Here is a 144,179-nt window from a genome sequence, read left to right on the forward strand (position 1 = left end):
CTGAAGAAGCAGTACAGGCTTGCTGAAAACTCCACCTCTGCTATGGACAAAATTGTGTCCCTGCAAATTCCTATGTTGTAGCCCTAACCATAAATGTGATTGTATTTGGAGACTGGGTCTTTAAGGAGGCAATTAAGGTTAAATGAGGTCATAAGGGTGGAGCCCTAAACCAACAGGATTAGTGTCCTTATAAGAAGAGACACCAAGAGACACCAGGGATCACTAACTGTTGCTCCATGCATACACAGAAAAGAGGCCATGTGAGGACACAGCAAGAAGGCAGCCATCTGCAAGCCAAGGCGTGGGCCCTCACCAGAAACCAGCCCTGCCTCTGGGACCTTGAGGTGAGACTTCCAGCCTCCAGAACTGGGAGAAAATAAATGTTTGTGATTTGAGCCGCGCAGTCTGTGGCACTTTGCTATGGCAGCCCAAGCATCAGGTGATTGACAATAATCTCCTAACAGGTAATGCCAGTGGCTTCTATTTCTGCTGCTACAATGAGCCATTTTAGTAAGGGTTCTGGCCTAAACTTTGGAGGCCAGGTGCTCCAAGGACTAAACTGATCTCTTGTGGAATTCCACCTGAAAGCCAGTCTCTCCTAGCTCTGCAGTATCAACCAGCTCAGGCATTTGTGCCCAGGAGGCTTGAAGCCCCACAGGACATCCAGCAGGGTGAGGCAGGGCACTCTCTGATGAGAAAGCCATTAGGCCAATGAGGAGCAAAGCCAAGCTTCTGGGGGCCTGCACCATGTGCCCATGGATGGAGCAGGGTCTAAGGATCTCCTAACAAGTAGGGAGGACCATTGCAAGGGGAACACACATTACATACCGATCAGGCACTGCAGAGAGAGTGCATGGACTCAACCTCCTGTCTCAGTCCCTACCATTACAAACAATTCAAATTACATTTGGTGGAAAAGATAATAATATTTCTGGCCAGGGGGAGACAGTGATAGCTGCATTGAGGACAGTAAGAATAGAAAAAGGCAGACAGAGGGAGAGATGTTTGGGAAAGTGAATTATTAGGACCTTTTGATTGATTTGATGTGTGTGTGCAGGCATATGTTTGTGTGGTGGAGGGTGTGTGTGTGCATGTGTGTGGTGTGTGTGGCAGGGGAAGGAGACAGAGACAGAAGGTGCAGGAGTGACAAGGATCTCTACCATTCTCCTGGGGCTCCAGGCACTGGTTAAAGGGTGATACAGAGGTGCCTTCCTCTCACCCTCACAACTGCCTCCCTGTGTTCACTTTACAGAGGGGGACGTGGGGCACAACAAGGTCTCCTAACTTCCACGCTGCAGGCAGTGCCAGGGCCCCTGCAGGCCCAGAACACCATGTTCCCCTGTGCTAAAGCAACCTGCTTTTCTCTATCAGCCTCTCGGCTCTGCCCAGAGCAACGAGTGAGCATTCATTCATTCAGTCACTCACTCATTCATTCCACCCAGCGGGAGGGGTCAACTTCACTGTCGCCAGAGCCCATCCAGGCAGGTCACCCCTGAGGAGACCTGGAGAGCAGTGGAGCCAGGGAGGACGCTGGGTGGCCACTGCTCGGCTTTCCCCAGCCTGCCTGGGGCAGAGGAGGAAAGGACCGGAGCAAGGGCCTCTGTACTGGTGGACGTAGCAGGGGAGCATTAACAAGGGGCTCCGGGGGTGAAACCTGGCTTCAGGACAGTGTTACAGTCTCAACTCCACATCACGTGAGCCTCATCTCCCCAAAACTCCCCACTCACCGCACCGCCCTAACCAGAATGCTGCTGACCCTGCCCAGGAGAGGCCCATGCCGGCCTTCCCATCTCGTGGAGGCCCCTGGCCCAGCACACTGACCTGCTGAGTCTGGCGGTTATAGCATGCATTGCCCTTCAGCAACACCTTCCACATCAGCCACCCTGAGGTAATTTGAACTTAAAAGGGACAGAATTTAAATTATTCTGCCTCATTTACAGTTGCCCTTGCTGGAGGAGAGGAAAACCAGCTGCGGGAGAAATTTCACCGTGATGGTTAATAGGGCTGCCAAGGAAATGCAAGCCCTGAAGCCATATTGTAAACCAAATCTCACTCTTTTGTGCCTGAACAAATTTCAGAAGAAATGCCTCATGGAAGTCATGTTTCTGGACCTCCAGAACCGTCCTACTGATGGCTGACATGAAAGGCATCCAAGAGGAACCACACTCTGACCAGCTACCATAAAGCAACATCATCCCCTGCTCCCACTCCCTGCTGTCTCAAACTGTCACCTTCTAGAATGTTACCATGTAGATGATACAACTGAGAGTGTGAAGCTCAGCTCCATCAACCACATGACAAGCTATGGGAGTCTGAGCCACACACCCCAGGCTCTGCATCCCCCTTGGGTCCTCAGCACTCTTCACCTTAACGTGCAAATGATAAGCCTCCTCTAAAATGTGAGAGTTCAGGTGTCATTTTTAAGGGCACTAAGCTTCTCCACACTAACACAGGCATGAGGTCTTGCTACTTCATGTGTGTTCTGTCAAGACAGATCCTCAAGGCCAGGTTCTTCCTTGGCCACTTTCAGAACCCAACCCAAACACAGAGAAGGTGGAAGGAAGATACCTGGCATAGCACCTTTCAAATACTGGGGAGCAACAGAATCACTGGTAGCATGTGCCTGAGGCACAGCCCCAGGCCCCAAGCCAATAGAGTTCCATTCTGCAGGTGATGGTGCAGGCCAGGGACGTGCATGTATATCCATGCCCTCTCCATGCCAATGCAGAAGCTAATGTCGTCATGATGCAGATGCTGATACCCAGGTCCCTGGATCAGACACAGTGTTCCACTCAATATCCAGCATAGTGCTTTGTGTACAGTGGAAACACAATAAATTATTGCTTAAAAAAGACCAGAAAAGGAAGTTGCTATGTAGTAATGTGTACCATGTCACAAAGATCGACGGTATGAAACATCAATCAGCTTTCTGACATAAAGAAGCACTATTCTATTGTACTAAGATGCAGCAATTTCCACATTCACGTACTGACCTTCACATAAACACTGGGTCTGATAAATGTGTCGGGGATGGTCAGGGGTATTAAAGGACATTCTTTGTTCAAACAAGTTTGAGGAATACTGGATTCCACTGGAATATACAGTTGCAGGCCTTCTCAGAGCCTTTGACATGTTTAAGGACATTATGCGTCTTTGAGAAGAAATGATAGTGTATATAACATTTCCCAAACTTATTGGAGCAAAGAACTTTCTTTTATTTTGTAATGGAACATATTTCAACATCATGAAATATAACTTGGGAAATTTCCAGTTTTACCCTTTCACAAAGCTTCTAGTTTTCAAAATGCTTCTGTAAATATGAATCTCCTGGAATATCCAAGCCCAATTCCTGCCTCTGCTGTGTCACCTGGACAACAGTCAAGAGGCTCTACGTGTGTTTACTTGAGAATGCGTGAAAAGATTCCTCAGCTGGGAATTCTGGGAAACCACCAGAGGAATTATCATAATGCCTTGATTCTAAGACACATGATCCACCTGATAACACCTTGCAGAAAAATAATAAATAAATAAAAACATACGTACATACACACCTACCTACATACATACAAGGCAGTGAGAGCATCAGTCTGGCAGACTAGGTCAGCCTGGGGTAACTAACAGATCAGCCAATACCGTAGTAGCTCACACCCAAAACAGCTTCTTTCTTTCTCATCCTAATCAGTCATTACAGTCAGCCTGGGGCTGTGCTCCTCAACCCCTCCCTCTGGGTTGTAGAGCAGAACACCCCAAACACTGGCATCACCGTGCAGAGTGCAAGAGAGCTCCGAAGAGCACATGCCAACGATTCACTCCCACCAGAAGTGACACACAGCACTCCCACTCACCACTCAGCAGGCAGAATTGGGCCCCGGGCTCACCCCACCGCAAGAGGCCCGGGAGTCAGCCGTGCCGAGCGCCACCAAGACCAAGAGCTGGGAATACCGCCAACGGCCTGGTACAACTATGGCGGGCAAGCCTGCTGCAACCCCATTCATGTGACACATCCTAACTTCAGCAATACTAAGATATAAAGAAGGACCTTAACATTTAAGAAAATGGAATTCAAACACCATGATTAAATTCTATCCATGTTTACTGAGCAGTTAATTTTTGCGTAGATACAAATCTGTGCACCTATTGGCCAATCATCTATCTATTAAACAATAGCTCTCAGTGAACAGCCTGCCTCATCAAGGCTGGAATGAACTCCCCAATCTGGGTCCTGAAGGTCCCGCATCCTCTGTGCCACCTGCCTTGACTCTCAAATCCAGGCTAGCTGCAAAGCAGACAGTGGCTTTTCTCAACATTTATTCCCTGCTCCTTACCAGAGCCACATAGAACTCCTGAGCCCTTCTCCTACCTTCCAGGGTTCCCCGGAGTACTGCATCCAAGCTTGCAATTGCACAAATCCATGCAGTGTGAATACTCCCCTCCAAACACCCCCTGCCAGGACATGTGTGATGCTGTGACAGTAGGAGCAATTATTTACAGGCCTCTGATCTTAGCAGGGAAAGCAACATGCCGGAGCACAGAGCTATGAATCAGAGGGCTCCCAGCAGAACCACCCTGCTGCAGGAACCACGAGCTTCTGTCAGCTCCTCGGCCCCAAAGGTGAGTGACCCTTCGCATATGTTCTCTTATCTAATCATCAGAGCCATCCCTGGGGGCAGCCAGGGAGATGTACAAGCATCCTATCTTACAGATGAGCAAACATCTACCCCCACAAGGAGCTAGCTCAAGGTCACTTGGCTAATTTGTGTCTGAGCTCACTGGATGTTCAGTGCTTTTGACCCCTCTGCCATTGGCCTTCTGCCAAGGCTCGTGTGGGAGTTCACTTCGCAAAGATCCTCAGACCAGGCCTCCCAGTCCAAAAGGAACCTGACTGGGACAGAGAGCACCAGGATAGGAGGAGGTGGGAACAGGCTGGAGCCAGGTGGTTGGCCTCACCCTTCACGTGCCCTCATCCCACCAAACACACAGCACTACCCTCCCCTGAATGCCACAGGGGGGTGTTCTGTAAGTTGTATCATGACACACAAACATATGCACTCTGTAAGAATAATGACGCAGTGGCTTCCCCAGAGGTGAGGCCCCCTTTCTCCCATGGACACGTATCGGCAGCTCCCTCTCTCTGCCCACAGGATGGGTCTTCCAGGAGAACGGTCCCTCCTCTGTTACCAGCCGGCACAGCAGGTGCTGGCTCATGCCATTTACCGTGATCCTCCTGCTGCCAACAGTGACTGACCGGGGTGGCACGTGCCCCATTGTGGGCCACTGACGCGGGAGGCACCCCTGCTGGCCTCCAGGAAAAAAGCTGCCGAGCGAGTGAGGAGTACGTGCTCCGCGCCCAGGTGAGGATGCTGCTTCTGGTGCTCTGGCCCCTTTGCCAGCCTGTGGCAGAAGATGAAAAGCAGTGTGCCTTGCAAATGCTAGTCACTGAATGTTTCCTTAGCCTCCATCCAAGGAAACATCAAACCTTAGGTAGAGGGCCCCTAGGTACATAAGCAATTCTAGCATGTCCTTCTTGGAATACACAAAGGAGGTACTTTATTCCTTCCTCATAAAGCCAGAAAAGGAAAGAAAGAAAAAAGCCATCTAAAACACAAGTCAGTGTTTTTTTCTCCTTAACAATTGATCCTATTATATTAAGGAAAATTATTTTTAAAATTAGAATCACATGTTAAATGTACATTGAGATGCTTACTACTTAAAAGAATCCTAGAGTAAATCCTTTGGCAAACAAATAATTACTGCCAGAATTTAATTTGTGTATATTAGATATACAACTGCTTTAAGTTTTTAAGATGTCCTAATGCCTGCCCAGGAAGGGGCACCTGACAGGGCACTTGGAGAGCTAGAGGGCACCTGTCACGGGATGACATATTAATATTATGAAAGACAAACTAATAAAGAAACCAAATAACCCAAAAAACTTCCATCAATTAGTTGGGCTCCCAGTGAAAAACAAATTGCAGAATCACATTTTCAGAATCCAAATCAGAAGAAAGTAATACAGTGATGCAGCTCTTGGGCACATTTCCAAAACGAGGCTGTGAACATTCTGGTGCTTACTTAGTACGAGGGTCTCCCTGGGTCCCCTGTTGGGTGGATTTTCAAGGCCTAAATATTCCAAGGTGGCTCCAATTGTTGGCCATAGCTTTCCCATCCGATCCAATTCACTTACTCACATCCATTTTCTCCTGTTTGTATTTATACCACCCGAGCTCATTTCCCCGTCACTCACGGCTTATCAGTGAGATTTTACGGAAGGTCTGGAGAGGCGTTCTATGCTCATGAATGACAAAACAACTCCATTCTAAGGAAGGCAGATCCCCGTTCACAAACGAGAAATCAAACACTAGGAGATCTGGTACATTTAAGTTACATTTTTCTGCTTTGTTGTGTTCTATCCAAAAATTCAATATAATTTACAGACTAGAATGAATTCTATAGAATAAATATCTCTACTCTGGGTTTTCCCTTTGAAAAATCCAAGGCTTCTTTCTGTTCTCCTGTGGGTCCTGCAAGTCAGGACACATTAGCAGTATCTGAAAGCATGAACTGACTCTGAATGGCAACTTGCACCGTTGGGGGTTTTGGTAAGTCCTGCCCACAGCTAAGACAGTTTACTGCCCATCCCTATCAGGCTGAGGGGCTGCAGAGCCACACATCTAGCCACCACCCACCTGCCAAGCCACGCCCCTGGCCTGACTGCAAAGGGGCACCACCTCCCCATTCACAGTGACCTGCTGCCGCCTGCCCTCTTCCACGCGGTACACGCAGAGGCACTGCCATGGTTTGAATGCATGCATCCCTCCAAAACTCATGTTGGAACTTAAGCCCCAAGGTGATGGTATTAAGAGGTGAGGCCTCTGGGAGGTGATTAGGTCATGAGGGCCTCCCCCTCATCAATGGAAGTAGTGCCCTTGCAAGAGACGTTCAGAGAGCTGCCTCCCTCCTTCCGTCTCTTCTGCCATGTGAGGAGACTGTATTAGTCCCTTTTGCCCTTGTGTCTTCCATCTGAGAAAGCAGCAACAAGGCCAGAATCTGCTGGCACCTTAATCTTGGACTTCTCAGCCTCCAGAACTGTGAGAAATACATTTCTATTATTTATAAATGACCCAATCTAAGATATTTTGTTATAGTAGCAGGAATAGACTAACACGTGGACCATGTGGGCCAGCAACATCCTTGAAGCCAAACATTTTAACACAGTTATTTCATGTATACTATAGATTTATCTTGGGAAAATAACAGGACAGGAACAAACAGAGGTATGGATAAAAGAAGATGTTCATTGCATCTGTTTATAGGGAGAAAAACAACAGAAACAACTAAAATGTTCAACAAAGGGGCACTATGATAGTCTCTGGTGCTGCTCACCCAGTGTGTCTGGCTTCCTTCCTCCCAGGAGAAGGGTGACTATGGCCTCCCTGTCCCAGGGGGATAAGGCCACCAGCCTTGCTCTAGCTGATAAAGAGTGGGCAGAGTTGATGTGCTGCCTCTGGGTGGAAGCCTGAGAGCCGCTTCCCACACCCCTTTCTCCCTCGGCCACCACAGTGTGCCACGCAGTGGCTGCTCCGTCTGTCTGCAGCCCAGTGGCTCCACTGACCAGGGATGGACAAGGAATGGGAGTGAGAAATCAACTTTTTAAAGTGACTGAGATCTTGAAATTGTTTGTTACTAAAGCAAACAGAGATTATAGTGATTGCTACAGAAATGGGCATCTTAGTGTTCTGCTGCTGTAAAAAAATAATAATACTTTATGTAGCCCTGGTATCAGGGGTTGGGTGCAGGGTTCAGTAAAACTATCTCCTGTGAGCATCTGGAGGGCAGATCCTCTGCTTGATGAGAGGAGGTAGAGGAGGGAGGGTCACTGGTGGCTGGGTTTGGTATGGTAGGTAGTATTAACACAAGAAAGATGAGCTCAGAGGACAACTGGAATATTTGCAGGCAGGAATAAAAGGAGGCAGTGCATAAATTTAGGGACTCATCAAGTTGGAAGATGAAACAGCTTCTTATCTCCAAACAATAAGAGATTAAACAAAGGATGGGATTTGAGCTATACAACCAAATTTTAAAGGCAAGGACTTTAAGGAAGGGTAGAACCCTTGCACTGTTGTTATAAACTACGAATGGATTGAAAGCCTAGTAATTTCTTTTAGTTGGACAAATGGCTTAGGAGGAAAAATAAAACCTAAAAATTAAGAGTAAGGACTTCTGCAGAAGCCTGATGGGCCCACGGGGGCTGCAAATCAGTTGAGTGCTGGAGAGAAGTAAACACTTTGCAACTCTTCTGTAAGTCTGAAATTACCTAAAAACAAAACAGTTTCAAAAAATGATGCAGATCTGCATTTATTAATGCACATGGATGTTTAGTAAATGTTCAGGAGAAAAAAGCATATGGCTGGCATGATCCATTTATTTGTAGAGCAAATAAATAAAATCTGGAAGGATAGATGCCAATTGTGGTTGTTTGGGAATATGGAATTTCTAGATTTCAATTTATTTTTTGTTGTTGTTTATCTGCATATTGTACTTTTTCTAAAGTAATCACATGTACATAATTCAAAAGCCACTTAATATATATATGCTTAGATATTTTATATCATATAAGCAACATAAGTACTTTTATATAATATATACTATAAATATTATATATAACATAAAACATAAGAACTTATATTAATATATAATATGTAAGTACATAAATATATATTACTGACATTTATTATGATTATTAAAATTATAGTTACAGTATTTATGGTTTTGTGAATATCTCTTAGGTATACAAATATTTTGAACACCTAGTCCCCTTTAATCCTCACCTCAACACTCTGAAGTGGTATCATTCACACAGCACACGATGCAACCTAAGAAGTTGAATAAATGCTCTAAGTGTCAGATACAAAGGTTAATTATAGGAAGCCCTATAATCCCATCCCACTCTGTCCTTAAACATTCTTGGTATTTGCTTCTGTTGGCAACCACTTAATATACACTATCACAGGAGACAGCAATGGGCAGTTAATAACAGTAACATACAGACAGAATTCAGTAAACTCTCATGCAAGCAGGCAACAGGGTGTATAAATTACTACCGAAGGCAAATGAGACTCTGTCTATAAAATGATTCAAATCTATATATTTAAAAATATAAGGTACAAAAGTATTCCACTTAATCAATCAGTCACCACTTGCCTTCCCAAATGATAAAGTCAGAGTTAAATACCCTTTTCATTCTCAGGTTTCTTTTCAGGTTCCTTTAGCCTGAGTTTATCACTTGACCATTTTTGGAGCTCTAATTTGTATACTATATCTCACAATTCATCCTAGTGTAAAGTAACATTGATGTAGCCATCACAGTCAACAGAACAGTGTGCCACTACATTAAATGCTTCACATGCATTTATTTACTGCAATCCTAATATCACGCTGCAAGGCACACACTATTATCATCGTCATGCATGGATACCTATTGCTTTCTCTGCCCAGCTCTGGGCCTTCCTGCTTTGCCAGGGACACAGATTCATCACTTTCTGGTAGCCATGTTCTTATAACAGGATCCAACTCTGGGTCCAGTAGTTTGGTCCCCCCAAGCTAGGACAAGTCTTTCCCCAGGAATTTGGAATCAGGGTTAAACAATTCTTTTTATTTTATAAAATTTAAATTTTTTAAATTTTTATTTATTTATTTTTGAAGTGGAGTCTCACTCTATCACCCAGGCTGGAGAACAGTGGTGTGATCATAGCTCTCTGTAATCTCCAGTTTCTGGGCTTAAGCAATCCTCTTGTCTCAGCCTCCTGAATAGCTGGGACTACAGGTGCATGCCACCACACCTGGCTAATTTTAATATTTTTTGCAGAGATGAGGTCTTGTTTTGTTGCCTAAGCTGGTCTTGAACTCCTGGCCTCAAGCAGTTCTTCCATCTTTGTCTACCAAAGTGCTGGGATTACAGGCATGAGCCACCACGCTTGGCCAAATTTTTATTTTTTAACCAGTTTTATTAAGATATAGTTCACTTACCATAGGATTTACCCATTTCATGTGTACAATTCAATGGTTTTTATTAATAGTATATTCACAGAGTTGTGCAACCATCAGCACAATCTAATTCTGAAACATTTTCATGATCCTAAAAGAAACACTGTGCCCACAAGCACTCACTTGCCATCCCTCTAAGCACCACCCCCAGGCCTAGGCAACCACTAATATACTTTCTGACTCTGTATGTTTTCTTATTATGGACATTTTATGTGAATGGAATCACACAATGCATGGTCTTTTATGACTGAATCCTTTCACTTAGCATGTTTTCAAGGGTCAATCATGTTGTGGCATGTATCAGTTCTTCATTTCTTTGTATTTCTGAATAATACATTATACAATTGTACATTACATTGTATTTAACCATTCATCAGTTGATGGGTGTTGGGTTGGTTCTATTTTTTGGTTATTATGAATAACGCTAATAAACGTTCATGTACAAGTTTTTGTGTGGACATAATGTTTGCATTTCTCTTGCCTAGGAGTAGAATTGCTGGGTCATATGGAAATTCTACGTTTAACTTTTGGAGGAACTCCCAAACTGTTTTTCAAAGAGCTGCGCCATTTTCTATTCCCACCAACAACAGGATAGCTCTCATTTCTCCACCTCCTCGTAAACACTTGCCTGTTTTATTGATTCTAGACATCCTAGTCGGGGTGAATGATATCTCATTGTAGTTTTGATTTGCGTGTCCCTAATGACAGATGATGTGGAGCATATTTTCATGTGCCTTTTGGCCATCTGTATACCTTCTTTGGAGAAATGTCTATTCAAGTGTTTTCCCTATTTGTTATTCGTTATCTTTGTCTTTTTATTATTGGGTCATAAGAGTTCTTTATATATTCTGGATTTGAATCCCTTATCAGATAGAATTTGCAAATATTTTCTCCCATTATGTGGGCTGTCTTTTCACTTCCTTGAAGGTATTGTTTGCAGCACAAAAGTTTTTAATTTTGATGTGGTCCAATGTGTCTATTTTTTTGTTGTTGTTGCTGTGCTCTTGGTGTCGTAAGGTGGTAGCTCTCTGAAGTGAGGAAGCTGCTGGTGGATATCTGCTCCCATGTGCAGGAGGAAACTCAGGAGGGAGCTGGCCGGCAGGGAGAGAAAAAATGACAGAGTTACACAGTGAGAAATGGAGCCACATGGGGCAGACACAGACCTGGCTTCCCACAGCACTGCTCTCTTGGGGCCAGCATGTCCTGGGACCCTGCTGCATCTGACTGGGAATACTCAGGGTGCCATGGGCCCCCTTCCCCAGCTCTATCCAGTTTCTGCTGTTTGCCAGCAAAAAGACAAAGAAGAAAAAAAACCCAAGAAATCCAACCAGTGTACCTAGTTTACAGATGAGAAAAGAGAGGCTCTGAGAGGGGGTAGTGACAAAGTGGGTGCTCTCTTAGAGGGACTGGGATTCAAATGCAGGCCTGCACCTCCAGCCCGGCCACCCCGCCTCTCCGAGGGCAGAGAAGGAACATCACAAATAACCAGACAAGCTTCTCTTCACTTGCAAAGACATTCACAGGAAACTCCCTTTAAATAGCACACTGCAAGTGTCAGTTGCCGGGACTTTCTTACATAAGAGAGATCAGCGAGCACAGAGCTTGAAGAGGCTTTGTCTTACATCCAGGCAGACCCCTCAGGACTAAGTGGGCACATCACCTGGAAAACACACTGTGACCCATGTTTCTGGAGAATATCTTTGTGCACACTTGACCTCAAGGTGGAGGGGAAGGCTGGGTACCTTCATTAGAAGCCTCCAAAATCTCCACAGACCATAACTGGTTAAAAAAAAAAAACAAAAACCTAATTTTACGAATTTTCTGTGTGGAAAAAGTCTAAAAGATGTACTGTTCTAAGTACAAACTACAGAGGGTAAAATAGAGCAAAAAAATCTTGGCCTATGGGGCATGGATTTCAAGAGACTGAAGAACAATGTTCAAAGGATGGTTCAGCTATATACTGAAAACTTTGTTAGTCTCTCTGGGGCCTGTGTTCTAAAGACAAAAAGTGCCATATACACAGCCCTGCTCCTGAACATCTCCCCAGGAAACCTCTTTTGAACACAGGTGGGACGATCAGAGACCTTCCCCCAATCTTACTAAGCTGAGCTTCAAGGGAGGAGAATGTCTTTGCCCCACGCCCATGCGGTGTAGACTTACACAACAGCATTCCATGTGTTAACCAGTAAATTACAGCCACATTAAACCTAATAACAAACCTATATATTTGATTTCCAAAATGCAGACTCCCACACCAAGCAATCTTGCCAACAAAGAAGATACACGTATTTTAAAGGAGCTAAAATTACTCATTACCCTGTTTCCAAGAGTTCCTATATCTGTTATGTAAATATCCTTACAGCGAAGAATAGGTAAATACAAAATTATCGAAAGTGTTATACTCAAGTCTTCCCAAAGGACATTGCTTTCTGAACCTGATGGAAAATAATCTCAACTTATTTTCTTCTCACCTAAATACAGATGAGGATCTTGTCTGTCAATTTAATTTCTCCGACTGCACATGGGCCTTAGAACCTAAAACTCTTAGGAGAGAAATTAACGTGGTTCACGGGAGGATGCTAGAATATCAGACTGCCTGGTCGTGTGCCATAGTTAGCAGACTAAATCCTGTGCTGGAAATGTGGATTTCATAGTGTTTCCAAAAGGAAGTCTGCTTCAAAAATACCAAATTTAATAATAATAAGCAGTTTGTGGCATAAACTATAATATGTCACTAACCTGACACCCTCAAAGAATCCATTCATTTATTCATTCATTCAGGCATCCATCCTTATACATTCATTGAGCACCTTCCCAACAGTCCTAAAGGCTGGTTAGGTGGGCAGAAAGACTATGACTAAGGCATAAACAGTATAGCAGGGGACAGGATTAGCCACTAGGCAGAACACCTGCTAGAGTACCAGCAAAGCAGGGACACCGAACAAAAGGCCTTTGTTCTGTTTCTGGGACAGACTCCTTCCTGCGCAGGACACTGGAGTGTGCTCCCCTAGCCAGGCTGGCTCCAGCTCAGCATCCAGCCCTCATCTAAGCACCTCCTCACAGAGGCCTTCCTGGGCTGTGTCTTGCCTCTACCCTCCATCACTTCACCTGTTTCATTTCCATAGCAACACCTGTCACTCCTCAGTGATGCTCCATTCACGAATGCCAGCTCACCAAGTATTCCCAATGCCTACAACGCACTATTTGGTAAGTTGTGTTTTTCATCACAAGGACAATGAAAGGAAAGGAAAAATGGGACAGTAAAACAGAAAGAACTGCTACATTTCAGAGAAATGTTTCTTCACTATAGGAGACAGCTTCCTAAAAGATTGCTCTAAAGATAACAAAAACATTATGAAAAACCTTGAAGTTATAACCCTCATTTTTAAAAATAGCGTTTTCAATGTAGTAACCATCAAGTGTTTTGCTGAGAAAGATAAGGCCATTACAATGCTTACACATCCCCTCCCTTCCCCCAGCCAGAGATTTTCCTAAATTATAGCATTATTTGCAAGGTTTATATCATTTATATTACGTGCTGCCATTATAATTCACACAGATGGCCAATCTGTCTTATTTTTATACTTAAACATATCCAAGGTTCACCACCCATCTTATACCAAGCTCTGTGCTTATATTCACTTCTATTTTGGCTGGATGTCAACATTCAATAGTTTTATTCAAAACCCTTACTCAAAAGGGCTCACAGCAGCTAAGCTCTCTGATTTCTGGCATGCCTGAGAATATCTGTCCATTGTCTTTATCTTTGTACTCCGGACAATTTGGCTAAATAGAAATTATGGGGGCCCCCACTGTTCCACCCAGAATTTCTCAGAAACTATTTCTTCAATATCTTTCAGAGAGTGTTGCTTGATAGAGGCTGACCTCATGTAATTCTGCCCACCTTGGTTGGGAACCTTTTCTGCCTTGATGCCAAGTGAGGATCACCATGAAAATTGAGAAATTTACCAGGATATAAGTCTGGTTTTTCATGCTTACCTCAATGCAACTTTTGAATGATGGAGCTGAATCAGGCCTGTATATTTACACAGTTTTCTTCTATCATATACTTAATTTTTTTCCTTCTTTTATAAAACCCTTTGTTATGAAATCAAATTATGGTGCCACTTTGTCCCTTTTGTGTCATTTCTTCTAGCCTGTCCACAGGGTTTGCATTTTCAAGGAGGCTTCTTGTTTTGTGGCTTCTGAATTATTCTCTGTGTTGGTTTCATTTTACTTTTTTCTCTTCTACTTTTTCCCCCGGAATTCTCCCAGGTTGTGCTCTGTTTTCTACTGTCTCACTCACTGCCTCTGAATCTTTCCTCTATGCCTGAATTCTGCTTTAGAGATCACGTTGCCAGCATTTTCTTTGAGCATATGGAAATTTACTTTTCTGAACTCTTGAGATAGTCTCTGAATCATCCACATTCTTCCTCAGACATTTGCTTATATCTTTTTCTTTTTTGTTAGTATTTTCTTTCTTCCTTTAAATTTATTTTTTTAAATTTTCAATTGACACACAATAATTATACATATTTTGGTGGTAAAATGTGATGTTTCCATACATATATATGCTATATAATGATCAAATCAGGGCAGTTAACATATCCATCACCTTAAACATTCACCAATTCTTCATGGTGAGAACATACAAAATCCTCTGTTATGAGTAGTATATTGCATAGGAGGATGACTACTGTCAACAATAAAATATGACATGTCATTTTCTTTTTTATGTTTAGGTTTCTCTGCTTGTTAATTCTTTTGCAGTACTTAGTCATCTTTGAGATCAGCTATTTATCAAAGGGTAGTGTGGAATAAACAGGGGAAGTAAGGTGAGAGAGTGTATGGGCTTGATTCAAGATTGCCTGGAATATTTTCTCACTGATCTGCACCTTATTCTGTCCTGGGAACCTGCCTTCTTGAGTTTTTGGCCTTCAAGGGCTGGTTAATACACAGCATTTATTGTCACAAATCCTCTGGGTGAAGAGCTGTCACTGCTGCCTCCTACACCCCTCTCTCCTGCTGTGCCTTGGGCAGGACCCTAAGCCAAGAGCAGAGGACATACACTACGAATGGGGGAGGACACAGTCCCTCTTCATCGCCATGCCTCTGAGTGTCCAGTGGCACTGAACTGGCTCTATTCAAGCAGGGAAAAGGGCTCATTTACCTCTGCATTTGATGCCCGTGGTCCAAAGAACATGCTCCATAAATATCTGTTAAATGAATGAATGACTGTACCCATTAATGAATCAGATGAAGAAAACCCAAGAGACTAACAGAGAGATGGGTATGGACAGACAGTACAGCAAATGGAGAGGCAGCAGCGGGAGAGCACACAAGTTATGCCTGGAGGCATGAAGACGCCCTCCCTCCCCCTGGAGGGTCGCGCTGGACCTGGGACAGGGTCTGCTCCAGAACAACCAACTCGGTAAGGAACAGTTCCAGACGGGGAAGGCCCCCAAACTTTATCTCTCGTCCATGCCAGTTTTGATCTGGAAATCGCACCCCGAGCAGATGAAAGAAGGCTTCTGCCATCTTCATTCTTGGTTCCACAGGCCTCTGTCCAGGGTGAAAGCTCCAGAGAGTGGAGCCCGCCTTGGTGTGATAGGAAGACACTGGAATTTGAGTTGTTACTATAAAGGTTCCAACCATTCTCAACCTTGGCCAGGTGTGCATACCTATAAGCGCCAGGCAAGCAGGAGCATGGGCACTGCAGAGTGCATCCGTGTGGACCAATGTCCACACAGACAGTGGCCTGAGGGTGGCCATTCCCCCTTGGGGACCACCCCCTTTCAGTTCTGATGATCCCTCCCTCAGTGCAACCAAGGGCAGGAGAAAATACCCAAAATGACTATGGCACAGGCTGTGTGGAATGAATGGAAGCCTAGAATCAGAATCTAAGCAGACTTACAGAAAAGGAAAAGAGCTGTTCCTTGACACCTGACTCTGTTACCTGAGATCCAAATGCACTCAGCCTAACAGCATGAAACTTCCAAACAGTCCTCAAAACCACTGCTCAGGGCTCAAAGTGACCACAGCAGTTTCTGCCTCCATGGGAGCCTCTTCCTGCCCTTCTCTTCCTCCTCCCCACACTCACCCCACCCACCCCCTGCCTGAGACATTCACCCTCCTCTGGGTTAAGGGACTTTACAATGTTCCAAACATACCTCGAGAGGCAGGGATGGCTCATGGCTGGCGGTTCAGTCTCACCACCACCATCTGCTGCCTGCTCCAGTCTGAGCGTCCGTACACCACAGATGCTATTTCTTCTTTAACCTGCCCCAGTTTGTGCCTAAAATCAAAACCTTCAAGAAGGCAAGAGCTGGCTCTTTAAGTTGTCTCTAAACACTTCTAGTAAATGGTTTTAAATATTCTGTTCATCAATGCCAAATCAGTACCAAATCAATGATATCAGGCCTCATATCTGACCCAGACACAAAAATGGAAAAGAAAAAAAAAATCTGCCCTGCCCTCTGAATGTTTGCAATCCTAATGGAGAGTGAAAGGTCAAGATAGCAATTTCTGCTGCTATGTTTTAGCCCCTACAAAATGCTTTCATATGCCTGCATGCTTCTGTGTCCAACAATGACCTTGAGGGGTATTATCTTCATTGATACATAACAAAAGTGGGGTGCATACAGATCAACTTCAAAAAAAAAAAAAGACAAAAAGACAATAACAAATATTGTCCAGGATGTAAAGAATTGGGAGCGTCATGCATTGCTAGTGGGAATGAAAATGGTTTGGCTACTGTGGAAAGAAATTTGGCAGTTCCTTGAAAAGTTAAACCCAGAATCACCATATGACCTAGATTTCTGCTCCTAGGTATATAACACAAATAATTGAAAACAGATGTTCAAACAAGCACTTACTCATACATCAGTGTTCACAGAAGTTCCATTAACAATAGACAAAAGGTGAAAACTACCCAAATGTCCATCAACTGATGAAAAAATCAATAAAATGTGAATCTCTGCACACTGGAATATTATTCAGCCATGAAAAGGAATGGAATACATATATATACACAATGTGCATGATCATTAAAAATATGAAGCTATGTGAAAGGAGAAAAACACAAAGGGTCATATACTGTACAATTCCATTTATATGACATTCAGAAGAAAAAAATCCACAGAAACACCAAGCAGTTTGAGGTTTGTCAGAGGATATTGTGGGGGAGCTGGTGGAGACACACTGCTTAATGGAATGGGGTTTCCCTCTGTGGTGAAGAAACGTCTTGCAACTAAATAGATGTGGTGGCTGCAAAATATTGTTAACTGAATAAATGCCAGTGAGTTGTATGAAAACATAAAAGATCAAAGAATGCTACAAAATGAAATGACCAAGGTCAAACTGGAACTCAGTAGATTACAGCTACATTTATTTTTATTCTGCCACTGAATCAAAGAACTTAATTGAAATTATTTTGCCTTGTTACTCCTGTACTGACTTCCCACCTATACCACAGTGATGTGGTGATAGTACCTGAAGACGTGAACTCACCTCCAGAATCAGATAGGAAGAGAACCGTTTACTGCAGATGTCCTGTGTGTGCACTCTGCCCGATGTCACCATCAGAATTCACTTAGTCCTCACCATCACTCAGTGACATCACTGCTATTTTACATATAAGGCAAGTGAGTGTGAGCAAACAATGTCAATATTATCTACTGTATCACATTGATGCCCAGCCAAGAAAATGTGAAAGCCAGAAGTTGGGGATGTTACTATAAAGGTGCAGTAACCAAGGCAGTGCGATAATGGCATGACAGGCTAATTGCTCAGTGGAACAGAATGAACCCTCATCTACATGACCATCTGATTTTCAACAAAGGCACCATTGTACTTCAACATGGATAGGATAGTCTTTTCAACAAATGGTGCTGAAAAAATTGGATATCCATACAGAAAAAAATAACCCTCACCCCCCATCTCACACTATACACAAAAATTAATTTGAGATGAATTAAACCTCAATGTAAAAGCTCATTGTAAAAGCTTTTACAAGTCTCAGTGTACAAGCTAAACTATAAATCTTTAAGAAAAAATACAGGAGAATATCTTCCTGTCTTGGGGAAGGCAAAAGTTAGTTAGGACACAGAAATAATAGCCACAAATGAAAAAAATGACGAATTAGACTTCATAATAATTTAAAAATTCTACTTATCAAAAGATATAACTGCAACTCAACAATTAAAAGACAAACAACCTAGTAAAACTCAGTAAAAGAGATGAATAGGTAGTTCACAAAGGAAGAGTATATGAATGATAATTAAGTCTTCAACATCATTGGTCAAGAGGGAAATGCAAATTGAAAACTATTAATACAACGATACATCACTACACACCCACAGCAATGCCTTAAAGGAAATCAGGCTGCCAATACCAAACACTGGCACGGATGCACCAGAACCCTCACACCTTGTGGGTGCGAGAACAAAATGGTCTGGTAGTCTTTTGTAAACTGCCCTATGACCTAACAATTCTATTCCTAGGTAGTAACCCAAGAGAAACCAAAGCATCTGCTCACAAAAGGCCTTGTATAAGAATGTTCACAGCAGCCTTATTCATAAGAGCCCCAAACTGGGAACAGTCCAGGATTCTAGCCACAGGAAAGTAGCCAAACAAACCCTGGTACAATGAGGCAATGGAACATAGTAACGAAAAGGAACAGGCCACCGATAAACCAACAACATGGATGAAATGCAGAAGCATTAAGCAGAGTGAAGATGATTGTCTATTGCTTTATTCCCTTCATAGGAAGTTCTAGAATAGGGAAAACTAACCTATAACGGAGAAATCAAAAAGCGGGTTGCCTGGGGGAGGGGCTGGGGCAGGGCATGAGGGAACTTTCTAGTGCGGTGTTAATGTTCTATAACTTGATAAAGACTTGGATGATATATATAGGTGTATGCATTTGTCAAGACTCATCTAATTTGTGCATTTAATTTTACTCAAAAGAAAAATAAGAATTCAGGCTGTAGGCTGAGAACCTAGGCCAATGTCCGGTGGGAGATCCCCTGCCTACAATCTGAACCAGAGGCTCTTCAGGCATCCTGCCCCCACTGGGGTGCCTTTGGCCATACCAGTGTCAGGTGATGGGGAGCCAGAGAAAACCTACAGATACTCAAGGCACAGTGACCTGCAGGAGGACCTAATGTGCTTGAGTGTATCACATGTAACCCCCAGGGAGAAAACAGGCCCGTTGTAGTCCTGCTCCATCCAGAAAAATCTATATGGGCACAGGAAGGAATGAATGCTCTTTCCATCTCCAGATAGGCACACATCTTTGATACTTTTTAAAAACAAATTATGATAGAATACACATAACATAAAATTTACCATCTTAACCACTTATAAGTGTACAGTTCTAGGGCAGTAAGTATATTCACACCGTTGTACAACCATCACCAGGACCCTTCTCATCTTGTAAAACTGCAACTCTGCACCCATTAAACATTTTCTCCCTCCTTCCCCCGTCCCTGACCACCGCTATTCTACTCTGTCTCCTGATTTCACTGCTCTGGGTACCTCACATAAGTGGAATCATGCAGTACTTGTCTTTTGTGGACTGGCTTATTTCACTCAGCATAATGTCCTCGAGGTTCATCCATGTTGTAGCATGTGTCAGAATCTCCTTCGTTTTTAAGGCTGAATACTATTCCACTGTGTGTATCTGCTACATTGTGTTTACCTACTCATCTGTCCAGGGACACTTGGGCTGCTCCCACCTTGTGGCTATTGTGAATCATGCTGCTATGAACACAGGTGTGCAAATATCTGTTCAAGTTTCTGCTTTCACTTCTTTTGGATATATGCCCAGAAGTGGGACTGCTGGATCATATGGTAATTCGACCTTTAATTTTTTAGGGAACTGCCACACTGTTCCCACAGCAGCAGTACCATTTTATATTTCCACCAACAGTGCACAAGAACCCCAGTTTCCCCCTAGTGCTGATGAGCACTTGTTTTCTAGGTGTTTCTTTTCTTTTCTTTTTTTTTGACAGTAGCCATTCTAATGAGTGTGAAGTAACATTCTTGATACTCTTTAGAGAAGGAAACATGAGGCAATTATATGCTCCTTTCCCAGAGAAAACCCAAAGAGGGCATTATTTCTAATTATGATTTCTAAGCAAAGGGCTGAGCTTCGTATTAGTAGTTGAGAATGGATGCAGAGAAAGCTCAGGTGATGAAAACAGAGGCCCTTTCTCCACAAAATGCCCAATTTGACAAGTTCCCTGCACATTTGCCCATGAGGTTTGATGAGTATACACTTGATGCATGCATGTGTAAATTCTAATAATTCCTACTTATTAGGAATCAAAGAGATTTCTTTATGCTTAAGAGTAAAAGGAGGCTGGGCACGGTGGCTCATGCCTATAATCCTAGCACTCTGGGAGGCCGAGGCGGGTGGATTGTTTGAGCTCAGGAGTTCGAGACCAGCCTGAGCAAGAGCGAGACCCCGTCTCTACTAAAAATAGAAAAATTATCTGGCCAACTAAAAAATATATATATAAAAAATTAGCCGGGCATGGTGGTGCATGCCTGTAGTCCCAGCTACTCGGGAGGCTGAGGCAGTAGGATCGTTTAAGCCCAGGAGTTTGAGGTTGCTGTGAGCTAGGCTGACGCCATGGCACTCACTCTAGCCCGGGCAACAAAGCGAGACTCTGTCTCAAAAAAAAAAAAAAGAGTAAAAGGTAAGGTACAGAGGATATTTGCAAAATAAACCGTTTCCATATGGAAAAATTTATATCCAGGCTTGAGGGCTGCAGAAACATTCCTAGAAATGATAACAGAATTGCAGCAAGTGGTATTTTTTCACTTCCTATTACAACATCAAAATTGTAGGAAAATATCCATTCTGAGCACTGAAGGACCAATTCTCAGCAAATATATATTTATACAATTTAAGCAATAAAACATATTTAAGTCAATATAAACATGTTGTATCTACAATGTATTAACACTTTTAGACCCAGACTAGATTTAAATATCCTTAGAATTTTGGAGATGTTAGCAATTATCACATTTCTCACTTCCATATTTTAATAGAATAAAATAGCTTATCACAAACATTATTTTAAACTGTATTTTAAGTGAATTTAGTTTCAAATGGTAGAAATGTGAGACTCCATCACAAACTTGGGAACAGGGAGTTTAGTTTTCACAAGGCATCACAAAAATGGCCCTGGAAGCCGCTTTTTGCTTTTGAGGGGGTCCTCCCCAACTCATCCCTACCCAGAGCCCCATATTCTTTGGAATCTTCCAAATGGAACAGGGAGGCCCAGGAGAGCCTTTAGATATTTTTTTTTCTGACTTTACATTAAGGGTATTTGGCCCTGAAAAGAGTAATACTCTTTAGATTTTGTTTTTGGCAGAGTTGTAATTCCAATGGCCTCAGGTACCCTAAAACCAATCAAAAGTACAAATAAGAATCAGGGGCATTTCCTTCCCCTGCAATGAAACAAATTCACGCAGATAAAAGAATGCTGTCCATAGCAACATGCTTCATGGTGTGGTTTTGTCAACTGCCTGTAACAGAACAAAGCAGGAGGGGACAGAATGGGGGTCTCTGGGGACCAGCTCTGCTGTAAAGAGAGATGGCAGGATGACTGCTAAGAACTCTCTCCCCAGCCTGGCCTCCTCTTGCTGGCATCTGATACCTTGGGGTGTTGACAGAAAAGCCATATATATATATATATATATATATATATATATATATATATATATATATATGTATATATGTATATACACACACACATATGTGTGTGTGTGTGTGTGTGTGTGTGTGTGTGTGTGTGTGTATATATATATATATGTCTTTTTTTTTTCCTTTAGGCCAATCATCAAATCCAAGCACCATACATGTTGTCAGGACAATTCTTACAATGGTGCACAATTTCAGGAAAGCATACAATAGATAAAACTCTGTATCTGCTTATATATCTGACCCAGGAAGTATGTAAAGGTTGTTATCTGCAGTGTATGGACACTAATTTAGGCAGCATCCTAAAAGGGTAATTGCAAATAGGACTGAGGTGTGGATGTGTGGATGAGTAAGAATCTTTCTGAATAATTAGACAGTGGCAAGACAAACGGAGTGAGATCACTGCGAATAAAAAGTGTGAGTAAGCAACCACGGTGCGGGCACAACCATGGTGCAGGTGCAGGTACCATGGGAAGGGGTGTGACCCACCCCACACGCCCAGGGCTAAACACCTTGCTGCAAGCACCAATAAAAAATAAATAAATATTTCAAAAATTTCACCATCCTGTTCACCTGCCAGGAAAAGACAACCATCTTATTCTACTGCTGCAGAATTTTGCTAAATAAAACTATTGCTACAGAATTTTGATACCTTCTGTAACTTCTTTTGCTTTTACCTTGGATGAAAATGAGCAAGGTTCAAAGACAGGAAAAATCTAGGGTTGCCAGATAAAATATGGGACATACAGTTAAATTTGAGTTTCAGAGAAACAAAGAATGTTTTAGTAAAATAATTTCCCATGCAATATTTGAGACAAGCTTATACTAAATCACTATTGGTTATTTATCTGAAATCCAAATTTAACTGGGCATCCTATACTATTATTTTTAGACATCTGGCAACTCTACAGGAGGCAGCAACTCGTTTGGCCTTCCTAAAACCTTCTCTTTGCTGGTCACTACTGAGAATGGGAAAGCAACATGGAACAAGGCAAAAACAGCACTGATTTTTCACTGTAAATAGTAAGCCAGAGGCAGCCAGGATTGGTTGTCATTGACAAGAATTGCAAAATATGAAACACGTTTGGTCCCAAGCATTTTGGATAAGGGCTACTTAACCTATGTAGAAATATTTTATTGGATTTTGGAATATTTACAATCTGCTTTCTGGTTGAGCATCCCTAATCCAAAAACCCAAAATCTGAAATGTTTCAATGAGCATTTCCTTTGAGTGTCATGTCAGTGCTCGAAACATTTAGGATTTTGGAGCATTTTGGATTTCATATCTTTGGATTAGAGATTCTCAACATGTATGTATGTGAGTTTAGGTGACCAACCCAATATTTAAAGCATATCCCCCATGATAACACCACTGAAAATCCAAAACCTTTTTTCAGAAACACAGCACTGTTTTATAATTTGCCTCAAGGCACACGTTTCAAGCATATTCTAAAGGTGATATTTGGTATTAACATTTTAAAATGCTCTCTTTAATTTTTAAATGCTCTAATTTGGTGGTAACATTTAAAAATTCTCTAATAAAGAATTGTGGTACAGATATAGTCTTTCACAACTATCTCTGGGGCAGGACATTTTAGAACCTAAAAGAAGGTACTTGTATAACTTGTATATTCTTTTTTTCCTCTCTCTCTTTGTACTTTTCATGAATTTAAATCATTCTATATTGAGAGATCTAAAAAAATTTTTACAGTGTGGAATTTAACTCATAATTCCTTTCTCAGAAATCAGTACTATGAATAATATTTTCCCAACTTGTTTTATGAGGCTAGTATTACCATGATATCAAGAGCAATCAAAGAGAGTAAAAAAAAAGAGTACCAACATCCCTCATGACCATAGCCACAACAAACTTCAAAAAATATTAGCAAATAGAGTCTAGCAATATATATGAAGAAAAATATACCATGGTCAAGTGGGCTTTATTCCAGAGATGCAAGGCTAGTTTGGTATTTAAAAAAAAATCAATCAATATAATCTATATTAACAGGCTAAATACAAAAACCACATAATCATATTAACTGTCTCAGAAAAAACATTTGGCAAGATCCAACATATATTCATGATAAAAACACACAGCAAATAAGGAATAGAAGGAAACTTTCTTAAAATGATTAAAAGAATCTATAAAAATCCTGCAGCTCCATCATAATGAATACCCAAAGACTGAGTGCTTTCTCTCTAGAATCAGGAATCAGAAAAGGATGCCCACTCTCACCACTGCTATTCAACACACCAGAAGTTCTAGCTAGTGCAATAAGGCCTGAAAAGGAAATTAAAAGGCATGCAGACTGAAAAAGAAGAAATAGAACCATCCCTATGTACAGGTAACACAGTCTACATAGAAAATCCCAAGGAATCTATGGAAAGTCTTCTGTAACTAAATGAATTCAGCAAGGTCAGAAGATACAAGACAAATACACAAAAATCAACTGTGGGGCTGGGTGTGTGGCTCATGCCTATAATCCCAGTTCTTTGGAAGGATGAGGCAGGAGGCTCGAAGCCAGAAGTTCAAGAGCAGCCTGGTCAACATAGCAAGATCCTATCTCTACAAAAATAAAATAAAATAAAATAAAAAAATTAGCTGGGAATGGTGTTGTACACCCATAGTTCTAGGTACCCAGGAGGCTGAGGTGGGAGGATTGCTTGAGCCCAGGAGTTTGAGGTTACAAAGTGCTATGATTGCACCACTGCACTCCAGCCTGGATGACAGAGTGAGATCCTGCCTCAAAAAAAAAAAAATGTGTCTCTATATATTAGCAACGCACATGTGGAAACAAATTAAAACACAATAACATAATATGATTTATAACCATTCAAAAATGCTTAGGTATAAATTGAACAAAACATATATTGGACTCGTATATTTAAAATTACAAAACAATAATCAAAGAAGATCTAACTAAATGGAGAAACATACTGTGGTCATGGACTAGAAGACTCAGTACAATAAAGATGTTAATTCTATCCAAATTCTCAACAAAATCCTGGCAAAGTGTTTTCATAGATATAGACAAGCTTAATGTAAAATATTTATGGAAAGGCATAGGAGCTGGAATAGCTAAAATAATTTTGAAAAAGAGGAATGGAATGAGAGGAATCATTACACCTGATATTAAGGCTTACTATATCACTACCAGACAATGTAATCAAGACAGTGCAGTATTGGTAAAGGGAAAGACACATAGATCAATGGAACAGAATAAAAAAAAATAGATCCGCCTAAGTACAGCCAACTGATTTGTGACAAAAGTGAAAAAGCAACTCAATGGAAGGATAGTCTTTTCAAAAAGGGTGCTGGAGCAATTGGACATCTATAAGCAAAACATTGAGCTTTGACCTAAACATCACATTTTATATAAAAAAAAAAGTCAAAATGGATCACAGCTTTAAGTGTAAAATGCAAATGTAAAATTTTAGAAGAAACGATAAGAGAATATCTTCGGTACCTAGCATTAGATGAAAAGTTCTTAGATGTTCTTCACTTTTTTAAAAGTACATTAAAAAAATAACAACTTCATTAAAATTTTAAAAACCAAACAAACAATAATAACTTTTAGCAGAGAGCTAAAGCTTATCCATCCCCACCTCACCTCCCTCGACTACCAGCATAGCCACCTGCCAGGGGATCAAGCCAGAGACTTTGGCACCATCCTCCACACCACCCTCCATCTCTCCACATTCAATGCAAAAAAAAAAAAAAAAACAGACCTCAAAGCCAGGCCTCTCTTTCCATCTCCATCCACTAATCTAAGCTGTCAATGTCTTTTTCCAGGAAGCCTGCAGCACCACTGATTTCGGGAACCTCCCGCTACTCCTAATAATCTTGAGGACCACTCCCTACTGCTCAGTGATCTAGAGGACACTCCACTGCTGATACCGAGGGCTCCCACTGCTCCTAACTGATCTTGAGCCCTCCCCTTATAATCCATCCACTCAATAGCCAGAGCCAGAGAGACCTCTGCCAAAGGTACATTGAATCATGATCAGGCCCTTATCCTTTGAGATCCAAGAACATCAGAACAGATCTGATGAACTGAGTGATCCAACCAGATAGTCAGGTTGGGGCAGAGGATTCATGACACTCGTGTGCTATTCTCCCAACCCCTGGCTCCATGGCACTCTATGGGGACAGCTGGTGGGAGAACCAGCACAGTACTGGCAAGGTAAGCCCTGGGCCTTGGGAAACCAGGCTCCTCTGGCTCTGAGCCCCCTTCTAAACTCAACACTGGGGCAAGGGGTGTCATTCTCCTGGGCCGGCAGCAGCCACAGGCCTCAGCAACTAGGCTGCTCCTCACAGTAGGCAGGTGCTGGCCTCAATGCTGGATGTCACCATCATGTGGTGACAAAGCCACAGGGTGGTGACCACTTTAGGGAACAGGATACTTGTTCACTTTCCTGTTTCTTCTTCTATTCACTTGTTGGTAGGATGGCTCTATAGGGCTAAGTATTTTGAGGGTCCTTGGACTAGATAAAAAAAGAGTGGACCTACTGTGACCAACAGGATGGGGGCTCACAATGATTTTATTTTAAACTCTAAAGGGAAAGCAACCTATTTTGAGGCTCTAAAATAGAGGAGCCAGGCATATCCTTCCAAAAACATGCCACCTGCAGAAGCCTGTCCTGGAGTCCACTCAGCTAATGCACACAAGCACGTGTGATAGTCCTGGTTTTCTCTTTTATACGCTTCTGTGGTTCTATATTCCAGGGACATCCCAGTTACACCAAAGCAAAAAGTGGGATGAGAAAGTAACTTGTGTGTGTGAAGGGGTTCGGACAAGCTCTAAGGAGCGTGTCTACCACAGGATTCTCAGATACAAATAACAGCATTAGTCACCGTGAACAAAACCTCCTGGACCTGAGTTGGTATGTAAACTCTTACATCAAGGCTGGGATTCTTAAAACAGCGTTAACCATCTTAATCACTTTTCTGGGAGATATTGTGAGCAGTCACTTAGACACATGCCAAATATGGATGACACAGCAAGTTGCATCATTCACTTTTTTTTTTTTTTTTGAGACAGAGTCTTGCTCTGTTGCCTGAGCTAGAGTGCAGTGGTGTCAGCCTAGCTCACAGCAACCTCAAACTCCTGGGCTCAAGTGATCCTCCTGCCTCAGCCTCCTGAGTAGCTGGGACTATAGGCATGCACCACCAGGCCCGGCTAATTTTTTCTATATGTTTTTAGTTGTCCAGCTAATTTCTTTCTAGTTTTTTTTTTAGTAGAGACGGGGTCTCGCTCTTGCTCAGGCTGGTCTCGAACTCCTGAGCTCAAACCATCTACCTGCCTCGGCCTCCCAAAGTGCTAGGATTACAGGTGTGAACCACTGCGCCCGACCGCATCATTCACTTTTTTAAAGAAAAAGCTTTGTTTTTTTGCTTTTGTTGTTGTTGTTTTATCTTATTAGCTCTTTAACTTGATCAGGCATTAACTAAATTATGTGCACAAAATAAAATCTATTTTTATAATAAGAATGACCTTCTATGACTAGTACTACCCATTAAAAATTTCAAGATGTAGGGAGCAGTTTCTGAAATATTACAGAATATTATAAAAATCAAAGCTCAAAGCTCACTCTCCAAACAATAGTAGTCTGTTTTCTAGGAGAACTATCAAAGGTAACACTAAACCCTCTAGAAGTTATCGAGCTTCCTTTAATGATAGACATACCATGAAGTTACCTGGAATGTTTTTCAGTCTTTTTTTTCCTTTAACAGACATTGAGTAGTTATGGAAAATATGCTTTTAAAGTTAACTCTCAGGTTTCAGAAAACACTACACATGAACAAGAAATATTAAAATTGACAATACTGCTAAAATGTTCTTGTTGAAGATGTAGATTGCACATTACTCTGGAGTAATGGAGTTTCCTAAAATAACTTTTTAGAATGGGCACTAACTACCACAGCAAAGCAATACCCAAAGTCACAGGTTTGCCTTGGTTTCACACTGACAGGGCTTCTGATGGGCAGTCTCGTCCTACTGCTGAGGAACGCCCAGCTGTTCGGGCAACAGCAGGGCTACAACAGTGAACCTCTGCCAGGCACCAAAGGAGCCTACTGCCTATGTGGACCTATTAATAATCACTGAAAAATAAAGCACTGCCTCTAATGTACCTGCCTGGTACACAGAGGAGAGAGTTGTGATGAGGCAGAATCACATGGCATTTGTGGTCAGAAGGCTCGGGCTGGGCTCCAATCCTTTTCTCCTAGTCATGTAGAGTCTCTGGGCAAGGCACTTAACTTGAACTTCAGCTTCATCATCTGGGACAGGAAGACACCACTGCCACTGCTCCCCAGTGAGAGGCAATGCTTACAGAAGACAGACCCTGGGTCAAACCACAAACTGCCTTGGAAATGAGGATTCTGAGTGGCAGGTGTCCTCAGCGTCCAAGGGCTGCTCTGAAACACATCTTAGTGCACAAGGAAGCCTCTGTGACATATGTGACAACTTGGCTATCCCACAAGGTCTCTACCTGTCTACATAATCGACTCCCTTAGTACCTACCTGAGTCAGTTCATCAGGGACAGGATGCGCTCATTGGTGGACGACTCTGAGTACAGCGAGAAAAAGTTAACTGAGTTACAGGAACAGACGCTGGAATGAAAAGTCCTCATTTAAATGCAGAATCTGCCTATATAAAGACCAATACTCTTCTCTCAGTTTCTAAGAATACTTGCTTACTGAAGTGACTTTGGATTGCTGCTTGACCCAATATTGACCCAAAATACACTCTATTGCCATCCTAACTTCATTTCCTCTGCCTGGAAAACCTCATTCTGGCTCTACATGTTGGAAAGAGTGCATTTCTAGAGAGCTGGAGTATGTCCTAAGCTGAAGACATGGATACCTTGGACCCAGCAATTCCACTCCTAGGGATCCACCCAACAGAAACGCATCCAAATGTTCAATGAAAGACATGCCCCAGGGTGGCCAAAGCCATACTGTTCACAGTAGCCCAAACTAGAAATGACCCTTGTGCCCGTCAACAGTGAATATTGTATATTTACACTGCACTGGTAATTAACTGTATGTAGCTACAACTATACATAGGACCTGTGCAGATCTCACACACATAATGTTGAGTGATAGGAGCCAAACACAAAAGCGTGCACACTGCATGTTCCCAGTGTATAAGTAAAAAGCAGGCAAAACAAATCTATAGCGTCAGAAGTGAGGAAAGTGGTTACCCCAGGGGGGTGGGAGGGGGTTCCTTGGGTGCTGGTGTGTTTTGTGTCTTGACCTGGGTGCAGACTGCAAGGTGTGTTCAGTTGGTGAACACTATCAAGCTACACACTTCCGACGTGTCCCTGTCTGCACAAGGCTGCATTTCCTTAGGAGCAGTGCAGCCAAGGCTGAGGGAAAGGGAGGCCGGCAAGAAAGGGTGATTTTCACACTGTCCCCCAAGACTTGGTTTCCCCACCAGTTAAGCCAACAAGAGGCCAGATTTTCACAGCCAGGAGTGAGGGCAAGTCCCTCTGAGGGCTGGTTTCAGCGCAGAATGTGCCATGTGCCAGGTTTGTGTGTAAGGCGGGGCGGAGGGGGGCAGAGAGGACACACCACGCTCTGCAGGCCAGTAATTAAGGTATGCTATTTAACGACATTACAAACGCACTCTGAATTCTGACAGGATTCGTGACTCTCCAAATTTACTGTGACTCACCTGTGATCTCCTCAAAACTGTGACAAAACCATGACCTACTTAGGGCCAGGAAAGTGTCTGTAGATGACATCGCTGCTTCCCTATTTAAGGTGTGTCTCTCATGACTTAAGCAATAGTAGAACAGAAGAAAATCCCAAATTCATTGATGGGCCCAACATCCCAAAGGATGGGCTTACATTTGCTGCCTGCTTTGAAAACCCCACATGCCAATGCAACATGCATCCCGATTCGTGCTCTGGGTCCCCAGAAGCCAGGGAGTGAGTGGTGAGAGGCTGCTGTGCACGAGCACCCCAGAAGTGCTGCTCCCTGCGTCCACCCGTCCAGCCTCACACCACTGCCAGGCAGACCTCAGTCCCCAGTCAGCAACAAAAATGAGAAGAAGGAGAACCCAGCCTGGCTGCCCTGGGCCTGTCCTCAAAGCCCATGTGAGGAATCCGGAAGACCCCACTGGATCACTCTCCTGATGGCCTAGGAGCAAAATGCCCTAGAAAGTGCCTTGGACCCTGGAAACATATATCTCACCCATCTTTGATGGAATTTCTCTTGGAAGCTTTCATTTTCTCAGTGATAAGAATGTTTTTAGCATTTTTCTAAAAAAAAAAACAACTACCATCAAGCCTTAATTAATATGGTCTCATTAAAACATGTTCTGACAGTGATTATTTTTTTGACAGGGATTTTTTTCCCACCTATGCTATTTTTCCAGCTCTTCCTTTAAAAATACACAATTTTGAAATGAAAGACTGTACAATATCCATTTAACACAATTACTGCAGCCTTTCAAGCCCAAAAGCAAGGCAATGCCCACATTCTCCACAAACATCTGTAACAACATCACAGATGAGCCCTTGCTTGGCAGAGCCCTTGCTTGGCAGAGCCCTTGCTGAGCTTGGTGACAATGAACAAACCCTGGCTGTGTCACAGTCATTCTTTTTGGCTTGTTTTGTTTTTTTTTTGTATTCTGCCTAGGACTCAAACATAACAGATCAAGGACTAGCAGGGCCAGCCAGTGTCAGGTAACGGTGTGAAGTCCAGAAGCGCACATCTGACCCCTGTGGGGCGGGTTCTAAACTCTGCACCAGAGCAGTCTTTGATGGTCTTCAATGCCCTAAAGAGTTATGTTCATGCCCAGCTACACCACATGGCCTCTGTGAGGACTGCCCAGCCAGGGGAACAGGGACAGCCATCAGAGTATTCAAATCAGACTTTATTAATTCTCTCTACAAAGCTCACCCACAATTTCAAAGACATATTCACTTTGAGGGAAAATTTGAAAATCAAGGAAAAACAGTGAACTTTAATCATCCTCTCATTTGGATACATCTTCTACAACTTCCCAGACCCAGATTTCTCAGCCCACACACCGGGACCACGTGGCCTGGAGCCTGTCCTACCCTGCTCCCTCCGACTTATCCTTTCCTGGCCCTGGCAGAGGCTCCTTCTCCTGTACTTGTTGACCTCCAGGAGCCCAGGCACCCTCACTGCCGCATAGGATGCAACAGAAAAGAAAATCAGGAACTGGTTCCATGAGACCCCGTTCCCTGGTGACACTGGCGAATCCTGCTTATCCCTGTCTTCCTGTCAACCTGATACTAAGGTACCTGCATGGTCTTCTGTGCTCCCTTAAATATGAAGTCCTTCCTAAGGAGGAAACTGAGCTCTGGAACATCAGTCTGCTGAGAGGAGAAAGTGGTGGCACCACGCCTTAGTGGAGGGAGTGGGCACAGTCCCCTCTGCAGTTTCTAACCCAGAGATCATGAACTCAGGTACCTATAAGAGCCAGGTGGCTAAGGGACAAGGAATGCTGGGGGCTGGGGGAACAGGAGCCACAGATACCCTTTGAAGGGGCATTGCTGTTCAAAGAAGCTGAAAATGTGACCAAAAAAAAGAAAAGAAAAGAAAGGATACCCGTCCGGTCCTCATGCATCCTCCCAGAACTCCTGATTCCACACCCAGTAAAATATTCCCCCCAAAGGTGGAGGGTTCCTATATAGAGTTTATTCGGCTAAGCAAAAAAATAACCATTACATACCAGGCAAACACTCCCAACCTTCCATAAAGCAAAGACATGATACGAGGCAGGCCAGTGGGTCCCACGGAAGGAGGCCAGGAGAAGGAGTGCCCTGCCCCACCAGAATGTGGCTCACCCTTTCTTCCTGCCACTCAGGGCCCTGCTCACTGATTCAGGGACCATACCATGGTCTCAGTGTCCCCACCTATGAGTTGGAGACATGGTCACCACTGACAGATTTCCTGTGAGAGTTGACGTGAGACATACGTGGGGAGATTTGCTATCCCACAGCGAGCGGAGAGCCTCCTGGAGGAGCCCTTCTGCTCCCCTTCACAGGCTTTGGGAGGCACCCTCTTAGCGGTGGGTTCCCGAGAGAGCACAGAAATAGGCCACTGTATTGCCATCCAAACACCTTCCTGTTCCCATGCTACTGCTTGTTTTAAAATAACAACAAAAAAGCAGGATCCTTTGACATGCCAGCTGTCCCCACCTTGCAAGGTACCCACATCCTCTCACCTGCACAAGAGGACATGAATCTGTTTCCCCAGTGGCTCTGCACACTCCTTGTCCCACGGCCTGCACTTCTCTGTCTCAAGAGGAGGAGAAATGGAAGAAGCTGGTGAGTTACAGGAGGCCGCTGCAGACTCGGCCCCTACTCCTGGCCTGGTTCTGCCCCAGGGTTCAAATGATCAGGGTGGACACACAGCACATTGGAAACCACCTGGCTATGCCGCGGGGGCAGCCCAACATTTGCATACACCCACCGTCTGGCTCTTGTCCTCTGTGAAGTCGGCCACATGCTGGCTTCAACCACACCACATGCCCCTGACCCTCAGGGGAGCCAGCTTTGGGAAGGAGAATTACTCTCAGCTACGACTGCATGGTTGAGACCTGCAGCCCCTGGCCAGCGTGCTGCCCAGTCTGTGGCAGGCCCAGAATGGGCCAGCCTGGGGAGCCCGTGACCATCCAGTGCCTTTCCTACCAGGCCCCTCTGCACCATCCCCTTCTTCCCTGCACCTTCTACCCACCCCTGACAGACATTCCAGAATCTCATGCTCTAACCTGGCCCTACACACGCACCAGGGAGGGCCTGAGTGGGTGTGGAGAGTGAAGTGCTCCAAGGACAACCACAGACACTGCACAGACCTGTGGGGGCTGGCGGCTCTCCTCGTGCAGGAGGAGGAGGGCTGGGGACTCCATGCACAGGAGGGCCCACAGACTTGGGGCCGGATGGGAGGCAGCTCGCAGGTTAGCGGCTCGGGAGTGTGGGATCCCAGGTACTGGGCTGTCCAGGGGCTGCTTCCTCCTGCTTCTATCTGCTTCTCTCTGGGCCTGGGCTGGCTGCGCCCCTCTGCCACACAGGCTTCTCAACCCTGCACCCCTGCTTTGCTCACCGCGGTCCCTCAGCCTCTCTCCACCTCCTGCCCTCTGGGCCTCTGCACTGATTTCTAGTTGCCAGACTTCCTCTGTATTTCCCAACTCAAATCCCCAAGGAACCCCACTTTCAGGAATAGGACCAACAGGACTCCTCCCTCGCGGGCTAAGCTCTTCTCATAGGCTGCTAAGTCAGCCCATGGCCAGTCTAGGGCCCACAGCCTAAACTGTCTCTTTATTTTTTTTCCTTATTCTCTTTTGGTAGAGGCTTATGGAGGAAGGATATGAAATTACATAAAAACTCTTTGGGTATATTGCCAAGGACTAAGTTAAGAAAGCTGGAATGAGCACATATTGCAGAGATTAGAGTAAAATGGTGACAGGAGCCCACTGAAGACCATAAAGAACTCTGACAATGGAACAGGAGTGGGCAGGAACAGTGGCTCCCTCATCTCCAGTGACCTGCCAGGCTGTGCTGGCAAGATTCATGTACTCGGCCTGGAGCACGTGCACAGCCATCCAGGATCCAGCCCTCGGTGAGCCCCAATCAACACCCTGAGCACCCACCACGGCACACTCCGGCAGCGCAGTGCCACGCAGCCACTGAAGCCTCAGCTTAGCAAGGGTAGTTAGTAACACGGAAACGGCTCAAGGAATAATGCCAGGTGGGAAGAACCAAACTGAATGCAACATTTTTTGTACATATGATAATTGACTACTTCTTTGAAGAGTAGTTTTCCAAAGAGTACTTAATACTTTTACGAGAAAGAAAATGTTTAGACAAAAAGTCTGTCGAATGAATGAGAAGATGACACAAAGCCAAGGGCAGCAAGATTCAGTGACAGACTAAATATAGCGATAAAGATAACACAAAGCAGAGAGCTGCCCTGTGGTTCCCTGCTGGATGGGGCCATGAAGGACGTCCCTTCCCCCTTCCCTGGCTAGGAAGAGGCAGCAGCAGGCCCGGCAGGTCCTCCACAGCCTGGCACCCTGTGTGCGGACGGATCTGCATGGAGCTCATGCACCAGGGCAGGCCAAGGTGTGACGGGACTGCAAAGGGGCTTTCAAGTAAAAGTGTGGCCCTTCAAAGTTTCTCCCAGGAGTGACTGCAGATCACCCATGCTGTGTGCTCCTGGGACAATCCCATCTCCTTTCTAGCACTTAGGAGAACAACATCCAGAGCCAGGCCATGGTGCACATGGCCCAATGCTGAGGTGATGCTGAGTAGGTAACAGAAACAAAAAAGGAGGCACGGTAACATGTCAAAGAGCAAGGCATGTGGCTTTCTTCACTAAGCACAAGTAGTGGCATTCCTACTTTTTACTACCTTTACTAAAGGAGGTTATTTGTGAAGATCTAAGGTCACAGGGCCTGGGGAATGCACATCCCACTGCAGAGGGGCAGTAAAATGACTTCGGACTCCCAAATCTACTGTGTATGGGAAGAGGGGCTTATTGCAGGGCTTTGTGAGGTCACTGAAGGTGTAAGGGATTACAACATAGCAAAGTACCTTCCTTTGGAAATCGGAAGAGTGCTTCTGATGTCATGACCACAAAAATCACTATCACCATGGTTGAGATTCACGAAGCCACAAAGACCTACAACCTGCCCTTTAGGAGCTAGGAGCCTAATGGCAGAGTTCCTGGGAGAGCACACATTCTGTGGGGCGAGGTGAGGGCTTACCGGCCTCACCGCCTACAGGCGGTAGCAGAAGGAGGCAGGGAAAGGCTGTAGGAAGGGAAACCATGGAAGGTGCCACAGGAGAGGCTGCTGGGCGACCAGGGAAGGGCAGTAGTGAAAACTGGAATAAGGCAGCCATGCACTGCTGTGTGCTTGGGATGAGGGGGATGGGTAGACCAGTCTGACTGGGGCAGTGTCTAACTCTGAACTTTGAATAATGGTTTCCCAGTTTTAGACAATATTCTAAATAAAAAGTTCCTTCCTTTTTATTAAAATAAAAAAGTTTGCTCTAATTGAGCTTGCAGAAGTTAAGAAACTTTAGTGAGATATCTCCCATATAACAAGCTCCAGAATGTTCCAGGCATCAATGTACGGAATATCTATGTGCTTTCTCTGCCCTCACTCAGCAGTCATCCCCTGAGGTATCATGTGCTCTTCCACATCCAATGCTTGGCATTTTTAATCTCACTGACACAGTAAAAAGAAGCAAAAAGTAGACTTCCAGAAAATGTAGCATGCTCAGTTGTGAAGGGCCAGTGAATCCTTTGCTTTTGCCCAGCTGACAGAGCTCCTGACAGGAACACCAGTGCTCTTACTGTGCCCAAGTGCTCAAAGTCAGGAAACCACTCAGTGGGTACTCTCAGGCCTTGTCACACAAACATACCAATCACTGCACTGTCCTTCCATGGCTCCATTTACCAAGCTATTCTCAACTTCAGAGTACCCCATGCAACAGGCCTGCAAGATCCCTGGTTTGTGGCTGGCCCTCTTCTGTCACCCATACCCATCACATCCCTGATGCAAAGCACTTCTACAACCCTTGCTACAAGCAGGACAATACAAAGATAAAGGGCACAGCTTCAGAAGACCCAAGAAGTTAACATGCAAAGTGGCCCATAGAATACTTGGGAGACCAACAGAAACAAATACAACCTCATTGGCCAAATACACCCATCCTGAGGGCAAGCTAAAAATGAGCTACAGTAAAGTGAAAAAACACAAAAAGCAGCAATTTCCCAGGAATAGGGGCCGGCAAACTCAGTAAACAGTAGTACCAGACAACAACCTCCATCCCACCATCATCAAGAAGTTCAGGTAATATGTGATTACTCAGAGACTGTAAAATTATGCTTTTAGTGATAGATTCAAGCATTTAAAAAACTTATCATACCCTAAGTAAACAGTATGACACCATTAAAATGACCAAGATAATGAGAAATGAAGAGAATTTATGGAAATGAGTACTATAATCACAGAAATCAAAGACTAAGCAGCTGATTTTTATAGTGGATTTGACACAGACTAGGTAGAGGGCAGATTAGTAAAGTGGAAAGCAGCACTGAGGAAATTATCCAGCATGTACTACAGGGAGCTGGCAGAAGGTATAATGTGAGGGAATGGCTAAGAAACAGGAGGATGGAATGAAAGGGACCAATGAATGACTAAATGGAGAAGGAAACAAAAGAGAAAAGAGATGGCAGTCAATATGTGAAGAGTAATGGCTAGCAATGTCCTAGATTGATGCCAGACATAAATCCTCTACTTAGGGAAGCCTAGAGAAGCCAACAGATGGATAGCTCATTCTCTTTTCTTCTCAAGTATCCAAAGAAGATAAGGAGGGCTACATTTTCCAAGATCTGGTTGTTTGGGTGACCCCAGGATGTAGTCTTTCCTAAACACTAGGCATATTTTGCCTTTTTTCCACGTTTGCAACAGTACTATGATAGAATTGATCATTTGAACCGATTTCTTGGGTCCTGCTCACTTCCTTTCTATTTACAGAGAAGCTGGAGCCTGGCCCTTCTGACTTCTCTGAAGCCACAGTTTACCAATTACTCATACTCATGATTGACAATGCCCTGTGAACTCTACAAACTGGGAGGTAGGCACAGAAAGAAGAAAAATATTTAGTGACCTCAGCTGATTTTCTTTCTAACACATGGTAGATATTCCCCCAGCAATTGAAGATAATGAGTGTGGGTGCTCTCTCCCTTCTACACTACTTGCTGGTAGGTACCCTAGAGGTGACATGCTGAAGGAGCTACACAAAGAACGATGCATTTCCTGACTGGGAGAAAATCCTCACTAACTCTCTCCTTCCTTGGGATTCAGGATTTCCCACTTTTAAGTTGTCATGGTCTTTGAAACTAAGTTTTGCAGACAGAGAAACTTTGAAAAACTAAGGGCTATTAACATATAACTATTTTAAATTGAATATTTAAAACAAGCAAATCTTAAATTATTACAAGTAAATCATTCCAAAATACAGTTTGGGTCCATAGATTTACATGCACAAAGAGCTTATTAGAGAATACACAAAGTTCATAAATATCAACTCAACCCAGGAAGGTAACTATGTACGTCCTCAGAATAAAGGACTAAGTCAGATGTTTATGAAGACAGCCTGTGACATGAGTAGACAACTGACAAACTCTGTCTCCATGGTGGGCTCATGTATGAAGTCGATATCTGCCTCACAACAGGGTGGCTATAAAATTTAAACTAGATAATATACGTAAAGCACTTGGCAATCAGTGATAGCTACCCTTGCTGCTTAGCAATTATGGCATTAATTTAATATTCATTAAATTAGTGATTTAATTAAATGATTAAAGCAGTAAATGTTCACTCAAGGTTATATTGATTAATGCCCAAAAGGTCACATAGATGTCCAAGATACAGGCAATCACTCCAAGGCCACCAGGACCAGGCAGTGTGCAGGATTAAGCCATGGAGGCTGAGAAGGAGTGGGACAGATGTCCAGTGTGGTACCTGCCTGCCTCCCTTCCCCCCAGGCTGCTGTTCAAGGAAGGGCCTGGGTAGCCTCTGGGGATGCCAAATCTAATACAATAGCTTGTCTGATCTAACAAAAGGGCTTTTGTGAAGAAATGTTCTGGAGTAAAACAAAAACTCTTCTTGGAAGTGGAACCCTAAAGTTACTATACAATGCCCAGCCCCTCTGCAAAAAGATGACCCTCTCCTCTTTCTCAAAGCACAAGGAGTCCCACAAAATTATCAGCAAAATCCCTCACCATCCACACAATCGTCCACCAGACAGCAGCTTCCCAGTTTCTAGTGAACAATGTACTCCTCCACACTTTCTTTGAAAGCTTAACAAACAATGAAAAAGGAAAGAGAGACAGAAAACTAAAAAGAGAAATATATTCCACCCCCAATAAATCAAGGAGACAGATATAACCACAAACCACAACCCTGAGTGTACCAGAACAATGCAATCAGAAATGGACACCGCAAGCCAGTGCCCGCCTCCTGACCCCTGGTGGGGCACACAGGCCTTGCTGGGAGAAATGGCCTGGCCCTGATGTGGGGGTGGTCTTTAAAGATTCTGTAGATATGTGAGAAGAGCCACTGAGTAGACCTAGGCCTGTGGACTTGGCCACATACGAGAGAAAGGAAGCAAATGCAAGCTAGAAACCAAAAGGCCTTCTGTGAGCAGGGTCCAACATAAACATTGAAACATGGGGAACACAGCTTGCCTCAGGCAAAGGCGATTGACTTGGAGAAAGTGTATTTCAGACCACAAACCAAAATCAAGTGTGCGTCCTGCCCTACATTCATCCTCATCCCCATTCTTCAACAAAGACCTAACCACATTCAAAATTGACTAAAATCACAAAGCAACCAGCACAGAAATCACGCTCAGAAAAGGGGATGGGGAAGGAGAAGCAGCAGATGCAGATGCGTGAGAAAACACTTGTGAGGAAACGGGAAGATTCTTCTCACCAAGATATTTCCCATTTTCTCTATTATTATAGTTTCCTATTTCTGCTGTAACAAATTACCACAGACACTGTGGCTTAAAACAATAGATACTTACCATATTACAGTTCTGAAAGTCAGAAGTTTAAAATGGGTGTCCCTGGGCTAAAACCAAAGTGTTGGCAGGGCTGCACTCCTTCTGGAAGCTGTAGCAGAGAAGCTGCTCCCTGACTCGCAGCCTCCTGCTGCCCCTGTGGTTAACTAGGGGCCCACCTGGATAGTCCAGAACTGTTTCCTCACTTTGAGGACCGTAACTTCATCACATCTACAAACCCCCTTTTGCTATATAAGGTGACATATGCATAGGTCTGGGAACTAGGACACGAACATCTTTGGGAATCATCATTCTGCTCACCCTGGAGAGAACCTTTTTCCTCACCTTTTCTAGCTTCTACATACACCTGCATGCTTTAGCTCATAGCCCCCACCTCCAACAATGTTGGGCCAAGCTCTTCTCAAGATTCCATCTTTCTGTTTCTCTTCTGTCTCACTCCTTCAACTATGAAGAAAGATCCTTCTGATTATACTGGGCCCATGCAGGTAATCCAGGATAATGCCCCTATTTTAAAGTCAATTTATTAGCACCTTAACTCCATATTCAACTTTTTTTCCCAATTCCAATTATCTGTCATGTAAGGCAACAAATTCATAGGTTTTTGTTGTTGCTGTAATTGCCTTTGGGGTCTTCTTCATAAATTCTTTCCTTAGGCCAATGTCTATAAGAGTTTTTCCAACATTTTCTTCTAGAATTCTTATAGTTTCATGCCATAGGTTTAAGTCTATTATCCACTGTGAGTTGATTTTTATGAGAGGTGAGAGGTGCAGATCCTGTTTCAGTCTTCTATATGTGGCCATCCAATTTTCCCAGCACTAGTTATTGAAAAAGGATCCTTTCCTCCAGTGTATTTTTTTTTCTGCTTTGTCAAAGATTAGATGGCTATATGAGAACAGTTTTATATCTGGGTTCTCAGTTCTGTTCCACTGGTCTACGTCTCTGTTCTTGTGACAGTACCATGCTGTTTTAGTTACTATAGCCTCGTAGTATAGCTTGAAGTCTGGCAAATTCATGCCTCCCAATTTTTTTTTCTCAAGATTGCTTTTGCTATATAGGGTCCTCTCTGGTTCCATACGAAGTGTATAATTATTTTTTCTACATCTGTGAAAAATTATGTTGGTATTTTAATAGGGATCCCATTGGATCTGTAGATCACTTTGGAAAGTATAGACATTTTAACAATGTTGATTCTGCCAATCTATGAGCATGGTATAGTTTTCCACCTGTTTACATCCTCTGCTATTTCATTCCTCAGTGTTTCATAATTCTCCCTGTACAGGACTTTCACCTCTTTAGTTAAATATATTCCTAGGTATTTTATTTTCTTTGTTGCTATTGTGAAGGGTATTGAGTCTTTGATTTGGTTCTCAGTTTGACTGTTGTTAGCGTATGGGAATGCTACTGATTTGTGTACATTGATTTTGTAACCAGAGACTTTGCTAAATTTGTTTATCAATTCCAGTAGTCTCTTGGCAGAATCTTTGGGGTATTCTAGATATAAGATCATACCGTCAGCAAAGAGTGATAGTTAGACCTCTTCTGCCCCCATTTGGATGCCCTTGATTTCCTTCTCTTGTCTGACTGCTCTGGCTAGGACTTCCAGCACTATGTTGAATAGAAGTGGTGATAGAGGGCAACCTTGTCTGGTTCCAGTTCTAAGCAGGAATGCTTTCAATTTTTCCCCTCATTCAGTATGATGCTGGCTGTGGGTTTGTCATATATAGCTTTTATCATTTTTAGGTAAGTCCCATGTATGCCTATTTTGTTAAGCATTCTTATCATAAAAGGGTGCTGAATTTTGTTGAATGCTTTTTCTGCATGTATCAAGACTATCATATGGTCTTTGTTTTTACTTCTATTTATGTGGTGAATTACATTCATAGCTTTGCGTACGTTGAACCATCCCTGCATCTCTAGGATGAAGCCCACTTGGTCGTGATGGATTATTTTTTTTGATAAGCACCTGAATTTGGTTTGTTAGGATTTTGTTGAGAATTTTTACATCTATATTCACAAGGGATATTGGTCTGCAGTTTACTTTTTTGGTTGTGTCCTTTCCTAGTTTTGGTATCAGGGTGATGTTGGCTTCATAAGAGTTGTTGGGGAGGATTCCTTCCTTCTCAACGTTATGGAATAATTTCTGCAGGATAGGTACCAGTTCTTCTTTGGACCCGATCAAATTAAAAAATTCTGTACAGCCAAGGAAACTATCACAAGAGCAAATAGACAACCTACAGAATGGGAGAAAATATTCACATGCTACACATTCAATAAAGGGCTGATAAATAGATTCTACATAGAACTCAGGAAAACCAGCAATATAAAATCAAACAACCCCATTAAAAAGTGGGCAAAGGACATGACCAGAAACTTTTCAAAAGAAGATAGACTAAAGGCCAAGAAACATATGAAAAAATGCTCAACATCTCTAATCATTAGGGAAATGCAAATCAAAACCACAATGAGATATCACTTAACTCCAGTGAGAACGGCTTTTATCAAAAAGTCCCAAAACAATAAATGTTGGCATGGATGCACAGAGATAGGAACACTCATACATTGCTGGTGGGACTGTAAACTAGTACAACCTCTGTGGAAAGTAATATGGAGATACCTCAAAGAGCTAAAAGTAGAACTACCATTTTATACAGCAATCTCAATCCTGGGCATCTACCCAAAGGAGAAAAAGGCATTCTATAAAAAAGACATCTGCAGTAGAATGTTTATAGCAGCACAATTCACAATTATGAAGATGTGGAAACAACCCAAGTGCCCATCAATACATGAGTGGATTAATAAAAGGTGGCATATGTATACCATGGAGTACTATTCAGCCATAAAAAATGGCGAACTAATACTTCTAGTATTATCCTGGATGGAGTTGGAGCCCATTATTCAAAATGAAGTATCACAAGAATGGAAAAACAAGCACCACATGTACTTACCATCAAATTAGTATCAACTGATCAACACTTACGTGCACACATACTAGTAACATTCATCAGGTGTTGGGCAGGTAGGAGGGGGGAGGAGAGGATGGGTATATTCACATATAATGGGTACAGTGTATACCATATGGGGGATGGACATGCTTGAAGCTCTGACTTTGGTGGGGCAAAGGCAATATATGTAACCTAAACATTTGTAGCCCTGTAATATGCTAAAATAAAAAACACTTTATAGGTTTTAGGGATTAGGATATTGACATTTTATCTTGCCTACCCTACTCTCCTTAAAAGGGGAAAAATCAAAGAAGAGATTATAAATCAAGAGAAAGTGAAGCAGAGCTTGGGAAAGAAATGGAGAAATAAAAATTAAAATAAATGGAGTAGGGGTGAAAACCACATAGAGGCAATTAAATAATAGAATAAAGTCAACCAAAGAGATGAGCAAATTAAATTGAAAAGAATATGAAATATCAAGTTTACCAAAGAGATGATAGACACTAAGACACAGGAGAAACAATGTGTATGTAATTAACATACTTGAATTGTGAACAAAGAAAGGTTAATGATACAACGCAAGAAAACTTCAGAAATAAGGTTTTTTGCCTCTGTCAATTGCACAGGTATATAATGTGCTTTGTTTTAAAGAAAGTGATACAGAAAGACCAGCGTCTGGAAACATCCTGGTGAAATTGTTGAACTGAAAGAATCATATGAACATCTAGGCAAAAAACAAGTTGACTCCAAATTTCCTCAGTAATACTCCATGCTAAAAGAAATAGAAATATTTTTACACCTTTTTAAATGAAATTGTGTGACTCAAGAACTTTATAATCAGGCAAGAGATGGATTAAACTCTACAACGAACACCAGACAATTGCAAACACACACACACACACACACACACACAAAAAAACACCTTAGTCTTCTAGAACTAGAACTACTGATAAAAAGACTGATAATGTGTGATCCTAGAATCTATTTCCATAGAGCACTAAGAACAAGTAAGTGTGGAAACTGAGGTTACCTAAGAGACAGCAAATGTTAGAAATTATAACATAAGTAACAAAATAGGGAAATGGATGAGAAGAGAAGGAAGTGTTGGTATGCAAATTAGTCATCTTTCAAAGCTTAAGTTAGTTGATACCAATTCCAGACAAACAGTAGTTTGTAAACAGCAAATACAAGGCTAACAAACAGCAAAACCAAGCAAACAGATATTCATAGTTTTCCCCTGACTTTACAGGGATTGAATGGAGACTGTAGCTGCTCCCCAAATCCACCTCTGCTTTTTCGTGGGCTCCCAGCTAGCCCACACAACTGTGATCTCAGTGGCTGGGGGACATTGGTGCCTGCACACAATTCACTCTGCTATAGGAGCTACAGCCTGAGAGGGGCTGCTACGTAAATAGCAACCATCGGCTGGCCTACCCAAACCAAGAAAGGGATCTTTTAGGAACTTTAATGCTTCAAAAATAAGATATTTAGCTTAAATTCAGCAAATCCTTAATTACTAAATAAAAATAAAATTTAACTACTTTTTAGTTAAAATAGCACTAGCATAGGCTAAAAAGGTAATCATCTCCAATAGGTATTGTATGTTCCTATGTATTTGAATGTAGGAAATAAAGAAGATACATGCTTGGACATCCATAGAATATTCCCAGAAAGATGCACAAGGAGCAATTAATGCCTCTTTAGAAAGCAACGAGGATCAAGAATAAGGAAATGGCTCACATTTTACTATATATTCTTGCTTTGTTTGAATTTATTCTTCCAGCCTATGCAAATATTAGCTTTTTCATGAAAAAAAGAAACATGAATAAGGAAAAAGAAAAGATCCAAAACAAGCATGGCTCTATTTTTACAGTAATGACCACCCTTCTACCTTACCGTATACAAGGAGGGTGATGTTTAGGTTCTCATGCCAGTAGAACTTGATGACCAGAACCCTGTAACTTTTAACCAACTACTTAACCTTTTGAGTTGCTTCCCAGAAATGGCAAAATTTCTGAAAGACAAAGGAGTTCAGATTCCAAAGGCCCTTGTACAGACTGCCTGATGCCAAGACTCACCGTTTCACCACACTCTACCCAATGAACAAGGACCCTGGTCAATGTCACCACAACCTACCCCAAGGCACACAGCCCCTTGTCAATTTCTCCTCTTTGAAAAGCCAGTTCTATCCATTAGTCTGGGAGGATTTGAGACTGCTTCTCCCATTCTCCTAAGAAGATGTCATTTGTATTAAAATTTCCTTTCTTCCTTGGCAATCCTCATTGTCTCAACAATTGATTATTCTGTGTGGCTAGCAACTAGACCTAGGCCAGAACTCTCTTCGGTTTTGACAATAGTTTTGTCTCTGTAGATGTCAGGATTTCTTAAGGAACATGTTTTACAAAATGTGTCCCCAAAACAGATGGTTATTCTCAAAACACCACAAGCAAAGAGGACCTCACTCAGGACCACCTTCTTCTCACCTTCTGCCCTGACACACACACATTAATTAAACTCATCCATAACCTACGTAAAAATTAAAGTTGATGATGTACATTGGACAAAGGTTTGAACAATGCTTTGGCACACTTCCTAAAAAGGAAAGAACACAAGTAAATTCTGACGTCTGCCCAAAGGGTCCAGATTGCCTTTTCTGGCTATGAGCCCTTCTCTGTCCTGGGGCATCACAGGAGCCAATAGCCAAGCAGCCTGCTGGACTGGGCGATGGAGCTCTGGCCAGCCCATCTCTTTTCCCAGGTGACCTCTCTCCACAACAATCTTTCTTTCCTCAGTTCATGAGGAACTGGTTCCAGGACCCCCACAGACACCAAAATCCAAGGATGCTCAAGTTCCTAATATAAATGGTACAGCATTTGCATATAACCTACCCATTCTCTTGTATACTTTATTGTTTCTTAATTAATTATAATATACCTAATGCAATGTAAATCCTATGCAGATAGTTGTTACACTATATGGTTAAGGGAATAATAAGAAGAAAAACAAAGTCTGTAAACATTTAATACAGACCCAATTTTTCTAAATATTTTCCATCGGTGATGGTTAAATCCACAGATAAGGAGGGCTGACTGTAGTTGACAGCAGGCACCTGCCAACCACCCTCCTGTGTTCCTCACAACAATCATGCAAGGTACCTGGTCTTATGCTCATTTCACAATGCGGAAATGGAGGTTCAGAGCAGTGAGAGCCCTGCCCCAGGCCCCTGAGATCCCAAGCGATGGGGGCAGATCTTAGACCCAGCTCTTGGCCCAAGCTTGCTTTTCTGAAGGAAAGGAATTAATAATGTCCAGTTTTAAAGAAGGAATTAATGTTCTGTCCTGAAGGAAGAAAGGCTGGGAAAACAGCTGACCTACAGGTACTACTCTAGACCTGCTGTCGCCTGTAAGGGAGGTGTCACATGCAGAGATACTGACAGTGGGAGATGAACTGACTTAGGCAAGGATTCATAGCAGGAGGCAACACAAATGGAAAGTGAACCCAGTATGGGGCACAGGGTTTGGGGTATCTCACCCAGGCCCAGCCTGGGTACTCATGGGCCCCCGGCAGACACTAGGTTGCCCATGCCCTCTCTAGGCCCTGAGTAAGGGATCCATTCAGCAGACACATGGGACTGGCCTCTGTTAAGTGCCTAGAAATACTCATGAGGAGCACAGAGGTCAGAAACAAGGCTCCTCAAGTGTCCCCAGCCTAGGGATTTGTGGAAAGTGGTAACCCATGGGCAGGGTGTAGAGCAGACCTAGGGGCTCAGCTGGCAGCCTCATGCCTGCTGGGTCCTGCAGAAATGACCCTCAGGCCTTATCACAGTTAACTGCTGCCTGTTTTCAGCCCCTGGGGTCCAGCACCAGCTTCCTGGGCCATTCTTCTCTGCCAGCCATCCCCAAGCCAAAGTAAGGTGTCCCCTGACACCTGCATGCCAAATTCTGTCTCCAAATGACTTATATTCAATCTTCCCACACTTTCTCCAGGCTTTTAGCACTGCTTCTGAAAAGTATTTGGAAAAATCATGACAATGCTGAAAAAGTTGCTTGGATTTATATAGTTTACATAGTTTTATACAGGAACCTCACGTCCAGATAAAGAAACTGAAGCTGGGGTTGCAAGGGCCCTACCTCCTCCTAAGGATGCACCTGGGGCTGTCAGCCCTCCTCCCATAGCCCGCCCCCAACCTGGCCAGCACGGGGAGGGGAGGGGGGTGTCCATCCCTCCTGCCTGTCTCTGCTCCACCCATGGGGAGCCTTCAAATGTGGCCTCCCCCAACCCTGAGAGCTGCCCAAATGCCGTGTCATTTTCCCCTTCTCCTTACATCACCAGTACTCGGCCTGGGCCAGCACCTAAGATGTTCAGTGGAGGTCTGTTGATGGGGCAGCCGGACGTCCATTCCAGGAATACTTTCTCAAGTCTTTTTCCACCGGTCCAATGAATGCCACCTGGGATCTGGGGTGAGAAGCCACAGCCTGCCTCCTGGCTACTTGAGGAACTTAAGTGCATGGGCATCAGCTGCAGTCCTGTCCCTGTTACAGGCTCAGCAGCTCTGTGAATTTAGACAGGTCGTCCCATCAGAAAACATCCCTGCTTCTTCAATGTTAGGAAGACTGTGGCATAAAAAGCACATGCTTTGGGTTTGGGTGTCTAGGTGTGATTCAAAACTGTTCCACTGTGTTCTTAAACACTCAACTTTCCCTGTCTCTGGTGCCCTAGGCATCTCCTGTACCACACTTGATTGCATGACTTTTCTTAGCAATGTCCACAATGGACTTTCCATGTTGAAAAAGGGCTTTTCTGCTAAGACAGCAGGATTGAACTGTAAGCCCTCACTTTATTATAATGTGTACAGTAGTTCAGTTCCTTCTTCGGCAACTTTTGCGAAGAAAGAATATTGAAAGAGAAAAAGAAAAACCGTGGAGGCCAGGTGCGGTGGCTCACACCTGTAATCCTAGCACTCTGGGAGACTGAGGTGGGAGGATCGCTCAAGGTCAGGAGTTTGAGACCAGCCTGAGCAAGAGTGGGACCTCATCTCTACTAAAAATAGAAAGAAATTATACGGACAACTAAAAATATATGCGGAAAAAATTAGCCAGGCATGGTGGCACATGCCTGTAGTCCCAGCTACTCGGGAGGCTGAGGCAGAAGGATCACTTGAGCCCAGGAGTTTGAGGTTGCTGTGAGCTAGGCTGATGCCATGGCACTCTACCCTGGCCAACAGAGTGAGACTCTGTCTCAAAAGAAAAAAAAAAAAGAAAGAAAAAAATGGACAACAGAAAAGGTTAATTACTTAAAAGAAAAATTTCCTAGCAGTACCTTATCCAGAGAGCATGATTTCCCACTCAATACCTTGGGGACAAAGACATGTATATCATCATGTTATGATACTGTTCTATTACAGGAAAGGGTAGATCTTTCTTGCCAAATTGAAATAACAACAAGGCAGGTGATAAAGAATCTTGCTTAGGGACAGAGAGGTGAAGTCCAGGGCCTCAGCACCCCCTAGGAACCCCTTAGAGCAGGGAGTGAGCCCATGAGAGAGGCATGGCAGGTAGCCAGAGGGCAGTCATTGTAATGAGAATGCAGGGGACACCACAGCTGCTGGCCAGAGTAGTCACAGTCAAGGTGTCCAGGGAGGCCCAAAGGAAGCATTTACCCTGAGGTGCCCTGCCTCTGGCTGTGCAGCCCTGGCCCTTCAAGCCTTCTGTGACCATGTGCATTTGCCAAATGCCCAAGTGCAGGGGGACAGGACCAAATCTTGCAGGACAGGGCAGCAGAGGAGGTTAAGGGCAGAAAGCCTTGTTCTAGGAAAACATTGTTAAGGAGCAAAAGGTATGTGCTCCCACAGGTGTATGATGCTATAGAGATTCTGCTGCCATAAAATATGGCAAGCCTAGGGATACAGGAGAATGAGGGCAAGCATAACAATGAAAATAAGGGCTGGGTGGCCTGTCCTGGCTCACACCCCCATCCCACTACATGCAACCACCCCAACCAGCCTCACGATTCACTCAGCTGGGCTTTGGGAGACCCTCAGGGCGAAGTCAGTCTCACAGGAATGTCTTTGTGTCAGCCTCCCACAGATGCTATTAAAGTATCAGGGAGGCAGTGGTTGAGTCTGCCAGGCCAACAGTCGCCACGTGAGGGTCAGTCACCTGGCGCCCAAAGACCAGGCATCTCAGGTGTGCAGGTCAGTCTCACAGATTGTTGTTTTCTGTCTCCTCACCTGTAGTATGGGGATAACTTCCCTCCTGAAGATACAGAGTTACTGGGAAGATCAAATAACATGATATACACAAAAGCATTTTGAAAACTGTAAAGGACATGATGCATCCTGGAGAATACCAAGCATTTGAACAAGTATTTATAATTAGAAATGAGTTGTGTGGACACAAGTCCTCCCTCTGATTCTTAAGCCCTTGAGGGGAAGCCTGCACATTAGTCCCTATTACATCTCTGAGGCACCTTGTTCAGAACAGACTCTCCATTCATGTTTGTTAAATGCATTTTGTAGCCCTACAGGAATTAAAATTAGAAATTTAATTATTCTTTCTAGAATTGCTTAGCTCCCATGAGTTCAGAAACATTATAGTTGAGAATGTTGCTTATATAAAATTTGAAAATTTCAAACTTTAGCTCCCAGTTCAGTAGCATGCAAAATTTTGTTTGTCTGGGTTGAAAATAAACAAAAAACAGATTATTTACTGATTAACCATAATGGAGTTTGCTGTCATACTGCAGCATGTCTGTTCTAAGAAGAATTATAGTTTCATATTTTCCATTCCACATATCACAAACATTGTATATGGTCTTAAGGAATATTAGCTACATATGTTTGATAAAACAAATTATCTCACTATAGAGTTTTAAAAATTAGATAAATTAGTTGTACCACCTTGAAAATATTAATGTTAGAAAAGAGAAAATGAAAGGTCACATGAGTAGGTCATATTTGAAGCAATGCTTAAAGGAAGAAGAAAATTCATAATGGAAGAGTAAACAGACATGTTGTGATTCATTAAAATGATTGATTATATTGACTTGTTATATTAAAAAAAAAGAAAGATGGCAAACCCTAAGCCTCAGAATCTCCCCAGAAGGGAATATCATACTGTCAGGACTGTGTTACCTCTGGATGCTCTCTTGGAACACAGAGTCTGGGGCTGTCCTGCTTCTCTGGAAGGCCCAGGCCAGGGTCCTCCACTACCCATTGAAACCATGTGGGGGCTTTGAAAATCTTGATGTCTGGGCACCACCCCAAATGTTCTGATGTTAGACACTGAGCCACAGCCTGGGCTCCCACTATGACTTTTATAAAAGCTCCCAGTCCATTCTCATGTTGATAAACACTGACCTCAAGAAAGTTCTTTTATAAGTTTACAAAAGGGAGGGACAAGAGTCAAAGAGAAACAGGAATGATTAGGAATCCTTCTATTATATATTATCCCCATCAAGTGAGAAAGTAAGTTGATCTCCTTAAAGTAGGAAATTGAAAGACGTCTATAAGATAAACCAGTAAAACATTCACCATTTGATCAAATAATTGTATATCATTTAACTGAAAATTTAAATAACAATGAGGCAGGTGATAATGAATATTTAACTGAATAACCGGCAATAACTTGCATTCAAGAGATCCATTGTACAACATGGTAACTACAGTTAATAATAAGGTATTGTATACTTGAAAATTGCTAAGAAGATAGATTTTGAGTGTTTCTCACCACAAAACAAGAATAAGTATGTGAGGTGTAGTGCATGTCTTAATTAGCTTGATTTAGCCATTCCATACTGTATATGTATTTCAAAACATCATGTTGTATACCATAAATATAAGCAGTTTTTGTCAAGTTAAAAAAATAATCAGACAACAAAAATAATATAAAATTCCCTTATTAAAACTTAAGAAAATATATAAACAATGGTAAGATGTACAGCCAGGCAGAAGGGAACCAAACTATTTTACTAGGTTTATTAACTTGCGTAAGATACATCATGGAGACAATTATTTTTATAAGAAGCCTAATGTTTCCTCTGTTTTCTCATAGCATTGAGTAGGGCTTTCTTTCCCTTGATTAGTCAGCACTTTGGGAAAACTAGGAAATTAATTTTGCACAGAACTGTGGAGTTGAACGGGTTATCAGAGTAGACAGCTACATCATCGCTTGGTTTTCAGATGTGGAATTAAGACCCAGAGAATATATCCAAAGTGGGGTCCAAAGCCAAAAGGAGGCCTCCTCCATGCTGAGAGCTCTCTCTCCCCATAAGGCTGGGCCAGGCCCTCCAGTCGCTAGTCTGCAGGCATAGAACAGTGACACTGATACAACAATATATTGAACTTCTCCTAAGAAACCCTAAATACTATGTGGGATGACTCCCCCATATCCACTCCTTCCCTGGGTCCCTGAGGCCTTAAGCACCCTTTGTCATCACACATTTCTGAACATACCGCCTGTCAGACTGTAAATGGGCTGAGTCAACTTTGGTAGAAGAAATCTTGTTGACCTCACCCGCCCAGTGCAGGTAGAGCACTCTGGAGAGATGCTCCACCAAGAGCACATGCCACGTCTAATAAGCCAGTCAGTGGACACTTATGGCCAAGTGAACCTGAAAGCTAAGTTCATGGTCAATACCTCAGATGAGACAGACTTTACCAACAGAATAAATAAGAGATATGAGCATGAACTACAACCCATCCTTGCAATTCCAGGACACATGTTTCCAAGTTCTCTAGTCCTGCCTTTGAATTTGCCTACACAATAGCTGCAGAGCCATAGTGCCAAGTTAAACAGATAGCCGGAGAGCTTTCACTCAACCTAATGAGCGCTTGCAAAGGACCTGTGTCCTTTCTTGTGGGCCCCTGTCATCCCAGAGATGGCACAGAGACCACTGTGCCCTTCTCCATGATCAACACCAATAACAAAGAATGCCCTGTGGTCAGAGCCAAGGACTTGCTCTGGGAGTGGCACTAGGCTCTGCAAGGGAATGTGCTGAGGGGTGGTGAGGGCAGTAGTGCAGACCCTGGCCTGGACACACACCTCCCTCAGGGGAAAATGCCAAGACCACCCTCACTAGCAAGGACCTAGGTCACAGTCACTGCCCACTCCCCCTCCCTGACATCTACTTGAAAGACTCTACCTTTGGAATGCTATTCTTCTACCCTCAAGTTTTTCACGTAAAGGACTAATCTTTCATCATCTCCAAGAACAAGAAAGTATGTTCTGTAATGATCCCATCCAATGGGGACCTGTTATTCACATGCCCAGCAGCACCTGAGATGTAGGAGGCACAGCCTGATTCTCAGGGAGTTCACTACCCACTCTGATTTAGAGGAACTTCACCTAGTATTGCTTAACAGAGCTGGCTAACAACCCTAATTCCAAGAATTGCTAAGCCATAAAAGTCCCTCCATCCTTTTTACCCATGCCTCCTCCTCCCTCCACCAAAAAAAAAAAAAAAGTCAAAGCAAGTTAATCTAAGCAACTCAGTTCCAAGTGCAAACTGTAACTATGTCAACTGTAGGACAAAAACTAGGCTAGTGGTTAGTGAGGAAAATATTCTGTCTCCAATTCCTTTCACTGGAATGACTTATCCATCATCACATTTTAAGAACTCAGTACATACACTCACTCATCTGCTCCACCCCAAAGCCTATGGGATAATCAGAGAAATATCCTGCCCGAGGGGCCACCTGGGACTGTGCCCAAGCTCACATGCCTGGTCACTAAGTCCAAGTCAGCTGGCAACTAGTCCCATTTATTTTTACTATTCAGGACGATTCTTTCAAGGGATGGTATTATTTAAAACACAGGCCATACAAATACTCCAATTTATATATTTTAAAAAGAAAAAGTTAACCATGTATATCTTCGATGTTAAATGATTTTTTTAGAAGGCAAGAAAAATTAACACCTGCAAATGTGTTGCCCACACTTTAATAATATGCTTTGTCTTCAGTCATCACTAAGGGAACTGTATGGAAATCGGTTGTAACCATGGTGTGGTCTTTGGACCCCCAAGATAAAAGGGTATTGCATCAGCTTTGGGAATGGGGTAGAGCGAACTGGGCAGGAGGGCACGTCACACTGTGCAGTGTGTGGTCTCTTCTGCAACCAGGACATGCCAGGCCAACCCTGTGCTTACTGTGAGAACCAGGAGAGCCTGGTGTCATAGAGGATTCCCAAAATGGACGCACAGAGATGATTTGTGTAAACTCTTCCAGGATGGGTATGTCAGCCCCAGGGACAGCAGTACTGGGGTTTTCTCAGAGGTAGCAAGGCTCAAGCTGGCAGGGACAGCGCCAGGGACAGATGTCTGCTCCTGCTCCCTACAGGTGCCTCCTCCCAGGTGAGCTCCTAAAACCTTGTCTCAGTAACTGACAAACTTAATTTAATCTCACAGAGAGATGGGTGTGGGGTCTGTTCACACCAATCCCTCCCTGGCACCACATGATACTCTGCAGTAATCTAATAAAACAATCGAATGAAATGCTGAACAGACAAGGAAATGAATTTCAGAGGTCTAATTTTATATTTCATAAAAGTCAATACTGCATCTTACTCATGTATATTCATTCAGACATCAAATTTCCATTATATTTATAAGGAAAACAAAGTAAGAACAAACTATGCTCAAATAGAAAATATTTCCTTGGAAAGAGAAACTCAAAATCCTTCAAACCTACAAAATGAGTTTACTTTAGACTTATCTACTTAAGTCAAGAGAGGTGTATTTAAAACTTGTATTAGCATTCATGTGTATTTGACTTCTCAAAATGTGAGATGGTATACAGCAGAAATCTGTAATAGAAAGGACTGGCGCTTTGTGGAATCAGGCAGTTTTACCAGGTAAGGCCTTAGAGACGGGAGGCTAACTCTCTCCCTCTGCCATGAGGAACCCGGAGCATGATTGGGCCATGCCTTTCCTAGAGGGGCCAGCTGTGGCTGAGGCAGGACCACTCCCCCACAATCCTAGTCTATCCTCACTCCTCACCTCCCAGTCCAAAAATGCTGCATGCACACCAGCCAGCTAAACACGCCTCCACACACAGGCAAGTAACAAAATAGTATCCAGCCCTTCTCTTAATTTCAGCATTTTAAAGACTTATTTTTAACCCATTTCTCCCGTCTGTTACTATGAATGATAAAGAACTCCATCCCAAAAGCGTGGCAAAGGCGGTCCCCCCTTGCACCATTCTGTCACATCTGTGTTAAGGTTGTCTTATTCTTGGTCTTACACACAAACTTCTTAGGGGATGCAGCAGTCTACCAATGGGCAAATAAAATTCTTCTAAGACTCAAGGATAAAATATTTTCACATTAAATATACTACAAAATGGAACCAGTATATTTTATTTCCGCTTTAATGTCTGTGGGTTTCAGGATTCCCTTGAGCAGGATATCCTATTGTAGCCCTCAGTGATAGCTTTTAAAGGGATTTGGGGCCACTGGTTTTTACATCTAATGGTGCTTCCCTTGTAGCCATTTACAGGGCTCAAAGTGAAGACCTTGGTTCAGCCAAAGTGAAAAATATATTACTCCTATCTGTCCCCTTGAAATCAGTAATTTGGTTTTCCATACAATTTCAATACAATAAGAAGCATAAAGAAATACCTAGTTATAGCGCTTGGGTAGCTCTCTAGCAGGGCATCTATGAAGTTCCTTTCCTTTTTTTTCTTTAATTTTTAAAATATCTTATAGGCCCAAGAAAACATGTCTCTGGATCCTTTCCTTTCAAGATGCAATGTTTCAGTTTTACTGTGGGCTCCATGAGGACCCTCAGGAGGAGAGAGGAGTCTTGGTCTTCAATAGCATATCCAGACACCACAGTGATAATCTAAGCCTTAGGAAATGCCCATGCCAGCACACCAAGATGACTCTCAGAACATGAGGTGGCCTCTCTGAGCTCAGCCCTTGCAAGGAAAAGCATCACAGGGAACATGTGGTTGAATAACCTGGCACACACTTAGAAGTCAGATTAAGCACATTTAAGTGAAAAGCACAGTTGCCTCTTTACTCCCATTTTCTTTTTCTCCAGGAAAATAAAAGTACAGTAATAAAACATTTGCTTTTCTCCATCAGGGAAACCTCAAGGCCAATAACCCTGGCAAGGAGGGCAAACCCCTGGGAATTACCAGCACACAGGGTCCCAGGATTTAAGTCAATTGGGAGTCAAAACCAATAGCAAACGTTAATGGTGGTTGGGAGCATTTGCATGGGTTGCCCTGGCTGGCACAATTGGTCACACCCTCACCAGGACATAGGCCTGCAGTTCCCTGAGGCCAGCTCCCTCCTCTCAAAACCAACACTCTCACTCCTGCAGTCTTAGAAGGCTCTGAATCTTCAGATTCAAAGTAAGAAGGGCCATGCTCCAAAGACATGGAGCCATTGAAGCAATTTCCCTGCCCCATCTGGGGAGGCGCACGTTCTGGATGCTATAACCTCTGGTCATTTAAGTATGCACACCCTTTCCTTTAGTTTCCATCTCTTGGGCCACAGGCACAAGATGGGGGGACTGTCAGGAGAGAAGAGGTGCAGTGCACACAAGCACACACACAGGCACACACACGCACCCCCCTTGACTTGGCAATCCTCTCCCAAGGTGGCTCTGGCAGAGACTTGCCAAGCAATGTTGAGCACGCCCCCTGCTGGCCTGGCAGGAGCTGACTCAGCCCTTATTCAGTGGACCAGAGACATGAATAAATGACCTTAAGATCCAGAGGGAACAAAAAGAAAAGCCAAGGCAATTTTGCCTTCTTAGAAACAGAAGACATGACACTCTAAGCATAAAAGGGGATGAAGAGGCCCTAAAGCGACTGTCTTTAAATGTTTAAGAAATAAGTGGCTAATATCTAAAGATTTATTGGAAACACTTGCATTTGTATTTTCACAAGTGCTATAGTGAGTTCAACCAAAAACATTATGGTAAGTATTTTCACAGGTCTACAGGTGCAAAAAAAAAAATGTACACATGGGCCAGAGTGGTTTCATAGACTCAATTTTTAAAGAGTTCAAAATCCAGAGCTTTAAAAACCAATCTTCCTACTGTTGAGGATACTTCAAATGTAGAAGAATCTCAGCCACAACTTAAGAGCTCAAGTTCTCAAGCAACAATTCGTAGCAGGAGCAAAGTCATCTAAAAGCGGTATATTTGGAGCCACTTTCTCTATAAGGCTTCCCATCTCATTTAGGCATATCTTTGGGAATAAATGTGGCACCATTAAGAGGTCAGAGGTCAAGACTTGCACACTGCTTGATCAGAGCAAAGTGTCCCCCCTACCACCCCCCACCAGGGCTGGGGGCCTAAGAAGTTACTTCCTAAGGGGACATCTCCCATGTATGATCCAGGCCCAGGTAAGACCTGTATCTGGCAAGACTTCATAAAGCAATGATTTCCACCCATTATCACCCTGAACACCAAGGGCCTAAAGTAAAACACCATTTTCCCACTTTTTTCACACCAATCCAGGGTTCTAAAGATTCAGATGCCTAGCCAGTTTCAAACTTTTGTGTGGCATATGGTATTAAATTCCTTACAGACCCAATATGATCACACTAATAATTTAAAGCATTCTTATCAGAACCAATTAGGAGTTGTCATTAATTATTAAATGCAAAAATGTCAATACTTTTTGTCTGTTATTGGTCATCCTTTCAATATGATAGACTTCAGACTGTGTTGGGAACTTGATGACTTTTGTTCCCATAAGAGTTGATACTAATGGCACACTCAGACACACAATAAAATGATGGCATGTTGCTCCCATTTAGGGAGGAATTTTCCCCAGAACTTGGTGTGCTGTACAGAGCTACCTCTGCACGCCCTGGACTCTTCTTTGAGTGTTGAAGAGGCCTTGGAGGCTGGTGGGACACACAGCTGCTGGGAGGACGCTAGGCCTTCCCCAGGGCTGGCCTCTCCCAGGCACACCCTGGAGGGAGTAATGGAGAGAAGTGGAAGACCTGCACATTTTCCTGAAGCAAGCAAGCCTGTAAAGATTTAGGCCCCACGGTCCACCTTTGCCTGGACACATCATCTGCCTTATAAAATAGAATATATATTTTTTAAAAAGTTGTTCCTCTTACAACTCACTTTCATTTACAAAGATAAGGCAAGGTGATAAGCGTGTGCCTGTCATACATGACTCTCCTCTGGATCCTCGTGCTGTGGATAAAACAATTTCCTGATCCATTGGGATCTAACAAGTTTCCCTTCAGCTACTCTTAAATCTATTAATTCTCAAGCCAAAGACAAAAATAAAAACTGTTTTCACTGGTGTGAGGTTGCTGAGTTTAGACATCAGAGGCAAATCCATTTCATTGCAAAGATTCTCACAGGGCTGCAATAGCTGCACCGGGCGGGAGGAGGGTACACTTGAGCGGTTGTGTCCAATGAAGGAAAGTTTTAGTTAATGATGACATCACTGACATCTCCCAAATTTAAAGGAGCACTTAAAGCACAGCAGATGCAATTTTTTCCCCTCCAGTGAGGAGATACCAGGGAAGGCCTCTGGGTTCATAGCCAAATTGCATTAATGATTCGCCTGCTGTCCAGCTAGACTCAGTAGAGCGAGTGAGCGAGCGAGCGAGCGAGCGAGCCAGCGGCGCGCGGGGCCGCGGTGGTCCACGCAGCCACTGCTCCAGTGCCGGGCTAGCGGCCTCGCATGCCGCTTGGTGCCGGGCCCTGCCCGGGCGTCTGCCAGCGCCGGGACCCCCCGACGCGCCCACACTGACCGAGGGGCCGGTCCCCCCACGCCTGTCATCACGTTCCAGTGCGGACAACTAAAGGGCCAAGAAGAGCTAGCCGCCCGGACCCAGCTGGAGCGCCGCGCCCTGCCCGGGAGACGAGCGCCGGGTCAGAGCTGGTGGCCGCGGCGCCCGCGGGGTCCGGAGCGGAGCCCGCAATGCAGACGTGCGGGCGAGCCCAGCGCGGGGCCCGTGCCCCCCGCACCCCCGCGATCGCCGGGCCTCGGCGTCCACCTGCCTCGCCACTGAGCCCAGGAAGGACCCGGCGCCGGCGCCCGCGCCGGGACAGCGCACCTGCCTCGTCCGTGGGCCCGGCCCGCCGCCCGCCGGCAGCACCGCGGCCAGCGCCGTCTCACCTGCCGCGCCGCGCCGCTCCGCTGGGCCAGCCTGCAGCGCCGCAGTCGCTGCTACCCGACTTCCATTTTCTCTCGCTTTAAAGGAAAACCAGATCAGCTGTTTTGCTCACGCTCGGGCTCTGCGGCCCCCTCCCCAGCTGCCGCTCGCGGTCCGGGGGCCTCCCCCGCCTCCTCCCGCGCTCCGCTCCGCCCCTCGCGCCCCACCGCTCCGCCCGCGGCCGCGCGCAGCGCCCGCCTCCCGGCTCCGCCCGCAGCCGCCCGGCGCGCGCCCTCCCCTGACGTCACCGCGCCCCGCCCCCGCCCCGCGCGAACGTGCGCGCGCCGCGTCTCGCCCCCGCCCCGCCGGCGCCGACCTCAGAGTGCGGGTGCTCGCGGCCACGAACCGCGCCGCAGCGGAGAGCTCCGGGAGCACGCACGGCGCCTCCGCGCCCCCGCGCCCGCGCTCTCACGCCTTCGCGCTCGGCCCTTCAGGTGCCGGCTCCTGCGCTCATAGTTGGGACTGCGGGAGTCGCTGCGTTGACAGCCCGCCTCTTCCTCCTGCCTGCTTCGCGCCCCTTGCAGCCGCCCATCTCACTGTTTCCTCCCGGCTGGCTCACCCTTCTTTCCGAAGCATTCCAAACTTTCTCCCACCCAGGCTGCAGGGCTTCGGTTTCCATGCCCTGCTGTGTGGGGCCTGTGCGTCTCGCCTGCTCTGAACTTGGTCCCTTTGCCTCCTAAACCGGTTCTCCGGGCGTTTTCCCATTTCTTGCCTTCCTCTTAATACTTTCTCACGCCAGCGCTTCGGAGGTTCCCTGCCCTGGAGCCAGGCCTGCTCACTTCTGCATGTCCCCTCTCACAGCCCCTCTCTGTCCACACCCCTTTCTTCCAAATAAGAGGCTGTACGGCAGATAACTCGTATCATCGTGATGCATTTCTTCGCAATTGTTATTTTACTCTCAGTTTAAGGCTTTTTGCTTGACTTTAAGCATTATATATGTTTAATGGTGTTCAGTGCTTTATTTGACTTTAATAGTAAAATGAACTTATTTTGATATCCAATCCAGTGATTTTGAACACTTGTTTGGATTCATGTAACCACCAGCATAATAAAAAAACTCTCTAGTTGTGCGCTTTTATAGCCTCCCTTTCCCAAGCCTTAACCTTGGGTAACCATGGATGTGCGCTCCATTGCTATAGTTTTGTCATTGTGAGAGTGTCATAAACATGGAATTATGAAATAGGTAACATTTTGAAACGGACTTTATTCACTTACCAGTATGCCTTTGAGATTTTATGCCATGCCATTATGCCATGTTATTTTATGTAGCAATAGTTCTTTTTATCGTTGAATATTATTATTGGTACCACATTTTGTTTATCTAGTCACCCACTGAAGGACATTTTGGTGGTTCCCAGTTTTTGGCGATTGTGAGTAGATATTCTATAAACACTTGCGTGCAGCATTTTGTACGGGCAAAGTTTTCAAATTTCAATTGCGTGATCTTACTGTAAAGTTGTTTAACTTTTTAAGAACCAGTTAGTTATCCAGGGTGCCTGCAGCATTTCTATAACCACCAGCAAATATGAATCTCACTTACCTGGATCCTCACCACCAGTTGATATTGGAGACATATATGTGAGAGAGATATATGTATGTGTATATATATGTATACATGTATGTGTGTACATATTTTTAAGTTTAGACATCTAATAGCCATATAGTGTTATTTTATTATTGTAATTTTTAATTTCCTAATTAAAAATAATGTTGAGCAACTTTTTATACATATGCCATCTGTATATCTTTAGTGAGGTGCTTGTTCACATCTTTTGCCCATTTTTAAAATTAGGTTGTTTGTTTTATTCAGTTTTAAGCATTCTTTGTGTATTTTCGGTAGAAGTTCTTTATCTGGTATGTGTTTTGCAAATGTTTTCTGCCCGTTTGAAGCTTGTCTTTTCATTTTCTTAATTAACAGTGTCTTTTGCAGAGTAGAAGTCTTTAATTTTAGTAAAGTCTAACTTAACATTTTTATTTTCCTTCACAGATCACACACACATATATACATATTTTCAAATATATGTACATGTGTTTAAGGGTTGTTTTTTTTTTTTTGGTTTTTTGTTTGTTTGTTTGTTTGTTTGTGGCTACAGGTACCAGAGGCTTCATATTCCTCTGGTGTCCTTATTTTTGTCTCCCCTCTTAAATCTGGGCCTCCTTATGTACTCTTGACATAGAGTCTGTGTGTTGTTATCTGTAAGCCACTGTGGTGGTAAGGTGTGGGCAAGGGGGAGAATTGTATAATCTTGCAATTAAATCTCAGTCTTTTAGTGAGCCCGTGCCCCTGGCTTGTGACTTTCACAGGTGTTTTGTCTCCCATAAGCTTTCATCATTCGTACCACCCCTTAGGTGAGACAGAGAGAGGTAGGCTAGGGGCATATGGATTGAGAGGAATGTCCTTTTCCACAGTTCTGGGAAAAGACTGATAAAGTCCTTTTTCCATTGAAAATAAGCCTTTCACATGGAGAATGCTCTGGATGTATTCCACAAGGTTTATTCTTTCCCTCTTCCTTCCAGAGCCCAGGGGGAGTCTTCCTTAGCTCTTTACTATGCAATCCAGTGAGGTTCCTGGAGGTAATGTCCATAAAGGTGTGAGGGCCTCCTAAATAAGAATGAGCTACCAGGCATTTCTCAAACAAGTCCACAATCAGCCTCCAGTAATTTGTCAAAATTACCATGTAAGTGTTCCTATCAGATGATAGCTCCAGCAGCTTCTCCAGGGTGCAGGTCTCAACTGTGACTCTAGTTTCACCTGTCTCTTCAGATTCCTGGATGGCAATTTGTCCTGAAACCTCTTGGGCCCAAGAAAAGTCATTGTTTTTCCATCTGTCCAGTTTTTCTTACTGTAAAGTCAACTGCAACAACTTCCAACCTTTTTCCATGTCAGAGACCAAACCAGAAGTTTCACTTTCATTGTGGCTTTACATGCATTTCCCTAATAGTTTATGAGGAGCGGGAAGACCGAAATACATAGTGTATTATTTAACTGATCCTTATAATTCTCTTTTGTGAATTTTGTGTTCAAATATTTTATCTATTTTATGGGACTTTTTAATATTCTTCCTGTTGAGTTTTGGGGGTTCTTAGCCTGACAAAGGATACAAGTCCTTTATCAGATATGGATTTACAAATATTGCCTTCAATTCTGTGGCATCTTTTCATCACAGTGAGTTTCTTTCATAGCAAACATTTTTAAATTTTATGAATCCAATTTAGAATTTTTTTTATTTTATAGTTTTTGCTTTTGGTGACATATCTAATCACTCTTTGCCTAACTCCAGGAAATGTCTTCTACTGTAGTTTTTTGAAAAATTTTATAGTTTTACATTTCACATTTAGATGTATGCTCCATTTTGAGTTAATTTTTCTAATATAAAATAGGTGTGAGTATTACTTTCTGTATCCTGGGTGACTTTCTTTGTCCTAAGTAGAAGTGGAAGCCATGCTGTTATTTTCTATGAGTATATTTTAACTTGTTATTCAAATGCATGATTTTTTTTAAAAAATTGGTTATTATTTTCTTTATAAAATAGTTTTATTGAAGTATAGTTGCTGTATAATAGTTTACACATTTAAATTGTACAATTTGGTAAGTTTTAACATATGTATACTCCTGTCAAACTAGCCTCACAATCAAGATAATGAATATATATGACATTCTCCAAAATTTCTTCATGTTCCCTTTCTAATCACTCCCTCCCATACCCACATCCCCATATGTAGGCAACCATTGATCTGCTGTAACTACATATTGATTTGCATTTTGTAGAATGTAAATAAAATTCTGCTTCCTTCACTTGTCATAATTACTTGAGATTCATCCGTGTTGTTGCATATATCATTTGTTCATTTCTTTTTGTTGTTAAGTAGTATTCTGTTGTATGAATATGCCACAGATGTTTATCCAACTATCAATGAGGAACTGGGATGTTTCTGGTTTGAAGTAAATGTAGCTGCTATAAACATATCTGTCCAAGTTTTGATATGGATATATGCATTTATTTCACTTGGGTAATAAATGCCTAGGAGCGGGAAGACCGAAATACGCGGTGTATTATTTAATTGATTTTTATGTGTTAAATCAACCTTGTATTGCTAGGATAAATCCAAATTGGCCATGCATGTAATCTCTATTATATGTTGCTAAATTTGGCTTGCTCATATTTTGTCAACGATTTTTGTGCCTATGTTCATGAAATAATTTGATCTGTAGTTTTCTTTTCTTGTACTGTCTTCACCTAGTTTCAGAGTAATTCTAGTGTTGTAGTATGAATTGGAAAGTATTCATGCATCTTCGGTTTTCTGTAAAAGTTTGTGTAGAATTAATATTGTTTCTTGTTTAAATTCCTTTGTGAATATATTTGGGCTTGGAAGATGTTTTTTTGTTTGTTTTGTTTTAAGGATCTCAAATATAATATTTTAGTTTCTTTAATAGAAGATAATTCATATTATCTATTTCTTCTTGAGTGAGCTTTCTGGTTTGTATGTTTTTTAAAATGTGTCCATTCCATCGAACTTGTCAAATTTATTGGTAAAAAATTGTTCTAATAATCCTTACTCATTTTTTTATATCTATAGCTCTGTAATGAGGTCACACATCTCATTCCTGACACTGGCAATTTGTGTCTTCTTCCTCTCTTTTCATGATTTGTCTGGCTAGTGGGTTATCAGTTTTATTGAGCTTCTCAGAGAACAAATTTTATATCTCATTGACTTTTTTCTACGGGTTTGGTTTCCTGTTTCATTGATTTCCACCTTTACCTTTTATGTCAATTCTTCTGTATAGTTTCCACCTCATTTTTTTTTTTCTGGTTTCCTAGAGTGAATGCTGAGGTCATTGATTTGAGACCTTTTCCTTTTCTATTAATAAAATAGCTGTGGTGGAAGCCCAGAAGTATAACATGTTACATTTCCATTTTTTCATTCAGTTCATAATACGTTCTCATTGCCCTTTAGATTTTTTTCTTGACCCATGTGTTATTTAGAAAAATGTTACTTAGTTTCCAAATGTTTAGGGATTTTTCCAGATATCTTTCTATTATTGATTTCTGGTTTAATTGCTTTGTAGTTAGAGGACATATTTTGTTTGACTTAAATGAAGTTAAATGTATTAAGACTAGTTTTGGGGCCAAGGATGTTATCTATCTAGGTAAATGTCCTGTTGCATGTGAAAAAAATACGTATTTTGATGCTGGTGGTTGGAGTGTTCTATAAATGTCAATCGGGTCAAGTTGGTTAACAGTGTTATTAAAGTCTTCAGTATCCTTGCTGACTTCCTGTCTACTTGTTCTATTAATTATTAAGAGGGGAGCATTGAAATGTTTGCCTATAATTGTATATTTGTCCATTTCTCCTTGCAGTTCTATCAGTGTTTACTTCAAGTATTTTGAAGCTCTGTTAGTTGGTACATACATTTAAAAAAATTTTATGTTCTCTTGATGAATTGAACCCTTTATCATGTGAATTAAAGTTAATTTTGATGTTAATATTATATGGTCTGAAATCTACTTATGCTGTTATTAATGCAGTAACTGTGTCATTGTTATTGTTTAAGCAGTCAATTATCTATCTTTTAAAGAGATTTAGACACTAAGAAATAACCTTGTAAATTTACCCCATGTAATTACCATTTCGGGTTCCTTTCACTCCCCTGTGTAGGTTCATATTACCATCTTCCTTCTGCCTGATGGACTTTCTAGAGCGCTTCTTGTTATGTGGGCCTCATGGTGGTGAATTATTTTGGCTTTGCATGTCTAAAAATGTCTTTATTGTATCCTCATTTTGAAATATATTTTCTCTGGGTATAGGGTTCTAAGAGTTTTTTTCAGTGCTTTGAAGATGTTTTTCCACTGTTGTCTTGTCTTTTTTTAATGAGAAACTTGCTGTCATCTCTATTTTTGTTTCTGTGTGCATAACAAATATTTTTTTTTCCTGGATATTTTTAAGATATTCTTTTTATCAGGGGTTTTGAGCAATTTGATTATGGTGTGTTTTGGTATAATTTTTTCATATATCTTGTACTTTAAGTTTGTTAAATATCTTTGATATTTGGATTTGTAATTTTCATCAAATTTGGGATGTTTTTGGCTATTATTTCCTCATATTTTTTTTCTGCCCTTCCCGTGGTGTTAATACCAATCGCACACACATCACCCTACTGAAAGTTTTGTTATAAAACTCACCTATGCCTTGCTTATATTTTTATTGAATTTTCTTTTTCCTTCTCTCTGTTTCTTCTTGGGTAGTTTCTATTGTCACATCTTCAAATTCACAAATCTATTTTTTTGCAATATTTATAATGTCTAATGTGCCCTTCATTTTATCCAGTGCATTATATTTTTCATCTCAGACTTGTAGTTTTCATTTCTCAAGTTCAATTTAGGTCATGTCTCTATTTAACTTTTTGAATGTCTGGAATAGAATTGGAATAACAATTTCAATGTTCTTGTCTGCTAATTCCAACATTTGTGTCATTTCTGGGTAGGTTTGATTGGATACTTTTCCTCCTCAGGATGGGTCATATTTTCCTACTTTTTTGCATGCCTGATAATTTTTGATTGGTTGCCTAAAATTGTGAGCTTATCTTTTTGAGTATTGAATTTCTTTTGTATTGCTATAAATATTATTGAACATTGTTTATCATTAAGTTACATGGAAGCTGTTTGATCCTTTTGCATCCTGATTTTAAGATTTGTAGACAGGACCTAGAGTTTAGTCTATGGCTAATTATTGCCTATTACTGAGGCAAGACCCTTCTGAGTATTCTACTATCTTAGTCCATTCATGCTGCTATAACAAAGAACCTGAGATGGTTAATTTATAAAGAGCAGAAATTTGTTTTTCACAGTTCTCCAAGCTGGAGAGTCTAAAATCAAGGCATGGACAGATTTGGTGTCTGGTGAGGGCATCTTCTCATGGTGTCCTCACATGGCATAAAGGCAGAAGAGATGGAGAGGACAAACACTGTGTCCTCACATGGCAGAAGGGCTGGAAGGGCCAAAGGCACTAGCGAACTTCCTTCAGCCTTTTTTTTTACAAGAGCACTAATCCATTCACTGAGGGCAGCACCCTCGTGACTTAATCACCTCCCCAAGGCTCTACCTCTTAATATTATCTCCTTGGAGTTTAAATTCTAACAACATATGAATTTTGGAGGAAGACATACATTCAAGCCGAGCATCTATTCAATGTCTCCTAATTTATCCACCAGTTTGGACACAATTTTTTGCCTGGTGTGAGTGCTAGGCACTGTTTACTCTAATCCTTTTGGGAGGTGCTTTCCTCAGTGTATTATTCAGGGTTCTCCAGAGTAACAGAACCAGAAGGATATATATAGGATATATCCTTCATATATAACTTATGTATAATACATTAGTGTTAATATATATTAATGCATATGTAACTATATACACATACATAATGTTATATATACTATTACAATTAATAAATATATTTATTTATTTACTGGTTATGAAGAATTAGCTCACATGATTTTAGAAGCTACAAAGTCCCAGGATCTGCTTGCCTGCAAGCTGGAATCCAATGAAAGCTCGTGGCGCCGTTCAGTCTGAGTCAATCTGAGAAGCAGGAGAGCTGATGGTGTAAATCCCATCGGAGGCAGGAGAGATGATGATACGTCTCAGCTCAGGCAGCGAGTCAAGAAAAAAGGGGCAAATTTCCGCTTCCTCTGCCTTTTGTTCTATTTGGGCCCTCAATGGACTGAAGGATGCTCACCCACCTTGAGGAAGGCAATCTTCTTTACAGAGTCCACAGATTCAAAGGCTAATCTCATCCAGAAACACCCACACAAACCTACCTAGAATCAGTGCTTAATCGGGGCACCCATGGTTGGTACTCAAATTGATACATAAAACTAAACATCACACTCAGCCTCCCATAATTTATTCATGTGAGTGCCTTGATCAGTGTTCTGCTGAATCCTCACAGAAGGACATTGTGCTCATCTCTGGAGTTTTCTCTCTGTGCAGCTCTCTCCTCTCTGGTACTCTGCCCCGTGTGTTCCATCTGCCTGGGTATCCTGGAACCCCAGTTTTGTCTCCTCTATTCAGGTGCTCTTTAGGGTCTGCCTCAGTTTCACATGACTGTATAATAGTGTGTCGACAATGTCAAGGCAACTGTAGAGCTCACTTTTGGTTTATATCTCTTAGGAACCACTGTCTTTTGTTGTCTAATGTCTCAGGACTTAAGAACTGTTGCTCTGTATATTTTGTCTATTTTTTTCTTGGTTGTTTCAGGGATGAGAGTAAATTTATTTCTTGTTACTCCATTTGAGCTGCAAGGTGAAGTGAGTGTTTCTTCTTTCCAGAGATAACTGTCTCCCTGACCCGTGGCGTGGCCTCCTTTGCCATCACAGTCACTCGCCCAGCGAGCACAGCATCCCCCTTTTCTGTTTGTTGTTTCAGTGGGCTGAGGAGCCTCAAATTTAGGTCCCAAATTCAAAATATTGATCCATTTTAAATCTGTATAACTCAAATTATTTTAAAATGCCATCTGTCCTGCATATCTTTTGCAAGCTGGAAGACAAAGAAAGTGAATTGCTGAGGGACAATAAAACCCATGACAATGGCGGCATCACTCATTTGCTGGGTGCCTGATATCTATGATCTCATTTGGTTCTCCCCTCCCACCCCTGCAGGGTCAGGTGCTATTATTATCTCCAGCTGACAGATGAGGAAACTGGGGACACTGTGTGTGGAAGGATGGCAGGGGCATGATTAATAACAAACTCTTCATTTGCTGAAGGCAAGACAGCCTGTTGGGAAGGTGAAGGGCCTGTGACAACTGTGCCTCCATCAGGTGTTTGGTGGCAAGGCTGGCTCTGCTGGTGGGAGCTGATCCACTGTTTTTCTGCCCCTCCTTTCCTTACTTCAGAGGCTGGGAGTCCTAAACAAGCAGACCCTGTTTCTAGGAAGACTCTTTAATAAGGGGGGCCCCCTCCCATCCCATTTCCTCAGTGGCCTCCTGTGAGTGGTGCCATTTCAGCCTCCACCTCTAGGGGACATATTCACAGAAACTCTGGCTTCTCAAACACGAGGCCCAGGACAGTGGGACCACTCTCTCCATGTTCCTAAGACCCTTCTAGTGGATGTGTCTTGCTTCTATTTGCCCATCACCGTTTTCCTCCTTCTGCTAATTTTTAAGCCACTCTTTTCTAGGGGTAAACCAGTTGTAGGGATTTTTGTGGGTTGCCCACAGCAGGGATGGCATGCTCTGGGTCTGTCTAGCCAGCCAGAGTGCCCGACTCCTGCCCGAGCCGTGGTGCTTGGCTCAGGGATGTGCACATGATACGCATCGGGGTGGTCAGAGTCCACTCCAGGATTTTTTGTTTTTTTAACCAAAACTATTCAAAAGACTCTCTCTTCTAGGGTTGGGAAGGTGGATATGAGGCTGGAGCTGCCACAACAAGGAGAGAACCGGCAAGAGGGACAGGAGTCAGAGCCCAGCTGTGTCACTGGGCGTTTTGGCCCAGCTGTGTTCCTAGACATCCAAGTTGTGGAAACTAACACTTCTTGATTTGATAAAGTTTGTTAGTTCATTTGGGCTTAGTTCCTGTTTCTAGCTTACCCATTTCAGCTTTCTATTGAGGATTCTTCCCTTCTCCTATAGCTGTTCTAGGAGTGATCAATCACCTTGTCAGGGAAGACCTTGTCTGACACCAATTTTCAGACTATATCACAGTCATCCCAACATTTATGAGAGGTGGAGGGGTGTGTTCCTCAGACTGGACCCAGCGTGGTCCCAGAGCACCTGATATCACCACACCAGCCTGGGCTGCTCTTGCAAAACACTGTGAGCCCAGGGCCATGGGGCTGGGCCTGCACAGTCCTGGCTAGAGGGTGGATCCAGGGTACTCAGTGGACCCACACTAGGGCTGAACAAAGGTCACCTTGTCCTTCCCTAGGAATGAGACATTCATCTGTGCAGGCTTACTTAACTATTTGCAGGTGTGGATCCCTGTGATAATGAAATCTGTGAAGGTTGTATTTAGTGAAAAAACTGGGAAATGTTCATTGAACCCCTGCTGTATGTCGTATCCTGTGCTGGCTGCTTCCTCATGTTACTTGATCTCATCTTCACAAGCTTTCCAGGGGCTGGACTGTTCATTTTATAGATGAGGAAACTGAGGCTGAAAGAGGTTATATGGGTTACATGACTTGCTCTAGGTCATGCAAGTCAAACAACATTTTAGTGATTGAGCCAGGACTGAATCCCAGATCTTCTATTCTAAGTCCTGTTCCCTAGCAGTTATGAAGTGGGTTCAGGTGCACATAATGGAACACCAAAAAAAAAAAATGCTTCAAATAAGATACAGGTTTTATTTTTAAAATGATAAAAACTCAGGAGATGGGCAGCCTAGGATCTAGAATGTCAGCAGGGACCAAGGTATCTTTTGACTTTCTGCTCTGCCACCCTCATTTTCATCCTCACACACCCAAGATAGAGGCTGAAGCTCCAACTACCTTGTCCATATTCCATACAGAAAGAAAGGGAAGGGAAAAGTGCAAAAATGGATGTTCCAACAGAGTCTGCCCCAGTGTTAGATTACTATTATTGCCACAACAGGTTACCAAAAATTTAGTCACTTTAAACAATGCAAACTTATTATCTTAGGGTTCTATATGTTAGAAGTCTGACACATACCTCACTGAGCTAAATCAATAGAACACAGGACCTGCATTTCTTTCTGGAGAATCTGGGGGGAAATCTGTTTCCTCACCATTTCCCGCTGCTGGAGACCAGCTGCATTCCTTGGCTCGTGGTGTCTTCTTCCGTCATCAAGCCAGCAAGGGCAGGTTGAGTCCTCCCACTGCCGTCTTTCCGACAGCTTCTGTCATCACATCTCTTTCTTTGAACACAGCCAGGAAAGTTCTCTGTATTTAAGGATGCATGTGACTAGTTGGGCCCACCTGGCTAATCCAAGAAAACCTCCCCCTGCCAAGATCTTTAAACTTAATCACATTTGCAAAGTCACTTTTACCATATGAAGTAACATAGTCTCAAGTTCTGGGGATTGGGATGTAGGCAACGCTGAATGGCCGTTATTCAACCTGCCACAGCCTCCTTCTAATGAAGTTTTCCCACAAGCTCCATGTATTAATAACATATCATTGGCCATAATAGAGTCACCTAAGGTTATTCCTGCAAGGGAAGTTGAGAGAAATAATTTTTTTTTCCTTAACCGGGCACATTAACGCCACCAGCAAAGAAGACTGAATGTTAGGTAGGACACTCGCTGTCTCTGCTATGCATGCCTAGAGTTACACGAAATATACTTGGGAGTTAAATTTTTTCCAAACTCTCTGAAAATGATTGTTCTTGGTATTACATCTTCCTCCCTTTGCCCTGCCCCCAAGCATATACCTCATGATAGATATATCTATATATACCTATCTATATATGTATCTATCACCTCATGATAGATATATCTATATGTATATCTATCTATATACCTGTCCATATCTACCTACCTATATATTTGCATAAAGTAGACAGAGAGTAAATATTTGTTGAATAAATAGAGATTTGATCTCCTATTACATCTCATGTATTTATCCTGAAAAAATGCTAAGATTATTTTAATTTCACAGACTATGATATAGATCTATGATAGAGTGGAAGTAGCAGTAGAGTCCAAAGAGAGGATCTGAATTCAATTCTATCTCTGTCACATGCTAGTTTGGGTGACAAAAGGCAAAATGTTTCAGTGTCCTTAACTGTAACATAGAAATAATACCTATCCTAAGAGGACCATTTAAAAACTTAACTAAATGTTATATGGAAGTCTTCTGGTTCCAGAAATATTTTACTCTATATAACCTGAAAACTCTTGTACAAAAAACTCTAGAAATACTGTATAAAATAGAGCAGACATGTTTTTAAATGTATAGCTGAGCTTTCAATAAGGAAGAAGAAATCTTTAGGTGATAGAATCAATGAGGGTGCTAAAAACCAGAACAGGAAGCACAGAATGCTGTAGATGGGTGTCCAATTCCGTATAGGGATTGGAGAGAGTTCTAGGGCCTATGGGGGGAGATTTTGGCAACAGAACTTAGAACTCTGAAAGAATAGTGGACCATCAAAGGGCTCTACCCCTAGAAAAGGTTAGACAGTAAAGAAATCCAGCCAGCAATCCAGAAAAGCATCAAAAAAACTCATCTATTTCTGCCTGAAGTCTGGGTAAGAAAAAAGCCCAACATAAGGATTAAAAAACAGAACTTGCATTGCATAGGTTCATGGTGGTCAAATTTGTAATATCTGTATCTTTCAAAAACTCCTAAGCTAAAAATTTAATGTAAAAATGGGTCCCCAGACAGCGATAGCTAGCGTTCCCTAACAGAAGAAAATATACAACAGTTATGTAGCAGATCTCATAGAGGAATACTTTACAATCCAAAGTTCTACCACATATGAAGAAACAATTCTCCATGGTGAATGAGAGACAGTAGATACATAGCATTAAAGTCTCCCAGGAACTGACAAAGACATAAAATAACTAATTTGAATACATAGATGAAATAAAATGAGGAATTGGACCATAAGAAAGAAAAGACAGACAGATGTGGAACATAATTCAATGTAAAACTCAAATTGGTGTTTAAAAATCAGATTAGACATGAGTGAAGAGAGATACAGTGAACTGGAAGATAGGGACCAGGAAATTACCCAAATGCAGTATAAGGAGATTAAAAAATGAACAGAAGATTAAGAAGTACCAAGAATAGAATGAGAAGATGTAACACAGTCTAGTTGAAGAAAACAGAAATAGCAAGAATGAAAGAGGAGCAATATTCAAAGAAATAATGGTAAATATAATGAAATATATGAATCCACATATTCAATATTCATAATGGATCCTGGGACAAATAATTAAAAATTGGTTCATACTTGAACATATAAATGGGTCAACATTTACATAATATTTTTACTGTATTTTGTTTTGCTTAATATTATTCCTTAGCATTTCCTAATATAATTATCATTCACTGATATCCAAACATTTAGGGATTTTTCCCTCAAAGTATTATTTTTATAAGTAGCATTATGATAATTATCTCTGCATAGAAATCTTTTTTTTTTTTTTTTTTTGAGACAGAGTCTTGCTCTGTTGCCCAGGCTAGAGTGAGTGCCATGGTGTCAGCCTAGCTCACAGCAACCTCAAACTCCTGGGCTTAAGCAATCCTACTGCCTCAGCTTCCCGAGTAGCTGGGACTACAGGCATGTGCCACCATGCCTGGCTAATTTTTTTCTATATATATTTTCAGTTGGCCAGATCATTTCTTTCTATTTTTAGTAGAGATGGGGTCTCACTCTTGCTCAGGCTGGTCTCAAACTCCTGACCTCGAGCGATCCACACGCCTCAGCCTCCCAGAGTGCTAGGATTACAGGCGTGAGCCACCACACCCAGCCAGAAATCTTTATACATACAAAATTTACTTAGAATTCTAAAAGCAGAACTATGAAGTTAAATGATATAATCTTTTTATGGCTCTTGTGTCTTTCTTCTAAATTTTTTTCAAATTCCATAATTAATTTGATAAACACTATCTCAGTTAGGTGATAAAAGTCAACATCAACAGTGATAAGTCATTTCAATAGTATGTTCTCATATGATATAAGGTAATGAGAATTACCCTTTACCTCTGTGGTTTTCCTCCCCAAATCAAATGCCCCCAATCTAATAATGAGGAAAACATCATGCAAATTCCAATTGAGGGATAGTCTATGAAACACCTGGCCTGTATTCCTCAAATGGTCCAAGTCATCAAAAATAAGAAAATTCTGATAGTCACAGCCAAGAGAAGCCTAAGAAAACAGGATAGCTAAAGATAACGTAGTATCCCAAATGGGATCTTGGAAGTGGAAAAGGGTATTATGTAAAAACTAGGGATATCTGAATCAAGTATGGACTTTAGTGAAAAATAATGTATAATTCAGTGTGAGGCCATCTGGGCCTTGGCTATTCTTTGTGGGAAGATTTTTATTACTAATTCACTCTCTTGTTATAGGTCTATTCAAGTTGTCTATTTCTTATTGAGTCAGTTTTTGTAGTTTGTATCTTTCAGGAAATTTGTTTATTTCACTTAAGTTATCTAATTTGTAGGCATGCACTTGTTAATAGTATTCCTTTATGATTCTTTTTTATTTCTATAAGTTTGGTTAGTACTAATGTCATCTTTTTTGTTTCTGATTCTCTCAATTTGAATCTTCTCTTTTTAACATTTTGATCAATCTAGTTGTCAGAGAGTACTATGCCACCATTTCAGTCTTGGGGGGTTTCCTCTGGCTATCTGGACCCTGGGGCTTTTGACGTGGAGTCAAGGAAACCTTTAGGGACAGTGCCAATGCCTGTTCCTGTGGCAGGAAACACCACTTTCAGAAGATCTACTCTGCACCATCTACCCCAGAGAACCCTGGCCATTGTGCACAGCAAGGCCTTTCTGGGGAAGGTGAAACAAACACAGCCCGCAAAAACCGTTCCCAAATGTGTCCTAGACATTTTTCCTGCAGTCGGGAGGGCTGGTTGAACTGCTAGATTTTAAACAAGATGTTGGCATGGGAGCTCTATGTAGTGGAGATCTGAACTGTTGAAAAACTCAAACATTCTAACCAACATCGTGCTAGATTTTGGAAAGGACTGCAGAAATCTTTGACTCTGACTCTCTTGTAGTGTTCAAGACCGGCTGCCATATCAAAATACTGCAAGCTGGCGGGGGGTGGAGGGGTGGGGCTTAAACAACGGAAACGGATTTGCTCACAATCTGGAGGCTGGAAGTTTAAGATGAGGCATCAGCAGAGTTGGATTCTCCTGAGGCCTCTCTCTCGGGCTTGCAATGGCCACCTTCTTACTGTGTCCCTTCCTGGCCTTTTCCATGTACTTGCATCCCTGGTGTCTTTTCCTCTTCTCATAAGGATATCAGCCCTATTTGATTAGTGCCCCCCCTTTATGATCTCATATAACTTTAATTAACCTCTTTCAAGGCCCTATCTCCAAAATAGTCACATTGCCTATTAGTACAGTCACACATAGCTTAACGACAGAGATATGTTCTGAGAAGTGCATCCTCAGGTGATATTGACATGTCTGAACATCATAGAGTGAACTTACACAAACTAGGTGGTAAAGCCTATCATACACCTGGGCTATATTACTCCCAGGCTACAAACCTGTACTGCATGTTACTGTACTACTGAATACTGCAGGCGACTGTAACACAGTGGTATTTGTGGATCTGAACATATCTAAACATAGAAAAGGTACAGTAAAAATACAGTATTATATACTATGAGACCACCATCCTATATGTGGTCTGCTGTTGACTGAAATGTCGTTATGTGGCAAACGAGTGTACTTCAACATATGAATTTGGGGAAGGAGGCACAATTCAGTCCATAACCACAACTCACTCCGGTGTATCATGACTTGGAACAAGACAACATCACATTACCTTCTAGGTCCAAAGTAATCAAGGATGTGAGTAGAATGTGTTGGTCAGTGCAGGGAGAAATATTCAGGGTTGAAGTCAGACATATAATGGTGGAGTCAGAACTCTGCAATCCACTGGCTCTGACAAAGCAAGTCACCTCACCTTTGTGAGCCTCACTTTCTTCATTTGGAAAACAGGGGGAGCAACATATATGCTGCACGGATGGGATTATTGGAAACAGTGTTTGCAAAGTGAATACTCAAAAAGGATGGCTATTCTTGTGAACCAGCACCATCATTCTGATACTCAGTGGGGTCCCAAGGTCAGGTGAAGTCCTTGGCCGGCTTCTGACAAGCACATTTTTGGTGAGTTGCTGTACATTGTGCAACCCTGGCTACACCACCAGGCTTGACACCTGAGCCATCAGCCAGACACAGAGGCCTGACACAGGGGCCTCCCACCCCTGTGGGGACTTTCTGGGGGATCCTGAATAAACATCTGACTTCCCATAAGGACCAGATCTACTGCTGAGCACACACCCTATGTTTCATCAGATGTGCCCATATTCTTACATAATACTCTTCACTTGCAGTCACTTGAACAAGCCTCTTTCTGTACCTTAGAGCCTAGAAAAAATAAATAAATAAAAGCCTTCCATAATAGTTAACAGGGCTATACAAGGGAATTGCTCAAGGTTGTAAATTAGAATGTGGTTTCTGTGGAGCTACTTTGAAATGCTTATATCTCTGGAGAAATGTCCTACCACGATCTGGGGGCAGGGAAAGGAGGCCAAGTCATGTCAGATGGTGTGGCAATGTACTGAATGTGTGAAAACGAGATTCTCGGCTTTGGGCCAAGGTGGGCCACCTGTTCTGTCACTGCATTATCACAGCCCATGAGATGCAGGATCACAGTCTGAGAAGAGGTTAGATGTGAGTGGGACCTAAACAGCCATTTGATCTGCTCCAAAACGCTCACAGAGACCTAAAGAGGTACAACGATTGTTCCAAAGTCACACACTCCAAAATTTAGTAGCTTAAAACAACAAACATTTATTATCTCACACAGTTTCCCTGGGACAGGATCCAGGTGTGGCTTGGCTGGGTGTCTCCAGCTCAGGGACCGCCGTGGCCCTGCAGGTGCTGTTTTCTCTGGGCCTTGTGCCGCTGTGGGCTCTCTGCAAACACAGACCAACAGACCATCGGGATGAGCTGATCAAACACTAGATTCTGGTCTAATTCCTGATGACATGTAGATTTGTAAATGTGCTCTGACAATGGTCCCCACCACCCCCGTCCTTTCTCCGTGTAGATCACTCCGAGGACAACTGAGAGATGGGGGCCAGACCTGCCTATGCCGAGCCTTCCAGCTCAGGAAGCTCAAGTACATTCTCTCCCCGTGAATTCAAAACCCTGACAACTGTCTAACCATTTCCCGTGCACTGGGGGTCCTAGACCCAGCTGGGTGAGCAGTGGGGCCTGGGGAGGAGGCCTTGGGGAGCTGCCCAGTACTTGCAGCTCCACAGAGGGGGCGTGGGCTTGTGGCGGCAGAGGGGCTCACCCGCCAGCCACACTCACTTTCTTTTTCTTTGCCCTGTTTTTCCCCCATCTTAAAATGTCTGTTTCATTTCAATTTTTTTTTCTGTTAGAATTCTCCTTGGGACATTTGACTCAGATAGGGCATATGGTTTATATATTTTGTGAGGCTTCTTTTTCCCTCGTATGAAGCTGGGAATTTGGGCTCTTATTGATTTTTCTTTCAGTGATCTTTGGATAACATTTCACCATCTTTTAGCGTTTCATGGTACATATAAGACATCAGGGCACTGTTCCTTTCTTGTTTCCATTTGAGCAATCTGTTCTTTCTTCCTAACTTTCCAAAAGGGATGGCTTGGGAATTTGACCAGAATATATCTGGGTACTTGTTTGTTTGTTTTGTTTTCATGCATCCTGTCTGGTTGTCAGTGAAATCTTTTAATTTGGAATTCAAATCTTTCTTTTGCCTCCAAAAACAGTTTTTTTCTGTAATTGTGTCTGTAAATATTACTTCTCTGCCTTTTCCTTTTTATCCTCCTGGAAAACATTTATTTTCTTGCCAAGTTTCTCGTATCTCTGCTCTATAAAGTCCCTTATCTTTCCTCTTTTGATGTATGGGCCTTGTCTTTAAGGGGTGATTTCTTTGGTTTCATCTTCTAGAATGCTAATTTGGTTCTTAGCAGTGAACTTTCAGGCTTTTTACTTCATGTGTTAAAATTGAAGATATGAACTCTTAAAAACATTTTGGCTTATTAAATTTCACTTTTGTTCTTTAATTGTCTGCCTTAGGAGTTCTGTTCTCTTTTTTTAACTTTTAATTTTTTTTATTTCAGCATATTATGGGGGCACAAATGTTTAGATTACATATATTTCCTTTGCCTCACCCAAGTCAGAGCTTCAAGCATGTCTATCCCCCAGATGGTGCGTACCACACCCATTAGGTGTGAATATACTCATCCCCTCCTCCCCCACCACCTGCTTGACACCCAATGAATGTTACTACTATATGTGCACATAAGTGTTGATCAGTTAGTACCAATTTGATGGTGAGTACATGTCATGCTTGTTTTTCCATTCTTGTGATGCTTCACTTAATAGAATGGATGCCAGCTCTCTCTAGGATAATACAAGAGGTGCTAGATCACCATTGTTTTTTGTGGCTAAGTAGAATTCCATGGTATACATATACCACATGTTATTAATCCACTCATGTATTGATGGGCACTTAGGTTGTTTCGACATCTTCGCAATTGCGAATTGTGCTGCTATAAACATTCTAGTGCAGATGTCTTTTTTATGGAATGTCTTTTTTTCCTTTGGGTAGATGCCCAGTAATGGGATTGCTGGACTAAATAGTAGATCTACTTTTAGCTCTTTGAGGTATCTCCATATTGCTTTCCACAGAGGTTGTACTAGTTTGCAGTCCCACCAGCAGTGTACAAGTGTTCCTATCTCTCCGCATCCACACCAGCATTTGTTGTTTTGGGACTTTTTGATAAAGGCCATTCTCACTTTAGACAAGTGGTATCTCCTTGTGGTTTTGATTTGCATTTCCCTAATGATTAGAGATGTTGAGCATTTTTTCGTATGTTTCTTGGCCATTAATCTATCTTCTTTTGAAAAGTTTCTGTTCATGTCCTTTGCCCACTTTTTTATGGGGTTGTTTGATTTTTTTCTTGCTGACTTTCCTGAGTTCTGTGTAGATTCTAGTTATTAGCCCTTTATCAGATGTGTAGCATGCGAATATTTTCTCTCATTCTCTAGGTTGTCTGTTTGCTCTAATGATTTTTTCCTTGGCTGTGCAGAAGCTGTTCTCTTCTGCCTCTTCTATTTGTCCTCCCAACAGAAGCCACCTTTCTCTTTGTCTGGCTTGACCTCTCTATTCAAGGAACTGAGTTTCCCTAAGTGAGTTGCAATATTAATATTTCTTTCCCTCACATAGAGTAGCTTTCCTTAGCATCTTTACCAGGGAGGCTTGGAGCACTTCTGGCCAGCGGAGCAGCCTGTGACTCCACAGAGCCTGGCAGTGCCTGGACCAGCCAGCCCAGAGGGCTTGAGGGGCAGAAGCAGAGAGGATGGTGTGGGGCTCTCAGGCCCTCTAGATGTCAGCTGGGAGGAAGTGTCCCCTCAGCAACCACAGACTGGAGAGACAAAGGAGACACTGCTTCCAGGCAGACACCGTGATCAGCTCATACCTAAGCATAACTTCTGAAGATATGGTTGGGAAGAATGAAATACTTGTCTGAGAGATACACTATTAATATATCTTAGTAATTTACCATTATTAACATTGATGATTGGTTTTCTTTCATTTTTGTTTTCTGAGTTTAAAACTATTGGTATAGAACCTGTATTGTATCAAAATTGTATTTTCTTTCATCAGTAGTTGGATACCAAGTATAAGGAGATTCATCTATGTAAATTTATGGAAGAGAGTTTGTTAGCTAATTAATCGGTGACAGGACCATGCATGTGGCCCATCTGCAACATTTTAGATGGAAATGCTCATTGCTTGATTGTGAGTGAAGCTTTCTTGGATTATATTGATGCTGTTGAATCATCTATGCCAAGATGCCTGAAGCCATATCAATTACTGTGGCATTATCTGTTCCCCTTGCTTTGGTGGCTGGCCTAGGGACTGGCACACCACTTAGGACACACAGTGAAGAGTCATTCTCAGATCTCTCCAAAAGCCATCAGGAAAGCTACTCCTCATCCACTGGGAATGGCAGTTACCAGGAGGGACCATGTGCACCCCTAGCCTCCCAAGGCCATCTCCCTTGCCTCCCATGGTGGACGTGCAGTAGTCCTTCCAAAGACAGAAACCAACAGAGAGGACACAAGACAGCAAGAGCCTCACAGAATCCTGATGACACCATTGGACCTGCTCTGGCTCCTGGACCTCTCAGCATTATTAGCCAATAACTTCCTTCTTGACTCAAGTTAGTTTCAGCTCATTTTCTGTCCATCAAGAATCCGTGCTATTAAACACACATACATTATCTTGCTAACTCATTAAATATACATTAGGCAAATTTCTAGTATGATTACAGAGCAGTGCTAGATGAAGGAGATACAAAATAATGAATATAAGATCCATCCCTTCCTATCCAAGAAGTTATATTCCTCTTGGTGAGGCAAGACCTATTTCAGGTTTCACATACAAGATTGAAATAACATCAGTTTGGAAGAGGTGATTGGGGCCAGAATAAGATCCTTCAAGTGTTGGTCTTTGCTCTTTGGGTTTTAGGGTAATAACAATGGCTAGTTCCAGGGAGTAGAATTAAAGGTCATTTTCAATACTGAAAATATTTGCCTAGAGCCATATTTCAAAATAGCTGGAAGAGAAAAATTGTAATGTTTCCAACACAAAGAAAAGATAGGTGTTTGAGGTGATGATCCTAAATATCCTGATTTGATCATTACTCATAGTGTATAGGTATCAAAATATCACATCCCTCCAAAATACATGAAACTAATGTATATCAATAAAAAAGGGAAAAAAAAAAGAATATAGGTCTCACTAGATCAAAAGATTCCAAATCTAAAAGAAAAAGCATCATCTTGGGCCTTTGTATTGTGGCACTTTGTATACTGAGAACTTTACAAGACAGAGAAATTGCCCTCCTCCACCTGACCTACACACTGCAAGCTGCAGCCAGATGCGCCCAGTGTCTGTCAGCCCCCAGCAGACAGGAACTCGGCATCACCCACTCTCTCCTGCCTGGGAGCATGAGCAAGTCGTAAGACACGGCTGAAACCATAACACGGCCATGGGGCGTGTTCACGGGGCTGAAACTGTAACAGGCCAGAGAATAGCTGAGGCCCTTTATCTCACCTCATATGGTTTTGTTGTTGTCAAGGGAATAGTGATGTATATATCAATATAAATTAATTTATATACTGTAGTTACAATTGGTAAATACAGTTAGTATGCATCAATCATTTATTTGGGTCTGTAAACATTTATCTCTGTCTCAACGGTCACTCTGTTCACTATGAACATACATTTGATGGTGAGCAAGGCTCTTAGCTTTTCTGAGCCTCACTGAGTCTTAACTTCCATGTTTTCAAAATGAGGACAATATCTGCCTATTAAGAAAACCAACTGCGGTCATGGTGGGTGTGGCATGGGGTGGTAATCTATGAAATGCAAATCACATAATAGTGATGTTTTCTGCCCCGTGAGTACCAATGTGAGCACCGTGCAGCACGCTGCAGAGAGCATTGCTGCTCCGTTCCTTACGAGGAGATTGCTATAGGTGTGACTTGCAGATAGCATGGAACCTCTATAAAGATACATTATAGTTCAATTCAGGTTGGGCAAACACTCTCACTCGGCTGTTCATATGGAGGGTTGCTGTCCACACTAATGCCACAATGAAGTGAGTGACCTCAGTAGTTTTGTTTGGGAAATTAGAAGCTTGAGCTTGGTGGAGAAAAAAATAGAATGAGAAGGAATGTGTTAACAGAAAATCTCAGAAAGAATTGATAATTCCCTTGGCAGACTCAAAGGCAAGTGCTCACAAGCCTGTACATCTTCCTATTCCCTGAGGAAGTTTCAACAAAAGATATTCCAGGTCCATTTGTCACCAGGGATATCAATTATATTAATTTCTAACAGAGTAGAAATGAAGAAGATAGGATTTAATCTCAAAGGGCTCTTAAAATGGAAATCTCTGAGAAAATAAAATCATGTAAGAGGCATCCTTTATTATATGAGCTGATTATATTGTTATCAATAGCTACCCTATAGTGGAGATCTGCATTGGGCAGTGCACTGACAAGGCCCGTTTCATGTGCTGCTCCTAGTCTTGACGTTGCAATCCCCAGGCAGGCAGCTTGAGCTCACAGAGGTTGCACGGTTTATAGATTGCCTTTGCTTCACCAGTAGCCCCTCAGTGCCTAGCTTGAAGAAAAGACCAGACAATACCTTAGGTCTAAATGGGAAGAAACCAAACGATGGATAGTAGATGCTCAACTTGGCCGAGTTATTGAATTCAGATCTTAAAGCAAGAGCTGCTTGCCTTGCCCTATGAGTGGGTCACCTTGGACCCATAGGTTAAGTAACAAAAATATTCACAAGGCATCGTTTGTGTGCCAGGCACTGGGCCAGTTTACAGATGCCATTTCAGGTGGTGGAGACAGGAGGGTGACTGCATACCCAAAGTGCCTTGTGCTCAGTGGAGCAAGGTGTCTGCAGGATGTGTGGTGGGGTGATGAGACATCTGGGGGTCATAGGTTGCATGAAAACTCATCCCTGAACAGGGCTTTGACAGGAGAGTGGCAATTTAGACAAGGAGGAAAAGGCCATATCAGTGAAAGGATCAATAAGCAGGGAAACTGCTGGATGAACTCGGGGATTACAGAGTTGTAGAGGATTTGCGTGGTGTTGGGAGGTGAAGCAGCCCATGTGGGGGGCTCGGGATGCCAGGCCGGGTTCATGGACTTCATCCTGCCAAGGATGGGGGATGGTTAAAACAAGTTATACAGATCACTTCTGTGAACAAAGCAAAAGTGTCCGCAGGCAATGGATGCCCCCAACTATTACTTTTCATTAGTGTTGGAATTTTGTATTTGAATATAATTAGTTTAATTATTTTGTATTTGAATAAAAAATGGTAACTACAGTTGACTTTCGAACAACACAGATTTGAACTGCATGGGTCTCCTTATATGTGGATTTTCTTCTGCCTCTGCCACCCCTGAGAGAGCAAGACCAACCCCACCTCTTCCTCCTCCTCAGCCTGCTCAGCAAGAAGACGATGAGGATGAAGACCTTTATGATGATCCACTTCTGCTTAATGACTAGTAAATATATTTTCTCTAACTTATGATTTTCTTAATAACATTTTTTTCTCTAGTTTACTTTATTGTAAGAATACAGGATATATACTTCTAACATATTATACAGAATATGTGTTAATGGACTGTTTAGGTTATTGGTAAGGCTTCTGGGCAACAGGGGGCTGTTCATAGCTAAATTTGGGGGAGTCAAAAGTTATATGTGGATTTTCAACTGAGTAGAGGGTCACTACCCCTAACCCCCACATTAGTCAAGGGTCAACTACAATTTAAATAAATACTATTTAATATATATTATATTATTAAAATATTATGACAATATTATTTTATAATATAGCATAAAACAAAAGAAGAAAAAATAGTAAGTATTCATCAGTTACATCTATACCTTACCTGTATTCCTCTCCCATGTTCTCTCCTTATTGGTGGAGTTTTTGGCAAAGTCCATTACTCGCTGTGTTTTGGAGAGAGGAGAGAATACCAATGCCATTTCCTGTGGCTAAAATATGGTCACCAACATTTGGGAAATACTTTTGCTACATTGTATCACACATTCATTAAGTGCTAAATGTATTTCTTTTCTTTCACCTTTCTCTTGAGTTTTCTGGTGCATTGAAGAACCCAGGCACAGGAAGGCCAGAGCCCTCTCTGTGGGCTGGATGTGGTGGAGGTTTCCAGAATGGGGCCCAATGGAACTCCCAAGGCAGTGCTTGTCATTCAGCTATTGGGAAAGACTTAAATCTTGTATCCTCAAAACACTACAAACCAAGGCCGAGTGTGAGTGTGGTTTCTATTTCCATTCCAAATGTACATTTTTGACACCTGGATATGTTAAGACTCTGCTGTGTGGAATATTCATGGGGCTCGCTGAGCACGCTGCTCTCCCACACTAGATAACCTGGCAAGTAGACCAGTCACCCGGAAGGAACACGCAGCACAGGGCAATGAAGGCTGCTCATTCCCAGGATGTCCATCTAGATCAAATAAATGATAAAGATGTTACAAAAGGAGGTCTTTCTGGTGACAAGTGCACTGGGAATTGTCAACAGGCATCAACAACGATAAGTTACAGACATGTATATCCATAAATACACATCACTGCTTAAAATTCTTTTCCCAGTGGAGAACTTCAACAGTGGATTTATTTAGAGAAATCTTTTCTGTAGGAATACATTGCATCTACTCTGAAGAAATAAATATCAGATGCAGCCTAATGGAACTGCATTAGGGAAACAAAGCATTAGGGAAAAGGAAAGCCCAGGATGGAGAATAGATTTGGGGCTTGGGCTTCTCAAATGCAAAAGGGAGAGCCAGTCCACTTTTGTAAGTGGAATCCGTCTGGTATCTGCTTTATCTCATCCTCTTAGTGATATTTGAAGGAATGGAAAAGTGATTTCATGCTAATGGGATCGGATAAGAGAGTACTATCTAGAGAATAGCATTTTCCTTAGGTGAAGCTGTGGGTATTCCTTATTGCAGTCAGTTAGTTCATTTATATTTTAAACATCTTCAAGACGACAGTGAAGTGAACTCCCTCTTAATCATCGTTATAGAGAATGAATAAATACATGCATTTATCTTGCACCAGGTAATTGGTGCACAGCATTCTGTGATCCTTTCATTAAGGTGATGATATCCAAAAACAGATGCCAAGTATGTTTATTAGAGACTAATAGACCTGCCTGAGGTGCAAAAAATTCCTGTAAATGCAGTGTTTTGAAGCAATTTGTGTGTGAGTGAGTGTGTGTGTGTGTGTGTGTGTGCATGCATGTGCATTTTGGAGGGAGCAGGAGGGAGGAAGAAAGCAGGACCAAATTCATTCTTCCACTGGCTTTAGATCCTTCTTTGAAAGGAAAACACATAAACAGGTAATTCACTCTCTTTGTGATAATCCCCGAGAGGGTTTCTTTACTCTTTCCTCTAATTTTCCAGTTGGAGATTCTGCTGACCAGATCTAGTCTTTCTCTGTTTCCATGAGCTCCTCCAGGGCCTGCATTGTCTGACATACGGCAAGTGCTGCATCGCTCACTGTCTGTCTCCTTTCTGTATAGATGCCGAGTGGGCTTTGGTTCATTACAATTTGTATATTTGGAGCTCTTACTTGGCTCCTAGGGAGAGTGACAGTGTGGTAGGTAGAAGTTTGGTCCCTGTGATTCCACCCCTAACCTGGTGTTACATCTGTGAATATGTTGCATGGCAACAGAAAAATATGAATACAGATTTCAGTACCTGGAAGTGAGGTGCTGCCGTAACACATACCTGTCAACATGAACATGGCCTTGGAATCAGGCGATGAGCAGAGGCTGAAAGAATTTTGAGGAGCATGATTTTCAAAAGCCTAGATTGCTTTCAGCAGATGCTAAGATATGGATGATAAGGATTCTGGCAGGGAGGATGTAAAAGAAAGTGAAAGAATGTCTTAGGCATCACAAACAGACTGTTCATAGAAATCTGGACTTTACAGACTGCGGGTGAGAGCTCACAGACTGGCTCACGCAATCCTCCTGCCTACTGGTATGTGCCACCATGCCTGGCTAGTTTTTCTGATTTTTAGTGGAGACGGGGTCTTGCTCTTGCTCAGGATGCTCTTGACCTCCTGTATGGTCATGATTTTAACCACTGTATCTTGCTTCACAACTTGGGCTAAGTACTGCTTCCTCTAAGTTAAACACTATTCAGAGCACTTTCAGTATATTGATTCTTTAGGTATAAACCTTACATATCAACAATCTTATAAAGCAAATATTAATATAATACCATTATGATCCCGTTTTAAAGCACAGATACCTTAAGTGACCTGCCTAAGGTCACATGCTTAGAAACTGGAGCCAGGCACCAGGTCTAAAGACTGTGGTCTTTTTCTCTGAGCGCTATTGTCACAGTCTCTGCCCCTTTACCCTTAGGTCACAATGTCTATGGCTGCACCAACGATGCTGAATTTAAAATCATTTTGGCGAGTACAGTTGGTCAGTTGCAGTCACAAAGAGAAGAAAATACCTTTCATTTCTATCTTTTTTGTTTGTTTTAGTAGAGGAATCTATTTTTTATAATGACTATTGCTGTTATGATGATTATTATTTTATGACTATTACTAAAAAAAAATTGCCATTATCCCATCCTATCTCTTTATCTCCCCAGAGCTAACAAATACCTTGACACTGGTATGTGGCAGATTAACTTTTTGTGAAAAGTATTTGCTGCCCTTCCTCGGGGGAGGATAATTTTGTCCCCCTCATTGACATTGGGCTTGCCCAGGTGACTTGCTGTGGCTGGGGAAATGTGGGCATGAGTGACCCATGTCTCTTCCAAGCAGAAGTGGTTTTGCTTTCTATTTTCCATGTGCCACAAGCCTGGCAACATCCCAATGTCTGCTCTACCTACTGCAGAGGGAAGAAGGTGCGCGTGCAATGTGATGTCTGGCATGTAACATAGCAGGAAGTAAAACTCTGCTGCAAGCCTACAGGATTTGAGGATTAATTAAGTTGGCCTGGGCTTGTAAATGGTGGCCTTCCAGGACATGTTTTTATGATTTTATTAAATTTATTATATATAAATATACCTCTAAACCGTATGATGCATTGATTCTCAAAATATGATCTAGGGTTCCCTTGGGGTCCCCTAGACACTTTTGAGGAATAACAAGATAAAGCCTATTTTCATAATAAATGCTAAGACATCATTTGAATTTTTTTACTGTCATTTTTTTCATGAGGGCACAGTGGAGTTTCCCAAAGGCTTTATGGTGAGTGATGATGTAATTGATCTGCTGCCTAATGAGCACTTGTGTGCTTCTGTTTCAATACATGGGAAGTATCAATAAATACAACCCAAATGAAATAAAGCTCTTTGGATCTTTCATAATTTTAAGACAGTAAGGGATTCCTAAGACCAAAAAATGAGAAACGTTGATATAGTGCATTGTTTAGCATATTTAAGATTTGCACATAAGTAACATTTGGTGACTTGCTTTTTAAACCTAACATTATCTTTTATCTAAGGCACATGCAAGTGGAGTCAGGTAGATCAAGTTCATTCCTTTTAACTGTTTATACTATTATAAAATCGTTTTAAAAAGAAGAAAATATCTGCTCTTTAGAGTTTCTGAGCATGTGACTTTATAAACCATATACATTGGATCACCTTCTCAAATACCTCTCACTTACCTATGAATAATATATTAGCTTCATGATTGAAGTAATATGTCCCCCCACTCTGCTCACCATCTCATTGCCATGTTCAGTGACTGAGTGGGCGTGTCCGTATTCACTCCCCTAAACACCGGCTCTTGTTTTACAGAGAAGCTCAACCCCAGTCAGTCTCCTTCTCTCACTGGGAATTCTCTGTTGTCTTGAGGGGCCTTTGAAGTGCAAACAGCTTGGGAAAGACTAGCAAGCTGTGGCCAGAGCAGCACATGTGGCCTTTGCTCTCCCTTCGGTGGGTACCTCTTCTCCAATTCCCAGGGTCTCCTGCCTTCCCTCTGCCCCTGAATGCTGACCATGGGCGGTTTCTGCTGACTTCTTTTCATAACGGCTTGTTTCCTTACAAATTCAGTTGTCCAACTGAGCTCATGTTCTTTGGAAGTTTGTGGGGACTTCTAGGCCTGTGTTCAAAGCGTGTACTTGCAGAAAGGATTTGCAGAGAGGTTATTTCAGCACTCTATCCCAAGGCACACCTGAGAGAGCCACATAGTCCTATGACCCTCTGTGCAGAGGAGGTGTCCCCTGGTATGCCCACCAAGGAGGCGAGTTCTGTTCAGCCTCCCACTCCACTCGCCCTGCACACTCTCTGCACGTCACCTGAGTTGCAGGTTAAGACCCTTGCTTTAGACTAATGATTTTCAAACTGAGTGGTGCAACCCCTGAGCAGTTCATGTTCATTTTAATGGATTACAAACAGGATTTTAAAACATAGATAAGAATAATATAGCAGAAAAATAAAATATTTTGTTGCTTCGCAGACAGGGTTCTTTCATGAAATGCAGTGTGTGTTTGTGGGTATGTGTGGGTGTGTGTGTCTGGATGTCCGTGCATTGGGCAAAGACATAAAAAATTAGAGAAATACTGCCATAGATCAAGAGGAGTCAGAATAGATTCTCTGGACAAAGTCTAGCTCCTTGTGTTTTCTCATTTCTGAATACATTGTGTCACTTAAGAAATCTTTACTACCTTATGGTTATAAACTGCATCTCCTATACTCTCTCTTTAAACATTATTGCCTTGTCTTTTGCCCTAGGTATATAATCCACTTGGAGGTGGTTTTTAGGTATACTGTGAATTAAGCCCAGCGGCCCCCCCTTATCCACGAGAAATACATTCCAAGACCTCTAGTGGATGACTGAAACCTCAGATAGTATTGAACCCTATATATACTGTTTTCTCCTAAACATATATACCTATGATAAGGTTTAATTTGTAACTTAGACACAGTAAGAGATTAACAATTTATAAATTAGGTGCAGTAAGAGATAACTAATGAAAATAGAACAGTTAGAACAATATACTGTAATAAAAGTTATTAATAGATGAATGTGGACTGACTCTCTGTCTCACTCTCTCTCTCCAAGTATCTTATAGTGTACTCACCTATTTTCTGACCATGGTTGACTACAGGTGACTGAAATCAAGGGAAGTAAACCATGGATGGGGGACTACTGTATACAATTTCATATTCCTGTATAAATATCTCACTGTCATAGCACCATTTATTAGAAAGGCCACATTTTCCCACCATTCTACAGTGCCACCTTTATCATAAATCAATTGTTCATATGTATGGTCAATTTCTAGGCTCAATATTATGTTCCCCGGAGTTTAAATTATTTTTATGTCATTGCCATGCTGTCCTAATAATTGAAGCTTTATAATAAGTCTTGATATCTGATAAAGCAATACCTCACATCTTGGTGCTCTTTAAAATATCTTAGCTATTCTCAGCATTTTGCATTTTCATAAAACTTGGAGACTGGGATTTCAGCTTCTACAGGGGAGAAAACTGTAGAAGTTTGCTTGGGATTGCATGAAATTCATAGCTGAAGCAGAGGAAAATCTTAATAATATTCACTCTTTCAAACTCTGGGTATAACATTCCAATCTCCATTTATTTCTGTCCTGTTTAATTTCTTCCAATAATTTGAGAATCTTTTGCAGATAAATCCTGTAAATTTTTGTTAGATTTCTTCCACATAGTTGTTCAATTATGCTATTTAAATGGTATGTATTTAAATGTTTATTTTCTACTTGAATATTCATCTCTATCAGATGAAGATTTTTCTTTTTTTGTGTGTAAACACTATCACATTATCATAGCTAACAAAATTAAAAATAATTTCATAGACATTTCTCTAGTAGTCTCATTAGTGTTTTTATGTTTGGTTTGTTCAACTCAAAATTTTGAAAGGTACATGCAGTATACATTTGGTTGGTATGATCTGGAAGTTTATTTAATCCTATGACAGCCCTCCTTCCTATTTTAATGCCAGTCATTAATTGGTGAAATAGATTAATTGTCTGGTAGAATGTCCTCTAATCATGACTGGCTGATTGCTTCCTTATGGTGTCAAATAATGGTGTCATTTTTCTGTCCTTATGGTGAACAAAAGTCTAACTGGAACCCTGCAAACAGAAAATCACAGCCTCTCAATCAGTTTCTAGACTTGAGATTGTTGACAGACCCAGAACCTCTCCAGAATAATGCCAGGTCCCCTTGAAGAAGGACCCCAGTACACTACTGCAAATTTATACTGTTAACCTTTCTCCCAGCCTTCCCCTAAGGGACCTATCTAGCGTTGTACCAGGGTAACTGTGCATTGTAGACAAAGAAATAATCAGACCTTACAGGGCCTACCAAGTACTTGCTGTGAACTGACATTGATTCCAGGAGACTCAAAACCTCACTGTGTCCCTTCAGTTAGAGTGGAGACTTCCGGAGGTCAGGTGAACAATGGCATTTTAGCTCAGGTCCAACTCACAGTGTGTCTGGTGGGTCCCTGAACCCATCCTGTGGCTGTTTGCCCAGTTCTGAGATGCATGATTGCAATAGGCGTACTCAGCACCTGGCAACATCCCCACATTCGTTCTCTGACCTGCAGAGTGAGGGCTGTTATTGTAGGAAAGGCCACTCAGAAGCCATTAGAGTTGCCTCCACCTAGGAAAATTGTATATCTAAAGCAGTACTGCATCCCTGGAAGGACTGCAGGGATTAGTGCCACCATCAAGGCCTTCAACGATGCGGGGCGCTGATTCCCACCACATCCCCACTCAGCTCTCATATTTGGCCTGTGCAGCAGACAGATGGATCCTGGAGAATGACAGTGGATTATTGTCAGTTTAACCAAATGGAGACTTGGACTGCAGCTGCTGTACCAGATGTGGTTTCATTGCTTGAGCAAATTAACGCATCCCCTCATACCTGATATGCAGTTATCGTTCTGGCAAACGCTTTTTATCTGTCTCTGTCCCCAAGGCCCACCAGAAGCAGTTTTCTTTCCAGCAATACACCTTCACCGTCCTACCTCAAGGGTACAGCAACTCTCTAACTCTATGTCATAATTTAGTTTGCAGAGAACTTGACCACCTTACCTTTCACACTGGTCCCTGACATTGATGAGACGCTGTTTGGACCTAGTGAATGAGAAGTGTAACTGCTCTAGATTTATTGGTAAGGCATTTGCATGTCAGAGGGTGATAAATAAGTGTGGCTAAAATGCAGGGGTCTTCTACTCATCGAAATTTCTAGGGGCCCAGTAGTGTGGGACATGTATAGATATCCTTTCTAGGATGAAGGATAAGTTGTTGTATGGGAACAGTAACAAAAATTTTGCTAGTGGGTCATAAGAGTATTGGTGAGTGGTGCCACTCCCATTTCCACTCTTTGATTCCTGGACTTGTCTATCCTGGATATCAGAGTAATAGCAACATATGCTGGATGCTGATTCAGAGCATGTACAGCATCCTGAAGAACCCTGCCCCAGTCCTGCAATGAATTATCACCTAGCGGGTGCTATAACTGCAACTTTAAGGCCATTCAAGCCAGCTGCTTCACGATGATGGGGAACTTGGTAAGACCAGAGGATTCCATGAACATGGGCCCAATGGCCTACTTCTTTGGCTGTGAAGTGAGTTCCTTGGTCAGATGCAATGCTGTGTAGAATAACATGATGGTGGATAAGGCATGGATGGTAGATTTGGCAGAAGCATTGTGTGCAGGGAAGGCAAGTCCATGTCCAAAGTAAGTGTCTGTTCCAATAAGGACAAAATGCTGATCCTTCCAAAATGGTGCCATAGTCAAGTCAGCCTTGGTGAGTGGAAGTTCTTGTTGCTAGTCCATGCATAATTTCCATCCATGCCACCATGGCCACTTTGTTGAGGCCAATGGGGGATGACAAGAGTGGCTGGGGAAACAGGCTAATTGGTAGCCACAGAACAAGTCATTCTATCTACCTAATTATTGAAGTCCTCCTCTGCTGAGGTCACCTTTTAGTGAAAATTCACATGGGACAAACTATCTTCTCATCCTTTTCCCATTCAGAGAGGCCTATCCATATACCTCTTCCCCAAATTTCTTTGTCATCAATTTTCTAAAAATATTCCTGCCGAATCCCTGACCATCCATTGGCTGCAGCCCATAAATCAATATATAATCACATGTCTGGCCATTTTTCCTTCTAAGCAAAGTGCACAACCAGGTGCAGTGTCCAGAGTTTTTCCCACTAGGCAGATTTCGCTACTCTCCTTCAGGGGTGTCACAGAGAGGGGCTGTAGGGCTATCACTGTCCACTTTTTGCAGGAAGTGCCTTCATATCACACAAAAGCAACTGTAAACCAGGCCCACATTTTCTCTTCCTCTGTCTACTGATCACAAGAAACTCCTCAGGAGGCCATGGATGCAGGCCAAGAGAAGACAGTGCAGCAGGAGCGGGTGCCATGGGGATTTGGGCCACTTCTTCATGTAACTTACTTGTGACTTCAGGGCCCGCTGGGGCCCGACCACATATATACCACTCCCATGTGATGCTGAAGTACTGCTGTGCACTCACAACTTTATGATTTCGTGTTCAAGTCAAACTTTTTGTCCATCAGGAGTTTTTTTTTAATAGTTTTCCTCATATGGATTTTGCAATTTTTTTGTTAAGATACTTTCTGGTATTTTATTTTATTTTTTTATATTGCAAAAGATGTTTTATCTTCCATTGTATCTTCTGACTGGTTATTGTTATGGTCTGAGATGCGAGAAATGACCACCTAAAGACTGAATTGAGCCAAATTAGGAGTCTTTATTAGCTGGCCAGCGACTATTCCCTGTACCGCCAATGGCGGCGGCACAGAGAGCAGCATTGAGCCCTTGAAGCAGAAAGCTTTTATCGTGAGTGAAAAATCATTGGGGCAGAGCAAGCATGATTACAGGGACAAAAAGCAGCATTACATCACTCTCATGTCCTGGTGCAACAGGATCTGGGAAGTTTAGGGCTTGGTCATGCAGAACATGGATGTTGCATTCCCACACTTCGGGCACTGTCTTTAGCAAGCAGTTTTACAGAAGCGAGATAGCAGGTTAATGATTTTTCGGCATGAAACTCATACTGTGACATTATAGAAATAGCTTTGACAATGTTAAAATTTTAGCCTTTAATATTAAATGGCCAAAAGTTATAACAGTCAGTAGTCTTGAAGCTTTTGGCCTCAAGACCAGTTATTTGAGTTATTATTTGAGTATTTAAAGGTAGTATAAATTTAAATTTGAGTTTAAAGTTATTATTTGAGTATTTAAAGGTAGTATAAATTTAATTTTCTAAATTTTATGGATGGAAAATAGTAATATAATAAATGTTAGAATTTTTTATCTAGAAATTTATTCTAATAATTTACTACTAGCTTCTTTGGGATTTTTCATATGCATAATTATATTATCTTCAGGTGATGATAGTTTCAGTTGCTACTTTACAATCCTTTATTTCTTTTTCTGGACATGATGTGCCAGTATGAGCAAGAATTCTTAGCTTACTCTGATACCAAAGCAAAAGCTTTCAACATTTCTTCACTGAGTATATTTGATAATGCTTTCTTTGTATCTTAAAATAATCAATGGTGATAAAACGCATTGTTGGTTTTCTAATGTAAGATCAATCTTGCAATCCTGAGGTAAAACCAACTTGGTCGTTATTGATAATAGTACTTTTTATATATTGGTGGATCTAAATTTCTAATATTTTAAATAATATTTTCATCATATACATAAATGCAATTGGCCTTCAATAATCTTTCTCAGTTGAATGTAGAAAGTTTTGATATATGGATTTTGCTGGCCTTATACAATTATTTGGGGAGCATAATTTCTTTTATACCTTAAAAATCTTTAATATTGGTATTATTTTCCCCGTAACTGTTTGGTAACACTCAGAGGTTAAGCCATTCAGGCCTGCACTATTTTCATTGGAAGGCTAATACATGTATATATTGGTTTCGTGTAGTGTTCTGCATATTCTTTCTTACCTTGTTTCAAGTATGGTAGATTGCATTTTTCTAGAAAGTTGTCTATTTTATTTAATTTGCTTACTTGGGGAGCAGCAAGTTGTTTACCTCCTTTTTCAGGTGTTGATTTCTTTTTCCTACTTTTTCTTTTTTCTTTTTTTTTGCATTTAGTTTTATAAAGAATTTATCAATTTTACTAGTCTCCTCAAAGTAGAAGCTTATTCTTTATATTATATGTTTACTTTCTATTTCATTCATTTCTGTTCTTGCATTTATAATTTCCCTTTTTCTACTTTATATGAAAAATGGAGAGATATACCATGCTCATAGATTAGAGACTTAATATTGCTATGCAATCCCAACCAAAATTCTAACAGTTTTCTTTATTTTGTGAAATTTGTCTAGTTGATTCTATACTTTATGTGATATGTATGAGCAAACCAAAAGAGAAACGACACACTGGGAAAATATTTGCATCTTATATAACAAACAAATAATTAGTTTGCTTAATCATTTCAAACCAATAAGAAAAAGATCAACAAACCAATTTTAAAACATGAAAAGGACATGAATAGTCAGGTCACAGATGAGAAGAAATAAATGGGTCTGAACCATAGAAATGATGTTCAACCCATTTAAAATATTTAAACTGAAAATTCATAAGGTAAAAATGTATAGAATTACAACAAAAATTGGTATGTCCATAAGCATGAAGGAAATTTTAGTGACAAAGAATCCAATCACACCTAAAATTACTAAGGGTAAAGAATATTTAAATAGCATATGTAGCAAGCTTGAATTAATGAATATATGTGGGAATTTGTACCAGTTACCAATTAGAGATCATATAAAATTTTTACTGAAATTGAAAGGTACTAGGCCACAAAGCCAAGCTCAATGAATATCAAATAATCAATTTTATATACATGAGTCTCTATTAACTATTCAAAGATAAAAATCAAAGATAAAATATAGCCAAAAAGTCATATTCCTTTGGAAATGAAAAACATGCTACTAAATAATTCAAAGGGTGTGGAAATCATAATGGAAATCATGAAATATTTATAAGTGAATGATAAAGAATGACTACATATCAATAACTGAGCGATGCTGCTAAAATGGCAATTAGAGGGAAATTTAAAATGTCAAGGGCATGCATTAGAAAAGAAGAAATATTTACCATTATTGAACTAAGTTTTCAAATAAAAAGAGTATAAAAAGAATAAAGTAACCTCAATGAAAGCAGATCAAAGTGGATAAAGCACCAACAGATATCAGTGAAAGATGAGGCAAAGAAACCATGAACATGGGCCATCAAGCCAAGAATTAGTTCCTCACAAAGGGCTGGTTATAAGCTAGACTTCTGTCAAGGCTAGTCAAGTATGAGAAAGATGGTACCAGTGAATATTAGAAGGACCATATTATCAGATACAATAGAAATTTAAAAATTATAAAAGAAAACCTTGACAAAACATTTTGCCATCACACTTGAAAAATTAAATGAAACATATAATTTTCTAGAGTGTATGTAAACTACCAAACTTGCCACCAAATATAAAAAGAGGAAACACAAATAGTCCAGTTAGCGTTGCAGAAACTAAATTCAGAACCTCTTCTGCATTCTCCTCCAAATGGCACCAGGCTTATGATGTTTCCAGCGAGTCTCAGAGAACATTCAAATAAGAAATAATCATGATTTTAGCCAAACTGCTTCATAAAATATATAAATAAGCAAAGGCAATAAACTTGAATCATGAGGCTGATATAACTTTCATGCCCAAACCTAAGAAAGGTAGAATACTCATTTTAATTAAGCACAGTCATATGGGGGGAAAAAAAATCTCTGCATAAGCTCCACCTCCTGTCAGATCAGCAGCAGCATCAGATTCTCATAGGGGTGCAAACCCTACTGTAGACTGCACACGTGAGGGATCTAGGTTGTGCTCCTTACGAGAATCTGAGGTGGAGCTGAGGTGGTGATGCTAGCACTGGGGAGTGGCTGCAAATACAGATTATCATTAGCAGAGACGTTTGACTACACAATAAATGTAATGCGCTTGAATCATCCCAAAACCATCCCCACACCCCTCCTACATGGAAAGGTTGTCTTCCATGAAACTGGTCCAATGATGCCAAAAGGGCTGGGGACCTCTGGTCTAGAGTCATATGACCAGGTCTCAGTATTTTAGTGAAACTCTGTTCCTGGGCTGTGAGCTTCACAACTGCTTCTTAGTCCCCTCCCCCGAGGTGAGACAGGAGGGCTAGATGGGGCTAGAGTTGAGTCTTTTCCCAGTTTATTTAGGGGCTCTGTCAAAACCACAATCATAGGCTATGGTAGCATAGTCTCCCTTCAGGGCAGTCCTCAAGAGCAGAATGCTCTGGTGTGTTTCAGAATGGCCGCTTCTCCCTGCTGCTGTTGGAGCCTGAGAGGATTTTTCTCTGTTCTTCACTGCGAGGACCTCGCACAGCTCCTGAAGGTAAAACTCATAAAAGTGTGGGCCTACCAAGACTGGTTTCCGGGAGTTTTTAATGCTCAGGTTCATCCACAGCAATTCTGACTCTCAAGTTGTCCTTTAGCAATTCATCAGTGACAGTTTTGGTTTTCCTACGCTGTTACTGGCTATAGTGGTGATTTCTGCTCCAGGGTTTTTGCTCCAGTAAGATGTGATTCTCTGTATTTGCCTGTTCACCTTTCAAATTTGGGAGGCAGTGGTTTGGTCTGTGACCTCAATTCCATGTTAGATTGAAGAAGAGGTGTTGATTTTCAGTTTCTTCAACTTTTATCCTATTGTTAGGACAGGAATGATGACTTCCAGTCCCCTTACATGCCAGACCAGAACCTGGAAGTCTAGCATTGAGTTAAATGACAAAATTTTTAAAAATGTGCTACTCATATTAGCAAATAAAATTACAGTCAGCCCTCTATCTGTGGCTTCCACATCCATGAATTCAACCAATTGTAGATTGAAAATATTTTAAAAAATAACAATATAATAATAAAGAATAATACAAATTTTTAAAACAATGCAGTATAACAACTATTTACATAGTATTCATGTTGTAATAGGTATTGTAAGTAATGTATAGATGATTTAAAGTATACAGAAAGATTTGCACAGGTTATATGCAAACACTATGCCATTTTATGTCAGGGACTTGAGCGTTCATGAATTTTAGTATTCTTGAAGGTTCCTAGAACCAATCACCAGCAGATACCAAGGTTCAACTGGATTAGGTAAACCTAGGACAAAAATATGCAATGCCTTTATAAAAAGTAGAAAATTTTATTAAAAGACATGGACAAATAAATACAAGGAAATATATACCATGCTTGTGGCCTAGAGCACATGAAGATCATATCATATAATACTAGAATACCATAAAGACCATTCTCACCACACCTACAAATTTACAAATACAAAGCTATTTCAAACAAAATTCTAGCAAGGATTTTTTTTAAAGAATTTATATAGAAATATTAGTATGTAAATATAAAAGACAGCTTTTAAAAAGAACAGAAAAGGGTTACTAATTCTAATACACAGTAAGAATTATTATAAAAGTATAAAAGTTAAAATATTAGCATGTGCATAGGTAGCCAGCTCAATGAAATAAAAAGGAGAGCACAGAATGAAAACCATGAAAACATGATAACATGTGTCAAATAAAAACAAATCTGAACTTAGTAAGGAGGTATTTTATTTGAAAGCATATTGTCAGGATAGGGGTGGCGGGTGGGCAAGGAACTAGTACAGTAAGGGAGGGGGCGTATTCCCATAGGGAAAATGCTCTGAACCTAAGATCTGTGAGTATCTCAAGAGTTAGGCTAAAAGGGAGGTAACATCAGGTGGAGTAAGACTTTCCTGTGCTCATCCCCTCATAGAAACATCAATTTGAACAACTGTCCACACACAAAAATAGCTTCACAGAAGCTAAGGGATCCAAGTGAGAGATGGCAGCACCTGACTAGAGGGCAGGAATAAGACAAAACATGTCAAAGAGGGTAGAAAGGACAGTTTTACATTGCCCCTGTCACCTGCCTCCCAAGCTCAGGCAGTACAGCTTGGAGAGAGATATCCTTCATATGGGGGAAGAAAAATGAATTAGACACTCACCTTTGTTGTGGACTCTAGCACCAGGCTTGCTCCAGTGAGCCCCAGTACCAGGCCAGCCCCTGTGGCCCCAGCCTCTGAGCTGGCCCCCATTGTCCCAGGCACTAGGCTAGAAATTGCAGACCCAAGCTCTAAAGCCAGCATCCATGGCCCCAGGCCAGCAACCATGGACCCAAGTTCTAAGCCAGTCTCAATGCCTTCATTCTTCAGGCCCCAGGAACAAGACCATATCCTACATATACAGGCTTGAAGCAAGACCCCATGGACCCAGGTTGCATGCCCACCCCAGAACCACAGCAATATCCCCTATCCCAGGATCTAGGCTAGTCATTGTGCAGCTGGCCTACTCCAGCCAATCTGGCTTCTGTAGCCTCAGGCTCCAGGCCAGTACATGCAGACCCTGGCTGCAGTACTTCTCCCAGGCTCCACACCCTCTCCCATGATCCCACATACTAGGAATACCCTTATGGACTCCAGCACCAAGCTGGTCCCCTGGACTCAGGACCAGACACATCCCCATGGACCAAGGTGCCAAGCCTACCCCAGCACCAGACAAGCCCCCAAGGACTTAGGATCAAAGCCTTCCCCACGGACAGGTTAGCTCCAGCTGAACCCAGGATGAATGTCTTCCCCTATGGACTAAGTTGGCAGGCCTGTCCCAGTGGATCCTAGCACCAGGTTGGGTCTCAGAATCCAAGCCCACCCTATAGGACCCAGGATCCAGGCCGGCCTCAATGACTCAGGGAACAAACTGTCCCCTGTGGACCCAGACTCCAGGAACCAATGCCTACCATATACTGAGGGATGATTGTATTCCTTAAATATCAATACCAATGCCAATATCTTGAATATATAATTATAAATACATAAATCTTAATTATATATTCATATACCAATATCTTAAATATAAATTGGATAAGAATACATACCTATATCTATCTACATATCTATTAAAACTATCTTGAAAGACAAGACAGATTGCCTATGAAGGAATGAAGTCTGGCAGCAATACGAAACCAGTAGAAGTTGGAATAAATGCTGAGAGAAAATAACTGACAACTTAGACTTGTATAATCCCTGAAAACTTTCAAGTCATGTGGGCCTGATTTTTGTTCTTTGAAAAGATTTTTAAATAATAGCTTGATTTCCTTAATTGTTTTAGAATCGTTCACATTTTCTGCTTATTTTTGAGTCAGTTTTAGTAATTTGTGTCTTTCTAGGACTTTGTTCATTTCATCGAAATTGTCTAATCATTGGCATAAAGGTGTTGATCGTATTCTCCCATAATTCTTGTCATTTCTGTAAATTCACCAGTGATGTTTTTCTTTCATTCATGATTTTGCTAATTTGTGTCTTCTCTCTTTGTTTCTTAACTGGTCTGTGTAAAGGTTTAGCAATATTGTTGATCTTTTTAAAAGAAGAAATTTCCTTTCATCAATATTCGCTGTTGTTTTTCTTTTGTTCATTTAATTTATTTTCTCTCTTATCTTTATTATTTTCTTCCTTCTGCTTGCTTAAGGTTTAGTTTTTTCTTAGTTTCTTAAAGTTAAACCTTTTGATATTAATTAGAACTTTTTTTCTTTTCTAATAAAGTCATTTAAAGCCATAAATTTTACTTAGAGGACTTAGAGCATTGTTTTAGCTGTATCCCGTAATTTTTGATATGCTGTAGTTTCATTTTGGTTTATGTTAGTATAGCCACTCCAGCTTTCTCAGGGTTACTGTTTGCATGCTTTATATTTTCCCATTCTATTACTTTCAACCTATTTGTGTCTTTAGATCAGAAGTGTGTCTCTTAGGTATTATTATTTTTACCCAATGTGACAATCTCTAAATTGTTATTGACATGTTCAGACCATTTATATTTAATGTAATTATTGTTATGAGTAAATATATATCTTCCATTTTGTATTTAATTTTTATATGTCTTACATCTTGTTCATTCTTCTCTTGCCTCTTTACTGTCTTTTTGTGTTAAATAGATATTTTTAATCCCTTTGTTATCATTGGGATTTTTTTTACTATATTTTGAAAGACATTTTCTTAGTGGTTCATCTGTGAATTACAATATGTATCTTAATTTATCACAATCTACTTCAGATTAATAGTAAAGTAATTTTAGTAAAGTACAGATACTTGGTTGCACTAGAGATCCACTTCCCCACTTCCCTGTGCCATTTTTGCTATTTTTGTGACATCTCTCTCTCCTTTCTATTCATCCGTTTATCATTGTCATTTACAAATATACATTAAAATACAATAATAAATATAAAATTATAATTATTTCAGGCAAATGTGTTTTAAATAAGAGAAGAATATGAAAAATACTATGTTTAAACTGATTTTATACTTAACTGATGTGATTATCTTTACCGGTTTACTTTATTTCTTCACACGGATTCAAGTCATTGTCTGGTGTCATTTTTTTTCAGTCTTTGTTTATCTGGTAGTGTCTTTATTTCATCTTTATTTTTGAAGGATAGTTTTGTTGAATGCCGAATACTTGGTTGGCTATTTTTTTTCTTCCAGCATGTTGCTTTCTAGCTTCCTTTGTTTCTGATGAAAATTCTCATCAGCATAAAATGTTAATTTTATTGTGGTTCCCTGTACTTGATGAGTCATTTTTCTCTTGCTGCTTTCAGAATTTTCCCTTTCAACAATTTGATTATGATTTGTTAAGGTGTGAATCTCTTTAAATTATTTTAGTTGGCGTTTGTTGAATGTCTTAAATGTGTAGATTCATTTTTTTTTTTTTTTTTTAAAAACTGTATTGGAGATGTTTTCATCCACTGTTTCTTCAAGTAATTTTTCTGCCCTTTCCTCTCTCCTTCTTGGGGAGCTGTGTTCAATTCTTTAAAAATTTCTCTCCGTTCTTCAGGTCAGATGGTCTGTATTGTCTATCTGCAAGTTTGCTTGTTTATTCTGCTAGCTCCAATGTGCTGCTGAGTCTCTCCAGTGAATTTTTCATTTCAGTGACTATACTTTTCAAATCAAGAATTTTCATTTTATTTTTTATAATTTTTATGTCTTTAGTGATATTTTCTATTTCATAAGCCATGGCCATCAAGCTTTTCTTTTATTCTTTAAATATCATCTCCTTTAGTTCTTTGAAAGTATTTATAATAGTTGCTTTGCTGTCTTTGCTGAGTCCCACATCTGGGGGACATTAGAAACAGTTTCTATGGACTGCTTTTTCTCCTGTATATAGGTAACACTTTCCTGTTTTTTTTTCTTTTTTTATGTCTTCTATATTTTTTATTGAAAATGGACATTTTAGATCATAATTGCAACAACTCTAGATTCTGATTCCATCCCTCTTGTCCCCCACAAGAGTTGTTTCTGTCTTATAGTTTTTTTATTAACTTGTTTACTGACCTGTCTGTACTAATTTTTTAGGTTGGTCTCCTCTGAAGTATACAGCTGAAGATGTTTCTGCTCATTAAAAAAAAATGTCTTGTTTTTATTTTTAAGCCTGTATTCCTAGAGGTGCCACTGGGTCAACATCACTTAGTGATTAGCCAATCATTGGTCAGAGTTTATGCTTAAACATCTTGATTCACTAAGGCTAATGGTTCCACATCTGAGGTAGGAAATACACTGAATATTCAGGCAGTTTCTAGGCCTGCTCTGGCCTCTGCTTTCTGCCAGACTTTCTCCTTTGAGCATGACATTCAGTTAGAGACGAGTGTCTTAGTCTATTTAGTGCTGATATAATAGAGACTGGGATTTTTTAATAAGGAAAAGAAATTTATTTTTCATAGTTCTGGTGGCTGGGAAGTCCAAGATCAAGGTGCTGGCAAGCTGAGGGTCTGATCTCAGCTTCCAAGATGGCACCTTGAGGCTGCATCCTCCTGAGGGGAGGAACACTGTGTCATCACATGGCAGAAGAGCGGAAGAGGACAAATCGACTCCTGCAAGGTTTTCATGTAACAGCATTAATCTTGATCTGAACAACACCCATTCCCACCTTCCAACTCTGTTGTCCCTTGGAGATTAAGTTTCTAATGCATGAATTTTGGGGGACGCATTCAGACCATAACAGGAGAATAGCTAGGGTTCTCTCCAGTATTGTCTGACACAGTTCTTGCTGTCAATAAATATTCTTGGAAAACATAGCTACATAATATTTTATAATATATTATTTTAAACATATCCATTTTAACTCCAATATTCAATATTTTAAATAATATTCAGACAGACTTTCTTTTTTAAAAACTTTATTCATATTTGCTTTCTTTAAAAGCCTGAATTATTATAAATACACTATCAATTTAGCGTGGTCAATCTCAGAAAGACACAACTTTAACAAAGCCCTTTCAGACTTATCTGTCTCTTCCTGGTGTCTACAAAGTTGAGAATTCAGTCCTTCAATTTTCAGGGGCCAGTAGCTTATGTTCCTCTTTTGGTCTTCCCCCTGCTCCCGTTTTTCTTAGTATCATATTTGCCCATGTCTTAACCCCCTAACTGCACTATAAGGCCCGTGGAACAGAGGACCACCTCCTACTTATATCTCTAAGCTCACCCTATCTCCCTGGACAAAGTCTCACACATAGTAGGGACTCAACAGATGTTCAGTTAAATGGTACTTTAGCTCTCTGGAAAAGCAGCACTCCCCTTCAGCCTTCCACTCCTGATATGGGCCACAAGTCCCCATGTCTCCAAGGCCCTTTGTGTCTCTGACATTCTCCAGCTTATGTTTCTTGTGAACATTTGTGGGATATTAGTCATCTTATGTAGAACAGGATATATCTGTCACTTCTCCTTTGTGAAACCCTCCCTTCAACAAGATTTATTTTAAGAACTGTGTGAAAAGAGAAAATTTCACAGGCAACCCTGTGAAAATCCATTCATTTGTCAACATGTGGGATTAAGTGCCCTGAGTTCCCATCTGGCTGCCCTGGCCCTGCCTGGCAGGGCGGGGGCGGGGGCCCTCTGAAGAGGCAGTTCCCCAGGTGGCCCCCAGGCTACTGGTCTGAGTCTACCATTAAGCTGTGTGTCCCTAGGACACCTCTGCTTTCCCTGTTCTCCCAGGCTCCCGGCATGGTGAGTTGTAGGTTTCCTTGAGCCGTGTGGCTGAGAAGCAGTGCACATACCACCTTACTGAATCCTTAAGGTTGCCTTAGGAAATCAAAATGGCCCCGCTGCAGAAGGGAATACTGGAGGGCACACCACTAGAACCTGGTGGAGCTGGGCTCTGAGTTTAGGCCATTTCTCTCCACATCCAAGGGTCTGTCCACACCCAAGGGCCTGTCCATTACACTGAGCTTCTCTGAGCAGCAGGGAGCACTTCTGTTCTCTGGAAACAACCATGAGGCAGTTGGTGATCTGCAAGATGTCATTAAGTTTGAAGCTGATGGAGCCAGACAGCTTTTGGGCAAGAACCAGTGGTCTTTGAGGGGATGCAGGAGGGAAGAGGTTATCACCCAAAACCCAGTTGAGGTTCTAGGCTACCCTGACCCCCATCTTGCCAAGGGAGAGAGTGTGGGGTGTTGGTGCTCTGTGGAGGGTTGGCGCTCCGTCTTTGGCTATGGGTAATCTCTGACACACTAGACAGCTGATGGCCACTCTGGGCCTCATTTCACTCTCTCTGGACTCAGGTGGTTGAGCTCAAAAAGCCCCCAATGTCCCCAAGATCAGACGAGGGAAGTTTCTCTTTTCTCTTCAAGGCTGGAGTTAACAGACAAGGAGTAGGGTGGCTTCCTCCTCCGCGCTCTGGGACGGCACATGTTGGGTGAGAAATGTTGGGGGCTTGATTTGGAGCTGCCACGCGCATTGCACACGGCTCTGCATCAGCTGCGAGGATTCACACCGCATCCTCCAGACACCCCCACTGGGAGTTTCTATAGCAACTTTCCGAGTGGAATTTCCAGGGCTTACAGATTCTGTCATAGTAACCCAGTGAGGGAAGAGAGTGCGGGAGTGTGAGGAAGGGGCACAGGATCTGTATGCAGGAGGAGGCTGAGGACCTGCAGCCTTCAGCGAGGCCCAGGCAGCAGAGCAGGTGTGCTCTGAGGAGAGCCTCGGAGCTGAGTGGCCAGGAGCTCTGATCCACTCTGTTGTCAGCTCCTTAACAGCAGCCAGGTCACAGGTCATTCCTTAGCATCTTGTTTTAGATAATAAAATGTAACCTCAAAAGTGGTGGTGAGGATTAAGTGAGGGGGATCTCCAGGCTTCTCATTTAGTCCTTCCTGAGGATTAGGGCAGGACAAGCCAGGAGTTTGATTCCAGAGGAGGGCTGCCCGTGGGTGTCTATAGAATAGAAATGAAATTATGCAAGCAGATGGCTTGATGAAGAGACAAAAATATGAATATAAAAGCACTCTAGCCATGGAGATGGTAATTATTTTATTTTTAATAATGACACAACTTTGGATATTAAAGGTGTCTTCTAGCTTTTAGATATCTTCAGCCCTCAAAATAAAACCTTTCAACAGCACCCTGCTCTCAATCACACACACACACTCTGAGCTGGAGGATCAGAGTGGCAACAGCCAAGCACTGAGCATGCGCAGTTTATTCCAGCAGTGACTCCATACTGCAGACTTGCTGCATGCCCGGCACTATGGGGAATAGGGAAATAAAACACATAAGCCCTGCCTTTCAATTGGTAGTGACCTGTAGGGGAGAGAAGGCATATTAACTTCTGCAGAGACTGCTAGGCACCTTTGAACAAAGACGGAAATACTTCTGGCTGGGCTTCAGAAAGGCTTCTTGGGGCAGTGTGGCTTCATCTGGGTCTCTAGGGTAAGTGGAGCTGAGACTGAAGACAGCTGCAGCAGGAGGTGAATGTCAGGCAAAGACATGAGCATGCAGGAGGGGAAGGAGCTGGGGGGCAGAGGTGAAGCCACGGGCTGACCCCATCCTGCCCGCGCTCCCTCCCAGTCAGCCATCCAGTAAGCCCTGACCTGCAGGCCTCCGCTTTTCTCTCTAGTAGATGTTAATAGTACCCCTCCTCTTCAAGCTTTTGTGGGGATTAAGTCAAGAAGTCATCCCAGTTCCTGGCACACAGCAAGAATTTAACAGATTATGAGGCAAAATAAAAAAGTAAAAATGGAAGTAGGAAGTGAATTTATAACCTTATATTACAGTGTTTGGGGATAAGAGTATCTGTAAGTGTGGGGGATGATTGGATGACTAGACCACTTTGGGGCATTTCTCTACAAATTCTCTGATAAAACTTAATTTGTCAGCTCATTCTCAGCCACACCATATACCATTCTGCTCTGGGACAGCCAGTGTGGTGCACTCAGAGCCCTCCATAAGGACCAACACCAAAGCAAACCTTCTCTCTCACAGTCAGAAGTGTTGGGTGAGAGATCCAAGCTTTGCAGGCAGATATCTTTTTAGTAGAAAAAACATCTCCTTCAGCCCACTGTGGATCATTTATACTGAGGCATTGGGGACCATACAGGAGGAGGATGCATCCTGTCTTCAAGGAGTTTAGATAGCGTCAGAGAGGAGTGTATTGAACAGAGGGGCTGCAGAACTTCCTTGCTCCTGTGGGTGGGCCAGACAGCATGAGGAGGCCAGCCCTGCTGCTGCCCCACCTGATTCCTTGGGGTCCCTTTGCTCAGCACTGGGCCTCTCTCCTGGCTTGCTTTTGCCTCTGACAGAAGACACCTGTGACACTTTTTCAGAAGACATCCCCCAGGCTACTACACCCACTCTGTGTCTACATTCAGAGGACATTTGCCCCGTGACAGCCCTCAGCCCAGAAAACTTGTGTCTTCATGGAGTAGCTCTGAGGTATAATTTACACTCCAGACTTTACACAGGGGTTCATCGTGGAATGTATAGGGATTACTGCAATGGGGTTTTGCAGTAGGGGAGAGAGATTGGGCTCAACTCTGAATGCAACAGGAAAAGTGGAACTTTGTGGCCAAGGAGCAGGGTGGGGGTGAGTGGGTGGAAAATTATTAAGATGAAACATCAGGGGCGAGAGGGGTTCTGGCTAAACTGACCTGAAAGCATTCTTACTGAAGACAGGCCAGGGTGACCAGACATCACTTGGGAGATAGTGGAGGATAAGGAACCCAATCAGATATTAGGGATGGGGGGTTTCTAGCTGAACTGACTTAGCATGGTTCTTGCTAAAATTGGGTGATGCAAACATGAACTCAGGTATACAAAAGTCAGGACCTAGCTGGGAAGAGAATTCTAGGGGCCTGAGTAGAGTTAGGTCACCCTTGGGATCAACCTGAGACTAGTCTCCATGAGACTTTGCCTAAAATTGTACCCTGTTTAGCCTCTTCCCAGTTCCTGCCCTGCTCACTCTCCCTGGTTTCTCCTGGTGGCATTTCCTCCACAAATCACTCTCACAGAAATCCTCATCTTAGAGTCTGCTCCTGGGGACCCCAACCTGAGACAGTTTGTATGGAAGCAGTCCTGAGAAGGACTAAGGACAGGAGGCAAAGTCAGAGCCCATCCCTGCTGATGGACGGCATGTTGATAGCTGTGGTTCATCTGAGGTGAACTGGGACAAGGTATGGTTAGAAAAATAAGCACTGGCTTGTGCAAAAACTCTAGTATTTAGGACATGTGGGGAAATGGTAACTATAAGGACAATGAAATTGGTTGGTTGTCTGTTGTTGGTGCTGTAGATGCATTAGAAAGAGGAAACAAAAAAAGTCAGCCACTTACTGGCTTAAGGAATAGTGGAAGTTCCAATCACAGCTGGGCTAGATACGGTGTCCTTACTAGGATACTCAACATAGCTTCTAGTATGTGGTATGCAGCCATTGATCTAGAAAATACATTCTTATTTTTATTAGAATTTATTTTTAGAGCAATTTTAGGTTCAAACCAAAATTGAGGGAAACCACAGAGAGTTCCCACATACTCCCTGCCCACCCACACACAACCTCCTCCACTACTAACATCCCACACAGAGTGCCAATCTAAGTGAGATGCAGACACCTTACATTCCTTTATGTCCCTTTACCTACTGCAATTTATAACATAGTTGTCTTAAATATTTTCTCTACATACATTTAGGATCACATAAAACAGTGTTATAGACAGTGTTGTAATTTTTGCTTCAGCTGTCAAACATAATTTAGAAAACTCAATAAGAAAAAGAAAATGTATTATATTTACCTATTTTTAAAATTCTTCCCATTGTTCTTTCACTCTTTCTGATGTTCCCAGGTTCTTCCTTTTATCATTTCCTTTCTGTTTAGGGAACTTGGTTTAGTCATCCTTTTAGGATAAGTTTTCATTTGAAAAATTATCTTAATTTTTCTTCATCTATGAACATCTTGATTTCCCCCTTATATCTGAAAACTATTTTCACTGGATATACAATTCTGGACTGAGTATTCTTTTTGTTTGTTTGTTTGTTTTCAGCACTTTAAAAATATTGTACTACTTCTTTCTGGCCTCCAATGCTTCTGTTGAAAAATCACTGGTAATTCACACTGTTTTTCCCCATAGGCAATGGGTCATTTCTCTCTGGCTACTTTTGAGAATTTTTTCTTTGTCTTTAGTTTTTGGAAGTCTGAGTGTGATGCATCTTGATGTGGATTTCTTTGGGTTTCTCACTTAGGGTTTACTCAGCGCTGTAGTTTTGTTTGTTTAACCACTTCAAGATTGATGTTTTGAGAACATTTGGATGAATTTTTTTAATGAAGTACCTGTTCAAGCCCATTGCCCATATTTTAAATTGGGTTTTCTAGGTTTTTAAAAAAATTAATTTGTAAAAGTTCTTTAGAAATTTTAGGTTCTCAGATGTGTATTGCAAACATCTTCTCATATTCTTTTCTTCTGCCTCGCATAGTTTTGCTTTTATGGAATAAAACTTTTTTATTTTAATAAAAGATGTCTTACTAATTTTCTTTATGGTATCTTTTTAAGGAAATCTTTGCTTACCATAAGGTCATGAATATATTCTGCTCCTCTGCTATTTGTTTTAGAAGACTTACTGCTTCATCTTTCACATTAGATCTAAAATCCATTTTGGATTGGCTTTTGTGTATGATGTGAGGTGGGGGTAATGATTAATTGTTCATATGAATATTAAATGAGTCAGCATTGTTTAATAAAATGACCATTTTTTTCTCCACTTTTCTGTGTGCCTTTGTCTATAAATTGATTGTAGATATAATTCTCCATTGATTGTTCATTACAATTTCACCAAAAATCAACTGGTCATCAATTGGACTTGAACAGAAATGTTGGCTGCTCTTCTTCCCCTATTATTTTACACAAATGAGATTAAATCAACTGAATTATACTTCACTTGCTTTTTCACTACTTAATCATGGGTATGATCAGTACATAATAGCTGCATAGTATCCCATGCACGAATTATTTGCTAATCCTTTCATTGAGAGGTCTAATGTCTCTCTCCTTAAATCTGGGCTGGACTTGATGATTTGCTTAATCAATAGAATGAAGCGGAAGTCATGCTGCTCGAAGCTTCTGCCTTGATCACTGGGAACACAGGTGTCATGCTATGAGGAGGGCCAGACAGCTCCACAGAGATGGCCACATGGAAACACCGTATGGAGAAGATCCAATACACAGCCCTGGCTAAGCACCCAGGTAAGAACCAGCACCAACTAACTATCCATATAAGTGAACTGTCTTCAAAGTGAATCCTTTAGCCACAGAAAAGGCACCACAGGTGCTCTTGTGGGGCAGGGCTAAGTTGTTCCTCTCATGCCCCAATCAAATTTCAGATTTCTAAGCAAATTAAACAATGATTATTATTTTAAGCCACTAAGTTTTAGGAAGTTTTTTACATATTAGTATATAATACAAAAAAAATCAGAATATCTTAATTTACTCATTACTTAACCATTATGCTATGCATAACTATTTCAGTTATTTTAAGGGACTTTTTCCTCTGATTTCTAATAATCCTGCAACAAATATCTTTGTGTACTTGTTCTAATTTCTGGAATTTATATAATACCACAGGATTTGTTTACTGCATTTTATGCTTTTATGCCATTTCAAATGTCTCGTGACTTTTATTTTGTGGTATGTGATTTATGGAAAATAAGTAATATTTGGGGATATTCTAAGCTTTCAGCCTTACCATACTGCTCTGTTAGTCTTTCCTGTTCCATTTTTTGTTATATTTTTTACTAATGACAGATGCTGACTCCTTTTCTCACACATCAAGAAAAAATACTTATTTGATTTAAAAAAAATCAACAGGATGAGTCATGACATTCTTTAAAATTTAATCTCTCTTTGAGAACCTTTCCAATTGCCATCTTGTTACATCAGTCTTTTATAGGTTTTAAGAAAACTAGTGTAAGCAGCAAAGACAATGATCCTTTACAAATGCTTTCTGAGACTACAAAATATGGGTCCTTTGTCATTTATCCAGAATTTATTTGAACAAGGAAACCATTGCATTAGTTCCTTTCTCCTGTCCACTCAGAAAACAGTGTTTTCATGTTTTTTCTTCTTTTCATCATTAACATGATTTCACACAAGTCAGTCTAATTTTAACAAAATCTGTTTGCTACTGTCAGATTTGGCACTTCAGAATTGATTTGCTGTAGTATTAGAACACCCTCATACTAGTTTCTTTCAAGCTCCATATGAACTAATGGTAGCAATTTCCCCTGAAATCATTTGATTCCTACCATTTTGGCATTTTAAACATGGAAGTAAAAGTTCAGGCTTCTCCTGGTGCTTGGACTCCCACTAGAGGATCCCACAAGGAGAGACTCCATATTCAAATGTGAAATAAAGAACCCAGAGAGGCTGGGAAGTTGCCAGAGAAGGCTAGCTGCTTGCTAAAGACTAACAGGGTGGTATTTACTTCAACACATTGACCACAATACAAAACCTGAGTCTCACCTTGACAGCATTTTCATCAGCAAGTAGGGAATGTAGCCATTTCTTACTGATCATCCCACCAATCAAGGTAATAGGAAGCATAATTAGAAGTTAGAATGCCAACTTACTCATTTGCAATAACTAATGAAAAACATATACACAAAAGCAATTTCTCCCCTTTGCTATATAAAAGTCTACACTGGAAATGTAATATCTAAGGCAACCATTAAATAATCTATAAAAATAAATACACTCAAAACACTACAGAAAAATCAAAATGGAATTGTAAAAAATTTTCAAATACCCTGCAAGAAGGCATGGGAAGGAAAACAGAGAAAAAAAACCACAAAAAACAAAAAACAGAGGGAACAAACAGAAAACAGAAATAAATAAATAAATAAATAAATAAATAAATAAATAAATAAATAAATAAATAAAATGGCAGACTTAACCCCCTAACATATCAGTATTTACATTAAATATAAATTGTCTAAATGTACTAATTAAAAGACAGAGATTGCCAGAGTAAATTAAAAAGGGACCCAACTATATGCCAGCTACAAGAAACTCACTTGAAATATAACAATATAGTTACCCTGGGGGAAAAAAAGGATGAAAAAATATATAACATATGAACATTAATCAAAAGAAGGCTGAAATATACATATTATTATAATAGGCAGACTTTAGAGTAAAGAAACAGAGAGGGACATTTCATAATGATAAGAGTTTCAATTAATCAAGAAGACATAGCAATCCTAAATGTGTTTGCACCAAACAACGGAGTTACAAAATATATGAAGAAAAAACTGAAAGAATTAAAAGGAGAAAAAAAAAAGTTATAGTTGGAGACTTTGACACTCCTTTCTCAACAATTGATAGATCAATACCCTAACCAATAGAATCTAAACATTTAGAGAATAGCTCACCCAACAACAGCAGAATAAACATTCTTTTCAAGCACCAATGGAACATTTACCAACTCAGACCATATTGTGAGCTGTTAAATGAACTTCAACAAATGTAAAATAATTGAAATCATACAGAGTTTGTTCTATGGGCATAGTAGACTCAAGCCAGAAATCAATAACAGAAAGATACCATGAAAATCTCCATACATTTGGAAACTACAAAATGTGCTTCTAAATAATCTGTGGCTCAAAGAGGAAGTACCAAAACAAATTTTAAAAATACACTGAACCTAATGAAAATGTAACATATAAAAATTTATAAGATGGAGACTTCTGCTTCTAGAAAAATGGAGTAGACATTTTTTTTCCTGTTTATCCTACTAAGTGCTGCTAAAACCCCTAAACATTATGTATAGCACAAAGAAGACAATTCTGAAAGGAGGAAAAAATCAGGCAGATCAATTAGGGAACTTGTATATTGAAGAATGACATGATGGTGAGTTCCCTGGCTTTTCTTTTTGCCTCATTAATTTCACACCTGAACACACCAACAGGAAGGCACAGGCCCTCTACCCCTGCAACACACACACGCACACACACACACACACAAACCCCCAAAAACCTGCTTTCTGAAACCAGAGAACAAGGAAAGGGGCAGCCATGCCAGACAGAACATTTTTAGACAATAACCACTCTACTGTAGCCAAACTCCACAAAAATAACTGCAGCCCCAGCCCCACCCCCACCCCTAAATAGAAAAGGCCAACTAGTGAGCTTAGACTTCCTCTGTCCTTGCCAAGCTGTAACAAGATGACACAACTGCTCCCCCTACCTTGGGTAGTGTGATAGAAGGCCAGGTGGGAAGTTAGAACTTTCATCCCTGACAGTGCTAATTAGGCCCTTTCCTCCTGCAGCACCAGTGGAGGCTACATGGGGAGCTGTAACAAGGTACCCTGCCTCTCTCTGCCATGGTGTTATCAGCGGAGGCACAGTGGGGACCTGGGACGCCCACCCCTGCCCAGCAGTAATGGGAAGCCCCTCCTCCCTGGGGGTCAATGGAGCCCAAATGGGTATCTTTACTTTGACTTCCATCTGGCAGGTGGAACTCCCTCTACCCACGGCAGAGGTGTCAGAGGAAGCCAGCTGAGACAAAAGATTGAAATAAGACTCAGTCTCATAATACCTCAAATGTCCATATTTTGTTTGAAAATCACTCATCATACTAAGAACTAGGGAAACTTAACTTGAATTATTCAAAGCCATCAATAGACATGAATTACGGAGGTGACATATATGTTAGGATTTTCTAACAAGGATCTTAAAGCAGCCATCATAAAAATGCTTTGACTAAAAATTATCAATAGCAGGAATGAGACAGGGGATATAAATATAGGTCATGCAGATGTCTTAAATTAATAAGGGGATATTGTGAACAACTCCATGTACATAAATTTGACAACTTAGATAAAGTAGACAAATTCCTCAAAAACCACAAATTAACCATAAATCATCCAATATGAACTAGATAATTTGAATAATCTTATCACTATTAAGGAAATTTAATTTGTAATTTTAAACTCCCTCAAAAAGAAATCTTCAGGCCCAGATGGTTTCACTGTAGGAATTCTACCTAAAGTTTAAGGAAAATTAACATTAACTGTACAAAATCTCTTCCATTAAATAGAAGAGGAGGAAATACTTTCCAATTCATTTTAAAACATACATCAGTATTACTCTGATAGCAAATCCAGACAATGACAGTACAAAAAGGGAGAAGTACAGATCATTATCTCTCATGAATATAAACATATTTATCCTAACAAAATATTGGCAGTCCAATCCATCAATGTATAAAAAGAAGTGGGGTTTGTGCTAAGGATATAAGGCTGGTTCAATAATCAAAATCAATCAATATAACGTGCCATATTAACAAGCTAATGAGGAAAAAAAATCACATGATCGTATCAAACGATGCAGAAAAAAAGCATTTGACAAATTCAACACCCATTCATGATGAAAACTCTCAACAATCTAGGAAAAGACAGAACTTCCTCAATTTGTTAAAAAGTATGTACAATATTCCCATAGCCAACCTCATCATTAATGGTGAAAGAATGAATGTTTTCCCTAAGATTGAGGACAAAGCAAGAGGTCTACTCTCAACGTTGCTGTTCAATATAGTGCTGGAAGCTTTAGCCAGTGAAATAAGGCAGGGAATAGAAATGAAAAGGCATTTGGAAAGGAAGAGAGAGAGAGAGAGAGAGGGAAGGAAGGGAGGGAGGGAGGCAAAGGAAAGAAGGAAGAAAAGAAAGAAAATATTCTGTATATTTAGATGACATGATGGTCTAGGTAGAAAATCCTAAGGAATCTTAAATAAAATAAAACAAAACAACTCAAACTTTTAGAGCTAATAAATGAGTTTAGAAAGTTTGTAGGATACAAAATCAACATACAAAAATCAATTGTGTTTATATATACTAGCAATGGACATGTGGAAACTGAAATTGAAAATACAATACCATTTATACTCACTGAAAAAAAATGAAGTACTTAGATGTAAAACTAACAAAACATGTGCAAGACTCATATTGAAAGTTCAAAAACTACAAAATTACTAACACTATACACAAACATGCCACTTATACATATACATAATCTCTACATATAACTTATTTTGAAGAAAACTGTGCTTTGCTATACATATATTGGTAATATCTTGTGAATTCAATACTCTGTACTATGATATTATATTATATTTTATAGCTCAAATATTTTAAAAAGTGTAAGAGAACCAAGGGTGGATGAGAATATATGCTGATAAAACATCATGCTACATGAATTGGTTCAACTAATTTAGAGAACCACTGGCGCTGTAATTTAAATGCTTAGATTATATTTGAATTGATCCGACAACACAGACAGAGCACTACTTTATGCCAGGCACTGTTCTAAGTATTTTCCCTGTGTTGGCTTATTTAATCCCCTGACACTACCATCAGCCCCATTTTACAGTTGAGAAAACTGAGGTACAAGGGGGTTAAATATTTTGCCCAAGATAACACATCAAACAAGTCACAGAGCCAAGATCCAAACTAAGACTGTCTTGCTTTAGTATCTACTCTCTTGTTCCCTCTCTTGTGCAGTCTCTCACCTTGTGGCCTCCAATCTCACTCCCAGGTCATATCTTTTAAGAAGTTTGTTCTAGAAAGCATATGCAAGAATTTGCATTGCAGTGTTGTTTTGGGTTATATGTGGACAATTTAAATGTTTGTAAACACAACAATGGAAAAGTCCATTTTGTTACACATCCACACAATAGAATCTTCTATAGAAGTTAAAATTAATGTATTATGATTACATGCAATGATATGTATAAATCTTAGAAACATAACGGTATGTGAAAAAGTGAAAAGCCAAAGATAGTTTACAGTATAGGAATATTTAAGTAAAGCACCAAATAAGTAAAACTAGATAATATACTATTTAGAAATATATACTATATGGTAAAAAGTCTTGTTAAGAAAACAGAGAATTTAAAAAATTATAACAACAGTGTTTGGCTGTAGTTGAAACGAGAAGACGGCGAGGAGGAGGAGCAGTTTGCACAGCCTGTCTTGGTTCTCAAGTTGAATGTAGGCTCACAGGTTGGCATTGCTTTGCTGATCGTACTTCCCAACTTGGTAAATGACAACTATATTCTTTGCTTTGTGTCAAATATAATGGAATCAAAATCTTTAAAAACTAAAGCAGAAAACAAATAGAAAAGAATTGAAACAAAGAGGAGAGAAAAAAATTAATAAAATCAAAAGCTGTTTCCTAGAAAGACCAAAAGAGGGGAAAAAGAAACACAAAACACTAGACCCTGGGAAGCATGAGCCAAATAATAATAACAACAATAATAATAATAACAATAATAATAATAAAAGAGCAACAATGACAACATTAGAAGAAAAGAAATATACCTATTAACATAGAGGAGATGTGTTGAAATGTATATAATACATAAGCATTATTTTAGGACATTTGGAAAATCTATAAAAATTGATTTTTAAGGAAAATATAAGTGGCCAAAATTGAGTCAAATTGATTTTAAAAAAGACTTGGAATTTACTAATACCCATAGAATATTTATAAGTGGTCAAGCGATGACAGCATACTGCCTTTGTGCTAGGTACTGTTCTAAGGAATTCAGGCATTGTGACTCATTCCATCCTTCTCAACACCTTTTGAGGTAGGATCTGCTATTGTCTGCATTTTACAAATGGGGGATTTTAATGTGGGAGGGAAGTGAGGTGGCTTCCCGAATTTACTCAGCTTATAAGTGACAAGTGGTGACTTCAGCCTGGTGGTTTGGCCCCAAGTAGGGACTTGAGCCGAGGTGCTCTGTCTCTAGAGCCGGGGGTGGTGACCACCCTGCTGTGCTGTTGCTGACCTGCCAGAGGTCCTCGCCCCTCCAAACGCCCCCAGGACCCTGTGGGTCCTAGACCGACATTGTCATGGTTTCATGGAGGAGATGGTACCCAGGATAGATAGCTGGTGTCAGAGCAGAGGGACAACACGGAGAACTTGCCATCCCTCATTCGATGATGGGGTGGGGGGCCGACCTGAGCATGGGAAGATGCATTTTCTGCAGCAGACGGGAAAGCTAGAAACTGGTTGCTGCTCATCATGATACACAGCCCAAGTGCTCACTATCTGCACTGTCTCAGCCTCACCACCTCCTCCTGGCCACTCAGCGGTCCTGGCGGCAGACACTCCTTTGACCCTTGTTCGACAGGTGACAATGCCGAGTCCCAGTGGTGTCAAACCTCAAGGCAAAATGACCCCAACTCCCGGAAGGGCCAGGTGTGGGTGCAGGTGGCTGGACTCCCCAGCCACACCGGACATTGTATGCAGCTTTGCCAATACTGATGCACTCCTCCTGCATTACAAAATGACACAGAACTTCCTCAAGACAGACAGGCGATCGAATATATAACATTGTCCGGAATCATACCCGCTCTTGACTGCGTATGTTCAGGGAGAGAAGTGGGATTAGAAGTGTAGGCTGGGTTATGTGATGTTAGCTTTGTATTATATATACTTCTATTTTCTTCCTTTTCTCCAAGAAATGTATTCATGTGTTGTACAATTAAAAAATGGTAAAAAGGGATGGTGCTATCTATATAACGGAGCTGTTATAAAAGTTTAAATTAAATTATATAATAGCTGCAGTGTCTGGGACATAGTAGGTGCTCAAAATAAACATTGTTTTGCAAATTGTCATAGTCTGTTTGGGTTACTATAACAAAAATACCATAGACTGGGAGACTTAAACAACAGAAATTTATTTCTCATAGTTCTGGAGGCTGGAAAGTCCAAGATCCAGATGCTGGCAGATTTGGTGTGTGGTGAGGGCTTCCAGGTTCACAGACGGCTGTTTTCTTGTTGTGTTTTTACATGGTGGAAGGGGTAAGGCCGCTCTCTGGGGTCTTTTCTAAGGGTACTAATCCTCATCATGAGGGCTCCACTTTCATGCTCTAATCAGCTTCCAAAGGTCCCTCTTCCAATATCATCATCTTGGAGTTAGGTTTCAACATACGAATTTTCAGTGACACAAACATTCAGGCCATAGCCTGAATTTAAAATGCTTCATGGAAGCAGATCAAGTGAAGTGATGATGCGTTCTCAGAACCCTGTGCTTTTCTGTGAATCGTCTTCCAAGAAGATCTGGCGGGGCTGGAGAGGGGAAATGAAGCCAGGCAGGACTGCAGCAGGTCGGGACAAGACCCTGTGTTACAGAAGTGCCTCAGGCCTGGATGGATGTGGCTGAGGGCTTCCCTGGGTCACACTTGCAACCTTACGATGCCAACAGCACCACAGGTCGGGTTTAGTCCACTCAATCCATGCAGGAGGCGTGCCCGTGATGTACGGCTCCGTCCTCCCCAGCCCTCTGTCCAGTTTCTGTCTCCTCGGCTCCAGCCACCGAATCTGCCCTTTACAAATGAATAAAGGGCTGCAAGACGAGAACTGTGGTAAGGGCCTAAAGCTCTGCAAAGGCACAGGCATGGCTAAAAATAATGAATGATAATAACCAGCCACTGTCCCCTTGTTTGCTTTCCTGTAATTGCTACTCAAGAGTGACACAGCTGATTGTGATAAAGATTCTTAACTTTCCCCACAGATAACATCACCCTTGTGAAACCTAAGGCTAGTTTTTGAGATATCTTCCAGGCCCTGCTTTCCGGTGGAATGGCTGGCCCACCCAGACCAGTGGCCCTCACCAAGGAACTGACTCAGCTAGTATTGGGACCCCCACCCAAGAACCGATTCAGCAAAGAAGACAATTTCTACACCCCTATTGTTCCACCCCAAACCCAGCCAATTAGCAGATCCAATTGCCTAGCCTTTTGCCCTCCAACCTATCTTTAAAATTTCTTTCTCCCACATTTTCAGGGAAATGGATTTGACAAATTCCTCCCATCTCTTTGCATGGTGCCTGCGATATTTAACCCTTTCTTTGCTGTAACAACTACTGTTTTAATGTATTGGCTTCCTCTTGAGCAGTGGGCAGTGAGCCTGGTTGGGCTGAAACACCACCTGTGTGCCTTGCATGGGACCCCCTCCCAGCACTGCGGCCCAGAAGGTGGTTTGCTTGTTCTCTGTGATCACACTTCTGCACTGTCTGTGGCTCAAAGTCTGAAAACAATGGTTTAGAATATTTCATGTATTTTTCCCTTCCGAGGAAAAGTGTAGTATTGGTACTTGATCAGAGTGGGAGGTGGTCCAGTGTGTTTTGTCGGCCTTCCAGGTGCCCCCAAGCAGTGAGAGAAGGAAGGGGCTTGGCACAGCCTTTGCCTGGTGCTTCCTAAGTCCACTGGAAAGACAGAGTGGTCACATAAGCTCTTGGGGCAGAATGAGCAAGTGAGCCTGGCACTCCCCAGACGGCTCTGGTGCATCTCCTTCCTGGGACCTGCCCGCTAGGGTGTGGCACAGTGAAAGCTAAATATCTTTGCTCAGGATCTGCACAGTGCCAGAAACTTTCTCTTTGTTTGGGAAACAATCTTCTTCATTTCATAGAGGAGGGAGCTGGGGCAGAGCCCCAGAGAAGCGTTGTAGGCTAATGACCTTCATGCTAGAAAGCTGAGCTCCTGGCCTGAGAGCAAGGCCTGCTGACGGGGCAGAGGGCCTGGACCTGGTAGTCCCTCTGGTCCAAGGGAGGCAGTGAGGGAGGGAGCATCATCCTCCGCTTCGGGAGACTTGGGGTGGCCTCGCAGACTGAAACCTCTCCTGCAAAGTCATGTGTGCCCTGGGCCTGCAGGGAGGGAAGTCCCCAGGGAAGTCAGGCTAATCTTCATGGCTCCTGAAGTCTTCTAATCCCAGGTCTTGCCTGCTCCCCTTTCCTGCTCCCCATAAGTGCCATGAAGTCTGCTGAAGAGGACCCCCAGGGACTCGCTGAGGCCTCTGGTGACATTGCCGGGGCTCAGGAGAGGTTCAGGACAGGGCTGTGGTGTCCAGGGAGAACGAGGCCCAGGACCTGTCCTAGGCACAGCCAGCTGGGGAGAGGGACTGCCGCTGCGGCTTACACACCTGCTTAGCAGCTTTGCTCATGGTTCAATACCTGATAATTGTTTCCCAGCCACTAGTTCTTGGTGCCCGGTGGATGCTGCCCACTCAGGACTGAAGGGAAAATCATGCTGACCTGCATCTCTCTGTCAGTTGATTTTTCTATCAGGGAAAGTAAAGAATGGTATACAAATTGTTCACAGCTGTTCCCACGCTGTTAAGACGTTCTCACCCTTGCCAGATTCTGCAGCTGTGATTTTCCTTTGGCTCTTCAAGGGAATAAATCTCACCTGGTTGGGTCTTCAACAAGGGGATAAATCTCCCCTGGGGAGGAAGGTCAGTCACTGAGCTGCAGTAAGTCCCAAAGCCTTACTTTTGGCGCCACCTAATGGCTCCAGGTTAAAATTGCAAATCTTAAAGATTCCTCCCCCAGGCGAAGAGTTGGGGAGGAGCGGGGGTTTGTGAAGGGTGAGGGGAGAGGGGTCTTTGGAAGGACCTCTCTGCCTGCTGTTTCCTGCTTTCTGGGCTTTCGGACCAGAGAAGACCACACGTACCTACCGTCGCCGCAATCATACCCCCGTCTCTGACTATTCCCCTGACCTGCCCCACTTACAGCCATTTTATTAGGCTCTCTCAAACCTTGCGGAAACACAAAATGGAGATAATTGGCGGTATCCAGCGAATCACATGTGCCTTTGACTGTTGACCCAGCACTCCAGACACCGTGCCAAAGATACTCTGGTAAAAAAAATGTGAAATGAAGTATGTGCATGTCACACACGGCAGAATTATTAGTCATAGTAAGACTCAGAGCAACTCAAGTGTCCATCAAGAGGGGACTGATGAGATAAACGCTCATGTGTCCCACACGAACAGTTACAGCCAGAACGGATCAGGTGTGCAGCAGTAACAAATGGCCCTAAGCCCCAGTGGCTCGGGGACAGCTCCGCTATGTCTTCATCTGGAGCACGGCTGGTCACTGGGCACAGGGGACCAGAGCATGGTGAGCCCTGAGCTGGTGGTTGAGGATTCTTCTACTCACACTTTGTTGCTCAAAGCCATCTTTGTGTGCCGAATTTCTGTGTCCACTTCATGCTTCTGGCGTCTGTGTCCAGCACGTGTTCCTGCCGAGTGCTTAGCGTGTATGCTTGCAGTTGTGTGCCCAGTGTTGCGTGCCCAAAGTGTGCATCCAGTTCTATGTACTTGGCATTATCCATCCAATGCTATGTGCATCGCGTCTGTGACTTCATTTGCCCAGTGTTGCGGTCCAGTGTGTGTTCCTGCCATGTGCTTGGCTCTGTGTACCCAGCATTGTGTGCCTGGCATAGTTTGCTCACCTTTGTGTGCCTGGTATTGTAATCCCAGAGCCTGTGCCCTGTGTTGTGTGCCAACTGTGCGTGCAGGTATTGTGTGCTTGGCATTGTGTCCCTGCTGCTTTGTGCCTGGAATATGTACCTACCTTCAGTGCCTTGTATTGTTTACCTGGCTCCATGTGCCCAGAGTTGTGTGTCCAGTGTGTACCTGGCTCCATGTGTCCAGTGCTGTGACCCCAGAGTGTCTGCCCAGCCATGTGTGTCCAGCAGTACGGGTCTGGCACTGTGGGCCTGGCTTTGTGTGTCCAGTCTTGTGTGCTCAGGTTTGTGCATCTGGCTTTGTATGGCTGTTGTATGAGCCTGGCATGGGGCTCAGCATTTTATTCCTGGCATGTGTGCCAGCCTTGTGTGCCCTGTGCTGTGTGCCCTGCATTTCGTTCTCACAGCCTGTGCCCACTATTGTGTCTGGTTTTGTGTGTCTAGCATTGTGTGCCCTTCTCGTGTATTCACTGTGTGTGCCAGGGTTGTGTGCCTGGTGTTGTTTGCCTAGCTCTGTGCTCAGACTTTTATTTCTACGCTGTGTGCCTAGCTGTGTAGCTGCAAGTATGTGCCTGGTGTGTCACGCAGCCTTGTGAGCTCAATATTGTGTTCGTAGAGTTTGTGCCTGGCCTTGTGTGCCTGTCAGTGTGTGTCTGGCATTATTTGCCTGAGGTTTCCTGGATAATGTTGTGTGCCAGACAGCGTGTCCATTGTGCGCTGCTGTTACGTGCATGGCGTTGCATTGTGTGTGCCTGGCATTAGTGCCTAGAGTGGTGTTCCTCACATTTTGTGCCTGACAGCGTGTGCTCGGCTCTATGTGCCCAGCATTGTGTGTGCCTGGTGTTGGATGCCAGTGTTTCATGCCCAACAGTGTATGCTTGGCGTTGCATTTCGGTGTGTATGTCCAGCATGTGTTATAAGAACGTGTTCTAGCCGTGCGTGCCAGATACAACAGTAGGCACAGACTCTGAGCACACCGTGAAGGGCACACAAGCATGTGTGCTAGCATTGTGTGTGCAGTGTTTTGCCCCTGGAGTGTATGTCAGCATCTGTGCCTGGTGCGTGCCCAGTGTTGTGTTCCTTCAGTGTGCGGTGCTGTCCCCAGTGTGAGTGTCAGAGTATGTTCCTGGTGTGTGTGCCCGGCTTGTTTGCCTGTCGCCATATGCCTGACTTTGTGTGCCTGGAGATTTGTGCCCAGAGTTGTGTGCCTGGTGTGTACTCTCAATTTTGATGTCTGTGCCTGGAGTATGTGCCTGTCATTTTGTGCCTTGTTATTGTGTTTTCAGCCCTGTTTCTCTGGCCATGCATGTTTGGCCTGCGTGCCCACTCTTGAGTGCCTGGTGCTGTGTGTCTGGTGTGTGTGCCTGGAGTTGTGTGCCTGGGAGTACATGGCCAGCATGGTGTGCCCATCACATGGGCCCAGTGTTGTGTGCATGGCATGAATGCCTGGTGTTGTGCACCTGGTATTGTCTACACTGTGTTGTGTGTCCACCATGTGTGGCATGTCATGAGGCCTGCAATGTGTACCCTGTGTTACCTGAGGTTTATACATAGTGTCGTGTGCTTAGTGTTTTGTGCCCAGAATTGTCTACCCTGCGTTGTGTGCCAAGTGTGTGTGCCCTGAATTGTACACCCTGTGTTGCATGCTCAGCATTGTGATCCCAGAGTGCATGCCTGTCTTTGTGTGCCCACAGCTGGGTGTCTGACAGTGTGTGCAGTGTGTGTTCCCACACCCATCTGTGTGTCTGTGAATTCCTTGTTGGGGAGGCCACTCTGTATGGGGCTGTCCCCACCCTCTGCTCAGGGCAGAGCTCAGGCTCACTCGTTGGTCTCTGTCCCCCTGCGCCTATGAGCTCTCCTTCCTGGGGATGCTTTTCTGGCTGGCAGCTCCCCACGTTTAGCCTCAGAGAGCGATCAGCCTCCTACTCTATAGTCTCCCCATTTATTTGGGAACCCCTTAAGGGGGTCTCTTTTCACTGCTGCACTATTGAGGACACCCTCCTGAGAGAGTGGGGCACTCCTGGGTGGTGCACCCCACTTCCTCTCCTGCCCAGCCCCTGTGTGAAGTCACCCCTTGCACCCATGGGCCCAGGAAGGCCTTGGGTTCCTGGGGCTTTTGTCCTGGTGAAAGCTTAAGCTCCCCGGGGCCCTGAGCACCCAGTTCTGCACACCCAGCCAGTCTGTGAATTGTGCCGTGAGCCCATCCCGGGCAGCAGCAAACCCACCACCAAGATGAGGGTGATGCTGAAAAAGCTAGTTGCTGAAGGGCTGAGGCGCCTCCGCAGCCTGGAACCTGACGCACTGCTCAGGCACGGCCACCAGGGGGCAGAGTTGTCCCCTGTTCCGGGGCACAAGCCGCAGGCCACTTTTCAGTGGTGGGATGATGCACCCTGGCCTGAGGGCTCTTTCAGATCCCTTCTGTAAGGACAAGAGGGTATATGGGACCCGAACCTCTATGCAAACAGAAAAGGGTGAGTTTCATGCAAATCAGGGACATTTAAAAAATGTAAATAACTGGGGAGGGGGAAGGAGCGGAAAATGGCAGATTAGTGGCGACCTCCTGGCTCTCTGCTCCCAGAGTAGGCGGAGAAGGATGTGGACAGCTACACACGAGTGGATCGCTCTCCTATGGGAACAGCATCGTGAATCTGCAGAGAAGCAGCACCGGACAAGCAGCGCTGGACAAAAAAAAAGGTGAATGGGACAATCGGCTGCAAAGTCTGGAGAATGTGAGATATACAGTAGGGAATAGAGTGTGAGGTATACAGTAGGCACAAGAACAGAGACATAGACCTTTGGAACAGGACTGAGAATCCAGAGATGAAACCATCACATATAGTCATCTAATCTTTGACAAAGCAGACAAAAATATACACAGGGGAAAAGAATCTCTTTTCAATAACTGGTGCTGGGGAAACTGGATAACTACATGCAGAAGACTGAAACTGAATCCCCACCTCTCACCTCTTACAAAAATCAATTCACGATGGATAATAGACTTGAACCTAAGGCATGAAACTATAAGAATCGTAAAAGAAAATGTAGGGAAAACCGTTTCAGACATCAGCCTAGGCAAAGAATTTATGAAGAAGACTCCCAAAGCAATCACAGCAGCAACAAAAATAAATAAATGGGACCTCATCAAATTAAAAAGCTTTTGCACAGCCAAGGAAACTATCATTAGAGCAAACAGACAGTCTACAGAATGGGAGAAAATATTTTCTTTCTACACATCCAATAAAGGGCTGATAACAAGAATCTATACAGAACTCAAAAAATCAACAAGAAAAAATCAAACAACCTTATCAATAAATGGGCAAAGGACATGAACAGAAACTTTGCAAAAGAAGACAGAATAATGGCCAGCAAACATATAAAAAATGCTCAACATCTCTAATTATTAGGGAAATGGAAATCAAAACCACAATGAGATATTACCTAACCCCAGTGAGATTGGCCTTTATCAAAAAATCCCAAAACTGCAAATGCTGGCGAGGATGTTGAGAGACAGGAATACTCTTATACTGCTGGTGGGACTGCAAATTAGTGCAACCTCTGTGGAAAAGAATTTGGAGATACCTCAAAGAGCTAAAAATAGAAATACCATTTGATCCAGCAATAGCACTATTAGGCATCTACCCAAAGGAACAAAAGACATTCTATAATAAAGACATCTGTACTCGAATGTTTATGGCAGCACAATTCACTATTGCAAGGATGTAGAAACAACCCAAGTGCCCATCAATCCATAAGTGGATTAATAAAATATGGTATATGTATACAATGGAATACTACTCAATTATAAAAAATGATGGTGATCTAGCACCTCTTATATTTTCCTGGATAGACCTTGAGCCCATCCTCTGAAGTGAGGTATCACAAGAATGGAAGAATAGGTTCCAAAAGAAATCACCATCAAATTGTCACTAACTGATCAATACCAAGGTGCTCACATGGTAATATTATTCTTTAGGGATTGGGGGGTTGGGGGTGGATAAACTCACAACTAATGGACACTGTGAGCATTGAAGGGGGAAAGGGCATGCCTCAAATCATTGTTTGGATGTGGCAAAGTCATAACAGGTAACCAAAATGTTCGTACCCCATAATATCCTGAAATTTTAAAAAATGTAAATAACTGAGAAAAGTACAAACTAAATGGCATAAAGCCCACTTAGAAAACCTTGCTGTTTGCTTGTGCTTTCAGGTTATCAGAGAGGAAAATGTTTACCTTGGGATATTGGCAGCTTTAATTGTTAAAGGTTTTAAATATGACTCTGTTTCCCCACGATAGCCTGAGGCCTCTCTTCTTGCCACCTCTTCTACTCCCTGGGGACCAGGGCTTGAGAGGGACTCAGCCCACTGTGTTCTCTGGGGCTGTCAGTCAGGGAGGACACTTCCAGGGCAGTTCTGGGCTGGCTGCAGTCAGCTGTGTTCCCTGAGAGTAGACCGAGGAAGCCCCCTACCCTCATCGCCTGCCCCCAGCAGCCCTTCTCTCCCTGCCCCTGGGGCTGTGTTGTCTTCCTTTCCTTCTCCTCCTGTATTTCAAAGTCTCCCTCAATTTCTGTTATACCAATGTGATTCTTCTTTTCAATACTAGTATATATTCCTTTTCTTCTCATTTCCAATGATTTAAAATCCATACTGGGTGCAGGGAACAGATGACTGGTCTACACCTTAATCTTCATGAATCCGGTAAACCACAGTTACATGACCTGTCATCTCTGAAACCTTCCTCTCTCCTCAGGGAAAGCCCACTGGCTTCTAAGCCAATCAGAGAGCCCAGATAAGAAGAATCTGCGGCCAGGTTAGTGCTGCTTGATCTTGCCATGGCTGTGAAAATCCCTCTCCCAAGGCCGAAGACAGAGGATCAGGCCACACGGTGTTACACTAGCTTGGGCAAATTTGTAAAATAAAATGTATCCTTGTTTTATGGGTCTCACACCTACATTTTCTGTATTTTATGGTTGTGCTGAAAGCAAAAGGCCACAGAAGTCACTGCAGCTGAGAGGGACAGGGCCACACTCCCTAGACTCATGGACAACCCTCTGTGCCCTAAGGATCAGCAATAGAGATTCTGGTAGCAAAATCTTTTTGGATGTTAACAGTTGAAAGAACATGGATTGACATGAGACCTTGCCATGTTGTATTTAATGTGGAGATTTCCAGGACAATAATAAGACAAGCAAATGAAGATTGGTGTGGAATGAAAGAAGGAAACCAGCGCAAGACAAGGACAGAGCAGCCAGAATTCCTGCCCCAGCTACAATCAGCGTCAAGACTGACACTGTTTGTTCTGTAACGACAGTCTGCATCAGTGAGGACAGGCCTTCAGCGAGTGATCTCTACTGAGATTGCACCTGGGAGCATAGGAGCTGGCGGTGTGTGATCTGGACTGAGTCTGTGCCTGTGAGGACAGGGGCCTTCAGTTTGGGGCCTGTACTGAGTGTCTCCACCGGTTAGGGCAGCAGTCATCAAGGTGGGGCCTGTAATGAGTGTCTGCACACTGGAGGTCTGGGGCCTTAAGGGTGGGGCCTCTACTGGGTGTCTGCACCTGTGAGGCCAGGGGCTTTCGCTGAGGGTCCTCTGCTCCGTGTCTGCACCTCCGAGGGCAGTGGCCTACAGGGTGGGGCCTGTACTGAGTCTCTGCACCTGTGAGGCCAAAGACCATCAGTGAGGGTCCTGTACTAAGTGTCTGCACCTGTGAGGGCAGGGGTCTTCAGTGAAGTTCCTGAACTCAGTGTCTTCGCCTGTGGGGTCAGGGGCCTTCAGTGGGGGTCATGTACTCAGGGTCAGCACCTGTGAGGTCAGCAGCCTTCAAGGGTGGGGCATCTACTGAGTGTCTGCACGAGTGAGGCAGGACCCTTCAGTGTGGGGCTGTATTGAGTGTCTGCACCCGTGAGAACAGGGCCCTCTGTGTGGGCTCTGTACTCAATGTCTGTACCTGTGGTGGCTGCGGCCTTCAGGGTGGGTCCTCTACTGAGTGTCTGCACCTGTAAGGACAGGGGCCTTCAGTGAGGGTCATGAACTCAGTGACTGCACCTGGGAGGAAAGCGGCCTTTAGGGTGGGGGCTCTACTGATTTTCTGCACCTTCGGGGGCAGGGGAATCAGTGAGCGTCCTGTTCTCAGTGTCTGCACCTGTGGGGTCAGGGGCCTTCGGATTGGGGCCTGTACTGAGTGTCTGCAGGTGTCAGGTCAGAGGCCTTCAGTGAGGATCCTGTGCTGAGTGTCTGTACCCGGGAGGCCACGGTCCTTGGGGTGCAGCCCATTCTGACTGTATTTGTGAGGTCAGGAGACTTCCCTGTCTGACCGTGATGAGAGTGTGGGGCCTGCGAGGGAGGGCCCTTCAGTGCGGGGCCTGTTCTCAGTGTCCGCACCTGTGAGGGCAGGGCCTTCAGGGTGGGGGCTCTACATATTTTCTGCACCTGTGTGGTCAGGGACCTTTAGTGAGGGTCCTGGTCTGAGCGTCTGCACCTGTGAGGCAGGGTCCTTGGGGGGGTCTGCTTTCACTGAGTGTGTACACCTGTGAGGACAGGGGCCTCTGGTGTGGGGTCTGTATGGAGAGTCTGCACACGTGAGGATTGGGCCCTTCCGTGTCTGACATGTAGTCAGAGTCTGCTCCTCTGAGGATGGGGGCTTCAGTGTGTGACCTGTGGCGAGTGTCTTCACCTCTGAGGACACTCACAGGGGACACTCACTAAAGGTGCCTTTAGTGTGTGATGTTTTGGGAGAGTCCTGAAATGTTAGAGAATTGGAATGTCGATTTTTGTATTATGCCGCGTGTTTGTGTGAATGCAGGGGACTTCATATTTTCATGTGTATTGAAAGCGCATGTGAGCCCTGGGTTTTCAGTTTTATCTGTGTTGAAAGTCGGCCTGTGTTTGGACTGAGCCCTTTGGTTTTTGGTTTTTACTACTATTCTGCACATTTGAGCGCATGGGTCCTTCCCTGCGTTCTCTGCTGATGGTCTGCAATAGTGAGTAAAAAGAGTCTTCAGTGTGTGATCTTGTTGAGATTGTGTATTTGTGTAGCCAGGATGGGTTTTGCATAGGTCATTGTCACTCTGTTTTTGCTCAGAGATGATTAGTTTGCTTTTGTACTCTCTGAGCTAATGACACCCCTCAAACTTTGCTGTTTTGTGTATAAATTAGGTAGTTCAAAATTAGGTAAAGTATTTGTAATGAGAAGTAAACTTCTTAGTAACTCATACAACAAGCTTAATTACAACCTTTTGTCTTAATGCTTTGTTCTTGGTACAAGGACAGATGACTTTATGAGTCATCTGGTTTTGGTTTCTTTATTCTATTTTTGTGCAGACAATATGCAAGCCTGGTAGGATGTCAGAGAGGCTGTTTCATGGCAGGGCAGACCTTTCAGTGGATCATGAATATGAAGCAGGGTGTCTTGCTGTCCTGGAACGTTCATAGAGGGAATGAGCTTGTCTTGAATCTTGGAGCTGTGTAGGAACTTACAGATGGACAAGAAAGATTTTATCTTCCAGGCAACACTGGAAACATGGGACAGTGTATGGAAATGGGAACAGTCTGGTGTGCTCAGGGTCCAGAGTGAGTTTCCATTAGGTTGTAATCACCCTAGTGATTTGGGGAATGAGTGCAGTTAGGGATGGGAAAATGTGAACTGGAGCCAGCTCCGGAAGGCCTTGGTAGAATTTGAATTATGGAAGAGTCTAAGCACTTGCAAACATGATTGATTTTTTGCTATGCACATCACTGTGTGTTCAACTGGGAAAAGATTGCAGGCATACAGTGGAGAAATCACACCCCACTGCCCTGGTGGGCCCAGTGTGTGTAGTGCAGCACCCACTGCATGGGTCCTGGTGGAAGGTGCGGCAGGTGGGAAGCAGGTGTGGAGAGAGGATGTATAGGGAAATACCAGGTGTTTCCTTATTCCTGGGGCAGAGAGAGAGATAATTTCAACACAGATAAAACACTGGAAGAACCCAGGATGCATATGTGCTAACTCTCAATGCAGCTGATAAAATGAAGGCCCCTGTATTCACACGAATACCCGATATCATATACCAACTGACATTCTGAGAGAGAGGGTGGGGGGAAGAGGCAGCTGGGTCACCCAGTGTGCAAGGGCAGGGGACAGTGTAGAACTCAGATGTCTAGCTGGTTCTTCTATTCCACGATTATTCTTGGAATCATATATCTGGTCAGGTGTCTTCTTATCTAAGACATCTTTTACCCATGGGTGAGGGGCAAGAGGACCTTTCTGCAATTCAATAGCAACAACAATAATAATAATTAACAGCATAACCTAAAGTCTATCATTTGGATGTAGTATATTAGCCTCATAACCTCATTAACTTGGAAATATTACAGTATGGGCAATTATTACTTCAAGCACTTACACAATTTCATAGTATGACATTAATGAATGTATTTGGGAAACCTTTACTTAGTGCCAAGGCCACAGGAAGGGTCAAGGGGAGACAGTGCCAGTGGATATAAAAGTAAAAAACAGTGAGGGCAGCACCTTTGAAATCCTAGATGTGTGTTGGTTGCTAAGTCCCTTCCAAACTGCGCCTCACGGTTAGGATAAAGAGGGACAGAGGTGGTCCAGAGTCGAGCCTGGCCTCCCTGAGCTGTGCAGAAGGGGCAGGAAGGCCTTGGGCCTCTACGGGGTTGGACATCCAAGGTTTTCTCTAGGCCTGTTCCCCGGGACCCCTACCAAGCCCTATCCTTGGTCAGAGAATGCTCGCCTCAGAGAAATGCCAGACACCCAGAGAAACCCTGATACGGGTTCATACCTAGGGAAGAAATCGTGACCAAATCCCAGCTAGAAACCCACGAAGGGGATCTTGGCTGGCTATGCCCTTTAGCGATCAGAGTAACAGTGCTGGAAAAGTCATTAGGAAATTACAATTTGAAGAGTAGCTGAAAAAAGGCAGGAAATTGAATGAAGTTAGTCTAAGAGCACCATGAGGCATTTTTATAGCTGTCTGCTCAGAAACGTCTTTGAAGGGGGGTGGCCAATCAGCATGTCAGAGATAAAATTGGACCCTGTGGCCATCTTAGCAAACACACCATGAAAATAGGGAGTTTTGCACATATGCCTCTTCCTGGAGACCTTTCCTCTCCACTGCGTGCTTGCGGCTGGCTCAGAAGCCAGGGGCACAAATCCAGTGACTTTACAGTGAGCAGAAAAGATTCGCAAGACCCAGGTACACAAACCAACTGCAAACGCCAGCACAGAGGTGCTCGTGGCGGACGGCGCCTCCACCCGGTGCCCAGGACAGGCAGCCGCGCTGTCAGGTGCACCCCCGCCCCGGCGCCTAGACCTGCTGGGCCGCGCGTGACCCGCACCAGCGGGCACAGGCACGGCCTTGCCGGTCCAGGGAAGTACGGCGGCGTCTGCCAACAGACGAAGTTCTCTGAAAGTACAGAAACTGGAAATGAGATTTCAGGGCAACACGGGATTACAGAAAAATGAGGCAGATGACTTTGAGGTTGTGTTTCCCAGGCCCTTTTGCCGGGGGCGTCATAAATATCGCTGTCCCACAGCAGAGGCTCCGGCTCCCGGGGCCGGACACTCCGGGCTCCAGTTTGCTGTTGTGTGCCCTGCGCTCTTTCCTTATACTCAGGGCTTCTTCCTTTTTACCGAAACACTTTGCTTAAGATACATCAAAGCTATAGGCAGGATGCTGCTCGTGTGAGTCTGGGGTAGGCACACTCCTCCCGCCAGTGTGAGCTCCGCCCTGGCCTCTCCAACAGTTCCGGAGCTGCGCCTGTGTCAGCTCTGCTCCCTGCTCTGTCAACTTGATGGGGGGGTCGCGAATGGTCATGGCAGATCCCAGGAAATCATGGGCCCCTAGCCCTATAAGTCACCCTGGAGAGGGTGTCTAAAAAAAGACGAATCTAAGATAGCTTTGAGATAAATCTAATATGATAGCTAAAGAACTCTGCAAAACTGCTTAGAAAAAACGCTCTGTGTGCTATGTGTATTTGTGAGTGCCTGCACAGGTGTGTGCACACATGTGGGTGTGTGCTGTATGCATGCTTCAGTAGGGCTAAAAAAGAACAGAAGTTTGACACAGGTGTTGCTTTATCTTTATGATTATCTACTAATAGTGTATTAGTCAGGATTCTACAGAGAAACAGAACCAATAGGATATTGCTATGGTTTGGATGTTTGACCCCTCCAGATCTCATGGTGAAATCTGATCCTCAGTGTTGGAGGTGGGGCCTGGTGGGAGGTGTTTGGGTCAGGGGGGCAAATCCCTCATGAATGGCTTCGCACCCTCCTAGCAGTAATGAGTGGTTCTCCCTCTATCAGTTCCCTCAAAAGCTGATAATTTAAAAAGAGCCTGGTACCCCTCAACCCCCCTACTCTCTCTCTCTTGCCTGCTCTCTGGCCATGTGACCTCTGCACACACCAGCCCCCATTTCACCTCCACTATGAGTGGAAGCAGCTTCAGGCCCTCACCAAGGGCCAATGCCAGTGCCAGGCTTATTATATAGCCTGCGGGGCCAAATAAACATCTTTTCTTTATAAATTACCCAGCCTCAGGTATGTCTTTCTAACAACAGAAATAGACTAAGACATAAACACACACACACACACACACACACACACACAAGGATATTTATTATAGGAACTGGCTTACGTGGTTATGGAGACCAAGAAATCCCACAATCTGCTGTCTGCAAGCTGGAGAACAGGAAAACTTGTCGAATGGTGATATAATTTAGTCTGAGTCCGAAGGCCCGAGAAGGAGTGCCAATGTCCCAGGGCAGGAGAAGATGGGTATCTCAGCTTAAGCAGAGAGATAATTCTCTCCTCCACCTTTGTGTTCCATGCAGGCTCTCGATGGATTGGGTGATGGCCACCCACACTGGGGAGGACCTTCTGCTTCACACAGTACACCAATTGAAGCACTAATCTCTTCTGGGAGCATCCTCACAGCCATACCCAGAAATAATGGTTTACCAGTTATCTGGGCATTCCCTAGTGCAGTCAAGTTAACACCTAACATTAGCCATCACAGATGGTAAAGGGTGATATAGGAGGGTTGTAGAGGACCAGAGGTAGGTCCTCAAGCTCACACCCCTGACTTTACCCAGGAGGCCAGAGGGACGTAAAAGTCTAACCGAAGGGCCAGGAGTGGTGGCTCACGCCTGTAATCCTAGCACTCTGGGAGGCCAAGGAGGGAGGACTGCTTAAGCTCAGGAATCCAAGAATAGCTTGAACAAGAGTGAGACCCTGTCTCTACTACAAACAGAAAAATTAGCCAGGCATGGTGGTGCACACCTGTAGTCCCAGCTACTTGGGAGGCTGAGGCAGGAGCATCACCTGAACCCAGGAGTTGGAGGTTGCAGTGACCTATGATGATGCCACTGGACTCTACCCAGGATGGCAGAGTGAGACTGTCTCAATTAAAAAAAAGTCTAGCAGAGGGGAAGATATAATGAGCTAGAAGGAGTCAAGACTCAGACTCCAGCCTCCTGAATCCTACTGCACCAAATTGCCACTTAGAGTCTTGGTCTTGGGCTTTGCTGAGTTTGCATTTCCCCTCCCGCTCTCGGCCTAGATGAATTCTGCACGGGCTGCTGAGCAGTGTGATTGGGGTTGCACCAATCTGTACATTCCTCCCAGCCTGCCAATGTGAGCTGAACTGATTCTAATTCTGTTAAGGAAGCTGAAGATAACTTGAAGTTCTATTGAATTGAGTCTTTTTCAGAAGTAAAGAAACTCTAAGTAGATTACGATTTGATATTCTTGGCCATTTTCTGTGGAATGGTGGAGGGATTGGAGGCACTGAATAGTTGAGTTGCTTCACAGGGTGGAAAATGGCTTGTTTCCAGCTCATCTGAAGTTTCATGGCTATTGTAATATGATTAAGCAAGGCATAAATGAGCATTGGCACATGTTCAATTCAACAATACCCCTTTGCGAATCTATTATATGCCAGGAACTGAGCAGTATTCTCAGGATATTAAGCTGAGGGAGGCGTAGACGTCAAGATGCCAGCAATCTCTCGTCGTCGTCACTACAATAAAGGGAGGCGTCTGGCATCCTGAGGACACAGAATAGAGAGCAATCGACACTTGCAGGAAGTGATAGATTCAAGGAACACCGTAGGGAGGAGGCAGCCTTTGCCCGAAGCTTGAGATAAATCAGTGGTGCCTAGGACAGAGGGGACAGATGGCCATGAGTCTGTGGCTGGTGTGGGAAGTGGCTGGACATGAGAATGGACAGGTGGGGACCTCACGGGGGACAGTCATTGAGGAACGGTGAAGCATGGAAAGAGAAAGAATGTGGTCCATGTGTTAGAACCATAGCTCTAGCCACAGCGCGAGGAGGGAGGACATGGGCTGCTGACATTGCAGGGGTGTCAGGGACTTTGTGGAGAAGATGCTAGACTGGGCCTGAGTCTGGCTGCGTGGAAGGTGAGGAGGGGCAGGTGGGATGGATGTTTCTGGGGCAGGATGGACAGTACGGGGTGTGTGGTAAGGGAGAGGAGGAGGTGGGGTGCATCCAAGGCCTCCAGCTTGACAGCTGGAAGAAGGATGGCATCTCTCAACCGGACAGAGCAACTGGTGGAGACAGCAGGTTTGGGAAGGAAAAGGATATGCCCATTTAAAAAAAACAACTTTGTATTTTAGAATAATTAGACTAGGGAAAAATTGCAAACTAGTGTAGAGAATTCCCACAAACATTTCACTCAGCTTCCCCTAATTGTGAACATCTGTATATAGCACAATGATCCAAACAGGGAATGAAGGCTGATATAATGCTATTATGGAAACTACAGACTTTCTTCAGATTGTACCAGCTAAGGTGGCTGATATTTAGTTCTCTGGGTTGAGGTGCTCAAAGACACACTGGGGGCCCCAGGGTCATCACGTGTGTAACGAGACTTCTGCTTTCTCTTTGCACCTGTGCTCTGCACTTTGTTTTGTTTGCCTTTTGGGCTGATGTAGTATTCCTTTCTCAATCCCTTCAATGTCATTTTATTTTAGGTTAGAATATATAGCATCCAAGTCACTCTCTATATGTACATCCTCCTCCTCCTCTCTGTGGTAGCAGAATGTTTTTTTTTTTTACTTGCAAGAGTTAAATCTGCTTACCTTTGTTCTCCATTGTGTCTTCCAAGAGGAGTGTTGGCTCTCTCACGATGACTGAGCACCTCCTAGGTGCTGGCGCGGTGCTGTGTGCTCAGTCCTCACACCACCCTGCAGGCAAAGGCCCCACAGCAGAGTGGGGTCCTGGGTTCCAAGCAGGTCGCCCACCGGAAGCAGCTGTGGGACCAAGTGACCCCGAGCCCTGCTCCTCCCCGTGGGTGCACAGCATCTGAACGCATGGTCTGCCTTTGCCCTTTTGAGTGTTCCCGTGTTTTCTCTGTTTTCCTTCATAATGATATAGTCTTAGGCTCTTTTTCTTTCTCTCGTGATTGCAAAGGTGATATTATTCTTTTCATGCTTCTAGTGCTTGCCTTTATGTTGCTGGAACTTTCCTGCAAGTTCTTATCAAAGTCCTCTAAGCTGTCCCAATTGGTGGATGCCTGTGGTCCTCATCCGACTCAGCCTATGAGCAGCTTTGGGGGTGGAGGACCTCAGTTCTCTTCCCAAAACTTTCCTCTTGCACTTCCCCTGACACCAGAGTTGCACTTGCCTCCGTGCCCGCGCCCCCTTCTCCACTCCACTCTGCATGTTGCTTTGCTGTCAGCCTTGGGCCTGGGGTGTTTCCTGGTCTCTCTCTTCCTCTGTGCCTTTCCTAGATGGTCTCATTCATCTTTATTGTCCCATGCCCAATCCACAGCCCCAGGTGCCACCTCTCTTCTGAGAGACTGACTGGCTGCTGGAAGACTCGGCTTGGATGTTCCATCAGGGACCCAAGCCTAACAGGTTGGTAACTGTACTCTTGTTCCCTGCTGCTCTCCTGCCCACACCCCAAGGAGTCACTCTTTTCTCTTCCTTTCCCTCACTTTCCACAACCACATCACTGTTATCAGCAAGTACTGCAAATTCTAACAAAATATATTCATTTCATGTACTTCTCCCTGTTCCCCTGCACTCTCCAATAGCTCTTCCCCAATCAATTGCGGAAGCCATCTAAATGTTCTCCTCCACCTCCTATCCACCCCCCACTCAGAAAGTGGAGTGGGCTTTTGTCATTGTAAGTCAAATTATGTCACTGTTTGCTTAAGGAAACAGGCACTTTTTCTGTTGCTGGTGGGAGTGCAAAATGTTATAGAACATAATGCAAGGCAATTGGAAATTTCCATCAAAATGACAAATGCAACTATCCTTTGACTGAGCAATGGCCCCCAGGAATTTTTCTTTTGCATATATTTGCACATATGAAAAGTGATGTATGTACAAACTTATTCTAGCATCACTGAAATAGCGAAACATTACAAACAATTCAAAACTCCTCCAAGAGGAAACCAGATATCAATATATAAGCTATGGTATATTCACACAATAGAATATTTTGAAGCAGTGAAAAAAAAATTTGAGGAAGCCCTCCATATGCTGATATGAAAATATCTCTAGAACGTACTGTTACATGAGAAAGTTGAAAATAGTATTTTATAGTATGCTGTCTTTTTAAGAGGAGAGAAGTGAAAATTTATATTTGCTTGAGTGTGAGAGTGGTAGGAAGACAAGAACAGGGGAGAAGTGAGACTTCTCATTGTATAACTTGCTATAGTGTTTCGATGTGACTTTTGAATCTTGTTGAGCGTATTACTGATACACACAAACACATGCACGCAGTCTGCAGGGACTCCTACCAGCTTCTAGTGGAGATCCACACCCGTTAGCATAGCACCGGCTGCAGAATCAGGTCACCTCCTCCCTCCTCCCCTTGGATGGGTTCTCTCCCACTAACTGGGCTGTGTTCAGTTCCTCGACCACCCTAGCCCCTGCCAGCCTCAGCGCCCTGCGTGGGACACACATCACCCTTCTCCTTACATGGCGGATCTTCTCATGTTTCAGGTGCACAAGTCACCCCTTCAGAAAAGGCCTTGCTGGCAAAGCAGCGCACAGGACGTTGTCTCCTATCTTTCTCCGCCCTTAACTCCCAGTGTACCACATCCATGCAATGCTTTGTACACTTTGTCATTTTCCAATTTGTTGTTATTTTCTTGTTTGTCTCCCCCACTGGCCAGTTTGCTCCAGGAGAGCAGACACCACTTCTTCTCATTCAAAATCCTAGGCACTCAATACATTTTTTGAATATACAAAAACCATGCCTAAGCCTTTATTTATCTAATCAAACTTTTTCTAGCAGAGTCATGCAAAAATGACTTTTTATTTTTGCTCATTTTCAATGAAGGATTTTGTTCTTTTTGCTTTCTTTGATATTCAATCCTTCCTACTGCTTCACCCCTCCCCATAATGTACTTTGGAGTCTTTGGAGATTTGTCTGATTTTTTTTTTAAACATTGTATAATTGACATTTGATATTTACATGTTCTTTTTCAAAAAAATGAATTTTGCATGCAGATTGTTACCATGTTTATAACATTTATTTATACCTAAATCTATGTGTTCAAACTCTTTCGAGACTATACCAACAATTCTGTCTTTCTTATCTTTGGATTCTTATTTTCATGTTTCTACCACTCTGCTGATGTATGCCTTCTGTCTTAGTCTGCTCGGGCTGCCACAACAAAATACCACATGCTGGGCAGCATCAACAACAGAAATTTATTCTCTCACATTTCTGGGTGCTAGAAGTCTATGCTCAAAATGCCAGCAAATTTGATTTCTGGTGAGGGCTCTTCCAGGCTGGGAGACAGCTGCCTTTTTACTCTGTGCTCACGTGGCCTCTTCTTTCACTGTGTGGAGGGGGGAGAGGGAGAGAGAGAGAGAAGGAGAGAGAGAGAGAGATCCTCTTCTTAAAAGGACACTAGTTCTATTGGATTAGAGTCCCTCCCTTATGACCTCATTTAACCATAATTATCTATTTTAAGGGCCTGTCTCCAAATACAGTCACACTGGGGGTTACGGCTTCAACATATGAATTTGTGTGGGAGCACAATTCAGTCCATAACATTCCACCTTCTGGCCTCCTCACATTTATGTCCTTCTCACAGACAAAATATACAAAGAGCCCCCAAAGTCTTAAGTCATTCCAGAATCAAATCTAAGTCCAAATTTTCATCTAGATATCATCTAAATCAGGTATGGGTGAGGTAAAAATTCCTCCCTAGCTGCAAATCTGTGAAAAAAAATTCCATGCTTCTAAAATACAATAAGACAGACTTAGGATATACATTCCCATTTCAAAAGGGAGAAATCAGAGAAAAGAAGGGATGATGGGTTCTAAGCAGGTCCCAAACCTATCAAGGCAAACTGCATCAGACCCCAAGTCTTGGGCGTAATCCTCTTTGGCTCAGTGCCCTGCCTTTTGGGCCCATTGGAACAGGAGCTTTGCTGCCATGACCCAGTTCAGTTCCCTCCTTTGGGCCCTGTGGGGCAGCCCCCCATGGCTTTGCAGGGTGGTCCTGCCCCCAGTGCTTCTGGTGGAGACCATCTGGCCTGCTGAAACCAAGGTCACTGCCTCACCATTTGAATACAAGGAGACAGCCCTGATGATTTCTGAATCACCTTCCAGGTCATTCTTCCTTTTCCTTGAAGACTAGTTCACATTCGTAACTGAATAGCTCTATTGTCCTAACCTGTAGAATCTAAGAAATACAATCACCGTCCTTCACTTCATCCCTTCTCTGTTCCCTTGAGTTCAAACTGATGGCGTGTCCACTTGTATAGCCCCATAATCCCCTTACTGAGTGGCAGTCTAGCCACACTCTTGGTGCTCTATTCAGGACACACTTTCTCTCTCTCTCTCTCTTTTTTTTTTTTGCAATGTGGACAGACTAAGAATTTTCCTAATAGTCATCTGAGCCTTCAGGGAATTGTAATCTTTTTGCTGGTGTGGAGGGGAGGGGTCTTGCCTTGATGATGACAGCTGCTGACTGATTAGGGTAGTGGTTGCTGAAGATTGGGGTGCTGTGGCGATTTCTTATGATAGACAACAATGAAGGATGCTGCATCCATTGACTCTTCCTTTCACGAAAGATTTCTCTATAGCATGCGATGCTGTTGTTTTGGCAGAAGACTTAGGAAAATAATTTTCTTTTATAATACCAAGACCTATTATTTTAGGTACACATCCTTAAGATGTATTTTGAAAGAATTAAGTACATAACTTCATTTTTATAGGATTTGAGCAAAGCTTTAGGAATTATTCTGTTTGAATTCGGCCTAGAAGTCAATGAGAAATATTTATTCTATTAAAGCAGTGTTTGAACAATATTCTCCACATCTCCTCCTTCTTTCTCAGTTTCTCAGCTTCTCCCAATTTGTTCTTCATTTCTCTATGCCCACATTTCTTCACTCCCCTCCATCCATTATGCTTCGACATGAACCCACCTTTTTTTCTCCTGCTGCCTCTCCTGGGTTCTCCCACCACGCTCTCTCACATACAGATTGTCACACTCTTGTCAGTCTGTCTCCACATTCCATCTTTCTCTTTCTTCTGCTTGCCCTACCCTGTCTTCAGACTCTTCTATCTTCACTCAATTCTTGTCACTTTTAGCTATACGTTTCTTCACATCTTTTTTTCTCTGTGTTTTTTAAGCTCTGACTATATCTGTGCCTTTTACCTTACCTCTTAGCTGTATCAGTGTGATTTCCTTTCTATGCCTGAGGACACACACATTCCCTGTGGGAAGCAGGGGTAGAAAATTCACAAAGCAAGCAGCCAAGGATGGAAGGCTGAGCTGTGGAAGCACCTGTTTGACAGGGCCCCTGAATACCTTGCAGGCAAGGGCATTCCATTCAACTTTAGAGTGACATTTTGCTAAGGTAACCAATAGTCTTGGTTTGCCCAGGATTGTACCTGTTTGTCACTGAAAGTTCCACGTTCTGGGAAATATTTTAGTCTCAGGGAAATTGGAACTGCTGGTCACCCAATATTTTGCTAACTTTCATCCCACATCTTTCCATGCAGCCGTTTCTTCAAACTGTGCTCACCTTGACCTTGACTTTTTTATAGTAACTTCTTGGTAGGACCATTTTTTGTTAGCAAGTCTTCTCCCTTGCTCCTTGCCCAGATCAGTGTAGTACTATCTCTTGATTGCCACCTTTTTCTTTTTCCCTGAATTTAGCCTGCCCTTCACATACCCTTCCTCTATCTGTTTCAGTTGGGACCTGACATTTCAGGTATGTGAGCCTCTGTGGCCCCATTGAAAGGATGCTCTTAATGCTGAGAGGTGTCTCTTTGTACATAAATTCACTGCTGGCATGTCATCAGGTTTTATGGAGTAGTGCCAGAAGGCCTGGCCTTATTTCATGCTTTCTCTCATCTAACCTGCTGTGGTCCCTCTTTCTGCCCACCCTAGCTAGCCCAGAGCTCACTGAACCTCCCCATGGCTTTTGACCCATGGTTCTATTTATTGGTGTCCAATCTAGTTTTGACTCTCTGCTTGGTATCTACACAAATGACCCGCATTTGAACTTGACCTGCACAGCAGGCCATATCTGACACAGAAGACCCTAGGGGCAGGAAATAAGCCCGTTTTCCACCCTTGGTATCCAGTCTTCCTAAGGCATCTCCTTGAACTTTTGCTTCTCTGCATTTTGGTGTATTCAGATCTCCCAGTGAATCCATCTTCCTGTCTCAGAATTCTTGTTCTCTGCTTCCTGGTACTTCTGTTTCTTGATGTTTTAGCCAGGGATGATTTGGTAGCATGAAAGAGGAAGCCACTCAAACTAACTTGTAAAAAAGTTAGTGGCAGTCAACAAAAGAAAAATTAGATAATGTGAACTTCATCCAAATTTAAAACTTTTGTCCATCAGAAAACACTATCCAAAGAGTGAAAAGACAACTCACAGAATGGGAAAAAGTATTTGCAAAACATATATCTGATAAAAGAATATTATCTGGAATATAATATATAAAAAACTATGACTCAATAACAAAAAAAAATATCTGTTCATATTTTTTGTCCATTTTCTAATTGAATATTTTGGTGTTTCTAATGTTGAGTTTTTGAGAGTCTATATATTCTAGCAACTAACCTTTTGTTAGATATAAAAAAATAAATAAATAAAATGACACAATTTTGAGTTAATGTAAGAAGAGAAACTATTTACCAATATTATTTCAAAGGCTCATATTTCCTTTTAGTACCAAATATTGTAGCTGCTTTTATACTGTTGTTAAAATTGGTTGGACATATCTGTTTGGGTCCATTTCTAGGTTCTTTATTCTGTTTCACTGATCTATGTTTCTCGCTCCCCCATACCTCAACTTCTTGATTACTGTAGCTATAGAATAAACCTTAATGTCAAGTACAATGCTTCCTCCCACTTTATTTTTCTTTTTCAAGATTGTTTTAGCAATATAGGGTCTGTTCCTTTCCATTAAAAATTTAGAATAATACAAATAATAAATATGTAATAGTATAATAATAAATACAATAATAAATATAGTCTAAAATATATTTTGAAATAATAGTTTTAGAATAATACAAATTTTGACTATGTCTACAAAAATCCTTGCTGGGATTAAAATTAGAAATTAATTAAAATTAGGAATTACATTAAACTTATAAATCAATTTTGGGAAAATCAATGTCTTTACTATTTTTGAGTTTTCTAATGCATGAACATGGTACATTACCAATTTAGTTAGGTCTTCTCTGATTTCTTTCATCAGCAATTTGTAATTTTCAGCATATAGGTCTCACATGGGTTTTAAATGCCTTCCTAAGTTTAATTTTATTTGGGGTGATTGAACATATTATTGTTATTTCTGCATATTTGTTCTCAGAGTATAGAAATGTGATTGATATTTGTCTGTTGACCTTGTAAACTAGGACTTTGCTGAATTTACTTATTAGTTATAGGAGTTTTCTTATAGAATTCTGGGGGTTTCTGTGTAGACAATCAGGTCATTTTCAAATAGGAATAGTTTTATTTCTTGCTTTTTGATTATTATGTTTCATTTCTTTTTCTTGTCTTATTAAAGTGGCTAGAACTTCCAGTACTATTTTAAATAAGAGGAGTGATTGTTGACATTTTTGCCTTCTGTTTCCAACTTAAAGGAGATGGGAAGTAGTAAGTATGGTGTTAGCTGTAGTTTGGGGGCTTTAAGGTTTTTTTTTTTTTTTGGTCTCTTTATCAAGTTGAAAAAATTTCTCTCTGTTCCCAACTTGCTGAAAGTTTTTATCATGAATGGATGTTGGATTTTGTTTAATGTATTTTCCATATAAATTGATAATATCATATAATTTTTTCTTTTATCTTCTTGACATGGTGGATTACACTGACTTATCTGAATTACTGAACCAGCCTTACATCCCTGGAATAAATCCAATTTGGTCATAATTCTTTTTGTACACTAGCAATTGAGTTGATAATATTTTGAGAATTTTTTCATATAAATTCATAAGAGGTATTGTTCTTTTCTTGTTTCCAATGTAAACCTTTAGCACTATAAATTTCCCTCTCTGCTTCAATTGCATGCCACATATTTTGATATGGTGTGGTTTTACATTCATTCTATTCTATGTCTTTTAATTGTTTTTGAGATTTCCTATTTGACTCATGGACTACTTAGAGTGTTCTTTAATTCACTTTTTGTGGTAAATGTTTCCATGGATTTTTACAAATGAATAGAATCTGTGAAACTGTCAACCATTACAGTTTTATATAAAGCTATTCTATCATCCCAAAATTTCCCCTGTGCTACCCATGTATATAAAACCCCTCTTCCAACCCAAGACAACCATTTATCTGCTTTCCTTCCTATAGTTTTGCCTTTTCCAGTGTTAAATAAATTGAATCACACAATATGCTTTTGGAGTTTTCTTCTTTCACTTAGCAAAATACATTTAAGAATCATCCCTATTGTTGAGTGCATGAATTGTTTATTTCTTTTTATTATTGAATAGTATTCCAGTATGTGGAAGTGTCATGAATTATTTATACATTTGTCATTTCAATGGCATTAATATACAGGCTTTTATATAAACCTAAATCTTTGTATCTCAGATAGACGTAGCAGAGCAGGAATCTGGGTCATACAGTCCTTAATTTATACATAGTTGCCATATTCTTTTCCCCAATCCAGACACAGGACAGCCAGAAAAAAAAGAAAAACAGAACCCAGTCACATCAAACAATCTAGTTTTGGAAGGCTCTTCATTCCGGTGGGCCCAAATTCTCCTTCTCCAGTCAAAGACACCAAGACAGTAAGGAAGGCACCTAAAGAGAATCCCTCCCACACTGCTCTCTCATGAAGAGACTCCTGACAGCCCCACCTGGATAAACCACTTCTTCCCTACAGGCAGCACCAGCAAACAACAGTGGGAGGCCGAGGGGCACCAGATAAACCAAGCAGAAGAATATAACACTGCAGAGTCTCTAACTGTTAAATTGTTGCTGGTACTATAACCCACAAAAGTAAGCTAAGACTCACATGACCTAAACAGGTTAAAAGCATGCTAAAATAAAAGGTTTAAATAAGGCTTAGAGTCTCCTAACCTAATACACAAAACATCCAGGATACAGTTAAAAATCATATCATACCAAGAACCACCTTGAATGAGAAAAGACAATCAACTAACACCAACGACAAAGAAGAAACAGGTGTTGGAATTATTTGACAAGGATTTTTAAAGTAGTTGTCATAAAAATATTTCAACTATCAACTATAAATTCTCTTGAAACAAATAAAAACAAAAGCATGAAAAGTTCAGCAATGTAGGAGGGGCTATAAAAATGACTAAATGGAAATTACAGAACTGAAAAACACAAGTAGATAAATTTTTAAATACTCACTAGATGAACTCAATATAAATTTAAAAAATTTACTGTCAAGGTGTTCTAATAAGTGAAAACAAGACATCGTTTCTAGTTGGTCTGACCTGTAAGGAATTTGGAAATCATCACTCCCATACTCACAAGAAAAAAGCTGAACAAACTGAATCAACACCTCTGCTTATCCATCATAAAATTGAGATCATAGGGCACACCGTTGTCCCCAAAATTGCAGAGAGAGATGGGCATATATGGAGAATCACATTCTACCAGAGCAGAACACCAGGAGCAGAAACTGTATCTGGAGCCAGTATCAGGGTAGAAAATCTTATACCATAATTGACAAATTGTTGGAGGCTTAATGTGGACAAGTTTGAGTGCTAAAATTTCCAGGAGGGCCCAGTCTTAGGGTGGCTGCAGTCAGGCACACTTTTGTGAGTTTTATCTCCAGGATACCTACCCAAATTTTCATAGTGAGAATTAGAGAAAAATTTCTTTGTGCTTTCTTCAGGGGAAGAGGAAAGCAGCCATTCTGAAACATAACCACAGCATTTATTCTTCTTAACAAGACCTGCCCTCAATAAGAACTATTTTATTAGAGCCTAACTGACTTACAAAAAGGAAATATCCAACTCAAGCCTTTCCATCTCATATGAGGGTCAGGGAGTAACTGAGAAGCACTTGTGAAGGTCACAGCACAGAGGCACAGGTTCACTGAGACCTAATCATAGGGCTAGGGGATGCTTTTCTCTCCCCACACTTGCCACCCTATCAGATTGTGATAATAGCAGATTGCAACTGAAAGAATGGCACATCTCAGAGCTGGTTTAAGGAAAAGTCTCTAGGGAACCCAAAGACAACAGGAAAGACAAAAACAAGAAAACTTGAGAAAATATAGTCTCTGACACTTATAGCAGATGGTAAACACAGCTAACTCCTAGCCAGATAGATATAAAACCTCACGCTAAAGGCCTACTTACCTCAGTTCCTTTTATCCAGTATATCGTGTCTGGCTTTCAGCAAAAAATTACAAGGCAAGGCAAAATAAAAGACAAAACATATCATTTGAACTGACAAAGCAAGCATCAGAACAAGACTCAGTCAGTTATAGCAAAGATTTTGGAATTTTCAGACTGAGAATTTATAACTATGATTAGTATGCTATGACTGTGATGGCAAAAGTGGACAAAATGCAAGAACAGATCAGTATTGTAAGCAGAGAGAGGGAAACTATAAGAAAGAATTAAAGAGAAATGTAAGAGTATATATCCAAAGAAAATAAAATCAGTATGTGGAAGAGATATCTGCCCTCCCATGTTCATGAAAGTATTATTCACACTAGTCAAGACCTGGGATCAACCTAAGCGTCCATCTGTGGATGAATGGATAACGAAAATACGGTATATATAAACAAGGAAATATTATTCTGCCTGAAAATAGAAGGAAATCCTGTCACTTTTCACAACATGAATAAACCCGAAGGACATTATGCTAAGTGGAATAAGCCAGACACAGAAAGACAAATACCTCATGATCTCACTTAGATGTGCAATCTAAAAAGTTGAACTCATAGAAGCAGAGAGTACAATGGTGGCTATCAGAGTCTAAGGTGTGGATAGAATTGACGAAATGTTGGACAAAGTATGTAAAATTTCCGTTAGGAGGAATAAGTTTAAGATATTTATTGTAATTTATAGTAATTATAATTGATAACAATATGGTATATACTTGAAAATTGCTAGAGAGTAGATTTTAAGTGTTCTAATTACAAACAAGGATAAGTATATGAGGTAATGTATATGTTAATTAGCTTTATTTATTCACTTCACAATATATACATATATCAAAACATTATGTTGTAAACCATAAATATACATAATTTTGATTCATCAATTAAAAACTTAAATTAAAGAGGAAATATAAGAAATCAAAACTAATGTAACAGAAATACAGAATGTCTTTGATGGGCTCATTAGTAGACCAAGCACAGCCCAGGAAAGAATCAACAAGTTTGAAGAAACGTAATAGAAATTTTCAAATCTGAAATTCATGCAGAAAAAGGAATGAAAGAGATGGAACAGAATGTCCAAGGAGTAGGAAAGTTACAAAAGGTGTAACATGTACATAATGATAATATGAGAAGGAGAAAAAGAGAAAAGAAAAGAGGAAATATTTGAGGTAATAATTGCTGAGAAGTCCTAAAACTAATGTCACATACCAAACCACAAATCCAGGAAGCTCAGAGAATACCTAGTGGAATAAATGCCAAAAAATCTATATCTAAGCATATCGTATTCAAACTGAAAAAAATTAAAAGACAAAGGGAAAATCTTGAAAAAAGTCAGAGGGGAAAAATAACAACTTCCTTAGGGAGGAGCAAGGGTAAGAATTACATATGACTTCTTAGAAACCATGCAAGCAAGAAGACAGTGGAGTGAAAGATTTAAGGTGTTGACAGGAAAAAAAAAAAAGCCTAGAATTTTGTACTCAGAGTAATTATCTTTCAAAAGTTAAGAATAAATAAATAACTTCTTCAGACAAACAAAAATGAGGTAATTTACCTCACAAGAAATATTAAAAGAAGTTCTTCAAAGGGAGGGAAAATGATATAGGTCAGAAACTTGGATCTACATAAAGAAAGGAAGAGCATTAAGGAAGGAATAAATGAAGGTAAGTAAAATTTTTTATTTTTCTTGTTCTTAATGGATCTAACAGATAATGGTTTGTTCAAAGTAATAATCGTAACAACAAATTGTGTGGTTATAGCATAGAGGTAAGAGAAATGAGTGATAGCAATTTTATAATGGTTGGGAAGGAGGAATTGTTAACACTCTCTTATAAGACCCTTGAAGTGGTATAGTGTATTTGAAAGTGAACTTACATAAATTATAAATGTATATTGCAAACTCTAGAGCAACCACTAAAAAACATTTAAAAAGAAATATCATTGTTATACTAAAACAGGAGAGAAAATTGAGTCATATGAAATGCTCAACTAAAACTAGAGGAGGCAGAAAAAAGCAGAAAACAAAAAAAACAAAAACAAGGACATTGAATAGAAAACATTAACAAATATAAATCCAATTATATCAATAATCACTTTAAATGTCAATGGTCTAAATACAATAATTAAAATTAAGTGAGTGCCAAAGTAGATCAAAAAATAAGATCCAATTATATGTTTATCAGAAACTCATTTTAAGTATAAAAACACAGACAGATCAAATGTAAACGGACAGAGAAACATATGCCATGCTAACACTAATGAAAAGAAAGCTGTGGTAGCTATATTAATTTCAGACAGAACAGATTTTGGAGCAAGGAAAATTATCAGGGAAAGAAAAGGACATTATATCATAATAAAGGGGTGAAATCACTAAGAAAACATCTGAATTATTAGTGTACATTCACCTAACAACTGTGCCAAAATACATGAGGCAAAGATAAGTAAACTTTAAGGAAAAATGGATGAGTCCACTATTGCAGGTGGAGACTCTAATATTCTTCTGTTAGTAACTGACAGATCCAGGAGGGAGAAAATCAGTAAGAACATAGTTGAATCTAATAACACCATCAATCAACTGGATCTAATTGACATTTATAGAATACTTCATGCAACAACAGCAGGATACACAATCTCCTAAATTTTACATGCTTATATTCACCAAGATAGATCATATTCTGGCCATAAAACATACCTTAACAAATTACAAAACTAAATAAAAACAAAGTGACAAAATAATTATATTAGCTTTTTTATAAACACTCAATCAGTTAATAGAGCCAGGCACTGAGTATCATTAGTTGGAGATATCAAATGAGTGAAAACCAGCCAGGATGTTCTTTTTGGTGAAAGGTCACAACACAACCAGTGGCTTTTCAAAGGGATTGAACCTGAGTTTGATTAAGCCTCTGGATCCCACTGCTAGTTTGTAGAAAGTAGACAGGGCAGGGAAACATGCTGAGCTGCACAATGAGTCTGAAATCCAACTACAGGTAAAAGAATCCAGATTCTTCAACAGATAAATTGTATAAAAAATAAAGAGAAAGAAATAAACGGATGGAGGAGTAACCTCAAGATTTACTGAAAGATAAACATAGCAGCTTGGCAAAATAAACATAACTATACTATACTGTCTCGCATACTCACTTGGATGGTAAAACTATGAAGAAATACGAAGTGCTGATTACAAAAATCAACATAGTTATATGTAGAGGAAAGGATGGGCTGTTATTTGGATGGTAAGTAAGAGAGGGTTTTTGGGGTTGCTGCAAAGTTCTGTTTCTTGACCTGGGTGGTTGTGACACAAGCAATTGCCTTATATTCATAATTAACTAATATCTCTATTTGTTTTGGTCTGGTTTTCTGTTTCATTTTAAAACAAAAAAATAAATAATAAATAAACTAATGCATACATAAATCCAAGACAAAAATTAATGGGGCATGTGTCCTGGAACCTGAGGAAAGAAAATGCATATGGGGAGGAAATGGGATCTCCTTCTGCCTCTGTTTCTTTGTGCACAAGTCATACCCTGCCTAACCATAAACAGGAGTAGCCCCTCACGATGTTTCCCTAGCTCCTGGTGTGCTCGACTGTCCAGCTCCAAAGTTAATCACAACTGTCATTCCTGAACAGGTTATGAGAGGGTACCTGACTGGAGTTATCTAGTCCGTGAAGTGCTTCTCCATGGATTAGGTGTCCAGCAGTGGAGCAAAGAATGGAGGCCACGTGCAGCCAGGCCGCCTCCATTTCTGTCTGCTCGTGGGAGAGCAGGGAGGGAGTTATGGTCATCTCCATCATGGTATGTATGTCTCCTTGAACGTTTTTTGGGGTCTTCTTACCTTGTGATATTCCAGATTTTCTCTCCATAAGGCTGAATTAATTTTCTTCTCTATTTTTTAGTGTCTTGCTGTTTGTTCATTAGAATTGCAAAGTCATGCAATCTTAAAACCATCAAGTTATTAAATCTGAGGATCCCTAAGTCAATCTGAGAAAAACCGTTATCCTTATTCTGTGCTCACTGTCCAAATGCTTGGCTATACCAATTATTATCTAAGCAGTATCCATTCCCTTAAAGGACAAATAAAAATTTGTCTCAATTTGAAATTTTAACTGTTCTGGTGCATGCTATTTCTTCAATGAGTTGGCATTTCAGCACTGAATCTTCCAAACAAGACTTATGTACACAAGTCTCTACAGCCCTGTTTTCTCAAGGTCAAACAAGTTGAGGCTAGTTTTAGGCATGAAAATCCCTTTCATAGTTGCTATAGGTTCAGATTCATGTTTTCTGTGTATTGATCATCAAAATAGAAAATTAGGGTCATAATATCAGAGAATCTCTGAGTCATGAGTTTTGAATATCTACGAATCATGGAATCTGAAATCTGCTGAGTCATGATATTTGAAAATTATGTTCACATGATTTGCATTTGCAAGATATTAAAGTTGCAACTGTGGAATCCCACAGTCATTCTCTCTGAAGACTTCAGCTTTGATTCAAACATTCTGTGACTGCAAATTCATAAATCCTGAGAAATTAAGAGTCATGAAGTCATAATGTCTTGAAGATAGAGCTGGGAAGGCTGGAGCAGTGTGCTCATACAAGCTGAGAATGTGCAGATTGAGATGGTAGCAGACATATTTAATATATTCCATTATTAAAGGAAGTCCCTGGGGAAACTCAGATATTCAAAGTGGTGAGAAAGAGGGACATCCTAACAATCTATTCTGCATCAATTACATGTTAGTTACTTCATATAGATCACCTACCATTTGTGGTATTATTTCCATTTTAGAGGTGAGGAAACAAAAGCTGAGGATGATTTGATATCAAAAGTCAGCTGATAGATGCCAGATGTCAATGGTCACGACAACATGGAGAGAGTGAGAGGACCATAGAGAAGTCACCCTCTGGCCAGTGTTTCATCCCAGCTGCCTGCAAAATCTTCTAATCATTTACACCCTCTCTCCATCTGGGTGCAATAACAAGAGGAGACTTTTGGCTAACTCACAGGGTTTTCAAATGGTCTTCTGTCCACTTCTCTGTTGTCTAAAGTACCCACAAATCCTTATTCTTCCCTCACTTAAATCCCAGGGCTACTCTGGGAAAGTGTCTAGGAGTGGATCCCAAATTTGTGGATCTGCAAGTTAGAATCACCTGCTGATCTTTAAAAACTCCCAAAGCCCTGGCCACACCCAGACCAGTTAAATCATAATCCATGGGGGAGTGGAACACCAGCCTGAGTATTTTTTAAGCTCTCTAGATCTGTGGTCCCCAACCCTCGGGCCATGGACCAATACCAGTCCATGGCCTGTTAGGGATCGGGCCACAGAGCTCCGATGCAAGCAACCCCTAACCCCTACCTCCATCCGTGGAAAAATTGTCTTGAAACTGGTCCCTGGTACCAAAAAGGTTAGGGACCACTGCTCTAGATGATTGTAATGGGAAGAAAAGTTTGAGAACCACAGGCTTATTCTGTTATTCATGGAAAACAGTGATTTCTTCTAGGAATCCAGTAAGGGAGGTTTTTAAAAAGTACCGAAGCCCAGACCCAGAACAGTGGGGTTAGAATCTCTGAGCATGGGTGTTTATTAAAAGCTTCTCATGCTGATAGATGAAATTTTTGGAAGCTCAAGGCAGGAGCTCCCTGAGCTGCTAATCCTTTCCTGGGACTTTGCAAACTAAGTTTTAGGGGTTTCCTCCCTGTGAATAAACAAATCATTTATTTTTGCTTAACTATTGAGGGTTGGATTTTTGTCAGTTGCAAGTTCTAGAGTTGACCAGACATCCTGCTTTTAGTTCTAAAAGTCCCACATCCCTGGAAACCCTGCAGTCACTGGCAAATTGTGACTTTATTCTACTTGTAAACAAACCATTATGAGTATTTTCCTGCTGGATTTCCTGGAAGGTCCTCTCCTCATTCTCCCAACCAGGGCTGGTAAATGAACCACCACCGTAATTTAACTTAACCATATGATGGAACTCT

The sequence above is a fragment of the Lemur catta genome, chromosome 9 (assembly GCF_020740605.2).
Source record: "Lemur catta isolate mLemCat1 chromosome 9, mLemCat1.pri, whole genome shotgun sequence".
Classification (NCBI taxonomy): Eukaryota; Metazoa; Chordata; class Mammalia; order Primates; family Lemuridae; genus Lemur; species Lemur catta.